This window comes from Ranitomeya variabilis, chromosome 1, assembly GCF_051348905.1.
Source record: "Ranitomeya variabilis isolate aRanVar5 chromosome 1, aRanVar5.hap1, whole genome shotgun sequence".
In the NCBI taxonomy this organism is placed as follows: domain Eukaryota; kingdom Metazoa; phylum Chordata; class Amphibia; order Anura; family Dendrobatidae; genus Ranitomeya; species Ranitomeya variabilis.
This window is the reverse complement of record NC_135232.1, coordinates 913,072,539-913,192,538: the sequence shown is the minus strand read 5'-3', so window position 1 is coordinate 913,192,538 and position 120,000 is coordinate 913,072,539. Positions and strand designations below refer to the sequence as shown.

General features: G+C 46.2%; 2 protein-coding genes across 3 annotated transcripts; both read right to left on the bottom strand.

Annotated features, from left to right (window-relative positions):
• Nucleotides 1-282: 282 nt before the first annotated feature.
• LOC143776555 (uncharacterized) lies at nt 283-2,846 on the bottom strand. 2 transcript variants are annotated; one of them, XR_013215878.1, is made up of 4 exons: nt 1,452-2,846; nt 1,154-1,355; nt 676-1,079; nt 283-597 (listed from the first exon to the last, which is right to left on the bottom strand). XR_013215878.1 is itself a non-coding variant. In XM_077266067.1 (3 exons), the coding sequence occupies exons 1-3, from the start codon at nt 2,339-2,341 to the stop codon at nt 837-839; spliced, it is 1,335 nt and encodes a 444-aa protein (XP_077122182.1). In that variant the 5' UTR covers nt 2,342-2,846; the 3' UTR covers nt 287-836. The 2 variants fall into 2 exon arrangements, 1 of the variants encoding a protein (XP_077122182.1); XM_077266067.1 differs by having other exon boundaries at nt 287-1,079.
• Nucleotides 2,847-12,403: 9,557 nt separating this feature from the next.
• Nucleotides 12,404-80,264, bottom strand: EXOSC9 (exosome component 9). The gene is made up of 12 exons (XM_077279035.1): nt 79,877-80,264; nt 77,185-77,279; nt 76,647-76,766; nt 73,344-73,446; nt 43,604-43,741; nt 42,269-42,351; nt 41,677-41,809; nt 36,466-36,554; nt 36,205-36,351; nt 35,892-36,067; nt 15,601-15,670; nt 12,404-12,576 (listed from the first exon to the last, which is right to left on the bottom strand). Exons 1-12 carry the CDS (start codon nt 79,940-79,942, stop codon nt 12,498-12,500), a joined length of 1,299 nt encoding a protein of 432 aa, XP_077135150.1. The 5' UTR covers nt 79,943-80,264; the 3' UTR covers nt 12,404-12,497.
• Nucleotides 80,265-120,000: the final 39,736 nt, after the last annotated feature.

Here is a 120,000-nt window from a genome sequence, read left to right as displayed (position 1 = left end):
TCCAGGCGGGGGCAGCCGCCGGAGGTGTACCGGGGACGCTTCCAGGAGCCTGGGGAAGATTTTCTGGAAGAGTCCTTGGGACTTAGAAAAATTTTGAGAAATTTCCGATTTTGTGAAAAATGTCACATTTCCCCTACTTCCACCCCAGGGGGGCGTCAATATGTTGTAAAGCACCCCAGGGCAGTGACCTAAATGAGGGTGAAGTTTGCGGTGCACAGGCGGAAAGTTGAATTTTTGGATGAAAATGCGTATTTTCATACTTTGAAATTTTCAGGCGTGTGTCAGACTTCCAGGCGGGGGAAGCCGCCGGAGGTGTACCGGGGACGCTTCCAGGAGCCTGCGGAAGTCGGTGGAGGGCTTAATAGTCGCCCCTGTGGAAGTCGGTGGAGGGCTTAATCCTTGCCCGAATTCACTACCAACTCGTGGGCATGACACATATCAGTCAGGGTCTTCTCTCGGTACACTCTCTCAGCCATGTCGTTCGTATGTGCCAAGTATCGGGCGAACAGGTGCTTTTCGGAATCGGAGTATCGTGACAGAGTCCATGTTTCACATACACGTCGTACGATCTGGCTGGTGATGTTTGGTAGTTTGTAACTGTGGAGGAGAGTATAATATTGTCAGTACCTGTTACTACACATGGCTGTAGGTCACTTGACGTGGATACTGTCTTACCGGTCGTGGTACTGTTTGAGGGCATTGGATGGATTAACAACGACCTTCCCGTTAGTTGTCACAAAAAAGTTTGAGATGGTCCGTCGGTCAGTGGTAAGGGCAGGTCTTACATATTTTGCGTACACTTCGAACCACTGAAAAAAAGAGAAAAAAAATACATGTTAATCTAAAGCCAGAGAGCACCCCTCCAACAGATTTAACATGGGGACAAGAGAAGGGTTTGTTCCCCATGTGGAGTGGGGTTGCCTGGGTTCCCTGGCTCGGTGAAAACTTACCGATTCCTCTTCCTCTGAAAGCACGAACGATGCTACTTGAGTCGAGTCACACTTGTGTGTCTTCACACCGACAATAGTCATGCGATTGCCGGAGTACAGGTGATGGGTCCTCCTATCCCACTCTGAAACCTAAGAAAGGAAAATGGGGAAATAATTGTACTGGTTCAGCCGATGCCGCTGACCCACCGAGTCTGACGGCTTACCGTCATGTTGCGAACAACGCCCGGTCTTTGGAGATTTCTGAGAATTAGAAGGGCCTGGAGGTACAGTAGGATTTCACTGCGTTCTAGGTCGGATCCCCCATCTTGCACAGCCGCTAGGCACGCCTGAAATCTAGGCTTTGCCTTCTCCAGTATTCTCTGGCAGTCCTTCGGTGTCTTTGAGGGCTCCATCAGTGTTTCGTACCTGGGTGGGAAGAAGAAAATCACGGTTATTGTGTGATGTAATTCACGGTTATTGTGTGATATTCATGCCGATATGTGGATCGTTTGAACCGGGTACCTTTTGCCGACCGACTCCCTGCAGACTCCCCTGTACAGTGACTTTTGTAGGTCCATTGTAAACTCCATGAAAACCTCGCAGGCTCGGTACAGTTGAGGTTCCTGGGTGCTCAGCGTTGTGCCTCTCATCTGATAGGTGGTGAACCTCCGAATATGCTTCAGTATCCTGAGGGATGACTGGCTCGATAGTCGAAGGCTTCTCAGCTTTTCAAAATATTCGTTTACTCGGCTAGGCATTGTAACGTACTCCAGCGTAAGAGCTTTTGGGTTGATAAAGAACAGGAACCTAGCCAAGTTCGATACCTCCTGTTGGCAGTTGGGGACCCCAAGTGTAACCGATAGATACGAGTGGAAACCCTTCAGGATGGGGTGATCCATCGAATGGCGCTTGTACAAGCCGGCGGTCTGTGTAGCGAGGCGTTTTTTGTTTTTCCACTGCCTGGCCTGAATCCTTCGATCACTGCCATCCACGATCTCCTCATCGGCTACGTGGACAGATAATCTCCCTGTGTGTTCAGGCTCCGGGCATGGGTCTCCCTCCAACCCGCCTGCCGGCTGTAAATTGGCAGGCGTGTCCGCCATAGGAGAATCTGGCTCCACCAGGGGCATGGAGCAGGGCTCCGAACGGCCTGTTTCTTCCTGAGCGGGCCCCTCACAGGTTAATGGCGTGTCGTGCGACTCAAAACTCGGCTTATTTACTACTAAGAAGCCGCGACCTTCCAAAAAGGAGACAGTCTCCCACAGGGATTTGAGAGGCTTGATGTCGCTGAATTGGATACTGGTTCCCTTTTCCGCAATACATTGAAGGGTATCCTTGGCGGTAGCTAAGGCATTTCGTACCTCAGAATCACTCTCGGTTCTCAGGCACACTCTTTTCAAATGCGTGGACATATATTTGGTTACTTTGTGGCACTTGGGGCAGGTAAGTGATGTCCGTTTGTGGCTATGGGGGAAACAGAAATATAAATGTCACTCAAAGTTGAATTTTGGATGAAAATCCACATTTTCATACTTTAAAAATTTCAGGCGAGTGTCAGACTTCCATGCGGGGGAAACCGCTGGAGGCGTACCGAGGACGCTTCCAGAAGCCTGGCCGCGTCGGCCGCTTACTGTTACAGGGCATCCCAGGTGGTGAGGCATCCCCAGGGATGTCACCCTCACGGCTGCTTATCACCGCTACGGTTGATGGAAAAAAAAACCTGTACCGGGCTCTAAATGCAAACTTTTAGTAGTCGCTAACTACACATAAATGTGGTCAAAGAATGGCTTCTACTTACCGCTCCATGTGGAAGTGTTTCCCGCACTCGAATTCAGCGTGAACGTCCGAAAATATATGCTTTTAGAGCGGGTAAATCTGCACGTCACTGGGAGCTGAGGTAAACTGATTTACGTCAGCGACGAGCCGCCTCACCTGTGCGCCGTGGCGGGCGCTTCCTGTTAACTGTTGCCGCGTCGGCCGCTTACTGTTACAGGGCATCCCAGGTGGTGAGGCACCCCCAGGGATGTCACCATCACGGCTGCTTATCACCGCTACGGTTGATGGAAAAATCCTGTCATAGTTATAGTGAAGTAGACAGATCATCCTCGCTGACTGTACAGATATGGCCTCCTATCTTTTTTGAAAGCAGGTAGAGATGGTACAGATTCAAGAAGTCCAAGTGATAATGCACTCAAGCTGCATGGAATTGATAGCATAGAGGAAAAGAAAACATGGAGAAATTTTTATTTCAAGACTATGTTTGATCAAAAGTTGCTAAACTGCATGGAAGTGAATGTAATACACATACCGTAATTCATCTGTAGTGACATAATAAGGTGGAGTGCAATGATGGAAATACGTAAGCTACTTACCGGTAGCGGTGTTTTTCAGGAGCCCATGACAGCACCACGAGAGAGGGGATCCGCCCTTCAGGGACAGGAAACCTACAGACATAAAAAGGCGGCACTTCTCTCCCGCATCAGTTGGTTTACAGAGCATGAGAGGGCCTCCCTGGTTAGTAGCACATAATAAACTTAAAATGTGGTACAATTCACCATGTGAGTAAACTTAGCACTTAAAGGAAAAGTGTTGACCCATACGAGAAAAAAGGGTAGGGAATATAAGGGTGCTGTCATGGGCTCCTGAAAAACACCGCTACCTGTAAGTAGCTTACGTATTTATTCAGTCGCCATGACAGCACCACGAGAGACTTTCAGAGAAGTAAAAGAGACTAGGGAGGGACAACTGCCTCAAGCACACTTCTCCCAAACGTGAGATCGGAGGAGCTACCCAGATCCAGTCTATAGTGTTTAAAGGGACTCTGTCACCTGAATTTGGAGGGAACAATTTTCAGTCATATGGGAGGGTTTTTCGGGTGTTTGATTCACCCTTTCCTTACCCGCTGGCTGCAATATTGGATTGAAGTTCATTCTCTGTCCTCCATAGTACACGCCTGCGTAAGGCAAGATTGCCTTGTGCAGGCATGTACTACGGAGGACAGAGAATGAACTTCAATCCAATATTGCAGCCAGCGGGTAAGGAAAGGGTGTATCAAACACCCGAAAACCCCGCCCATATGACTGAAAATTGTTCCCTCCAAATTCAGGTGATAGAGTCCCTTTAAGGAAAGTAGATGGAGAAGACCATGTGGCCACCTTACAAATGTCTTCAATCGACACCTCTGATCTCTCCGCCCAGGAAGTAGCCATGGCTCGAGTGGAGTGAGCTTTTATACCTTACGGGATCTGCATGACACCTGCTGTATAAGCTAAAGAGATCGCCTCCCTGATCCATCTAGCTAGTGTGTTTTTGGACACTCTAAGCCCCTAACTCCCTGAAAGGATACAAATAGGGAATTATCTTTCTTCCAAGTGCTAGTAGCTGAAATATACCTAAGAAGACACCTTCTTACATCTAGAGAATAGAATTTACGTTCCTTATCATTGGTGGGATTAGGACAGAACGAAGGTAGAACAACTTCCTGCAATCTATGAAATTTTGAAGCTACTTTTGGAAGGTAAAGAGAATCAGGTTTCATAATGATTCTATCTTCTCTAAACTGCATGTACGGAGGTTGTCTAGACAGCTTGTAGGTCGCTAACCCTCCTTGCAGATGTGAGCGCGACTAAAAGGGCAGTTTTTAAAGATAGGATTTTAATTGGGCCAGTATGAATAGGTTCAAATGGAGCTTGCGTTAGAGCTGAGAGCACAAAATTTAGGTCCCATGGAACTAATTTTTGCTTAATAACTGGCTTGGACCTAGTTGCTGCCTTGGAGAACCTAGCTATCCAGTGATTGCTGGCCAAATTACTATTGTATAGTGCCCCCAGAGCCGACACTTGAGCCCTGAGAGTGCTTGTGGCTAAACCCATTTCTAATCCTTTCTGTAAGAATTCCAACATTTTGTTAATACAGACTTTCTGGTCAATATGTGCCCCCGAGACTGCTAAGAATTTTTTCCAAATTCTAACAAATGTTTGTTGTAGAAACCTTCCTACTCTTTAGTAATGTATTTACAAGGTCTCGAGAAAACCCTTTCCCCCTTAGTAATGACCTCTCAAATTCCACGCAGCTAGATGTAAATTGGCCACTCGTGGATGGAGAATTGGGCCCTGGGAGAGATCTGGTATTTCTGGGAGAATCCAAGGCTGGGAAATGGACATCTTCCTCAGCCAAGGAAACCATGATCTTCTGGGCCAGAACGGGGCTACCATGATTACCCTGGCCCGGTCTTCTCGTATCTTCCTCAGAAATATCAGAATTCAGTTTAGAGGGGGAAAGGCATAAGCGAGACTGAAGTGCCACGAGATTAGGAGAGCGTCCACCGCATATGGGTTCCCTCTGGGGTTTAAGGAGCAGAATCGATGTAGCTTTCTGTTTTCTCCGTTGGGGAAAAGTTCTATGGGCACCCTCATAATTGTACGATCTGGTTGAAGATGGTCTGATTTAGGGTCCAATCTCCCTGTCCGAGTTTGTTCCGGCTTAGGTAGTCGGCCATGACATTGAGCTTTCCTTTTATGTGAAGAGCCGTAAGAGATAGTAGATGATTTTCGGCCATCTGAAAAATACGATCCGCGACCTCCATTAACGAACCAGACCGAGTACCTCCTTGATGGTTAATATAGGCTACGGTTAACCTGGTTGTCTGAAAAAAGCCTGACGTGTCGACCCTGTAGGGGTATAAGGAAACTACTTAAAGCGCGTTCTACCGCTAATAATTCTTTTAGGTTGGATGATGAATTCTGTTCGGATTAAGACCACAGTCCCTGGACCCAACTACTCTCCATGTGTGCCCCCCATCCCCTGTGGTTAGAATCTGTAGTTATTATTCGAGATACATTATTTATCCAGGGAACACCTCTACGTAAATTTGGTATGTGTGTCCACCAATGTAAAGATTGTATAGATTTAGTGGATAGTGAAAATTTACGGTCAAGATAGCCTCTCAGGTGACGGGTATTACGTAAAACGTCCCACTGTAGTGTTCTGGTGTGATATTGAGCCCAGAGAATCGCCGGGATACATGATGTGAGTGATCCTAATAGTGACATTGCCCCTCTTACAGAGACTGATGGATTATTAATCACTCTGGTTACCAGCTGTTGAATACTATCCACTTTTGAATCTGGAAGGTGACATTCCTGTCACCTAGAGTCTAAAGGTACCTTCACACTAAACGACTTTTCAACGATAACGATAGCGATCCGTGACGTTGCAGCGTCCTGGATAGCGATATCGTTGTTTGACATGCAGCAGCGATCTGGATCCTGCTGTGATATCACTGGTCGTTGCTGAAAGTTCAGAACTTTGTTTGGTCGTCAGATCGGCATGTATCATTGTGATTGACAGCAAAAGCAACGATGCCAGCAATGTTTTACAATGGTAACCAGGGTAAATATCGGGTTACTAAGCGCAGGGCCGCGCTTAGTAACCTGATATTTACCCTGGTTACCATTGTAAAAGTAAAAAAAAAAAACACTACATACTCACCCTCTGATGTCTGTCACGTCCCCCGGCGTCGCGCTGCTGCTCAGCTTCCTACACTGAATGTGTCGGTGCCGGCCATAAAGCAGAGCACAGCGGTGACGTCACCGCTCTGCTGTTAGGGCTGGCGCTTACACAGTGCAGGGAAGCTGAGGCCGGGGGACGCAGCAGACACAGGAATGTAAGTATGTAGTGTTTGTTTTTTTACATTTACACTGGTAACCAGGGTAAACATCGGGTTACTAAGCGCGGCCCTGCGCTTAGTAACCCGATGTTTACCCTGGTTACCCGGGGACTTCGGCATCGTTGGTCGCTGGAGAGCTGTCTGTGACAGCTCTCCAGCGACCACACGACGAAACAGCGACGCTGCAGCGATCGGCATCGTTGTCGATATCGCTGCAGCGTCGCTTAATGTGACGGTACCTTAAGACAAGACCCATAAACTCCTGTACCTTTGAGGGCTGTAAACGAGATTTTTTAAAGATTAATGATCCACCCCAATTTCTGCAATGCTGATGTCACCTTCCCCAATTGGTCCGTGCAATGTGACTCTGAATGTCCCAAAATCAATAAGTCATCTAGGTAGGGAATTATTAAAATGTCTTGTTCATGAAGGTGTGCCATAACCTCTACCATTATTTTAGTAAATACTCGGGGTGCGACCGCGACTCCAAAGGAAGTGCTCGGTATTGGAAGTGCTCTATTGTACCATTAATTGAAACTGCCACTCTTAAGAAATTGTTGGTGGTCTGCGTGTATTGGAACAGGATAATAGGCATCTTTCAAATCTAAGACAACCATGAAGCAATTGTTAAACATAAGTTTTATTGCAGTCTTTACAGACTCCATTTTGAAGGAAGAAACCAGCAGAAATTTATTTAGGCCCTTAAAATTAATGATGGTATGGAAGGAACCGTCAGGTTTTTTAACCAGAAAGAGGGGGGAATAAAGCCCCTTACCTATCTGTACTGTGGGCACTTTAAATCAGCACTCCTTTTTGTTGAAGTTCCTGGACTTCTGACTCCAGTGCCAATTGTCCTGCAGAAGAAGAATGGATGGGTGTTAGACAAAATTTGTCTTGAGGAATCCTTTGGAACTCGAACTTTAGACCAGTTGCAATTATACTGAGGACTCACGGGCTATTGGAAATTTTCAACCAGGCAGGGTAGAAGGCTGAAAGTCTGCCCCCACCTGGTCCGGCAGTCATTGTGGCTTTCTATAGTTCCGAGAGGTGTTAAACATATATCCTCTACCTCTTTTCATGTTACTGTCATATCTGGATCTTTCTCTATTTGATCTTCTGCGGTTAAACCATCCTCTATTGTAATCCCGTCTGTATGAGGGTCTTCCTAGGAAGGGGAATCGTTTTTTATTATTGCCCGCCTTTTCCAACAGTTCATCAAGTACTGGCCCAAACAAATGCGCCCCCTCACAGGGAATGCCACATAGCTTTGATCTGGCCTGTAAATCTGGCCAACATTTTATCCATAAAGCCCTACGGGCTGCATTAGAAAGGGCTGAAGATCTGGCTGCCAATTTCACAGAATCTGCCGAGGCATCTGAAAGAAAAGCTGCTGCCTCCGGAATTAAAGGTAGGGAGGATAGGATCTCATTCCTAGGAACTTTGTTTTTGAGTTGATCCTCTAGGCGGTCAAGCCACACCATTAGTGACCGTGCTGTACAAGTGGCTGCAATTGCGGGTCTCAGGGATCCTGCCGACGTTTCCCAAGCACCCTTAAGAAAAACATCAGCCTTTCTGTCTAGTGGATCTTTTAGATTCCCTAAATCCTCAAATGGAAGCAAGGTCCTTTTGCCCGCTTTGGCTACTGCCGCATCCAGTTTCGGGGCCTTATCCCATGAGGATGATGCCTCTTCCTCGAATGGATACCTTCTCTTAAATGCAGGTGGGAGCGAACCCTTCCTCTCGGGCTTTTTCCATTCCCTTGTAATTAACGTGTTTATCTTATCAATCACCGGGAAGGATCTTTGGGATTTTCGATCTAACCCTTTAAACATTATGTCCTGCATGGACCACTCTGACTGGGGCTCCTCAATCCCCATTGTGTCGTTTACCGCTTTAACAAGGCGATTATCTCTATCTAGTGGTAAACAGGAGTGACCAGACTCAGCGTCCATGGACGAAGAGGATGATGGGAAGGAATCTGAGCTTAGTTCACCCAAGTCTGAACCCAAATCCGAAACTGGGGATCCGATTTATTTCCCCTTTTTAAAATCGGTCTTCTGGGATATGGATTTAATAGAACCCCTGATTTCTTGTCTAACCATATCCCTTAAGGTGGAAATAAAGTCAGGGGCCTACTCCTCTATTAAGTGTTGTATGCAAGGTTTACATAACCTCTTATCATGACCATCTGGGAGCGGTTCCCCACACTCGGCACACTCGTGTTTGGCCTTGGTGGAATATTTTCTCCCCTAATAAGGAGAGAGGGAACATAAGGAGGAGCAGAACATCACTAAGTGAACTTTCATGTAGATCACTTACCCAGGGCGTAAAGTGAGTGGTACCGTAGTTAGTGGGGGGTCCTTCCTAGCCGGCGATGCTTTACGGCTTGAGGACTTGTTTGGTCTTGACTTCTGAGTACTCAACTCCACCGGCGCGACTACTGCCACTAGATAGTCGCTGGGAGATATCATGGGGCTGCTCTGTGGGCTGAGGCTGCTGCCGCTTCTCAGGCTGCGGTGCTTCTTGCTCCGGTGACTCCATCTTGAAAATGGGTCGGAAGCATCAAGCAGCTACCGTACTCTTCTTAAATATACCCCCAAGGTACCACCCCCGGATGGGGGTCAGCAGGTTTTCCATGTGACCTGCCCGGCACCATGATAAAATCTGGTCTCCCCCTCCCAACACCGTGCCCCCGGCTGACAATAGGGACCCCCAAGGTTCGGCCGCACATCCGTTCTCACCGCACATATCGTCCGGATGCTCAGGGAGGCGCCATCAGCCGGCGTGGCTCTACCGCGCATGCCCGGCCACGTCATCAGGCTGCGCCGCCAGCCGGGTCATCAGGGAACACCCCTTCCGGTCGCACCACCGAACATGCCGGCCGCCGCCTGGACTGACGCACACACCCAAGGACGCGACCAGCCCCCCGGAAGGCCCCGCCAGGCACGGCCTCAGAAGCTGGCACCACATACTCACCAGGTACCTGCGGCAATGGGTCACTAAGAAGCAAGCCCATCTGAAGGCTGCTTCTCTCTGCTGACACCGACACTAGCAGTTACCCTGCCATGTGGTGCTTCCGGCGTCCTGGACAGCCCGAAGTAGGGGACCCCCGCTACCTGAATCGGGCTGCCGGGACTGGGTTATCTTCTTTTCTTCGACCTTCTTCACAAGGCCTGCCTGAAGAGGTCCCCCTGTCAGGGACAGGAAACCAACTGATGCGGGAGAGACGTGCCACCCTTTTATGTCTGTACGTTTCCTGTCCCTGAGGGGCGGATCCCCCCTCTCGTGGTGCTGTGATGGCGACTGAATAAAGTTGAGTTTTTTGAGTGCTTCTTTTGCTGTTGCATACTATAGTGGATAGCAACTTATCAGCAATTCAGAAGGTGTAAAGTTTGTACCTTTATTTTAAGTCGATTATGAAATCGAAAAGGCCAATTGTAAATCATGAGGTTGTTAGGCTTGAAAATGCATCACCCCCGGATAATCATGGCTGAAGAAAAACTGTAGGCTATTGCTCTAGACAAATTTTCATAGGAAAAAAAAGCAGTGAATACAAAGGGTATATGTAATATTTAAAAAAAAAAAAAAAAAACAGCAGGAGAAGATAAAGTAGTCTATCCAAAGTTTGATTTTACAGCTCTTCTGGTCTTTTAAAACAGGCCAGATCACTTCGTACTACTTAACCTACTAAGAATATTTATAATCCTAAATATAAAAAAAAATTATTATTATTGGCGCATCAGGTCACTTTGTAAAACAAAAAAAACAGGGGCTTGCGAAAGTATTCACCCCCTCCCTTCTCTGCATTTTTCATGTTTTGCAACCTCACAACCTGCAATTTTTCAGCTTTTTTTTAGGGTTTGAATCAGTTCATGTAAAGAACATGCCCACAACTGTGAGCATTTGGTTTTCTTTTTATTGTGAAGCAAACAACAAATAGAACAAAATAACTGAAAACTTCAGTGTGCATAACTATTCAACTCGCTAAAGTCAGTACTGTGTGGAGCCTCCTTTTGCTGCAACTACAGCTGCAAGTCGCTCTGAATAGCTATGAGCTTTCCACATCTTGCCACTGGGATTTTTGCCCATTTCTCAAGGAAAACTGCTCCAACTCCTTCAAGTTAGATAGTTTCCGTTGGTGAACAGCAATCTTCAAATCTGACCACAGATTCTCAATTGGATTAAGGTCTGGGCTTTGACTACATCAATCCCAAACATTAAGGCTATGTGCACACGTCAGGATTTCTTGCAGAAAATTCCTGAGAAAAACCTGAAATTTTCTGCAAGAAATCTGCATGCGTTTTTGCTGCGTTTTTAGGTGTGTTTTTTTCCGGACATTTCCCAATGCATTTTATAGTGGGAAATCCGCAAAAAAACCGCAAAATTAATGAACATGCTGCGTTTTTTTACCGCGATGCGTTTTTTTCGCGGAAAAAAACCCATCATGTGCACAAAACATGCGGAATTCATTCTAAATGATGGGATGCATATTGTATGCTGTTTTTTTGCGGTTTTATAGCGTTTTTTTATCGCGAAAAAAACACGAAAAATCAGCAACGTGTGCACACAGCCTTACACATTTTCCCTTAAACCGCTCGAGTGTTGCTTTGGCAGTATCCTTTGAGTCATTGTCTTGTTAGAAGGTGAACCTCCATCCCAGTCTGAAATTACTGATAGACAAACAGGTTTTTCTCAAGAATATCTCTGTACTTTGCATCATCCATCTTCCTCTTGACTCAGACCATTTTCCCTGACTGTGCTACTGAGAAACAGCCCCACAGCAGGACTCTGCAACTACCATGTTTCACTGTGGGGATGGTGTTCTAAGGGTGATTATCTGTGTTGGTTTGGCGCCAGACATAGTGTTTACCTTGGTGGCCAAAAAGTTCAGTTTTGGCCTTATCTGACCACAGCACCTTCCTCCATACCTTTGTGGAGTCTCCCACATGTCTTTTGGCAAACTCAAAATGATCCTTACAATTCTTAAGTGTGGCAGTTTTTAACTAGTGTGACAGTTTTATATATCGGGTCCTTCTGTTCGTGGCTAAACAAAAAAAAAGTACACATTTGTTATATTTACTTTTTTTTTTTTTTTTTACAGAAATTTGTGTATTTATTGGCATTTTTTTTTTCATTTTTTGTTATTTTGTAATTAAAAAAAAATGTAGATTTTTCTTTTTTAAACTTTCTTACTTAGTCCTTCTATGGGACCAACTTTTTTTTTTTTTTTTTTAAGGCTAGGTTCACATTGCGTTAGGGCAATCCGTTAAGTGCATAGCGCTAGCGGATTGCTCTAAAGCAATGTTTCTCTAGGGCCCGCATTCGCCGTCCCCGCTAGCGCAGATCCCCGATCTGCGGTAGCGAGGAACGGACCTCGGGCGAGCAGCGTCCGAGGTCCGTCACAAAAGAACGGCACATCGCTAGCGCGTGCCGAAAGTGGCATGCGCTAGCGATGCGCTACAGGCAAAAATAACATTGCTGTCAATGGGTGCGCTAATGGACCCGTTGCACGGTGTTAATTGCGACATTTTCGCCGTGCAACGCAGTCCATTAGCGTTAACCCATTAACGCAATGTGAACCTAGCCTTACTCTGATAGATGGTATATTGAATTGCACGATCGCCATGACGTCATAGGTTGGGAACCCCTATCTAATGCCCATATGTCAAAGGTTGGGAACCCCTATCTGATGATGACGTCTGTGTGTGCGTCAAATGTCATAAAGGGGATAGAAGTATCCCATTGTAATCCTGGGTTTGATGAGAATGACTTAAAAAAAAATAAATAGGTCATTTTTATTTTCTTAAAAAAAAAAAAAAAAAATGTTCAAATTTACACATTTAAAGCTTATTTGAATAAAAGGTTATTTTCTTCTGTTCTATCCTCTTTAATAGTAAGCCCTAAAGGGAAGATTTCTTCTTTTTCTTCTTACTGTTAGATTTTTTGCCTTGATCTTTTTCTTTTACTGTAGGTGGCAATCTGGAAGACCAAAACAAAATAAACAAAACAGAAATGTATTTACGACTCAAGGGAATAATCACATGCACATTATAATTCTGTTGTATCAAAACTGCCGCATGTAAATGTACCCCAAAAATGCTTGCACTTTCTCTGTAACATAACATACCAATATATGTGCACACAATAAGTTCATAACCTTAAGCCTGCTTTCGTGCAACATCCATGCAGTGTGATTCCCACGGACATCAGCAATGGAGGAGATGGAGAAATGACTTTCTCCATCCCCTCTGAACCTGTGCACCGATTCTCTCATGCGCAAGGAGAGGATCTGAGCACAGTGCACAGACACTCGGCTCACGCTCGCAGCAGAGCTGAAGCAGTGTCATTAGCATTAGATGCCATACGCTGGTGTCACTCCAGCCTAAGACTGAGTGACTGATCTCATTCAGACATGTTCCATATTCTAGGAGAAAGTTTCCCCAAAAAGACTTAAAGATCCTCCAAGATGCTATCCCAATACAGTATGTAGTAGGTGTAATAATAATATTACACTGTTTTCCAAATTATTATGCACAAAGAGTTTAGGAGTGATAAGGTTAGAATTTTTGTTTGTCATTTAAACTCATTGATGGTGATGTGTGTCAGGGCTCTTTTTAAAAGAGCAGCTGCAAAAATGCATTGTCATAGCAGCAGACAAGTTTTTGAAGCTGCTGGTGCCTCCAACGTCCCCAGAACAACAAGATGCAGGGTCCTTCAGAGGTTTGCAGCTGTGCGTAAGCCATCCTGTCGACCACCTCTATCCCCTGCACACAAGCAAAAACGGCTCCAGTGGGCCAAACGATACATGAAGACTGACTTCCAAACTGTTTTGTTCACCGATGAGTGCCGTGCAACGCTTGATGGTCAAGATGGATGGAGTGGAGGATGGCTGGTTGATGGACACCCTATGAAAACACAGCTAAGGCGCCAACGAGGAGGTGGAGTAATGTTTTGGGCTGGAATCATGGGGAGAGAGATTGTCGGCCCCTTTATGATCCCTGAAGGGGTAAAGATGAACTCCATAATCTATGTGAAGTTTCTAAAACAACACTTCTTGACATGGTTCAAGAGGAAGAACCGTGCTTTCCGCAGCAAGATCATTTTCATGCATGATAATGCACCGTCTCATGCTGCAAAAAACACATCTGCATCTCTGGCTGCTATGGGCATAAAAGAGGACAAACTTATGGTGTGGCCACCATCTTCCCCTGACCTCAACCCCATTGAGAACCTCTGGAGCATCATCAAAAGGAGTGTCTATGATGGCGGGAGGCAGTTCACATCTAAGCAACAGTTCTGGGAGGGTATTCTGTCCACATGCAAAACAATTGAAGCAGAAACCATCCAAAAACTGACAAATTCAATGGACGAGAGAGTTCAGAAGCTTCTTTCGAACAAGGGGTCCTATGTGCAAATGTAACATCACCTTGAAAACTGTTTGATTTCATTTTGTAATAAGCTGATAATGCTTATAACTTCACAATTGACCATTTTTTTGTTCAAAATAATAAAAAAACAAGGATGAAAACTCTACTGTGCATAATAATTTGGAACATGCATTTTGAGTGTTTATTTTTTTTAAAAAGATACTGTTTTCATAGGCAGTTTGTTCCAAAACATTGCAATTATACTAGAATAGTAGATGACTGGAAAATAACAATGACTGCAATTCAGATAGGTAATTTAGAGAAAATATGAGGAAATATTATTTGCTTAATAATTTGGAACACAGTGTAGTAAATACCTCTAATTAGAAATGTATCGTTTTTCTGTTTCACTAGGTCTCTTTCCTTATGTGCAGGCACTGCAGGATCTACGGTATATGTGGCTACGACCACTGATATTAAGGTCCTGCGATGCCTGCACATGAGGAAAGACATTGCGAATCAGAAAAACTATACTATATTTCTAATTGGAGGTATTTGCTATTATTACTCCAACTACATTTTGGGATAGGATCTTGGAGAAGGCAATTTAAAAAAAAACAAACAACCAAGCTGGAAATGTGTGGAAAAAAATCATTACCCACCTAATCAATTCCTCACAGCAACAGCGTTGTTACTGCAATGGTCCGAGATGGTCATGATGTTAAGTACGTCATTCCCAGGACCACAGCAGCGACCTTAGGAGTGATGCGTGAATTTATAGAACATGACCAATAAGGGCAGAGATTGGCTGCAGTGGTTATGTAAATAATGAAAAGCACGTGACCTCTGTAGGACCTGGGAAATGAGCTATCAAAATAATGTGTGTATCCGTTTTGTTGGTCCTGTGAGCTCATCTAAGTAAATCAAGTTGGTGAAGTATGAACTCAGAGAGTGGCAGACACAACTTTTTACAGTGAGACTTGAAACATCATTGAGTGCAGCCAAAAGTGAAGGTGTTGGCAAAAGTCTAGAGCAATAGCATTTACCCTTCATGATCAGTTGAAAAGAACAAGCATAGAAAGAACTACTGTCCTTCACTCTAGGGTCACACATAGTGATGCCTCAGATGTCATTGTACTAGTAAGCTGTGTGCTCAGTTGAGGTGTCCGGCCACTAAATTCATACTTCACTAGCTCGATTTATTTAGACGAGTTCAAAACAGGCAGGGAAATGAAGTGACCTCACACAAAGAAGCAGCTGAACGAGTCACTGCATGTGGAATCAGTACATTCACTGGGCATTAGCTGTGTATGACCATCAGCTGCAGCATCTCTACATGGTTGGCTACAGCTAGTTACACAGTACACAGCAGGGGCACATTTATAAGATTCTCTCAGCACGGCAGCATGTTTTTAAAAAAAATAAATTGTGGAACTTCTTAATATTCCAAGATCTATGGATTCAAAATTTCCTCTATTTTCAAGGCACAACCTGTTGAAGCTCAAAATAAAAAAAAAACCAAAACATCCAACCCCTTTTCCCCCCAACACCTTTAGATTTTTATTTATGAACAGGACTCATTTTTTTTCCCTGGACTGCAAAAAATACAATTGTTGTGCATCACATAAAGAAGTACCTGGCTTTCACTTGAGACCCAGGTTGTAGTATTATTACGTCCTCTTCCTCACTGTCAGATAACATAATAGCTGGAATAAAAGTATCAACAAATGATAAATACATGTATATGGATAGTTTCATACATACAATATGTACACAATAAAGGTATACGACTACAAACAATGTTGGCATGCATAGTCAGAGAACGCTGGTTTCATCTCTCCATAGAACATTTTCTTACCATTCAGCTTGGTTTATGTAACTTTTTGAAGTTCAGTCGTTCTTTTTGTATGCCTTTAGAGGGGTTGTCCACTACTCTTCTCAATCACTACGTCCCCCCCTAACAAAATAATAGCAGCTGTACTCACCTCCAGTACTGGTGACATTCCAATGGTGACATCTCTGGCTCTCCCAACCTTGCCAAGTCACACAACGCCTTAAGCCAACAAGTGGCCGCGTCACTTTCCCATCCTTTGGAGAAATCAGATATCCAGAGAAAGTCAGATGCAGCTGCTCTCTCACTTTCCCTAGATGTCTGAGAAGAGCTGAATTGTTGAAGGGCTTGCGCAGTGGAGGAGAGTATAGCTGCTATTATTTTATAAGGGGGAACATACAAACTGAGAAGGGTTTATGGACAACCCATTTAAGCAGTAGGGTCCTCCTTAGGCTTCTTTCACACTTCCGTTTTTTACAATCTGCACAGTATCAGTCAAAATGTTGAAATGACGGATCCTGTGCAGTTTGTAAAAAACGGGAGCACTGGGCCCGTTTTTCTGAAGGACCCATCGAGGCTATGTGCACCTGTTGTGTAAGCGTCTTCGCAGCGGTTTTCCGCTGCGAAAACGCACACAACACAACCCAGGTAAAAAATAATTAAAAGAAAAGTTTTGCAATATTCTTACCTTCCGGGGTCACGCACAGCGTTCGTGATGCTCCCGGCAGCTAGCGTTCCCAGTAATGCCTTGCGTGCAATGAACTCTGATGACGTCGAGGTCTCGAGAGACCGGGAACGCTAGCTGCCGGGAACATCGGTAACGCTGTGCGGGATGCCGGAAGGTAAGAATATTGCAATTGCATAGGCAGCATCAATAGTAAAAAGAGAGAGAGCGAGCGAAAATTTCCCTGGCTGGAAATTCTTGCACGCAGCTCAGTTTTCAAAAGACGGAACCCGTTGCAGGATTCCTGCTTTTAACAGTCAGTGACAGATCCTGCGCCCATAGGCTTTCATTATAGCCAACGTCGGGCAGCGCAGGATCCGTCGCTGAGCGATTTTCCGACGTGCAGAAAAGACATTCCTCTGTACGTTTTCTCCGCCCAACGGACAGCAATTTTCCGACAGATCCAGTGCACGACGGATGAAACGGATGGCCATCCGTCAAAATACGTCGCTAATACAAGTCTATGGGAAAAAACAGGATCCAGCAGAAAAATTTGCTGGATCCTGTTTATTCAAAAATCGATGGATTTCGACGGGAGCTCAAAGACGGAAGTGTGAAAGAGGCCTTAGTCTTTGCTCACAGAGCTCTGTTTTGTTGAGCATGTGCGACGTAAAGGGTTGAAACATCACTGTAGATGTCTCCACCTCAATCTGAAGGTTTTTTTAATGTTGTGCATAGTTTCTTTGTCATATTTCAAACTGAATTGTGGGGTTCTTGCTTTATGACAATACATATACTGCATATTGCAATAACAAAAAAAATACACATTTGGTATCGCCGTATACAGAATGACCCACTCTATAAAACTGTCACACTAGTTAATCCCTTCAATGCACACTGTAAATAATTTAAAAAAAAACTATGCCTTTTTTTTCATATCGCCGAAAAAAGTGGAATAGGATGCGATTAAAAAGTCGTATGCAAATAAAAAATGGTATCCACGAAAACGTCATCTTGTCCAGCAAAACACAAGACCCCACTCAGCCCTGTCAGTGGGGTGGGGGAAAAAAAAAGCTCTCAGAAGATCGGAATGAAAAAAATTATTTTTTCTAGAAAAATGGGTTAAATTGTTTCAATGTGTAAAAGCAGCAAAAGAATATATAAGTATATATATCTAACACATATACACACACATTATATATATATATATATATATATATATATATATATATATATATATATATATATATATATATATATATATATATATATACACACACACACACACACACACACACACACACACTGGTATATACACACACATGCACTGCTCAAAAAAAATAAAGGGAACACTAAAATCCCACATCCTAGATATCACTGAATGAAATATTCCAGTTGTAAATCTTTATTCATTATATAGTGGAATGTGTTGAGAACAATTAAACCTAAAAATGATTAACGTAAATCACAACTAATATCCCACGGAGGTCTGGAGTTGGAATGATGCTCACAATCAAAGTGGAAAATGAAGTTACAGGCTGATCCAACTTCAGTGGAAATGCCTCAAGACAAGGAAATGATGCTCAGTAGTGTGTGTGGCCTCCACGTGCCTGTATGATCACCCAGGGCATGCTCCTGATGAGGTAGTGGATGGTCTCCTGAGAGATCTCCTCCCAGACCTGGACTAAAGCATCCACCAACTCCTGGACAGTCTGTGGTGCAACGTGATGTTGGTGAATGGTGCGAGACATGATGTCCCAGATGTGTTCAATCGGATTCAGGTCTGGGGAACGGGCAGACCAGTCCATAGCTTCAATGCCTTCAATCTTGCAGGAACTGCTGACACACTCCAGACACATGAGGTCTGGCATTGTCCTGCATAAGGAGGAACCCAGGGCCAACCGCACCAGCATATGGTCTCACAAGGGGTCTGAGGATCTCATCTCGGTACCTAAAGAAATGCCACCCCACACCATTACCAACCCACTGCCAATCCGGTCATGTTAAAGGATGTTGCAGGCAACAGGTCGCGCTCCACGGCGTCTCCAGACTCTGTCACATGTGCTCTTTGTGAACCTGCTTTCATCTGTGAAGAGCACAGGGCGCCAGTGGCGAATTTGCCAATCCTGGTGTTCTGTGGCAAATGTCAAGCTTCCTGCACGGTGTTGGGCTGTGAGCACAACCATCTGTGGACATTGGGTATTTAGACCATCCTCATGGAGTCCATTTCTAACCATTTGTGCAGACATGCACATTTGTGGCCTGCTGGAGGTCATTTTGCAGGGCTCTGGCAGTGCTCCTCCTGTTCTTCCTTGCACAAAGGCTGAGGTAGCGGTCCTGCTGGTGGGTTGTTGCCCTCCTACGGCCCCCTCCACGTCTCCTGGTGTACTGGCCCATCTCCTGGTAGCGCCTCCAGCCTCTGGACACTACGCTGACAGACATAGCAAACGTTCTTGCCACAGCTTGCATTGATGTGCCATCCTGGATGAGCTGCATTACCTGAGCCACTTGTGTGGGTTGTAGAGTCTGTCTCATGCTACCACAAGTGTGAAAGCACAACCAACATTCAAAAGTGACCAAAACATCAGCCAGAAAGCATTGGTACTGAGATGTGGTCTGTGGTCCCCACCTGCAGAACCACTCCTTTATTGTGTGTGTCTTGATAATTGCCAATAATTTCCATCTGTTGTCTATTCCATTTGCACAACAGCATGTGAAAGTGATTGTCAAACAGTGTTGCTTTCTAAGTGGACAGTTTGATTTCACAGAAGGTTGATTTACTTGGAGTTATATTCTGTTGTTTAAGGGTTTCCTTTATTTTTTTGAGCAGTGTATATAAAAGATGTGGTATCACCGCAATCAAACTCATCCGAAGTACAAAATCCAATAGAAAAAACCTTCGGTCCAAAATCATGGAAATGCTGATACATTTGAATTTATTCAACCGACCCCTGTAGAGCAGAGTAAATTCCAATGTTTCGGCCTATTCGGCTTTTATCATTCACAACATAGTAACTCAGGCGAGACTACATCACTTCCTCGTCCCTTTCTTCCTATATATATCAGGGGATCTCTTCCGGCTGAATTCCAGTCTCACTGAAGCGCCGACTGTTACCTAGCAGGTGTTGTATCCATTTTCTTTTGCACATTTTATATGGATTTTCACGGCTAAATATCTTGGTTAGTATTCCCCTCCTTCATTTTCCTTTCCACAGGTTCTTTTCCCTTATGCCATGGACAAGACACTAGAACTATCTGCATAGCCTTGATGTTCATTTGCTAATTAGGGAGGCCTTTGACATTTACTGCAGACAACGCAAGGCTACTTGTAATATTGCATGAATATGAATCCCACTCAAGCTAGCAGGAGTGGGAGCCCCCCATTACATATCAGGTATCATGTACAATGATGGAGAGTATTATCAGTTTGTCCTTTTTCTTAGAATTTACCTGAAGAATCTGCATCTTCCGAAATGTTTACTGAAAATTCTACTGAACGTTATATGGTCATATTGTAAATTTGATTATTATCATTTTTTTTGTTATGCAATTGTGAAAATAATTAATTTTATGAACCAGCTATGGTTATTTTTGATATATAATATAGACATATTATGGGATATCTTGTAGTCTTTTGATATAAGGTTTTCATTTTATTACCTGCCAATTTTTGTTATAGATTTATGTAGATTTCTATGATGAAGCCGGATAGGCCGACACACTAGAATTTACTCTGATTTACAAGGGTCAGTTGAATAAATTCAAATTTATCAGCATTTTCATGATTTTGTGCCAAAGGTTTTTTCTATTGGATTTTATACCTTCCTTCAGGGCACTAGACGATTACTTATCTAAGAAGTGTAAGTTTCCTTCTATATTTTATATCCGAAGAATAAAGCTGTGTTTTAAATTTTACCACACGGAACGTGAATTGCTGTTTTCTGTCTCCCAAAACTCAGAATGGAAAGCGATCAAAAAAGGTCATGTGCCCGAAATGGTACTAATAAAAACTTCAACTCATCAAAAAAAAACACGCTCTCACATGAATCTGTCGGCAGATATATAGGAAAATTACGACAATTAAATTTAAAAAAAATAAAAAGAAAACAGTTTTTAGTGTGTGACAGCAGACATACCTCAAAAACCGATATAAATCTGGTATTGCTGTAATCACACCAACCAGAAGAATAAAGAAGTCTATTCAATTATTCCACACAAGAAATAAAAAAATTTTTTTAAACTAATGTTTGTTTGTTCATTCTGACTCCCAAAGATCTCAGTAAGGCTCGGTTCACATTCATCCTGCATGTTACACTGAGCACTTACACCAGGGTGTCTGTGTAAATCTCTGAAATACACGAATGAGACAAAGCCCTACACGGAACATTCCCTACAATGAGGCTGTCTGGCCTATGATACAATGTCTGTCTTTTTTTGGTCTGCAGAAAAGCACAGTTGACCACTGTTTTGTGCCCCTCTGAAAAGGACACCACTGAACAGAGGTCAGATGATGTACAGAGTAACACTGCTGCCTCATTAAAGTGAATGGATCAATCAGGGGTTTCACCCGAATTACGTCATTTGGAGATTTAAATGAAAACCCTGATACAAGTGCTCAGAGCAGGGCACAGGATAAAGGTGTTCCAAAACGCCCAGTCTGTTCAGTCATATGTTAATGGACATCTAGGGGTTTCCACATTACTGGTAGCACAAAGGCTCTGGAAAAGCGACATGACTTCTAGCCACCCAAATGAAATCCAACGCTCCCAAATCCAAATGCCCCCTCCTTCTGAGCCCCACCGTGTGTCTAAATTGCAGTAAGGGAACACATATGAGCTGAACACTACAATGTACACTATTTCAGGAGATACAGTGTTTTCCATGGTTTACTTAAAGGGAATCTGTCACCACATTTTACCTATCTTTACTATTAATATTGGCATATACGCTATCGAGTGCTGAGGAGAGTGATACCTGTGTGTCTCATATCAGATGCCTCCTTGCTGAGGACTAATCTTTTATCACGTTATATATAAATTACGTTTTCCAGGCTCTGGGGAGGATGGTGCCTGGAAGATAACTCTGCCTCTAGAGCTTATTTTAGAGGTGGGGGGAGTTACCAGTGTGATGTGTAATGGTTACCAGTGTGATATGTAATGGTTACCAGTGTGATGTGTTGTGGCTGCTCTCTTCTCTCTTGATCTCACTGCAAAGATGTGTGCGATTATAACTGACACTTCTACAGGTTACTCTCAGCTTCAGCTTCCATCTCACAGGCAGACAGGGCTGTAATATTATTACAACACAGCAGAGATTAACCCTTTCACCCCGAAGCCTGTTTTCAACTTCCTGACCAGGCCATTTTTTTCAATTCTGACCACTGTCACTTTATGAGGTCATAGCTCTTAAAAGCTTCAACGGATCCTGGTGATTCTGAGGCTATTTTCTCGTGACATATTGCACTTTATGATAGTGGTAAAATTTCTTCAATATGACTTGCATTTATTTGTCAATATCATACAAAATAGTTAATAAATAACATTACCCACATGTCTGCTTTACATTAGCACAATTTTGGAAACAATTTTTTTGTTAGGAAGCTATAAGTGTTAAAAGTTGACCAGCGATTTCTCATTTTTACAACAAAATTTGCAAAACAATTATTTTAGGGACCACCTCACACTTGAAGTGACTTTGAGGGGCCTATATGACGGAAAATGCCCAAAAGTTACACCATTCTAAAAACTGCACCCCTCAAGGTACTCAAACCACATTCAAGAAGTTTATTAACCCTTCCGGTGCTTCACCGGAATTTTTGGAATGTTTAAAAAAAAAATTGAACATTTAACTTTTTCACAAAATTTTTACTTCAGATCCAATTTGTTTTATTTTACCAAGGGTAACAGGAGAAATTGGACCACAAAAGTCGTACAATTTGTCCTGAGTACACCGATACTCCGTATGTGGGGGTAAACCACTGTTTGGGCGCATGGCAGAGCTCAGAAGGGAAGGAGCGCCATTTGACTTTTCAATGCAAAATTTGCTGGAATTGAGATTGGGCACCATGTCGCGTTGGGAGAGCCTCTGATATGCCTAAACAGTGGAAACCCCCCACAAGTGACACCATTTTGGAAAGTAGACCCCCTAAGGAACTAATCTAGATGTGTGGTGAGCACTTTGAACCCCCAAGTGCTTCACAGAAGTTTATAATATAGAGCTGTAAAATTTAAAGAAAAAAAATATTTTTTTCACAAAAATAGGGATTTTTGTGTACTCACTGTAAAATCCTTTTCTCTGAGCCATTCATTGGGGGTCACAGACCGTGGGTGTATGCTGCTGCCACTAGGAGGCTGACACTAAGTGATACAAAGATAGTTAGCTCCTCCCCCGCACCCCACAGTATACACCCTCCTGCCAGCTCTCAGCTAACCAGTTTGGTGTAAAAGCAGTAGGAGATCAATAACAACATATGAGCTTACAGCATGTCATATTATATATGAGAGTATAGCATATCAGATTATAAAACAAGCATAAGCTAATACCAGGGTGGGAGCTGTGTCCCCCAATGAATGGCTCGGAGAAAAGGATTTTACGGTGAGTACACAAAAATCCCTATTTCTCCTTTGCCTCATTGGGGGGGGGGGGGGACACAGACCGTGGGACGTCCCAAAGCAGTCCCTGGGTGGGGACATCATCAGATCAGGCCCTGTGTAACAGCTACTTACAAGTGCGCCACCGTGGCCTGTAGAGTCCGCCTGCCCAGACTCACATCTGTGGAAGTGTGGGAATTATAGTGCTTCAAGAATGCATACGGACTGGACGAATCCGCAAGCTCGCAGGCGTGCCTGGTCGACGCCTGGTGCCTAGAACCCAGGGAGACAGGCCAACATCTAACACGGAAGGACTCCTGGATGGTGAAAGGAATCCACCAGGCTAACATGGCCGATGAACACGGCTAAACCCTTCCTGTAAGCGTCAGGAAGCCTTCCTCTTACCGTCAGGAAGCCCAAGATACAGTGTCCAACCTTCAGAAGGACGCCGTTCTCGAGACGTACCTACTCAGAGCCTTGCCTTGAAGGAAATAAGGGAAAAAAGTCTGAAAGGACCGAGCAGCTAGCACTGAAGACTCATCAGGATGAGGATATCGCAGAGAAAAAAGGGCGACCTTCCCTGATAGTAAGATCTGTCCAGATCAAAAAAGGAGTCTACTGTAAGACTCCAAGGACCATTAAGGTCCCAATGATCTAATGGTATGCGATAGGGAAGAACTACGTGTGAAAACTCCGTGCGGGAAAGTCCCTACTTGCAGTTTTGTTGCGGAAAGGCGGAAAGCTACCAGCTCCGCAAGCAAAAAACTGACGTGGTCAGTGCGGATTTCCGAGGATCACTGGGGCCCTTTCTGCTTCCGAAAAGCTTTCGGAAGCAGTGGAAGGGGAGTTATGGAAACTGGTACCACGGAAGAACCAGAGCATGCAGTGCGATGGCTCTTGGATCTCGAGGCCGAACCACGAACTCGAGTACTGGACACCATCCGAACTACAACTGGAGAGCTCCAGTGAAGGCAGGTCTGATGGAAGACTTCCGGGTGAAGTTCCCACTCACTTGAGGCGAAACCCTGACGGCTGAATAGGTTTGCTGCCCAGAGTTCTACTGCTGGGATATGTACTGCCAAGATCACCAAATGATAGATCTTGGCCCATCAGAGAATATGAGGTACCTGCTAGATGATTGACGTATGGCACAGCCGTGGCAATGTCCAATTGAATTCAGATGGGTTGACCCGCCTGAAGGAAGTGGACCTACTGTAGGACTACCGTTCGGATCTCCAGAGCAATGATTGGGAGAAGAGGACTGGCATTGGTTACTAGTAACCACTGAACCGGGAGAAAGGCCCTGGATGAAGAAAGAGCTCAGAGACTATCGTCTGAAAGTCTGTTTGACTTGCTGAAAACGAGCAGAGCAAAGGAAACGTCTTCCATTGTCGTCACCATTTTTCCTCAGAACCCTCCCAGCAAATCAAATGAAATGAGGAAATGAGTGATCAAGTGCGCAAGCTCCCTGTTGAAGGCCCATGACCTTGTCTGGAGGGAGAATTACCATCCTTCTGGAAGTGTACCGGATCATCCTCAAAAAGGATATTTGCTGGGCTGGAAATGAGAACTTATCTGAGTTTAGCTGGCAGCCCAGGTGAGAGGGTATCGGAAGTGATATAGACTACTTAGCGTAGTCCTGGAAGGGTGGCTAGACAGTCGGCCAAACAGGGCAGCACGACCACGCCTCTAGGGTGCAAGAGGAACATGACAGCCGCCATGAGACTTGCGAACACTGTTGGTGCGGTAGCAAGGCCGAAGACAAGGTCGTGACTTGAAAATGCTGCTCACAAATGGAAAAGCGAAAGAATTTTTGAAGAGGGTAAGCATCCCGAACGTCGATGGATGCCAGAAACTCCACCTTTTTCTGTTGAAGTAATGGCTGAGCGGAGGAACTCCATTCGAAGGAGGACCTTGTGAAAGGTTGTTAGAAGTTTGAGGTCCAGGATCGGTCTTACTTTTCGTTCCCCTTTTTGGAACCAAGATCCCTTAGATCAAGACTGTCCTGGACAACCCTTCCACTGCTGGTCGGGGCTGTAGGAATGTATGATCCTTTGTTAGTCTCCCGCTCAAAATATTTGATTGACCAGTTGTACTGTCTTCAGGAAGAGGTTACTGGTGTGAATCAAAGTAGTTAAGGTCTCCAGCCAGGAGATCATTGCTCTAGCAATCCATGCGGCGGCTAGGAAGGGTAGAGCGCTGGACCTGAAGCCGCAAAACAGAACAAACCAGATTTGCTATCAGACAGACCGTGGCATTTTCAATTGATAACACATCGGGCAGGGATACTGGTTGGTATTCCACAGGAGATTCTACCCGGTTAATCTGCCAAGTGGCAGAATGCACAGCTGCATCCAGCAGGTCATAGTCTCTTGCCATCGCCGCTCTCTTTTGACGGTGCAAAGATAAAAATTAGGAACCCTCGATCCACAATCCTTTTAACAGGGAAGTGGAGAGGGATCATCCGTCTTCTTGTATCTTCTTTTAAATAGTGGTGATGCAGAGGGGGTGCTCAGACGCCCGAAAAAGGTGCCTCTGTACATCCACAGAGTTCAGGTCTCCGGGTGGACAGGACAGGTTGTCTGGCGTTAGGCCTGGATGCAGAAGAGGATACATGGGGGCGACACTCCGTGTGCTCGTCTGTTGATGGTGTGGGGAGATCGGTGCCCTTTAGAGGCTTCTGTCCAGTGAATCGCATGTCCGGACTGGATGGCAAATGCTCTACGAGGGAGTTTAGTCTCCTTATGAGAGACACTGCGTAGTCTAGAGCAGGACCGGAGTCCTCGTCAATGTACAGAGATTGGTTGATGATATAAATAGGCGAGTTCATCCTTTACTGAAGCTCTGGCAAGTCCAGGTCCAAGGCATTATCCGATCCGTGTTCAGAGTCTTGTTCTCAGCAAGTCCTTGGGGAGAGAGATGCCTGTACTTTTCGAGAATACTCGTGGCCCCTGCTAGCCGACGGATCCCATGTAGGAGAGAGACCATGTATATCGGTACTGCGAGCACTCCGAGCCACAGAGGGATCACGGAGGGATTCAATCTCTTGGTCAGAGAAACCATGGGTTGCGGCAGTGACGAAGTCAACTGAGGGAACTACAGTAGGTACACTGGGATAAACGGCGGAGGGCTCCTCATTTATGACCGGTTTCGGATTGGTCATGTGCCTTTAAGACCAGGGAATACTGGTCACGTGCCTTTAAGACCAGGGAATACTGGTCACGTGCCTTTAAGACCAGAGAATACTGGACATGTGCCTTTAACACCAGGAATTTTAGTCATGTGCCTTTAAGACCAGAGAATACTGGTCATGCACCTTTAGATAAAATCTCGCAGAGAGCGAGAAGCGCCAATTCGGGGGCGGAGCCTCGAGACTTCCATGAATAGGCCCAAGCCGGGGCCTAAATTTCTGCAGCCGGCGGGAGCGATACCAGCGGTAGAAGTGAGGGGCTTTGCAGTGGCCGAGAGAATTGTGCGCTTCCGTGCCAGGCGAGAAGCGCCAGAAAAGCGGGTAGAGCTGCCTTAGGGCGCCATAGTGCGCTTCCGGGGTGCAGCCAACACATCGGCCGAAGCTGGGGGCTAAATTTTTGCAGCCGGCCGGAGCGTTACCTCAGGGAGGTGGGCCACAGGAAAGCCTGAGACTGCCTGTGAGCATGTGAATATCCCACTGCAGAGGCCCATCGCTGACAGGATCCACTCACCATCGGTGCGCGTCCCCCGCATGGAACCGCCACAGATGTCGGGTATTGCAGCGTGGACGGTGCAGGGATAGAGGGCTAAACCTCAATCCATCATCCCTTTGTTAGGGAGGTGGAAACAAACCGTCCGCCTCCTTGTGCCATCCGCTTTCACAGTGGTGGGACAGTGGGGGCTGCTCGGATGCCATAGAGAGGGGCCTCTGTACATCCACGGAGTTCAGTCCCCGGGTGGACAGGGCCAGTTGTCCGGCATTAGGTCTGGCTCCAGGAGAGGATACATGGAGGCGACACTCCATGTGCTCGCCTGCTGCTGGTGTGCGGAGATCGGGACCATGAAGGAAAATGTTGCCCCTGAAGTAAGCTGGGCGGGGCTCCGGGGTTGGCGGGGATTTCAACTGCGGCCTAGTCCGGCTGAAAAAGCCGGGGACTAAATTTATGGAGCCTTCCGATAGAGCGCGTCGACGGGCCGTGACGTAGTGCCGAATGATTGCCGCTGGGGTCCAGCCAGCGGCATCTCTCCCCAGTGACCAGGACCTCACCTTCCCACGCAGGCAGCGTGAGGAAGGAAACTACTCACCGCCACCGAGCAGAGATGCAGCCTCCATTGCGAGGGAATAAGCTCAATCGATCCTCCCTTTGCCAGGGGATGGAGAGCCTCTGTCCATCTTCATATGTGCCTGTCGCAGGGGACTTACGGCTACTGTGGGGACTACATGACGCTGTTAGGTGAGGGCTTGATTGCGGTGGAGCCCGGGAGATGCACATAGGAGGTATACTCTATGTGCTCGCCATCTTACGTGGGGAGATTGGAACCGTATAGGAACCGTCGCCCTAGCGTAGATTAGGCGTGCCCCAGTCGTCGCAGGAAAGGCACAGGGAGGTATACTCGCCGTGCTTGCCTGTTGATGGTTCGGGGGAGAGCGGACCCTAGAAAGGAATCCATCGCTCCCTTCCCTCCGTTAATTAAAAAATAATAAAAATAAAAAAATGTTGAGGTCTGAACAGACCCAAGTGCCTCCTACAGACACTAAGCAAGAACTGGTTAGCTGAGAGACGGCAGGAGGGAGTATACTGCAGGGGAGGAGCTAACTTTCTTTGTATCACGTAGTGTCAGCCTCCTAGTGGCAGCAGCATACACCCACGGTCTGTGTCCCCCAATGAGGCGAAGGAGAAATGATATTTCACCCCAAATCTGTTTATTTTCCCAATGATAGGAGAAATTGGACTGCAAAAGTTGTTGTCCAATTTGTCCTGAGTACGCCAATACCCCATATGTGGGGGGGGAACCACTGTTTGGGCGCACGGCAGAGCTTGAAAGGGAAGGAGCATTGTTTTACTTTTTCAACGCATAATTGGCAGTAATTGAGATCGGACGCCATGTCGCACTTGGAGAGCCCCTGATGCAACTAACAGTGGAAACTCCCCTAATTCTAACCCTAACCCCAACGCACCCCTAAGCCTAATCCCAACCATAACCCTAACCACACCCCTAACCCGAACACACCCCTAATCCCAACCCTAACTATATCCCTGACCACACCCCTAACCCTAATACCAGCCCTAATCTCAACCATAACCCTAACCACACCCCTAATCTAATCCCAACCCTAAACATAATCCAAACCCTAACTTTAGCCCCAACCCTAACCCTAGCCCCAACCCTAACCCTAACTTTAGCCCCAACCCTAACTTTAGCCCCAACCCTTACCCTAACTTTAGCCCCAACCCTAACCCTAACTTTAGCCCCAACCCTAACCCTAACTTTAGCCCCAACCCTAATGGGAAAATAGAAAAAAATACTTTTAATTTTATTATTTTTCCCTAACTAAGGGGGTGATAAAGGGGTTTTTTATTTACTATTTATAGAGGGTTTATATAGCGGGTTTTTGTTTGGCAGCTGTCACACGCTAAGAGATGCTTTTTATTGCAAAAAATAGTTTTTGCATCAAATTTTGAGAGCTATAATTTATCAATATTTTGGCCCCCAGAGTCATGTGAGGTCTTGTTTTTTGCAGGACGAGTTGACGTTTTTATTGATACCATTTTCGGGCACATGACATTTTTTGATCGCTTTTTATTCCGATTTTTGGGAGGCAGAATGAACAAAAACCAGCAATTCCTGAATTTCATTTAGGGGGGGCGTTTATACCGTTCCGCGTGTGGTAAAATTGATAAAGCAGCTTTATTCTTCAGGTCAGTAGGATTACAGCGATACCTCATTTATATCTTATTTTATGTTTTGGCGCTTTTACACAATAAAAAGGAGATTTTTGTGTACTCACCATAAAATCTCTTTCTCTTAGCCTCTAATTGGGGGACACAGGACCATGGGTGTTATGCTGCTGTCCACTAGGAGGCGACACTATGCATAATCTGAAAAAGATTAACTGTGGCTTCTCCTCTGCCGTATACACCCCTGGACGGCAGACATCGGAAGCGAACGTGGGAGCCAGGGATGCCCCTGCGGCCTCGAAAATTGAACGAGCCATGCGTTCTACCTGCCGGTCTGCTGCGTCCCTGAGGGTTGAGCTATCTGGCAGTGAAAGGAGGGTCTGTGCTGCTAGTCTAGAGACTGGGGGGTCCACTTCAGGTGGGTCTGTCCACTCCTTGGTATCCTTCTGCGGGAAGGGGTACCTCGCCTCTAGATATTTGCGATTAGCGAATTTTTTCTCAGGCTGTGAGAACTGCTTTTTAAGGATCAACTTAAACTCTGGGTGGTTAGAGAAAACCCTAGGCGGCTTCAGAAGTCCTTCAAAGGAAATCTTGTGTTCTGGGGCCTCTGGTGGCGGATCAGAAATGTCCAGCACCCGATGGATGGAAGAGATTAAGTCCTCAACTAGCGCAGTATTGCTAGGGGGGATTGGGATCAGGGACCCCTCCGTTCCCTTGTCTGAGTCGGAGTCACAGATGTCTTCCGAATCCTGTGTATCACTGAGGCGTCCCCTGCTGGATGAGCTGGGGAGGAGGCCTTCTCTGGTCGGGGATTGCAGAGATCTGCGCTGTCTGTCCCTGGAAGGGGACGGTCTAGCTGATCTGGAACTACGGTGTCTCTCCCTAGAAGGGGATGACCGAGTGCTATGGGATGATGTAGATGGACTGTGGGTCCGCTTGCGTCCTGACTTAGATGTGGATGTGCCAGGGTCGTCCTGTCCCTGAGCCAAGCTCTCCCTTTGCTGGGTAATGGTCTTAGCCGAGGCATGACTCTGCAGAGCCTGAAGCAATGTGGAGGTTAGGTTATCTATAGACTGCGTCATAGATTGCGACATCTGAGAGACCCATTCCGGCATGGCATTAAACACCGAAGCATTGGCAGGGGCCTCTTGGGGCTCTGACACAGTAGTCAGAGTGCAGTCCTGGCAGTGTGGGTAGATACTGCCACTGGGGAGAGCAGTCCTGCAGACTGTGCAGAATGCATAATAGCAGTCCTGCCTGGTTCTCTTGGACCTTGAGCCCGGCATAGTGCACATAGTGCAGAAGATGTTACTGCAGAGAACCCTATAGGGGAGCCTTATAGGTAATATGGATTCACAGCCTGAGTAAAACAACCCAGCTGTGATCTTACCCCACCAGTTTTGCCCCTAGGTCCAGCGCCGAAGATCCACAGTCCTGTGCCCCCCAGAGACTGGCTGGCCTGGTCCTGCTGACCGGGAGATGCAGGGTTAATCCTTGCTGCAGTAGAAATGGCCGCCGAGGAGAAGAGGCAGGGGGAGAAGGGGGCGGAGAGCTGAGAAAAAAGGCGGCAAAGCTGTGTAAAAACGCGCCCTTTCTGTCTCGATCCACCCCCTTTATGACACTGTAGAGTGTCATATTTGTCATCCGGGGGCGGGCCGGGGGGCGGAGAGGAGGCGGCGGCTACAGCTAGGCCGAAGCCGGGGCCTAAATTAGATGCCTGATGCCCAGAAGGGCTCCAGGTCGGCGCGAAAGTCTGGGAGGGGGTCGGATCTGAACCGGACCCCTCCGGATTTAAAGGCAGGATAGCGGTGGGGCTGTAATCCGAAGGGGGGCCCGGTGAGGGGTCCCCCTGAGGCAGTATAGAGCTGGTGCTGCCGCAGAGAGAGGGGCGCAGGGAGCCCTGTGTCTGTATTGTGCCATGCCTGCCTGCACTCCCCCCGGCCCCAACAGGAGGCCGCAGCTGGGCTGGGGTCCCTGGATGCAGGCGCAGTGTGCTGGCCCATTGCTGGGAGCTGTAGAATGCTGCCTGTACAGGCCCTACCTGAGGCGTCTCAACCTAATACCCCCAGAGGGGGATTAGGGAGTGGTGCTGCTGTCACCTTCAGGGGCCTTTATCCTTGCCTCGACCTCAACCCAGAAACCAAAAGGAATTGGGGAAGGAGGGGGGTCTCGACTTCGAACCAGCACCCGAGGGACTGGGGAAGGAGCAACATGGGGAATAGCCATCTCTACTTCAACCGGGCACCCAGTGATAGGGGGCCGAGGAAGGAGCCATGCCGGGAGTCTCACAGGAGACCCTCTTTTCTTCATCTGTAATCCGTCGGAAAAAAACAGAGTAAAAGAAAAAAATCTAGGTGTGCCTCCTATGCGACACTAAGCAAAAACCGGAGAACGCTGATGCCGTCCAGGGGTGTATACTGCAGAGGAGGAGCCACAGTTAATCTTTTTCAGATTATGCATAGTGTCGCCTCCTAGTGGACAGCAGCATAACACCCATGGTCCTGTGTCCCCCAATGAGGCGGCAGAGTAAACTATGTTATATAAAAATTAATTGTTTGTGTATCGCTTTATTCTGAGAGCTATAACTTATTTTTCTGCTGATGACGCTGTATGGCGGCTTTTTTTTTCGGGACAAGATGACGTTTTCAGTGGAACCTAGTTTATTTATATCCCTCTTTTTGATCACATTTTATTGCACTTTTTGTTCGGCAGTATGACAAAGCATTGTTTTTTGCCTCGTTTTTTTTTGTGTTCACTGAAGGGGTTAACTAGTGGGATAGTTTTATAGAGTGGGTTGTTACGGAAGCGGCGATACCAAATATGTATACTTTTATTTTTTATTTACATAAATAAATGGATTTATTGGACAATATTTATTTATTCTTTTCTTTTTGTTTTTTTCTTTTAACTTTATAACATTGTCCCAGGGTGGGACATCACTATATTACATCAGATCGCTGATCTGACACTTTGCATAGCACTGTGTCAGACCAGCGATCTGACAGGCAGTGCAGGAGGCTTTCCGGCGCCTGTTCTCAGCAGGCGCCGGGAAGCCACCTCACTTCAGGACCCGGAAGGAGCCACGCGGCCATTTTGAATCCGGGGACTCCTCCGAGAACACCAGAACAACAAGATCGCATCACGTTGTTCCGGTGGGAGAGCGCAGGAGCCCCGTCCCTGCGTGATGCCCCTCTATGTCGCTGTCACTACCTTGACTATCGTGCTGCCCTACTAGTACTGCGGTTTGCGGGAACTCGGTTCCCGCAGAGCAGTACTAGTACGGCGCATGTCGGGACGGGGTTAAATAGAAGCAAAAATGTGCTTGCAAGTAGGCAAAGTTCAATTCTCCTGTTCTGTGTTGGTTACTTGTCTCACACTGGTAACTCCCCATCATATAAAACAAGCTCCGGAGCCAGGAGTTATTTTCCAGGCGGCGACCTCTCCAGAGCCTGGAAGAGGTCATTTATATAAAGTGATAAAAGATGATTTATCAACAAGACATCAGATATGAGACATAAAGGTATCACTCTCCTCAGCAGTCTATTACCTGTATGCCCATATTAATAGTTTAGATAAGTCAAATGTGGTGACAGATTCCCTTTAATATTCAAGGGTTCAAACAATGTTGGCTGCAACTAAATAATGCAAAATGACCATGTATTGAACTATTTGGTACTAAAATATAGCAGGATTCATTTCTTGTCGTCCATGCTGCAAATTGAGTGGAAAAGTCCATGTTTTAGAATCCTATTACCAGTATTCTCTGGTTATTTTAATTTGAGTCAACCTGTCACCACCAGAAAATGTTATTCAATCTGTCGACATAATGTTACACAGCAGGGGGAGCAGAGCAAATATACATATGGTTGTGTGAGAAAAGATTCAATGTAACCTGTATTCATCATTTATACTTCTGCTTTATCTTTGATTTTTGGTCCAGTGGGCGGCTCTATCAGTGATTGACAGCTATTGCTATATGAACACTTACACTGGGTATGGAAAGTATTCAGACCCCTTTAAATTTTTAACTGTTTCATTGCAGCCATTTGGTAAATTCAAAAAGTTGATTTTTTTCCACATTAACCCCTTCACGACATGCGCCGTACTATTACTGCGCATGTCGTGTCTCCCCCTTTGATGTGGGCTCCGGCTGTGAGCCCACATCAAAGTCGCGACATATCAGCTGTTTTGTACAGCTGACTTGTGCGCGCAATAGCGGCGGGTGAAATCGCGATTCACCCACCGCTATTAACCTGTTAAATGCCGCTGTCAAACGCAGACAGCGGAATTTAACCGGCGCTTCTGGCCGGGCGGCCGGAAATGACCTCATCGCCGACCCCCATCACATGACCGGGGGTCGGCGATGCATCAGGATAGTAACCATAGAGGTTCTTGAGACCTCTATGGTTACTAATGCCGGCCTGCTGTGAGCGCCCCCCTGTGGTCGGCGCTCACAGCACACCTGCATTTCTGCTACATAGCAGCGAACATCAGATCGCTGCTATGTAGCAGAGCCGATCGAGTGGTGCCAGCTTCTAGCCTCCCATGGAGGCTATTGAAGCATGGCAAAAGTAAAAAAAAATGTTTTTAAAAATATGAAAAAAAAAAAAATGAAAGTTTAAATCACCCCCCTTTCACCCCATCCAAAATAAAACAATAAAACAAAAATCAAATCTACACATATTTGGTATCGCCGCGTTCAGAATCGCCCGATCTATCAATAAAAAAAAGCATTAACCTGATCGCTAAACAGCGTAGCGAGAAAAAAAATTGAAACGCCAGAATTACGTTTTTTCGGTCGCCGCGACATTGCATTAAAATGCAATAACGGGCGATCAAAAGAACGTATCTGCACAAATGTGGTATCATTAAAAACGTCAGCTCGGCACGCAAATAATAAGCCCTCACCTGACCCCAGATCACGAAAAATGGAGACGCTACGGTATCAGGAAATGGCGTTTTTTTTGTGTTTTTTTTAGCAAAGTTTGGAATTTTTTTTCACCACTTAGATAAAAAATAACCTAGACATGTTTGGTGTCTATGAACTCGTAATGACCTGGAGAATCATAATGGCAGGTCAGTTTTAGCATTTAGTGAACCTAGCAAAAAAGCCAAACAAAAAACAAGTGTGGGATTGCACTTTTTTTGCAATGTCACCACACTTAGAATTTTTTTCCCATTTTTTAGTACAAGACATGGCAAAACCAATGATGACCTTCAAAAGTACAACTCGTCCCGCAAAAAACAAGCCCTCACATGGCCATATTGATGGAAAAATAAAAAAGTTATGGCTCTGGGAAGGAGAGGAGCAAAAAACGAAAACACAACAACGAAAAAGGGCCGCGGCATGAAGTGGTTAATGTACATTCTGCCGCCCATCTTGACCAAAAAAAAAAACAGAAATGTAGACATTTTTGAGTATTTAATAAAAAAGAAAAACTGAAATATCACATGGTCATAAGTATTCAGACCCTTTGCTCAGACACTCATATTTAAGTCACATGCTGTCTATTTCCTTGTGATCCTCCTTGAGATGGTTCTACTCCTTCATTGGAGTCCAGCTGTGCTTAAATAAACTGATAGGACTTGATTTGGAAAGGCACACACCTGTCTATAGAAGATGTCACAGCTCACAGTGTATCAGACCAAATGAGAATCATGAGGTCAAAGGAACAGGCCAAGGAGCTCAGAGACAGAATTGTGGCAAGGCACAGATCTGGCCAAGGTTACAACAGAATTTCTAGAGTACTCAAGGCTCCCAAGAGCACAGTGGCCTCCACTTCACTTAAATGAAGAAGTTTGGGACCACCAGAAGTCTTCCTAGACCTGGCCGTCCAGCCAAACTGAGCAATCGTGGGAGAAGAGCCTTGGTCAGGGAGGTAAAGAAGTACCCCAAGATGACTGTGGCTGAGCTCCAGAGATGCAGTAGGGAGATGGGAGAAAGTTCCACAAAGTCAACTATCACTGCAGCCCTCCATCAGTCGGGCCTTTATGGCAGAGTAGCTCGATGGAAGCCTCTCCTTAGTGCAAGGCATATGAAAGCCTTCATAGTTTGCTAAAAAAAAAACCACCCAGAGCAGGGCACGGGAGTGCCGCTCCTACACTCCAGCACATCTGATCCAGCAGCATACCGGGAGCCAGGACATACAATATCCCACATCTCCCCAGTACATCCCACTATACTGGGCATAAATGTACTCTGGCTAAAGGACAATTCAGGTCCAGCACATCTAATCCTGCCTCACCAGTGTGGGTGAGTGGACTCGCTACCTCCCTTCTAGTACACTACACTGAATTGTATACGGAAGTATTGCAGCTCCTAGCCTTAACAGTGACAGGATTTATATTGAAAAATTGCCTACCTGCTTTCTTCTCTATGTACGCATTTGGAAACCAAGTAACCCCATGAATAAGACCCTTGTGGGTCGAAACGTTGGGTTTGGTCCAATCTGAATTCATTGTGCTTCTGTTTATTCCATGGCAACTTTTCTTTTTTTGTAATAAACTTGTTGAACACTTTTTTGCATCATATCGAGTCAGAGTGTGCGGTAATTTTTTGTTACATGACTCTCTGGGCCTCCGGGTCTGTCTTACCAGCACCTCGCATTGTTTTGATGAGAGTGCATACCATTATTCTCCCCATAAAACACAGGTTAGTCTGAATCTTTTTTCACAAAACAGTGTCTCAATCTGCTCTGCTCCTCCTGCTCTGTAACATGGCACTGACAGATTGGATAGCATTTTTCTGGTGACAGGTTCTCTATTATCAGAGCATGAAAGGGAACAAGTCATGTTTGGCAGTGTCAGAGCTGCAGGCAGAATGTTACACAGCAGAAAGACACTATACATTATTCTTCCTCAGCGTTTTTCCACGCTTCCTAAAGATAGGACTACATGTAAAACGTGCCAGGTTCCCTTTAATGGAAAGTGTATAATCCTTATAAATATGCATATCAGTAAAGAGAACCATACCTTCAGAGTTTTTCTTTGCAGGTTTGTCAATAACTTTATGGCTTTCTGGAAATACTGAGGAAGTCTCAAGATCATCATCTTCCTCATCTTCTGACTCCTCTATATCGCCCCATGCATTTCCAATGCCCTCTCCAATCTGGGCAGTACCAGCAGCCAACACCACTGGCTTTGTAACACTAATGAGTGCGAGTTAGGGAAATGTCATAGACTAAATGATTATTTTTGAAAAATGTGGTCATAATAATTTGAATATTTCTCACAACTCATGTTTTCACTCATTTAAAAAAAAGAAAACACACAAGAAAAAGGATACACATCGGAAGGTGGCTCGGATCTAGAAATAATTTCCTCAGCTTTGCCTTCGACATCTGAAGTATCCACCGGACTTTTTTCGATTTTTAAGGCAGTTATTTTTTGATCAGGCAATGACTCTGCAAAGCCAAATTTGCCTCCCTCCTTCCTAAAAAAAAAAAAAAAAAAAAAAAAAAAAAAAAGAAAAAGTGTGGGGGGAGAAACATAATATAACACAATACGGTTCACTTTCTTCATCAACTTCATATTTGTTTTCACTGACCTGACTTTTTTGTCATTTTCCAGGGCTTTCTGGATTAGCTCGGTTATCTCCGCCACCTTTACACCTGCTACTTTACTGCACCTCAATACCTGGAGACATAGTGGGGTACAGAACAATCACATTCAGCCATTTCTCATTACAAAAATTACAATCAATGTGCAGATTTACTCCTGTTGGGAAGAAAATAACTGATGTACGAGGACTGACAATATAATGGCTGATCCCCAAACCAAAAACGGATAGAGGAAAGGAAGCCTGCAAACTGCTAACATGTGAAGCACCTGATGTCTACAACCCGCAGAGTAATATAATAATGGCATCAGTATCTGGCAGCAGAAAAAGCCAACCATTTTCCAACTATTTCATATGTAGCTTAAGCAGATCAATGTTTAGGCTTTCTCACGCATACTTTCTTGTAGCGTTCTTTTTTTCTCAATTAACGTTCCTTGAATTTTTCTCATCACCTTTAAAAGAACTTTGTCAGCACAGAATGACTGTTCAAACTAAGTCCTGCAGCTAGGTGCTTCACAGCGGGGTCAATCATTTAAATAGCTTCATATCTGCTTGTTTTGCCCCTTATTTCCACCCCCAGCTCTGGCTTCATAGGGCCAAAGAAGGGTGGAGATAGATGGAAACCAAGCAAGTCAGAAGGTGTATATATAAATGTCTGGCCCCACCACAAAGTACTGAGTGCCTGTACTTGGATTCAACAGTCATTCTGTGCCGACAGAATACCTTAAAAAAATGATGTGAAAGCAATACTTAAAGGGATTGTCAGAACAGAATGACTGTTCAAACTAAGTACAAGGGTTCCTTCGGTGCTTCATGGTGGAGCCAGTCAGTTATGTGCACCTTCCCACCTGCTTGGTTTTCATCTATATCCACCCTTCCCTGGCCCTATGAAGCCAGAGATGTCAATCAAAGAAGAGAGTGAGTGGAGAACAAGCAGGTGGCAAGGTGTATTTAGTTGGCCATGCAGTTAAGCACTTTGTTTGAACTGTGTCCCTTTAAATGACTTTTTGCCCCTTTTTAAATAACCCCCACTGCTTTTTGAAATATCGTTCAGATATTAGCAAGGGGTGGGAAAACTGGCCAAGATGCACCAAATCCATTAAGTAATGTGTTCTAGCACTTGCATTTTTTTGCTAGAGATTTGTGTTTATTATTTGTTTATTTTTTCTATTGTGACTAGCAGACATCATTTAGCAGCAGCTTTATTTTCCTGGGTGGAGAAGCTGGAGGGAGGAAGGGAAAGAATCAGTAATTTTTATTTCTGGATTTATGTGTGGACAAAAAAAAAATGGTAAAACCTATTTGACATGTGTTTTAATCTATTTTTTTTTTTTTTAAATGGCCAAACGATCAAGAGGGGACGTAAACTTGGAAAAAAATCGTTGAGACTTGCTAAATTTGTCACACAATATGAGGTGTTGTGATAAATTTGACACACTTTCAGACAAAGTCTGCACTGCTTAACCCCTTCATCCCCAAGGGTGGTTTGCACGTTAATGACCAGGCCAATTTTTACAATTCTGACCACTGTCCCTTTATGAGGTTATAACTCTGGAACGCTTCAACGGATCCCGGTGATTCTGACACCGTTTTCTCGTGACATATTGTACTTCATGATAGTGGTAAAAATTCTTTGATATTACCTGCGTTTATTTGTGAAAAAAACGGAAATTTGGCGAAAATTTTGAAAATTTCGCAATTTTCCAACTTTGAATTTTTATGCAATTAAATCACAGTGATATGTCACACAAAATACTTAATAAGTAACATTTCCCACATGTCTACTTTACATCAGCACAATTTTGGAACCAACATTTTTTTTGTTAGGGAGTTATAAGGGTTAAAAATTGACCAGCAATTTCTAATTTTTACAACACCATTTTTTTTTTTAGGGACTACATCTCATTTGAAGTCATTTTGAGGGGTCTATATGATAGAAAATACCCAAGTGTGACACCATTCTAAAAACTGCACCCCTCAAGGTGCTCAAAACCACATTCAAGAAGTTTATTAACCCTTCAGGTGTTTCACAGGAATTTTTGGAATGTTTAAATAAAAATGAACATTTAACTTTTTTTCACACAAAATTTACTTCAGCTCCAATTTGTTTTATTTTACCAAGGGTAACAGGAGAAAATGGACCCCAAAAGATGTTGTACAATTTGTCCTGAGTACACCGATACCCCATATGTGGGGGTAAACCACTGTTTGGGCGCATAACAGAGCTCGGAAGCGAAGGAGCGCCATTTGACTTTTCAATGCAAAATTGACTGGAATTGAGATGGGACGCCATGTTGCGTTTGGAGAGCCCCTGATGTGCCTAAACATTGAAACCCCCCACAAGTGACACCATTTTGGAAAGTAGACCCCTAAGGAACTTATCTAGAGGTGTGGTGAGCACTTTGACCCACCAAGTGCTTCACAGAAGTTTATAATGCAGAGCCGTAAAAATAAAACAAACATTTTTTTCCCACAAAAATTATTTTTTAGCCCCCAGTTTTGTATTTTCCCAAGGGTAACAGGAGAAATTGGACCCCAAAAGTTGTTGTCCAATTTGTCCTGAGTATGCTGATACCCCATATGTGGGGGGGAACCACTGTTTGGGCGCATGGGAGGGCTCGGAAGGGATGGAGCGCCATTTGGAATGCAGACTTAGATGGAATGGTCTGCAGGCGTCACATTGCGTTTGCAGAGGCCCTAATGTACCTAAATAGTAGAAACCACCCACAAGTGACACCATTTTGGAAAGTAGACCCCCTAAGGAACTCATCTAGATGTGTTGTGAGAGCTTTGAACCCCCAAGTGTTTCACTACAGTTTATAACGCAGAGCCGTGAAAATAATTTTTTTTTTTTTCCCACAAAATTTTTTAGCCCCCAGTTTTGTATTTTCCCAAGGGTAACAGGAGAAATTGGACCCCAAAAGTTGTTCTCCAATGTGTTCCGAGTACGCTGATACCCCATATGTTCGGGTAAACCCCTGTTTGGGCGCACGGGAGAGCTCGGAAGGGAAGGAGCACTGTTTTACTTTTTCAACGCAGAATTGGCTGAAATTGAGATCGGACGCCATGTCGCGTTTGGAGAGCCCCTGATGTGCCTAAACAGTGGAAACCCCCCAATTATAACTGAAACCCTAATCCAAACACACCCCTAACCCTAAACCCAACGGTAACCCTAACCACACCTCTAACCCAGACACACCCTTAACCCTAATCCCAACCCTATTCCCAACCGTAAATGTAATCCAAACCCTAACCCTAACTTTAGCCCCAACCCTAACTTTAGCCCCAACCCTAACTGTAGCCTTAACCCTAGCCCCAACCCTAATGGGAAAATGGAAATAAATACATTTTTTAAATTTTTGAATTTTTCCCTAATTAAGCGGGTGATGAAGGGGGGTTTGATTTACTTTTATAGCGGCTTTTTTAGCGGATTTTTATGATTGGCAGCCGTCACACACTGAAAGACGCTTTTTATTGCAAAAAATATTTTTTGCGTTGCCACATTTTGAGAGCTATAATTTTTCCATATTTGAGTCCACAGAGTCATGTGAGGTCTTGTTTTTTGCGGGACGAGTTGACGTTTTTATTGGTAACATGTTCGGGCACGGGAGATTTTTTGATCGCTTTTTATTCCGATTTTTGTGAGGCAGAATGACCAAAAACCAACTATTCATGAATTTCTTTTGGGGGAGGCGTTTATACCGTTCCGCATTTGGTAAAATTGCTAAAAACAGTTTTATTCTTCGGGTCAGTACGATTACAGCGATACCTCATTTATATCATTTTTTTTATGTTTTGGCGCTTTTATACGATAAAAACTATTTTATAGAAAAAATAATTATTTTGGCATCGCTTTATTCTGGGGACTATAACTTTTTTATTTTTTCGCTGATGATGCTGTATGGCGGCTCGTTTTTTGCGGGACAAGATGACGTTTCCAGCGGTACCATGGTTGTTTATATCCGTCTTTTTGATCACGTGTTATTCCACTTTTTGTTTGGCGGTATGAGAATAAAGCGTTGTTTTTTGCCTCTTTTTTTTTTTTTTTTTTACGGTGTTCACTGAAGGGGTTAACTAGTGATATAGTTTTATAGGTGGGGTCGTTACGGACGCGGCAATACTAAATATGTGTACTTTTATTGTTTGATTTTTTTTATTTAGATAAAGAAATGTATTTATGGGAATAATATATATATTTTTTTCTTTATTTAGGAATTTTTTTTTTTTTTTTTTACACATGTGGGAATTTTTTTTTTTTTACTTTTTTACTTTGTCCCAGGGGGGGACATCACAGATCGATGATCTGACAGTTTGCACAGCACTCTGTCAGATCACCGATCTGACATACAGCCGTGCAGGCTTACCAGCGCCTGCACGGCACCCGGAAGTAATCCCTGCAGGACCCGGATGCAGCCACGCGGACATTTTGGATCCGGGGCCTGCAGGGATAGGAGGTAAGAGACCCTCGCAGCAACGCGATCACATCGCGTTGCTCTGGGGGTCTCAGGGAAGCCCGCAGGGAGCCCCCTCCCTGCGCGATGCTTCCCTGTACCTCCGGCACACCGCGATCATGTTTGATCGCGGTGTGCCAGGGGTTAATGTGCCGGGGGCGGTCCGTGACCGCTCCTGGCACATAGTGCCGGATGTCAGCTGCGATAGGCAGCTGACATCCGGCCGCGATCGGCCACGCTCCCCCCGTGAGCGCGGTCGATCGTGCTGGACGTACTATTCCGTCCCTGGGAATTAGGGCCCACCCCACATGGACCGAATTGTACGTCCAATGGCAGAAAGGGGTTAAACCTCTGCTGGGCTGTGTGAAGTCACCCTAAGGCTGCATTCACACATGTGGCTATTTTAACATCAGCATAAAACGGATCAGTTTTCTTCGATTTTCCCTCGTTTTTCACTTATCCATTTTACAAAACTGAAGCAGATAGTCTATCTGAATTTATGTATCCATTGACCCTCAACAATAGAACAGTGAAAACGGATGAAATACTGCAGTACACATTACGTCTTCATCTGTTTTTAACAAGTCCACTTATACTTTAATGGCAAAATCTAATAAGAGAAACAAATCAGACACATTAATTTTTAGAAAACGGATACGTGCATGGATCAGGGAAGCTCTACAGGTCTAACGGACCACACACTGACATGTACAGCCTTATAGTGGCATATGAAAGGGACTGCCGTCACCTGGTCTTTCAGCAACATGATCCCTCCACTTGACTGTATAGTACAAATCTCTCTGTGCTTATTCATGGCAATAACCAGAAGACCATCCATGACACGCTCTTCACGTTCACTTGGGTCCACAAGCAAGAATGTTCTAAAGGAAAGGTACATTACAATTCCAGCAATATTAAACATACACAGGGGTGTTTTTTTCTGTTTTTCTCTTTTAATTCCAGAAGTTAAACAGGAGCTGGAATTCTGTGCCTGAGCAAGATTCTGGGGTGCAATTGCACCTCACAGATAATGTACAGAGTATTTTTTTGAGGTGGATAATGATGACACGATATTATGGAATGGATACACATATAAATGACTTGGTTGGAATTTTCCATGGCACTAAAAGATTAACTGGAATTCTGTATGTAAAGGTTCCTTGAGGTATTCCATGAGTTTAGCAAAATTTGTGTTATTAAAAAAAAAAAAAAAAACACAGAAAAAGGACATACATGATTTTCTTTGTAAATTGAAAAAGAAGCACATGGCATTTTGACACTGTTGAGAAGAACCTAAGGCATCAGGAAAAATCTGCATGAAACAATAATATAATTCATACCCTTGCTGGAAGAAGGCGAAGCTGACACAAATAGGCATGTGGTGCATGCTAAGAGGAACAGGGTCTCTTTCTTCTGGAGAGTACTAATCAAAGGAAAGAATGCATAGGAATGATTAATACCAACAACAGATAAAAAGAAACTAACCATTTGCAAGTAAACTTTAAATGTTCTTCTAGTTACATAAAATGGGAATGGGTCAGAAGGATCAACCCTCCTAAGCCATTTATGGGACTGTAGGTCACAGGAAGTTGAATAAAAGGATACCTTGATATATGGGATCCGAGGTCTTAGTGCAGAGAAATCCTATGTACATGAGCTGTTCAGGGCTACGGACTGGACACTGATCTGCATGAGAATGTGTCCCCAGAGATCATTTAAAATAAAAGATGTCCTCTCCAGTTTGAGACATATAATTACTGACACTGATAGTTTGATCTCCTAATCTCACTGGAGAGCTGTGTGTAATTATATTTAACACAGTAGAGCAGAGCTTAGCTGTGTCTCATTACAAACATCTGCAGCTTTCCTCTCATAGTGCTCTCAGTTCAGCTGTGCTGCCCCCTCGCTGGCTGTCTGTGAAATGGAAGCTGAACAGGCACCTTACTGCAGAACAACTGACAGCACTGTCAGGGGAGAACTGCAGGTGTGTTTGTAATAAGGCAAAGCTCAGATCAGCTGTACTGTGCTAGTTATAATCACACAGCTCTGCAGCGAGATCTGGAGAGAACATGGTTGGTCATTACATTTCTGACACTGGTAACGTCCCCTTTAATTTCAAATGAGCTCTGCAAGTAGACTCTCGGAAAGATCTGTGTCCGATCCATGCATCTCAACAGCTCATTTACACATTAAGAAAAAACATGAATTTCTCTGAAATAAGACATCAGATCACAGATATCAAGGCATTATTTTATTCAACTTTCTAGGACCTGCACGTCCTTATAGACAGTTTATAGACTCAACTAACGGATCCCCGTTAACACAATCAATAGGGGAGAACCCTCCCTCAATCCATTGGCTCTTGTCAGATTATCCTCTCCGTGCTCAGTACTATGTGATCCAACAAGTGGCATGAGCACCTTTATTGTAGTCAGACTGCTCTGACCTCAAACTGATGAAAACTTCAGAAGTCGAGAACATAAAAAAAAAAAAAAAAGAAAAAAAAAGAAAACACTTCTGAAATAAATGACCACTAAAAACTTAGTTCTGCTTTTTGGAAGTAGTGGAGCCTGTAGTATGCATTTTCTATTTTTATGTCTTCAGGTTCTGTATTTTACATCAGCCAAACCACTTTGTAGTGTGCAGAAGATATAAATACTGGGCTTTTGACATACCACTGTGACTTCTTCTCCTTGTACTGATACATCGGGCCTCCTGAAATGACACAGGGCTGCAACTGCTGCGATACTCGCTGCATCCATTATGTTGCCTTCATGATTTAAGAGATGCAGATCAACCCGAATCTGCCACACCTATTGTAAGAAATCAATGCACAGAATCTTAAATTCACACATGCGGATAAGCTGCAGACATTTCTATGACTCTCCAATTCATCTGAATGTCACAGAATTTCATACTCTTGCTGCTAAAATAACCCCATTTAGAAGACTGGAACAAATGTTCAGTCGTAATAATTTGTGCAGCAAATTGGCCAAAAATGAATATTCCATGCTCCTTAAAGAAGTCCTCCCATTACCTTCTAGTTTTTCTTTAGCTAAATATGTATGCATGTGCATGTAGTGTACTGTCAATGTTTTATATACTCACGTACAGCAATCTACTCCATTATGCAGCGTCGCTCCGCTCCTCTTCTGAGGGACAGCTATTCAGACTATCACGGCACTCTGCTCAACCCGGAAGCGGCTTTTCCAATGTAAGCCTATGGAATGTCACAATGAGGCTAAATTGACTTACACTGCAAAAGAGACTTCACTCAAATGAGGAGCAGAATGGTGCTGGATACCGGAGAAGATGGCTGTAGGCGAGTATATCATCACATACACACTACACAGACTAAATATAAAAAAGTTAATCGGAATGCTTCTTTTAGTAGCAAAGGAATAAGGGTGCACTACGCTTTTAAAACAGCTTTGATGTCAAAGTTCTCCAAAATTGGAGATTTGTGCCAAGTTTCTGACAAATACAGGACTTTTTATGACACAGCATTGCTTGATCCACATGTTCCAGAAATGTTCTTAACAACTCAGATTAGCCTTTGATGAGGAACCATCACTTTAGTTTTTATTTCGAAAGTCAATAGTAAGCATGGAAATAAGAAACTTCGTAATATATCTGATTTAGAGAGATTAGCTTATTGCCACAATTGATCAGTCATCAAAATTCCCAATTCTGAGGCAAAATCTGTATTCAGTGAGGACACTGTGATAAGAGATGGCGGCTGCTACTGATAAGATTCTATGTAGATGTGAGGAGCTGGAGGCAGAGAATGATGCAATTCAGATAAAACCCCGAGGGATCCATTCTTTATGATGAGGCAGCAGTTAAGGCTGAGTCACACATAACGATATCGTTGCAACGTCACGCTTTTGGTGACATAGCAACGTTCCCGCTAACGATCTCGTTATGTGTGACAGCGACCAACGATCAGGCCCCTGCTGGGAGATCGTTGGGGAATGATCAGGACCATTTTTTGGTCGCTGATCACCCGCTGTCATCGCTGGATCGGCGTGTGTGACGCCGATCCAGCGATGTGTTCACTTGTAACCAGGGTAAATATCGGGTTACTAAGTGCAGGGCCGCTCTTAGTAACCCGATATTTACCCTGGTTACCATTGTAAAAGTTAAAAAAAAAAAAAACAGTATACTCACATTCTGATGTCTGTCACGTCCCCCGGAGTCCACAGGGTTAAAACTGCTTTCGGCAGGAGCGCTGCTAATGCACGCGCTGCTGCCAGGGCCGGCGTTAGCACCCGGCGCACCCGGGCGGTGCTGGGGCCCTGGCGAGACGGGGGGGCCCACTCACGCTGTCTGGGATACAGCGCAAACACTGGTGTAAGGGGCGCGCGGTCAGAGGTTTCATAAACCAGACCGCTGTGTGTGTGGAGGGAGCAGCAGGAGTCATTGTGACAGACAGCTGGGAGAGGCAGCCAGTACTGAGCAACAGGAGGGCGGGACTTTCCAGCATCCAATCCCGGCTGAGCGCATTACTACAGTAGTCTCCAGTCACAGTGCAGTCAGGAGTGAGTCACGGAGCAGAGCAGTCCCCCGGTGAGTGTTCTCTGAGCCTGTGTTTAAAGGTACCTTCACACGAAACGACTTTGTAACGATATCGCTAGCGATCCGTGACGTTGCAGCGTCCTGGATAGCGATATCGTTTAGTTTGACACGCAGCAGCGATCAGGATCCTGCTGTGATGTCGCTGGTCGCTGAATAAAGTTCAGAACTTTATTTGGTCGTCCGATCGCCGTGTATCGTTGTGTTTGACAGCAAAAGCAACGATACCAGCGATATTTTACACTGGTAACCAGGGTAAACATCGGGTTACTAAGCGCAGGGACGCGCTTAGTAACCCGATGTTTACCCTGGTTACCAGTGTAAAATGTAAAAAAAAACAAACAGTACATACTTACATTCGCATCACCCGCCGTCTGCTTCCCACACTGACTGAGCGCCGTAAAGTGAAAGTGAAAGCACAGCACAGCGGTGACGTCACCGCTGTGCCCTGCTACTGCCGGCGCTCAGTCAGTCAGTCAGTGCAGGAAGCGGACGCCGGGGGACGCGCAGATGAGTATGTACTGTTTGTTTTTTTTACATTTTATGCTGGTAACCAGGGTAAACATCGGGTTACTAAGCGCGGCCCTGCGCTTAGCAACCCGATGTTTACCCTGGTTACCCGGGGACCTCGGCATCATTGGTCGCTGGAGAGCTGTCTGTGTGACAGCTCTCCAGCGATCAAACAGCGACGCTGCAGCGATCGGCATCGTTGTCGCTATCGCTGCAGCGTCGTTTCGTGTGAAGGTACCTTAAGTGTATGAAGGGTGTCCCAGTCCCTGCATCCTCAGTGAGTCGGCTACTGTGCTCATTGAAAGCATCAAACATAACAGCAGCTGCTATGTCCTGAGTCTGACCCCTGTCTGTATCATCGAAAGAGCAGAGCTGAGTGCCCCTTCCCCCTTCATCTCCTGCAGAGAAGCATGAGTGCTGAGCCCAACCTGCCCCCTGACAGGACACAGCAGCCCCCTCTCAAGATTCCCTGGATTTACTTCTCCAAACTTCAGTCTTTAGAATGAATCTGTGGTGTCCTGCCAGGGGGCAGATGGGGCACAGAAGCCTTATCCTTCTCTGTTCTCTGGAGGGGGCTCATCAGGATTTATAGCTGCTGAACAGGTTCATCTAGAGATGTTATGTAACACTACATTTCCACACACACACACACACATATATATATATATTATATAATATATATATATATATATATATATATATATTATATATATATATATATATATATATATATATATATATATATATATATATATATATATATATATATATATATATATATATATATATATATATATATATATACACACACACACACACTCACCGGCCACTTTATTAGGTACACCTGTCCAACTTCTTGTTAACACTTAATTTCTTATCAGCCAATCACATGGCGGCAACTCAGTGCATTTAGGCATGTAGACATGGTCAAGACAATCTCCTGCAGTTCAAACCGAGCATCAGTATGGGGAAGAAAGGTGATTTGAGTGCCTTTGAACGTGGCATGGTTGTTGGTGCCAGAAGGGCTCGTCTGAGTATTTCAGAAACTGCTGATCTACTGGGATTTTCACGCACAACCATCTCTAGGGTTTACAGAGAATGGTCCGAAAAAGAAAAAAAATCCAGTGAGCGGCAGTTCTGTGGGCGGAAATGCCTTGTTGATGCCAGAGGTCAGAGAATGGGCAGACTGGTTCGAGCTGATAGAAAGGCAACAGTGACTCAAATCGCCACCCGTTACAACCAAGGTAGGCCTCAGAGCATCTCTGAACGCACAGTGCGTCGAACTTTGAGGCAGATGGGCTACAGCAGCAGAAGACCACACCGGGTACCACTCCTTTCAGCTAAGAACAGGAAACGGAGGCTACAATTTGTACAAGCTCATCGAAATTGGACAGTAGAAGATTGGAAAAACGTTGCTTGGTCTGATGAGTCTCGATTTCTGCTGCGACATTCGTATGGTAGGGTCAGAATTTGGCGTAAACAACATGAAAGCATGGATCCATCCTGCCTTGTATGGAGCATCTTTGGGATGTGCAGCCGACAAATCTGCGGCAACTGTGTGATGCCATCATGTCAATATGGACCAAAATCTCTGAGGAATGCTTCCAGCACCTTGTTGAATCTATGCCACGAAGAATTGAGGCAGTTCTGAGGGCAAAAGGGGGTCCAACCCGTTACTAGCATGGTGTACCTAATAAAGTGGCCGGTGAGTGTATATATGTATATATATATATATATATATATATATATATATATATATATATATATATATATATATAATATTGTCTAAGGGTCACTTCCATCTGTCTGTCACGGAAATCCCAAGTCGCTGATTGGTCGCAGCAAAACGGCCACGACCAATCAGCGACAGGCACAGTTCGGTGGCGAAATGGCCGCTCCTTACTCCCCTGCCATCAGTGCCCGCAATCCATACTCCCCTCCAGTCAGTGCTCACACAGGGTTAATGGCAGCGGTAATGGACCGCGTTATGCTGCGGTGTAATGCACTCTGTTAACGCTGCTATTAACCCTGTGTAACCAACTTTTTACTATTGATGCTGCCTATCAATAGCATCAATAATAAAAAGATCTAATGTTAATAAAAAAATAAAAAAATCATTATATACTCACCCTTCGTCGGCCCTCGGATCCAGCCCAGGCCTTTCCCGCTCCTCCCAACGCTCCGGTGACCGGTCCATGCATTGCGGTCTCGCGAGATGATCACGTCATCATCTCGCGAGACAGCAATGCACTCTTGGGACCGGAGCGTCGCAAAGAGCATCGGTAAACGCCTGGGCTGGATCCGGGGCCAACGGAGGGGGAGTATATAATTATTTTTTGTTTTAATTCTTTTTTTAACAGGGATATGGTGCCCACATTGGTATATACTATGTGGGCTGTGCAATATACTATGTGGCTGTGGTATATATTACGTGGCTGGGCAATATACATCACTGTGCTCTATACTACGTGGCCTTTGTTATGGGCATGGGCAGTGTTATATACTACGTCTCTGTGCTATATACTACGTGGCTGGGCAATGTACTACGTGGCTGGGCAATATACTACGTGGCTGGGCAATATACTACGTGGCTGGGCAATATACTACGTAGCTGGGCAATATACTACATGGTTGTGCAATATATTACGTGGCTGGGCTATATCCTACGTGTCTGTGCTATATACTACGTGTCTGCTATATACTACATGTCTGGGCTATTTACTACGTGGGCTGTGCTATATACTACATGGCTGGGCAATATACTACGTGGCTGCTATATACTACGTGGCTGTGTTATATACTATGTGGCTGTGCTATATACTACATGGGCTGTGTTATACGCTACTTGGCTGTGCTATATTTCTCTGCTGTAACTGTGCATCATGAATCGTGGTATGTGTTAAAGAGGGGGGCCCACTGAGACTCTTTCGCCCGGGGCCCTCAAAAACCTGGAACCGGCCCTGGCTGCTGCCGAGAGCTTCCCTGCACTGACTGTGTCAGCGCCGGCCGTAAAGCAGAGCACAGCGGTGACGTCACCACTGTTACTGCCGGCGCTGACACATTCAGTGCAGGGAAGCTCTCGGCAGCAGCGCGTGCAATAGCAGCGCTCTTGCCGAAAGCAGTTTTAACCCTGTGGACGCCGGCGGGGGACGTGACAGACATCAGAATGTGAGTATGTAGTGTTTTTTTTTTTTTTTTACTTTTACAATGGTAACCAGGGTAAATATCGGGTTACTAAGCGCGGCCCTGCACTTAGTAACCCCATGTTTACCCTGGTTACCCGGGTGCTGCAGGGGGACTTCGGCATCGTTGAAGACAGTTTCAACGATGCCGAAGTCGTTCCCCTGATCGTTGGTCGCTGGAGAGAGCTGTCTATGTGACAGCTCCCCAGCAACCACACAACGACTTACCAACGCTCACGGCCAGGTCATATCGCTGGTCGTGATCGTTGGTAAGTCGTTTAGTGTGACTCCAGCTTTACTCTGGACTCCGTCTCGCCTCTGTTCAGTGGTGTTCTTCTTTTCAGACAGGCATAAAAATGCGGTGGACGGCGCTTTTATACACGCCTAAAAAGACAGACACCGCTGGATCATAGGCTAGACAGTGTCCACAGTGCCCCCATCTGCCTCATTATAGGGAATCTTCCGACTGGATTTGGTCTGAATGATTTTTTGCAGAGATTTACAAGAAAATCCCGATGTAAGTGCTGAGAAAGCACAGGATAAATGTGAGCCGAGCCTTACTGCGATCTTTGAGAGGCAGAATGAACAAATAAACATCAGCCGCAGGTGAAGAATTGGTTTTATTTATTTTTTTACGCCGTTCCTTGTGCGGCATAAGTGATTAGACAACTATATTCTTCCAGACAGTACGATTACAGCGATATCAGAGATAAATATATAAATATATATCTATCTATGTAGAGAGAGATAGATATATAGATAGATATATATATATATATATATATATATATATATATATATATATATATATATATATATATATATATATATATATATTTTCCCCTTTATGTTTGGCTCCTGTCACACACTAAGACGCCTTTTTTGGAGAAAAGTTTTGGTACCGCAATATTTTGAGAGCTACAATTTTTCTAGATTTCTGCCGACAGTCATGTGAATAATAATAATAATCTTTATTTTTATATAGCGCTATCATATTCCGCAGCGCTTTACGGGTTGCGCACATTATTATCGCTGTCCCCGTTGGGGCTCACAATCTAAATTCCCTATCAGTAGGTCTTTGGAATGTGGGAGGAAACCGGAGAACCCGGAGGAAACCCACGCAAACACGGAAAGAACATACAAACTCTTTGCAGATGTTGTCCTTGGTGGGGTTTGAACCCAGGACTCCAGCGCTGCAAGGCTGCTGTGCTAACCACTGCGCCACCGTGCTGCCCGTGAAGGCTTGTTTCTTTGCAGGATGAGCCGACGTTTCTATTGGTACCATTTTCGGGTACATGACATTTTTTTATTTCGATTTTTGGGAGACAGAATTAACAAAAAACAGCAATTCAGGAATCTTATTTTTATTTTACTTTCTATGCCTTCCGCGTGTGGTAAAAGTGATAAGGCAGCTTTATTCCTTGGGTCAGTACAATTACAACAATACCACATTTAATGTCTTATTTTTAGGTTTTGCAGCTTTTACACAGTAAAAACTATTTTAATGACAAAAATTTTTCTCCTTTGCCTCATTGGGGGACACAGACCGTGGGTGTATGCTGATGCCACTAGGAGGCTGACACTAAGTGATACAAAGAAAGTGATCTCCTCCCCTGCAGTATACACCCTCCTGCTGGCTCTCAGCTAACCAGTTCTTGCTTAGTGTCTGTAGGAGGCACATGGGTCTGGTTCAGATCCCAACGTTTTTATTTAATTTTTCACTTTTCTGTAAAGTTTTATTTTTTAATTAACGGAGTGATGGGGGCGACGGATCCTTTCAAGGTTCTGATCTCCCCCGAATCATCAACAGCCAAGCACGCGGAGTATACCCTCTCCTGTGACGTGGGAAGCCATGCCTGAGCTCACTTCAGGGGCGAAGATTCCTTCACGGTCCCGATCTCCCCACACCAGCAGCAGGCGACCACATGGAGTGTCGCCTTCATGTATCCTCTCCTGGAGCCAGGCCTACAGCCGGACAACTGGCCCTGTCTACCCGGGGGCTGAACTCCGTGAATGTACAGAGGCCCCTCTCTATGGCATCCGAGCAGCCCCCACTGTCCGGTTCCTCTCCACCTCCCTAACAAAGGGATGGTGGATTGAGGTTTATCCCTCTATCCCTGCACCGTCCACGCTGCAATACCCGACCTGCAGTCATCCGCGGAGGATCCTGTCAGCGGTGGGCCTCTGCAGTGGGATATTCACATGCTCACAGGCAGTCTCAGGCTTCCCTGTGGCCCACCTCCCTGAGGTAACGCTCTGGCCGGCTGCAAAAATTTAGCCCCCGCCTTCGGCCGATGTGTAGGCCGCACCCCGGAAGCGCACTATAGCGCTCTAAGGAGGCTCTGCCCGCTTTTCTGGCGCTTCTCGCCTGGCACAGAAGCGATCAGTTTTCTCGGCCACTACAATGCCCCTCACATCTACCGCTGCTATCGCTCCCGTCGGATGTAGAAATTTAGGCCCCGGCTTGGGCCTGTTCATGGAAGCCTCGGGGCTCCGCCCACATCGTGCCTGTGGCCCCGCCCCCGAATTGGAACTTCTCGCTCTTTGCAAGATGTTATCACCTCTGCAACTCCCGGTGGCCATCTTGGTCCACACGGCCGGCTCACACTGGGGCGACGACTATGCATTAAAGGGGCACAACGACTCTGCAACATGGCATGACCAGTATTCCCTTTTCCTAAAAGCGCATGACCAGTAATCCCTGGTCTTAAAGGCACATGACCAATCCGAAGCCGGTCACCCTAAATGAGCTCAGGAGCCCTCCGCCGCTGATCCCAGCTTATCCCAGAGTACCTAGTTCCCTCAGTGGACTTAGTCACTGCCGCAACCCATGGTTTCTCTGACCAAGAGATTGAATCCCTCCGTGATCCCTCTGTGGCTCGGAGTGCTCGCAGTACCGATATACATGGTCCCTCTCCTACATGGGAGCCGTCGGCTAGCAGGGGCCGCGAGTATTCTAGAAACGTACAGGCATCTCTCTCCCCAAGGACTTGCTGAGAACAAGGCTCTGAATATGGATCGGATATCGCCTTGGACTTGCCAGAGCTTCAGTAAAGGATGAACTTGCCTATTTATATCATCAACCAATCTCTGTATATTGACGAGGACTCCGGTCCTGCTCTAGACTACGCAGTGTCCCTCATAAGGAGACTAAACTCCCTCGTAGAGCATTTCCCATTCAGTCCGGATAAGCGATTCACTGGACAGAAGCCTCTACGTGGGATGCCATGCCTGGTCTGATTTTTAAGGGCGACGGGTCCTTTAAAGGGCACCAAGCTCCCCACACCATCAACAGACGAGCACATGGAGTGTTGCCTCCATGTATCCCCTTCTACATCCAGGCCTAACGCCAGACAACCTGTCCTGTCCACCCGGAGACCTGAACTCTGTGGATGTACAGAGGCACCTTTTTTGGCGTCCGAGCCCCCTCTGCATCACCACTATTTAGCAGAGAATGCAAGAAGGCGGATGATCCCTGTTGTGAATTCTGTTGTGGGTTCTGCTCTTAGGCTCCCTCCGGTGGTTATAAGTGGTAGTGCTGCTGTTTGTCCTTCACAACAGTCATCAGCTGCTTCCACTTTGGACGGGGCTATTTAGTCTGGCTCCTTCCTTTAGTGAGTGCCAGTTGTCCATTGTTTTTCTAGGGATCCACATCTCTGCTTGGTTTCTCCTTCTGGATTGTCCAAATCATCAAAGATAAGTCCTGGCTCTGTTTTCGCAGTCCACATGCGGTGGACTTAATAGTTCTGTGAATTGCTATGTTTTTTCTTGTCCAGCTTGGTCTGTGTTAAGATTTACTCAGCCAAGTTGGAAGCTCTGGAGTCACAGAGTTACCCTCCATGCCTTTAGTTAGGTGTGGAGATTTTTGTATTCTCTGTGGTGGATTTTTTAGTATTTTTTATACTGACCGCACAGTACTCTTTCTTGTCTTTTCTTTCTAGGTAGCGTGGCCTCCTTTGCTAAATTCTGTTTTCAGTCTGCGTTTGTAATTTCCCTCTCCTCTCACAGTCAATATTTGTGGGGGGCTGCCTTTCCTTTGGGAATTTTCTCTGAGTCAACATAGTATTCCTGTTTCTTTATTTAGGTGTAATTAGTCCTCCGGCCGTGACGAGGTGTCTAGGGAGTGACAGGAACATCCCACGGCTACTTCTAGTTGCGGTGTTAAGTTCAGGGTCTGCGGTCAGTATAGAGGCCACCTACTCCAGAGCTCGTCCATGCTGCTCCTAGGCCACCAGTTCATAACAGTACAACTGGCCAATAATGAGTTAACCGCATCTCAAAAGAAGGGAAAGAAAGTGCTGAGCCATTTTTTTTTCTGTACTCTGTTGTGTTTTTTTTCCCTCTTCACTTCTGGGTGGCTCAGGAGCTAGGCGTTGACATGGATGTTCAGGGACTTGCTTCTCGGGTGGATCAACTTGCTGCTAGAGTACAGGGTATTTCTGATTATATCGTGCAGACTCTTGTTTTAGAGCCTAGAATTCCTACCCCCGATCTGTTTTTTGGGGACAGGTCCAAATTTTTGAGCTTTAAAAATAACTGTAAACTGTTTTTTGCTCTTAAGCCCCGTTCCTCTGGTGATCCCATCCAGCAGGTAAAAATTGTAATTTCTCTGTTGCGTGGTGACCCGCAGGATTGGGCATTTTCCCTGGAATCTGGGAATCCGGCCTTGCTTAATGTAGACACCTTTTTTCAGGCGCTTGAGTTATTGTATGATGAATCTAACTCTGTAGAGCATGCCGAGAAAACACTTTTGGCCCTGTGTCAGGGTCAAGAAGCGGCAGAGTCATATTGCCAGAAATTCAGAAAATGGTCTGTGCTTACTAAGTGGAATGAGGATGCTTTGGCGGCAATTTTCAGAAAGGGTCTTTCTGAATCTGTTAAAGATGTTATGGTGGGGTTCCCCACGCCTGCAGGTCTGAGTGATTCTACGTCTCTGGCCATTCAAATTGATCGGAGCTTGCGTGAGCGCAGAGTTGTGCACACTATGGCTTTGACTTCCGAGCGGAGTCCTGAGCCTATGCAGTGTGATAGGATTGTGTCTAGAGCAGAACGCCAAGGATTCAGACGTCAGAATAGGTTGTGCTTTTACTGCGGCGATTCTGCTCATATTATTTCTGATTGCCCTAAGCGTGCCAAGAGAATCGCTAATTCCGTTACTATCAGTACTGTACAACCTAAATTTCTGTTATCTGTGACCCTGATCTGCTCATTATCGTCATTCTCTGTCATGGCATTTGTGGATTCAGGCGCCGCTTTAAATTTAATGGACTTAGAATTTGCCAGACATTGTGGTTTTTCCTTACAGCCTTTGCGGAGTCCTATCCCTTTGAGGGGGATTGATGCTACACCATTGGCTAAAAATAAACCTCAGTTTTGGACACAGTTAACCATGTGCATGGTGCCAGCCCATCAGGAAGATTGTCGCTTCCTGGTGTTACATAATTTGCATGATGCTGTTGTGCTGGGGTTTCCATGGTTACAGGTACATAATCCGGTGTTGGATTGGAAATCTATGTCTGTGACTAGTTGGGGTTGTCAGGGGGCTCACGATGACGTTCCTCTGATGTCAATTTCCTCCTCCCCCTCTTCTGAAATTCCTGAGTTTCTGTCAGATTTCCAGGATGTTTTCGATGAGCCCAAGTCCAGTTCCCTTCCACCGCATAGGGACTGTGATTGTGCTATTGATTTGATTCCAGGCTGTAAGTTTCCTAAGGGCCGACTTTTCAACCTGTCTGTGCCTGAACATGCCGCCATGCGGAGCTATGTAAGGGAGTCTTTGGAGAAGGGGCATATTCGGCCATCTTCTTCTCCATTAGGAGCAGGTTTTTTTTTGTTGCCAAGAAGGATGGCTCCTTGAGACCCTGTATTGATTATCGCCTCTTGAATAAGATCACGGTCAAATTCCAATACCCTTTGCTTTCTGATTTGTTTGCCAGAATTAAGGGGGCTAGTTGGTTTACTAAGATTGACCTTCGAGGGGCATATAATCTGGTTCGTATTAAGCAGGGTGACGAATGGAAAACTGCGTTTAATACGCCCGAGGGCCATTTTGAGTATCTTGTGATGCCATTCAGACTCTCTAATGCCCCATCTGTGTTTCAGTCCTTCATGCATGATATTTTTCGGAATTATCTTGATAAATTCATGATTGTATATTTGGATGATATTTTGATTTTTTCAGATGATTGGGAGTCTCATGTGAAACAAGTTAGGATGGTATTTCAGGTCCTTCGTGACAATGCCTTGTTTGTGAAGGGGTCTAAGTGCCTCTTTGGAGTACAGAAGGTTTCTTTTTTGGGCTTCATTTTTTTCTCCATCATCTATAGAAATGGATCCGGCTAAGGTTCAGGCCATTCATGATTGGATCCAGCCCACATTCGTGAAGAGCCTTCAGAAATTTTTGGGCTTTGCTAATTTTTATCGCCGTTTCATTGCCAACTTCTCCAGTGTGGTTAAACCCCTGACCGATTTGACGAGGAAGGGCGCTGATGTAGCTAATTGGTCCTCTGAGGCCGTTTCTGCCTTTCAGGAGCTTAAGCGCCGATTTACTTCTGCCCCTGTGTTGCGTCAGCCGGATGTTTCTCTTCCTTTTCAGGTTGAGGTTGACGCTTCTGAGATTGGGGCAGGGGCCGTTTTGTCTCAGAGGAATTCTGATGGTTCCTTGATGAAACCGTGTGCCTTCTTTTCTCGAAAGTTTTCGCCTGCGGAACGCAATTATGATGTCGGCAATCGTGAGTTGTTGGCGATGAAGTGGGCATTTGAGGAGTGGCGACATTGGCTTGAGGGGGCCAAGCACCGTATTGTGGTCTTGACCGATCATAAGAATCTGATTTACCTCGAGTCTGCCAAACGGCTGAATCCTAGACAGGCCCGATGGTCCCTGTTTTTCTCCCGTTTTGATTTTGTTATCTCGTATCTTCCAGGTTCTAAGAATGTTAAGGCTGATGCCCTCTCTAGGAGTTTCTTGCCTGATTCCCCTGGGATTCTTGAGCCGGTTGGTTTTCTTAAGGAGGGGGTGATTCTTTCTGCCATCTCCCCTGATTTGCGACGGGCTCTTCAGGAGTTTCAGGCTGATAAACCTGATCGCTGTCCAGCGGGGAAACTGTTTGTTCCTGACAGATGGACTAGTAAAGTGATTTCTGAGGTTCACTGTTCTGTGTTGGCTGGCCATCCTGGGATTTTTGGTACCAGAGATTTAGTTAGTAGGTCCTTTTGGTGGCCTTCTTTGTCACGGGATGTGCGTTCTTTTGTGCAGTCCTGTGGGACTTGTGCGCGGGCCAAACCTTGCTGCTCCAGCGCCAGTGGGTTGCTTTTGCATTTGCCGGTCCCTGAGAGGCCTTGGACGCATATTTCTATGGATTTTATTTCGGATCTTCCTGTTTCCCAGAGGATGTCTGTTATCTGGGTGGTCTGTGACCGGTTTTCCAAGATGGTTCATTTGGTACCTTTGCCTAAGTTGCCTTCCTCTTCTGAGTTGGTTCCGTTGTTTTTTCAGCATGTGGTTCGTTTGCATGGCATTCTGGAGAATATTGTGTCCGATAGAGGTTCCCAGTTTGTTTCTAGGTTTTGGCGGTCCTTTTGTGCTAAGCTGGGCATTGCTTTGTCTTTTTCTTCCGCATTTCATCCTCAGACAAACGGCCAAACCGAGCGAACTAACCAGACTTTGGAAACTTATTTGAGATGCTTTGTGTCTGCCGATCAGGATGATTGGGTGGCTTTCTTGCCATTGGCCGAGTTTGCCCTTAATAATCGGGCTAGTTCTGCTACCTTGGTGTCACCATTCTTTTGTAATTCTGGGTTTCATCCTCGTTTTTCTTCAGGGCAGGTTGAGTCTTCTGATTGTCCTGGGGTGGACTCTGTGGTTGACAGGTTGCAGCAGATTTGGGCTCATGTTGTGGACAATTTGGTGTTGTCTCAGGAGGAGGCTCAGCGTTTTGCCAACCGTCGTCGGCGTGTGGGTTCCCGGCTTCGGGTTGGGGATTTGGTCTGGTTGTCTTCTCGTCATGTTCCTATGAAGGTTTCTTCCCCGAAGTTCAAGCCTCGGTTTATTGGTCCTTATAGGATTTCTGAGATTATCAATCCAGTGTCTTTTCGTTTGGCCCTTCCAGCCTCTTTTTCCATCCATAATGCTTTTCATAGATCTTTGTTGCGGAAATATGTGGTGCCCGTGGTTCCCTCTGTTGAGCCTCCTGCCCCGGTGTTGATTGATGGGGAGTTGGAGTATGTTGTGGAGAAGATCTTGGATTCTCGTTTTTCTAGACGGAGGCTTCAGTATCTTGTCAAGTGGAAGGGTTATGGCCAGGAGGATAATTCTTGGGTTGTTGCCTCCGATGTTCATGCTGACGATTTGGTTCGTGCCTTCCATTTGGCTCGTCCGGATCGGCCTGGGGGCTCTGGTGAGGGTTCGGTGACCCCTCCTTAAGGGGGGGGATACTGTTGTGAATTCTGTTGTGGGTTCTGCTCTTAGGCTCCCTCCGGTGGTTATAAGTGGTAGTGCTGCTGTTTGTCCTTCACAACAGTCATCAGCTGCTTCCACTTTGGACGGGGCTATTTAGTCTGGCTCCTTCCTTTAGTGAGTGCCAGTTGTCCATTGTTTTTCTAGGGATCCACATCTCTGCTTGGTTTCTCCTTCTGGATTGTCCAAATCATCAAAGATAAGTCCTGGCTCTGTTTTTGCAGTCCACATGCGGTGGACTTAATAGTTCTGTGAATTGCTATGTTTTTTCTTGTCCAGCTTGGTCTGTGTTAAGATTTACTCAGCCAAGTTGGAAGCTCTGGAGTCACAGAGTTACCCTCCATGCCTTTAGTTAGGTGTGGAGATTTTTGTATTCTCTGTGGTGGATTTTTTAGTATTTTTTATACTGACCGCACAGTACTCTTTCTTGTCTTTTCTTTCTAGGTAGCGTGGCCTCCTTTGCTAAATTCTGTTTTCAGTCTGCGTTTGTAATTTCCCTCTCCTCTCACAGTCAATATTTGTGGGGGGCTGCCTTTCCTTTGGGAATTTTCTCTGAGGCAAGATAGTATTCCTGTTTCTTTCTTTAGGTGTAATTAGTCCTCCGGCCGTGACGTGGTGTCTAGGGAGTGACAGGAACATCCCACGGCTACTTCTAGTTGATGTGTTAAGTTCAGGGTCTGCGGTCAGTATAGAGGCCACCTACTCCAGAGCTCGTCCATGCTGCTCCTAGGCCACCAGTTCATAACAGATCCCTCTCCACTTCCCTGTTAAGAGGATGGTGGATTGAGGGTTCCTAATTTTTAACTCTGCACCGTCAAAAGAGAGCGGCGATGGCAAGAGACTATGACCTGCTGGATGCAGCCGCGCATTCTGCCACTTGGCAGATTAACCGGGTAGAATCTCCTGTGGTATACCTACCAGTATCCCTGCCCGATGTATCATCAATTAAAAATACCACGGACTGTCAGATAGCAAATCTGGTTCATTCCGTCTTGCGGCTTCGGGTTCAGCGCTCTACCCTCCCTAGCCGCCGCATGGATTGCTAGAGCAATGTTCTCCTGGCTGGAGACCTTAACTACTTTGATTCACACCAGTAACCTTTTTCCGAAGACAGTACAACTGGCCAATCAAATCTTTTGAGCGGGAGACTAACAAAGGATCGTATGTTTCCTACAGCCCCAACCAGCAGTGGAAGGGTTGTCCAGGACAGTCTAGATCTAAGGGATCTTGATTCCAAAAAGGGGAACGAAAAGTAAGACCGATCCTGGACCTCAAACTTCTAACAACCTTTCACAAGGTCCTCCTTTGAATGGAGTTCCTCCGCTCAGCCATTACTTCAACAGAAAAAGGTGCAGTTCTGGCATCAATCGACATTCAGGATGCTTATCCTCACATTCCTATTTTTCCCCCTCTTCAAAAATTCCTTCGCTTTTCCATTCGTGAACAGCATTTTCAAGTCACGACCTTGTCCTTCGGCCTTGCTACCGCACCCAGAGTGTTCGCAAGAGTCATGGCGGCTGTCATGTTCCTCTTGCACCCTACAAGTGTGGTCGTCCTGCCCTGTTTGGTCGACTGTCTAGCCGCCCTTCCAGGACTACGCTGAGTCGTCTATATCACTTGCGATACCCTCTCACCGGGGCTGCCAGCTAAACTCAGATAAGTCCTCCTGATTTCCAGCCCAGCAGATATCCTTTTTGAGGATGATCCTGCACACTTCCGGAAGGATGGTCATTCTCCCTCGAGACAAGGTCATGGCCCTTCAACAGGGAGCTCGCGCACTTGATCACTCATCTTCTCATTTCATTCGATTTGCTAGGAGGGTTCTGAGGAAAAATGGTGAAGACAATGGAAGCAGTTTCCTTCGCTCTGCTCGTTTTCAGCAAGTCAAACAGACTTTCAGACAATAGTCTCTGAGCTCCTTCTTCATCCAGGGCCTTTCTCCCGGTTCAATGGTTATTAGTAACTACCAATGCCAGTCTTCTCCCGATCATTGCTTTGGGGATCCGAATGGTAGTCCTACAGCAGGTCCACTGCCTTTTGGCGGGTCACCTCATCCGAAATCAATTGGATAATGCCACGGCTGTGCCATACGTCAATCAACTAGCAGGTACCCACGGTCAGGCGCCATGGCCGAGGTGCCTCACATTCTCTGATGGGCCGAGATCTATCATTCGGTGATCTCGGCAGTACATATCCCAGGAGTAGAACTCTGGGCGGCAAACATTCAGCCGTCAGGGTTCCGCCTCAAGTAAGTGCGAACTTCACCTGGAAGTCTTCCATCAGATGTGCCTTCACTGGAGCTCTCCAGTTGTAGATCGGATGGCGTCCAGACTGGTCGCCAATGTACTCGAGTTCGTGGTTCGGCCTCGAGATCCAAGAGCCATCGCACTGCATGCTCTGGTTCTTCCGTGGTACCAGTTTCCATAACTCCCCTTCCACTACTTCTGAAAGCCTTTCGGAAGCAGAAAGGGCCCCAGTGATCCTTGGAGATCCGCACTGACCACGTCAGTTTTTTGTTTGCGGAGCTAGCATCTTTCCGCCTTACTGCAACAAAACTGCAAGTAGGGACTTTCTCGCAGGGAGTTTTCACACGTAGTTCTTCCCTATCGCATACCGTTAGATCATTGGGACCTTAATGGTCCTAGGAGTCTTACAGTAGACTCCTTTTTGATCCGGACAGACCTTACTATCAGGGAATGTCGCCCTTTTTTCTCTGCGATATCCTCGTCCTGATGAGTCTTCGGAGCTAGCCGCTCTGTTCTTTCAGACTTTTTTCCCTTATTACCTTCAAGGCAAGGTTGTCCTCAGGCCATTCCCGTCCCTTGTTACCAAGGTGGTATTGTATTACCACTGTTATGAGGGCATCGTTCTACCCTCATCTCTTTGGGCACCAGTCCACAAAATGGAATGAGTTCCCCATATTCTGGACGAAGTGAGTGCTCTGAGTAGGTATGTCTCGAGGACGGCGTCCTTCCGAAGGTTGGACGCTTTATTTGGGCTTCCTGACGGTAAGAGGAAGGCTTCCTGACGTTTACAGGAAGGATTTAGCCATTTCATCGGCCATGTTAGCCTGGTGGATTCGTTTCACCATCCAGGAGTCCTTCCGTGTTAGATGTCAGCCTATCTCCCTATCGAAGGTTCTAGGCACCAGGCGTCGGCAAAGCACGCCTGTAAGCTTGCGGATTCGTCCAGTCCGTATGCATTCTTGAAGCACTATAATTCCCACACTTCCACAGATGTGAGTCTGGGCAGGCGGACTCTGCAGGCCGAGGTGACGCACTTGTAAGTAGAGGTTACACAGGGCCTGATCTGACCACTTTGGGACGTCCCACGGTCTGTGTCCCCCAATGAGGCGAAGGAGAAATAGGGATTTTTGTGTACTCACCGTAAAATCTTTTTCTCCGAGCCATTCACAGCTCCCACCCTGTTATTAGCTTATGCTTGTTTTATAATCTGACATGCTATACGCTCATATGTTATTGATCTCCTACTGCTTTTGCACCAAACTGGTTAGCTGAGAGCCAGCAGGAGGGTGTATACTGCAGGGGAGGAGCTAACTTTCTTTGTATCACTTAGTGTCAGCCTATTAGTGGCAGCAGCATACACCCATGGTCTGTGTCCCCCAATGAATGGCTCGGAGAAAAGGATTTGACGTTGAGTACACAAAAATCCCTATTTTTGCATCACTTTATTCTGAGAGCTATAACTTTCTTTTCTCCACTGACGAAGCTGTATAGCAGCTTGTTTTTTGTGGAACAAGATGACGTTTTCAACAATACCATTTTTATTTACATTTAAGTTTTTGATAACCTGTTATTCCACTTTTTGTTTGGTGGTATGATGAAAAAGCACTGTGGCTTTTAACGCTTTATTTATTTTTTATGGTATCCACAGAAGCTGTGGACAGTTTATAGGTTGGGACGTTCTGGTCATGGCAATACCAAATGTGTGTACTTTGTTTATTTTTGTTTTTACATAATAAATATATGTATTTATTGGATTAGTTTTTTTTTTTTTGCTCTTACTTTTTATTTAACGTTTTTACCTATTTCCAAGATGGGAAATCAACTTTCCCTGCCCTGATCATTATACTGAGCAATATTTTAATGAACACAGGGATTGTTCCCAGGTTTAGGGAACAAGACAGTTGACGTGACTACGTTGTAATTTAAAACATCTGTTTATTAAATAATTAAAAAACATTAACAATTTTCTCCCTCCCCAGAAGAAGCAGGGCGAAATGCGTGCGTCGGGGCTAAGAGGCTTAACCCCTTCACCCCCAAGGGTGGTTTGCACGTTATGGACCGGGCCAATTTTTACAATTCTGACCACTGTCCATTTATGAGGTTATAACTCTGGAACGCTTCAACGGATCCCGGTGATTCTGACACTGTTTTCTCGTGACATATTGTACTTCATGATAGTGGTAAAATTTCTTTGATATTACCTGCGTTTGTGAAAAAAATGGAAATTTGGCGAAAATTTTGAAAATTTCGCAATTTCCCAACTTTGAATTTTTATGCAATTAAATCACAGTGATATGTCACACAAAATACTTAATAAGTAACATTTCCCACATGTCTACTTTACATCAGCACAATTTTGGAACCAACATTTTTTTTTGTTAGGGAGTTATAAGGGTTAAAATTTGACCAGCAATTTCTCATTTTCACAACACCATTTTTTTTTTAGGGACCACATCTCATTTGAAGTCATTTTGAGGGGTCTATATGATAGAAAATACCCAAGTGTGACACCATTCTAAAAACTGCACCTCTCAAGGTGCTCAAAACCACATTCAATAAGTTTATTAACCCTTTAGGTGTTTCACAGGAATTTTTGGAATGTTTAAATAAAAATGAACATTTAACTTTTTTTTTCACACAAAATTTACTTCAGCTCCAATTTGTTTTATTTTACCAAGGGTAACAGGAGAAAATGGACCCCAAAAGATGTTGTACAATTTGTCCTGAGTACGCCGATACCCCATATGTGGGGGTAAACCACTGTTTGGGCGCATGACAGAGCTCGGAAGCGAAGGAGCGCCATTTTACTTTTCAATGCAAAATTGACTGGAATTGAGATGGGACGCCATGTTGCGTTTGGAGAGCCCTTGATATGCCTAAACATTGAAACCCCCCACAAGTGACACCATTTTGGAAAGTAGACCCCCTAAGGAGCTTATCTAGAGGTGTGGTGAGCACTTTGACCCACCAAGTGCTTCACAGAAGTTTATAATGCAGAACCGTAAAAATAAAAAATCATATTTTTTCACAAAAATGATCTTTTCGCCCCCAATTTTTTATTTTCCCAAGGGTAAGAGAAGAAATTGGACCCCAAAAGTTGTTGTACAATTTGTCCTGAGTACGCTGATACCCCATATGTGGGGGTACACCACTGTTTGGGCGCATGGGAGAGCTAGGAAGGGAAGGAGCGCCGTTTGACTTTTCACTGCAAAATTGACAGGAATTGAGATGGGACGCCATGTTGTGTTTGGAGAGCCACTGATGTGCCTAAACATTGAAACCCCCCCACAAGTGACACCATTTTGGAAAGTAGACCCCCTAAGCAACTCATCTAGATGTGTTGTGAGAGTTTTGAACCCTCAAGTGTTTCACTACAGTTTATAACGCATAGCCGTGAAAATAAAAAATAAAAAATTTCCCCCCAAAATTATTTTTTAGCCCCCAGTTTTGTATTTTCCCAAGGGTAACAGGAGAAATTGGACCCCAAAAGTTGTTCTCCAATGTGTTCCGAGTACGCTGATACCCCATATGTTGGGGTAAACCCCTGTTTGGGTGCACGGGAGAGCTCGGAAGGGAAGGAGCACTGTTTTACTTTTTCAACGCAGAATTGGCTGAAATTGAGATCGGACGCCATGTCGCATTTGGAGAGCCCCTGATGTGCCTAAACAGTGGAAACCCCCCAATTATAACTGAAACCCTAATCCAAACACACCCCTAACCCTAATCCCAACGGTAACCCTAACCACACTTCTAACCCAGACACACCCCTAACCCTAATCCCAACCCTATTCCCAACCGTAGATGTAATCCAAACCCTAACCCTAACTTTAGCCCCAACCCTAACCCTAACTTTAGCCCCAACCCTAACTGTAGCCTTAACCCTAACCCTAGCCCTAACCCTAGCCCCAACCCTAACCTAGCCCTATCCCTAGCCCCAACCCTAGCCCTAACCCAAGCCCCAACCCTAACCCTAGCCCTAACCCTAGCCCCAACCATAACCCTAACCCTAGCCCTAACGGTAAAATGGAAATAAATACATTTTTTAATTTTTTTTATTTTTCCCTAACTAAGGGGGTGATGAAGGGGGGTTTGATTTACTTTTATAGCGGGTTTTTTAGCTGATTTTTATGATTGGCAGCCGTCACACACTGAAAGAAGCTTTTTATTGCAAAAAATATTTTTTGCGTTACCACATTTTGAGAGCTATAATTTTTCCATATTTGAGTCCACAGAGTCATGTGAGGTCTTGTTTTTTGCGGAACGAGTTGACGTTTTTATTGGTAACATGCTCGGGCACGGGAGATTTTTTGATCGCTTTTTATTCCGATTTTTGTGAGGCAGAATGACCAAAAACCAGCTATTCATGAATTTCTTTTGGGGGAGGCGTTTATACCGTTCCGCGTTTGGTAAAATTGATAAAGCAGTTTTATTCTTCGGGTCAGTACGATTACAGCGATACCTCATTTCTATCATTTTTTTAATGTTTTGGCGCTTTTATATGATAAAAACTTTTATAGAAAAAATAATTATTTTGGCATCGCTTTATTCTGAGGACTATAACTTTTTTATTTTTTCGCTGATGATGCTGTATGGCGGCTCGTTTTTTGCGGGACAAGATGACGTTTGCAGCGGTACCATGGTTATTTATATCCGTCTTTTTGATCGCGTGTTATTCTACTTTTTGTTTGGCGGTATGAGGATAAAGTGTTTTTTGCCTCTTTTTTTTTTTTTTTTTTTTACGGTGTTCACTGAAGGGGTTAACTAGTAATATAGTTTTATAGGTGGGGTCGTTACGGACGCGGCGATACTAAATATGTGTACTTTTATTGTTTGATTTTTTTTATTTAGATAAAGGAATGTATTTATGGGAATAATATATTTTTTTTCGTTATTTAGGAATTATTTTTTTTACACATGTGGGAATTTTTTTTTTTACTTTTTTACTTTTTCCCAGGGGGGGACATTACAGATCACCGATCTCACTTACAGCCGTGCAGGCTTACCAGTGCCTGCACGGCACCCGAAAGTAATCCCTGCAGGACCCGGATGCAGCCCCGCGGCCATTTTGGATCCGGGGCCTGCAGGGATAGGAGGTAGGAGACCCTCGCAGCAACACGATCACATCGCGTTGCTCCGGGGGTCTCAGGGAAGCACGCAGGGAGCCCCCTCCCTGCGCGATGCTTCCCTGTACCGCCGGCACACCGCGATCATGTTTGATCGCGGTGTGCCGGGGGGGTTAATGTGCCGGGGGCGGTCCGTGACCGCTCCTGGCACATAGTGCCGGATGTCAGCTGCGATAGGCAGCTGACACCCGGCCGCGATCGGCTGCGCTCCCCCCCCCGTGAGCGCGGCCGATCGTGCTGGACGTACTATTCCGTCCTTGGGAATTAGGGCCCACCCCACATGGACGGAATAGTACGTCCAATGGCAGAAAGGGGTTAAAGTCCCCAGACACTTTTCTTATACAGCAGCATTAAGGTATTGTTTACTACTTTTACACTCATTTCTTTATGCTTCTACACAGGAAGCTGATTGCAATATGTGGTCCCTTAGTTCAATGATTTGCCCACAGAATTGTGAATTGACATTTGGAAGGCACATTGGCAGCTCTTTTCACTAGGATATAAATGTTTATAGATGCAAGGCTTCAATGTGTTCAATGGATTTTTTCTGGTCACGTTCAATTATTATTGCACTGGCACCTTGTGAAGCATGTATTAATTGTTTAGATATATGATATCTATATGTGTGATAGACCTCACTGGTCATCATTAAGTTCATGCTCTGGCACCTTATGAAATATGTACCAATTGCATCATCTTGTGTTTATTTATAGAATACCGTGCCATATTTAGAAAAAAGGAGATTTTTGTGTACTCACCGTAAAATCCTTTTCTCCGAGCCAATCATTGGGGGACACAGGACCATGGGTGTTGTGCTGCTACCACTAGGAGGACACTAAGTAAACACAGAAAGAATAGCTCCTCCCCTGCAGTATACACCCTCCGGCTGGCTCTCAGTGAACCAGTTCGGTAACGAAGCAGTAGGAGCTTAATATTTAACAAGGATGAACTGTGTCAAAAACCAAGTTAACTTGACAAAAACCAAAGCCAATAGGCTAACAGGGTGGGTGCTGTGTCCCCCAATGATTGGCTCGGAGAAAAGGATTTTACGGTGAGTACACAAAAATCTCCTTTTCTCCTATGCCTCATTGGGGGACACAGGACCATGGGACGTCCTAAAGCAGTCCCTGGGTGGGAAACAATTAATTGCAATTGCTACTTGCACCCACAAATTACAGATGCGGCACAGCCGCCTGCAAAATTCGTCTGCCGAAGGTCGCATCTGCCGAGGCCTGAGAGTGAATATGGTAATGTTTTGTAAAGGTATGCAGGCTGGACCAAATCGCAGCCTTACAAACTTGTGCTGCCGAAGCTTGGTGCCGGATGGCCCAAGACGCACCCACTGACCGAGTGGAGTGAGCCTTAATCCCTGCTGGGACAGGAAGACCTCTGACTCGGTAGGACTCCTGAGTAGCCAAACGGATCCATTTGGCTATTGTCGCCTTGGAAGCGGGAAAGCCTTTCCTCGGTCCTTCCGGGAGCACGAATAGGGCATCTGACTTGCGGAAAGACGCTGTCCGTGAGATGTATCTCCTAAGAGGTCTCACTAAATCCAGTGTGTGAAGGGCCTTCTCGATGCAATGGACTGGTGCCAGACAGAGTGAGGGTAAGACAATCTCCTCATTGAGATGAAAAGAGGATACAACTTCGGTAGAAAAGACGGGGATGTCCTCAAAACCACCTTATCCTGATGAAAATTCGGGAACAGAACTTTTGAGGACAGAGCCGCCAGCTCGGAGACTCGTCTGATAGAGGTGACCGCAACTAGAAAAAGCAACTTTCCATGAAAGTAGAGACAGTAAAACCTCCTGTAGATGTTTGAAAGGAGCCTGTTGCAAAACTCCGAGGACCAGATTAAGATCCCATGGTTCCAACGGCATCCTATATGGGTGCGCCCGATGGGAGACTCCCTGAATCAACGTCTTGACCTGTAATCTGTTGACAATCCTGCGTTGGAAGACAACAGACAGGGCTGAGATCTGCCCCTTGAGAGAACTAAGGGCGAGACCCAAGTCCAAACCCGTTTGTAAGAACTCGAGAATGGAAGGGATGGAAAAATGTAGAGGAGAACGTCCTCGGTCGCTACACCATGAAAAGAAAGTCTTCCAAGTGCGATGATAGCCTACGTCTATGCGTATCTATCTAGCGTTGATCATGGTAGCTATGACTTCTGGAGATTAACCTGCCTGGGTTAGGACCCAGGACTCAACGGCCATGCCGTCAAACACAGGGCCTCTGAGTTCTGGTGGTAAAAGGGGCCTTGAGATAGCAGATCTGCGCGATCCGGTAATCGTCAGGGAACGTCGGCAACTAGTCGAACTAGTTCCGCGTACCACGCCCGGCGCGGCCATCTGGCGCAATCAGGATTACCGGTACCCTCTCCGCTCTGATTTTCTTGATGACTCTCGGTAGGAGAGGAAGCGGGGGAAATATGTACGGAAGCCGAAAATGATGCCACGGGAGTACAAGAGCGTCTGCCCCGATGGCTGCCGGATTGTGGGGCCGAGCCATGAAGTCGGGACCCTTGGAATTCAGCCGTGAGGAGATCAGATCCATGTCCGGGGTTCCCCAACGACAGCAGATCTGGTGGAAGATCTCCGGATGGAGAGACCACTCCCCGGAGTCGAGGCATTGCCGACTGAGGAAGTCTGCCTCCCAATTGTCCACTCCCAGGATGTGAACCGCAGAGATCATTGAGCGGTTTTCCTCGGCCCATCGGAGGATGTGGCCTACCTCTCTCATGGCCGCCCTGCTGCGGGTTCCCCCTTGGCGGTTGATGTATGCTACTGCAGTGGCATTGTCGGACTGAATCCTGATTGGGCGACCTGCTAGGAAGGGATGGAACTGGAGAAGTGCCAGCCTGATCACCCGGATTTCCAAGATGTTGATTGGAAGGCGCGATTCCTGGGGGGACAGCGGCCCTGAGCAGTGTGAGAAGGAACACCGCTCCCCAGCCTAGAAGACTGGCGTCTGTCGTCACAACCAGCCAGTGTACTGGAAGAAAAGACTTCCCTTGATTCAGGGAGGATTTCAATGTCCACCACCTGAGAGACTGTCTGACTCGCTGGGGAAGGAGGAACCGACGGTCTAGGGAGAACGGGTTCCTGTCCCAAACAGCCAGGAGGGCATGCTGTAGAGGACGGAGGTGTAGTTGGGCAAATGGAACCGCCTCCATAGCTGCTACCATCCTGCCGAGGACTCTCATACTGAAGCGCAGAGAGTGAGAGCGAGGCTGAGAGAGCTTCTGAGCTTCTCGCTGTAAGACTGAGATCTTTTCCGGGGGAAGAAGAACCAACCCCCGGGACGAGTCGAGTATCATTCCTAGAAAGGAAATTCGCTGAGCCGGTACTGGGGAAGATTTTTTGAAGTTTATCTTCCAACCCAGGCGAGAAAGGGTATCTATTGTGATGGCCACGGCTTCCTTGCAGGAGCGGAAAGAGGGGCCTTTGATTAGGATATCGTCTAAATACGGGAGCGCCACCACTCCTCGGGTGTGGAGTATGGCCACGGCAGCCGCCATGACCTTGGTGAATACCCTGGGAGTGGTGGCGAGGCCGAAGGACAGAGCAACGAATTGGAAGTGATCTTCCTGAACTGCGAAGCAAAGAAACCTTTGGTGAGAAGGTAAAATAGGAATGTGGAGGTATGCGTCCTGGATGTCTATAGACGCTAGGAACTCGCCTTTTTCCATGGAGGCGATGACAGAACGAAGCGATTCCACCCGGAACCGTCATACTCTGACGAACCTGTTCAGCAGTTTTAGGTCCAGTATGGGCCGTACTGTACCGTCCTTCATTGGAACAATGAAGAGGTTTGAATAAAAACCTTGAAACCTTTCGCTTTGAGGGACCGGAATAATAACTCCGTCTTTTCTCAGAGAGCTTATAGCTTTGAAGAACTCTGATGCTTTTGCCCTGGGAGGAGAAGACAGGAAAAAACGGTTTGGAGGACAAGATAAGAGATCTATCTTGTATCCGGAGGACACTAGATCGCGGACCCACTCGTCGTGAACGACCGAGAGCCACGCGGCACTGAAGGAAAGCAGGTGGCCGCCTACTTTGAGGGTGTCCCCCGGATACCGCAGGGAGTCATTGTGTGGAAGGTCTGCCCGTTCTGGCGCCTCTGGATCCCGGCTGCCTTGGAATGCCTCTCCATGAAGGGGAAGGCTTAAAAGAGGGCTGTGAACCTCTGTCTCCACGTTGTGCCCGGCCGGAACCGGGAGATGTGAAAGTGGAGGACCAGTTTGAGTTGTAACGAAAAAAAAAAAAATCGGGAACGAGCCTGTGGTTGCAGGTTCCGAAAGGGCCGAGAGGGTCTCTGTTGTGGAAGAGATTTACTCTTCCCTCCAGTGGCGTCAGAAATTAACTGGTCGAGCTTTTCGCCAAAAAGGCGACCGCTCTGATATGGGAGAGAAGTCAATGACTTTTTGGAAGTAGAATCCGCACGCCAGTCCCTGAGCCATAAGGACCTCTGGATGGTGATGGCATTTGCTGCTGCTTGAGAAGCGCAGTCAGCGGCATCCAGGGACGCGGTCACTACAAAATCTCCAGCTCTGGCTATCTGAGTAGCGAGGTCTGCTATCTCGGGGGGGAAGATTGGTATCCAGTACTGCTGAAGACAAGACCTCAGCCCAGTGGGTCATAGCCTTAGCCACCCACGTAGCGGCAAAAGATGGAAAGAGTGCGGTCGCTGAGGCTTCAAAGGCATTTTTGATAGAGGCGCCTTCCGAGGAGGGTAAAACAGATATGGGAGCCAGGCGTGATACCGGAGGATCTACTGGGGGAGATTGTGACCAATCTTTTCTTAGATTCTGGGCAAAGGGCTATTTGGACTCCATGGGCTTCTGCCCTGTGAATCGTTTATCTGGACAGATCCTGTGAGATTCAACAATGTGCTTAAACTCGGGGTGAGTGGCGAACACTATGTGAGCTCGTTTGGTCCTCTTAAAGGACACGACATGAACTGTTTTAGATAAGGGTTCCTCCTCAAGTCTCAAAGCCCTATTCACTGACTCAATTAGAGAGTCGAGAGTCTCCTGATCGTGATGAAATTCCTGATCTAGGGACGTATCAGAATCCTCCTCTGAAACAGGTTCTCTACTAGCCCCAATGGAAGGGGAGCGAGAAATGGAGCTCTCAGAACCCGAAAATCGTTGATGGTCTGGGGATATGGCATGAGTCCTTTTCCTGGAAGAGTGAGAACTGCTTGGCAAGGTACGACCCCTGGAGTGCGAGGGGTTCTGACCATCGGAAGCGTCGTCCGTATTAGTGCCCTGGTTAGAGGAAGGATCTCGGAACGGGTCTAACGCTTTTGCCAGGGATGCCACAGACCGGGTAAGGGAGGTAGCCCACTCAGGGGGACTAGGCTCACTGGGTTCAGTATCAGCAATAGGTGGTTCCTGAGCAGTCACCGGTTCACAAGCTGTGTTTAATGCAGTATTGTGACCGGGGTAATGATACCTTACAAGAGGTACATGCAGCGAAGAATACAGTGTGGGTTTTCCCAGACTTTTTGTGAGGCTTTGGTTGAGACATAGTAAAGCCTGGAGGAAAGCGCTTACTAGCAGGGGAAGGGTTAAGCTATGTTTCTGGAGCTTACCCATGGTCCTGAGTCTTGAGTCCCCAGGGTAGGTCCGCAGTGTGATGCCGTGGGAGTTATGCACAGGAATCGCTAATCCTGAAGGCTGTGATTGAAAAGGCTGGAGCAGCGCTGCAGCATCAGCCCTGTGGGTGTACCAAGATAGCCGCCGAGATCAGGAAGTGAGAGTGTATCTCAGTGAACGAGAAGCGCCAGAAAGAGCGGGCGGCGGTAACTGCCGGTGGGCGTGGCCAAAACTCCAGCCTGTATGAAAGGGAAAAGCCGGGGGCTAAATTTTAAACCTGCGGTTGCGGCCTGCAGCGCCGCGACCGTTATTAGCGCCATTCTTAAACCACACTCTCTGAAGGAATTGCCGCACTGCAGACCACCCACGGACCCGGGCTTTAAGGTGCGGACCTCCCATACCCCGGGGACCAGGACCCCCCAAGCGCCTCGGCCCCCGCAGTGTACTCACGGTAGATGCGGTGGGCCGGTGCTCAATCCACCGTCGCCATAATCAGGGAGGGGGTGGAGAGCTTCTGCTGCCATGCGTCATCCGCTATATCAGTGATGATGCAGCGGGGGGCTGCACGGACGCCAATCATAATATGTCCGGCTGTGCACCTGGCTCCAGAACAGGTAGATGGAGGGCTACTCCATGTGGTCGACTGCTATGGAGGGGGGGGGGGGGGGGGGGAAGATCGGAACGCGAAGGAACCGTCGCCCGCAAGATGAGCTCAGTGCTGGCATCCAACGTTGCAGGAAAGGATACAGGAGGGACACTCCACGTACTTGCCTGTTGATGGTTCGAGGGAGATCAGAGCCTAGAAAGGATCCGTCGCCCCTATTCGCTCCGTTAAAGGAAAAAATAGAACAAAAAAATCAAAAATTAAAATAAAAACGGTGGGGTCTGAGACCCAAGTGCCTCCTACAGACACTAAGCAAGAACTGGTTCACTGAGAACCAGCAGGAGGGTGTATACTGCAGGGGAGGAGCTGTTCTTTCTGTGTTTACTTAGTGTCCTCCTAGTGGCAGCAGCATAACACCCATGGTCCTGTGTCCCCCAATGAGGCGTAGGAGAAATGGGTATTTAAAGGATAATTGACTTATGTAATTTTGATACAATAATATTGATACTAATAGATTTGGTGGTCTTTTATATACCTATTATAACTATTCAATTACCTAATTTTACATTCCATAAGGTTTAGATCTTTCTGTTGTATTGAGATATTGTAAGTGTATACATGCTGCTATATATCTATTTAAGGACTTTAGTAAAAGCCTCTATTTCCCAGTACCACCTCTTTCCTGTAAAATTTGTAATACTTTTTAATAATTATTTAATAAACAGATGTTTTAAATTATTAAGTAGTCACTTCAACTGTCTTGTTCCCTAAACAAGGGATCAAACACTGTGTTCATTAGTGTACCAAGGAAGTGTAGCCCATTTTTTATGGGCATCATTGACATTTGGGCAATTTTGATATAAAATGAGCAATATTATTGCAATGCAGGCATTAGATCAGTGAATCGCACACAGGGAGATGGTGTGTCAGCTCCTGCTGTGAGCAGCAACTTACAGGCCACCGTTCCTGGTTGACCCCGCAGCCACCTTTCACCATGGAAACCATCGACAAATCGCAATTGCGTGTGTCTATATCGGAGCAGAGAGGAAGCTCCCTCCCTCTCTATGCTGATCGATGTCAGTGTCACTAATGACAGTGTCATTAGAGGGGTTAAATATCCGTGTTTGGCACTAGAACCGATTGTGGACGTTTCTGCAGGGTGTCAGATATAATCTACAGCCAATGTCCACCGATGATTGTGCCGGCTCTGCGAGTAAGCCCACACCATGCACATGTACGGTTTGCGGAAAAGTACCTCCCAAAGTGCTGTATATGTATGGCGGAGGTCGTGACAGGTTGAAATATTGAAACAAACTGGCAAAAATATATCCGCTATAGGCTTAGTAAAAGAATCATTATAAAATTAACCAAATTGAAAGCCAATTCAATTTGCATCATTCTATAAAAATTAGGTCATATATTTTTAACTTTATCATAGACTTCCATCAATAAAGCCAAGTCCAGACAAGTGTATGCAAAATTGTCAGTATTTCATCCAGGAAAAACAGACTTTTTTTTTTATCTGTACTGTCATCTGTGTGCCATCAGTATCTCGGGTTTTTTACGTTTTATATAACAATTTAAAACCTAATAGGCCAAACAGTTTCCCCTATTAAGAATTGCAATTGATCTTTGAAAAATGAACAAGCTATTGTGAATACACCATATGCGATCCTTATTTTATGTACCCCTTCATTTACAATGGACCACTAGGATCTGAACTACAAATCAAAGTAGCGCATGTTATGATTCCTTTATAGGCAGGCCATTGGTCAGCATGAAACATCGTTCAACTACCACATTGACTTACATCGGACTGTGTGCTGTTGATATGCTATCAATTTTTGCATACAGACAGCCCACAAACCAACTATAAGTTCATACAAACAAGCCCTTATGGTGGGGCCCAGGCATCACCTTGGTCTGTCTAGTGAGGCCACAGAAGAAAAAAAAAGGTTGAGAAGCCCTAACTTTACATTGGCTGCACTGTCAAAGTACGAGCTTGCCAGGAAACTAGCACATAGAAAAGAGATTTCCATTAACCCCCCCCCCCCCCAAAAAAAAAAAATCCAGATGAATACCAAGATTAACAAGCCGCTACTTTATAAAGCCTCTCACCTTCTCTCCAGCTTGAACACACAGAGATTCAGTGTCAATACATTTGGAATTCCTCAAGCACCTCTCCAGGAGTCTGTTCAGTTTGACCAGCAGCTCAGAAGACCTACAATTCAGTAGACAGTCAGATTAAATAGATATATGAAGGTTACATGGTTAATACAGGTGAAAAAAATTACACATCCATCATGTTCAACTGAGGGATAGGCGTTATGGGCCCAATTAAATCAAGACCGGCGTTGTTCATGCTGTTCTTGAAGCTCCTCTCTGTGTATCAGGAGCATAGGACGAGTGCCATACAACTGTGTGCCTTGCCACAAATCCCCACTTCAATAGAATTTGTGACATAAGCGACACCGCCGTTCGTCATAAAATTGTAAAGTGGCGGTCACAATGCCTCATCCCAGCTCTGCCTACTTTGTCAAAGCTAGCCAAAAATGGCGTGAAAACGCCTAAAGTCGTATAATTTTAGCGAGCCTCTAGTTGTGCAAAAATGATGCGACTTTCCAAAGGTTTTTACGCCAAAATTCTGTTGTAAAAGCTTTGATGAATCAACCTCTATGTACCACTATGTGTGAGCCAGTCTGCCCTAGCAGAGATAATCAGATAATCTTTCCCTTCTGATCCTAATTGTTTATCTATGGACCAAATGTTCTGAAAACAACTTTACACATTTATTATTTTCTTCTAAAAAAACATCTAAGGCTTTTTGAAACCATCAATGGTTCCTGCTGTGACCAACTCCTAAGGTAGACTATTACTAGTAATTATCTTAAAAGGCCACTGTCACCCCCTCCAGCCGTTATAAACTAAAAGAGCCACCTTGTGCAGCAGTAATGCTGCAGTCTAACAAGGTGGCTCTTTTAGTTTTTGCTTCTGTTATTCCCTCAATAAAGCGTTTTATAATTTTCCCTAAATACCTGTCTTTGTACCTGGAGGCAGGTCTGAAGCCTCCTCTGTGAAGCGCCCAACTGCCGTCACTCATCTCTTCTGGGGCGATGGTCGCCGCCCCCTGCGCGCTGTTCTTATTAAATCCGGCGCCTGCGCTGTGCGTGCCTGCCTGGGGCAGGCGCAGTGTTCGTTGGCCGTCATAGCTCAGATGCCGGGTGCCTGACTGCGCCTGTGCGGGCAGTGCGGCCACCCTGTTACTGAATCCCCGCCCCGCATTGTGTTATGCATTATGCACAGTGCGGGCTGGGATTCCTGGGCAGATTCCTGCACAGGCGCCGGATTTAAGAAGAACAGCGCGCAGGGGGCGGCGACCATCGCCCCAGAAGAGATGAGTGACGGCAGTTGGGCGCTTCACAGAGGAGGCTTCAGACCTTCCTCCAGGTACAAAGACAGGTATTTAGGGAAAATTATAAAACGCTTTATTGAGGGAATAACAGAAGCAAAAACTAAAAGAGCCACCTTGTTAGACTGCTGCATTACTGCTGCACAAGATGGCTCTTTTAGTTTATAACGGCTGGAGGGGGTGACAGTGGCCCTTTAAGGCCTGTCTCCCCAGATATTAAACCGTTATTTCTCCAGAAGAATTGAGTGTGTCACTGTTATACGAAGGCAAAACAGCTTTTGACCAAACTATCTGTGTGGGCCATTTATGTACTTGTACAAGTTAATCATGTCCTCCCTTAACATCTCTTCTCAAGGCTAAATAAATGTAATTCTTATAAACTTTTCTCATAAAGATCCTACATGCCCCTTATCAGTTCTGTGGCTGTTCTTTGTACCTTTTCCACCTCCATGACATCCTTTCTATGAACTGGTGATCAGAACTGAAGTGCATTTCCAGATGAGATCACAGTATTGCTTTGGAAAGTGGTAGCATGTCCCTGTCCCGCGAGTTCATAACTCTTAGAACATGACAATATACTGCAGACCTTAGAAGACACCGATTAACTTTACGTGCTGTTATTTAGTCCGTCATCAACAAGTACACCCAGTGACTCTCAGTTTTACTTCCCCGAGAACATGAGTTCTTCACAATTAAACATCATCAGCCACTTGGATGCCCGAACACGTAGTCCGCCTGTATCTTATGAACATATTCCATACACTGCATTTACCATTTGTATTACTAATCAATTCTGACATTAATTACTCCCAGTCATTGTCCTAATGTGCCGCCTTCAAACTGGAAATACTGTCCTTTTTAAAATGTAATGGCCGATTCATTAAAACTGGAGTTATGCATGCCAGTCCTAACAAATGGGTTCACTGGAGTACGATGCATCGAATTAAAAAAGAAGTACAAACCTCTCAATAAATTAGGCGCTTATCTTAACTGTTGTGCGCCACAGACAAAATGTACTAAAGTGGAGTCAATATTTGCAATTTAAACTGTGGCCATAGTCACACCTCGTTAATGCTATGTGCATATGGGCGGAGATGGGTGTCGTCTTATACACTGGGTGTTGTCTTATAGGGCGGGTGCGGAGCAATCTGCGGTCGCCGCATATGGTGGGGGGAGCGGTCCCGATGACTAGGCGAGGGGGAGCCTTACCGGGAAGGTGTTAGTGAAGCAAACTGCAGGCGTCCGGGATGCCCGGGGTATGGAAAAAAGAGAGAGTGTGGCGCTGTGCCAGAAAAACACGTCTCTTTCACCCGTCTGGCCCGCCCATGTATCCTATTATCTCCTTCTCTGCCTTTCAGATCTCGCACATGCGCGCACCTGCGTCGCTTCACTGCAGTCCTCGGGAGCGAGATCTGAGAGGCAGAGAAGATGACATCAGCGGTGTCTAGCACCATCTGCTTCCCTCTCCCCATCAACCACACATAGGCCTTACTGAACTGATCATGTATACGCTGGGGAGGGAATGACTATCCAATATAAGACAACTACTTCATACCCCTGCTCCCCAAACTGCCATTCCAAAGCTTTTTCCTTCTTCAGATAACTTGTACAAAAAGCCCAACAGGATGCCTTATGCCTACATCAGAGGGCCATTCCAGGACCCTAGTGCCGACAGAGCAATCAAAACCGCACGCAGACCACTACAGGTGTCAGGTTATAGCACTTTTCTGGAAACTGCACCCAGCAGTTACACGGTCTACAAAGTACTAGCAGAAACAAAGTGTGAGCAGGACAGCGGTGTGTGTCTGCATGTTTGCTGAATATTACATCATGTACTGTCATTTTTCAAGCAATATTCCTTTTGTGCACTGACAGAGGCCACTATCAGCAAAAGCTACATGAAATGCCACTAAAATGCTAGGTCCAGGCAAGCGACTTTTAAAGACCAGACAACTGTGGAAATATTCACTGCAATTTTGAATGCACCACTATAACATTTTACAATATTTTACCTTCCTGACTCAAATGCAGGTGACGCCATGGACGAAAGCTCAAGATTGAAAAAAAGAATCCCTTCAGTAGGTCTGTTCATCTTAGGGGCAACAAGTTCACAAGACACTTGTCCAAGAACTCTGAAAGAAAAGGATATATACTATAATACAGAATACGATGTATACTATGCCCAGTTCGGACACATGCTGCCCATGTCAATATCAATAAATCCCAGAGACGCTGATAATTAATGTAAGAGACTATCCAAGGACATCCAGAGATGCTCAATTCTGCATCAAGTGGTGCCAATGACATATCGACCCCCCAAGAGACGTGGGAACAATTGGCAAGTGCATCAGAATCGGATATGTGCACACTACCTGCCTGTCAGGGCATGTTTCGGTAGGCGTGTGGGGTTGTCAAATCATTGGAACCGCTCACTTCTGAGAGACGTCATTGAATAACCCCAATAGTTAGACTAAGAATACTACACTGATACAGACAAGATTTTTTATTTTAATCCAAATTATATATATATGAGGTTTTCAGTGAATTTACCTGGTTTTCCCAAGCTCAACAATACAGCAGCCATACTCTGTTCCAAAGGTGATCTTAATATTTCTGTAATCATAGGTTTGTCGGCCATCAATACGCTGTAGAAATAAAAAAAGAAAAATCAGTATTGGCGATATAAGACAAATTATGATCCATAAAGTTACTTTACTATTTTTAATTTGGTTTATTTCAACATTTTCATAAGAAATTGCTTACAAAGAGGCAGAAACGGGAGCAAAAACCAGCACGAGCTACGCTGGTTTACAAAAGTGAACCACTGGCATTTTTCATGTTAGGTACCACACAAGTCTCAGATTTCCACATCTTGCCACTGGGATTTTTGCCCATTTCTCAAGGCAAAACTGCTCCTTCAAGTTAGATGATTTCTTCTGGAGAACAGCAATTCAATTCTGAACACAGATTCCCACTTGGATTTAAGGGAACCTGGCGTTTTTAACTAAAAGAGCCACCTTGTGCAGCACTAATGCGCCGTTTGCCCGAAAAAGGAAAGCACAGCGCAGGTGCCGGGTACGTTACTGAAGGCAGGAGGCGGTGCACGGAGGGGCTGAGTAATGGCTGGGAGGCGTTTGTTTCCGGGGGGGAAGAGATGTGCCACTGGACAGACTAAAGGTATGTGCGCAAATTATAAAAAGTTAGATTGCAGCATTGGAAGGGACAACAAAAATAAGAGCCACCTTCACAGAATGCAGCATTAGTGCTGCACAAGGAGCATCCACACACCAAAGCAGTATGCTTTTATCAGGTGAATGAATTTGCAGCAGCAAATTTCCCTCAGCCCCAAAACCAACTGTAATCGTGCCGTCATCACTCCATTCATACAAGGCACTTTAGAGCTCCGCTCTCATGATTAGCGGGGGTCTTGTGTGGGTGACGGGTCCCCTAGCAATCAGCAAGTTACCCCCTAAAAGTAAAACATACCGCTATGTGGAAGAAATGCTGGCATAGCAGCGATAAGTCGGTCAGCCTTGAATATTAGGGTACGTTCCCACGGTCAGTAAATGCTGCGGGTTGGGTACTCCGTACTTGTGCAGTGTCCAGATGTTACAGCATAGTGGATGGGATTTCAAGAAACCCTATGTCCACTATGTTTCCACAGACACTTGCGGCTCACCTGCGGAGACGGACATGTGGTGCATCTTTACAGATAGCAGAATGTTATTTTCACCCATACAATGTATTGGACGTGGCGAATGAGCACGGTTTAGTGAACACATGCGGATTCACCTGCATTCAATAGGCGGCAGCGCTATAGACGCAGCGGACATGTCCAGAGCGCTGCCAATTCCTAATCATCTGCACATAACCCTTACTTAGAGTAACATACCGACTATTACACAGCACCATCCCGCTGTTCTGTGCCGCGGCACAAGGGCTGGAGCGAACCTGTGCTGTAAGGCTACTTTCACACTAGTCCGTCGGTACGGGCCATCGGCAGGACGTACGTTCTGCTAATTAATCACAACGTGGGCAGCGGATGCAGTCTTACAACGCATCCGCTGCCCAGTGTGATGAGCGGGGAGGAGGGGGCGGAGTTTCGGCCGTGCATGCGCGGTCGGAAAAAGCAGAAACGACGGACAAAAAAACTTTACATGTAAGACTACTTTCACACTAGCGTTTTTCGGCGGATGTCGCAAAGCGTCGTTTAGGAGAAAAAAACGCATCCTGCAAAGTTGTCTGCAGGATGTGTTTTTTCCCCATAGACTTACATTACCGACGTATCACCACGTCGCAACTGTCGTGCGACGGTTGCGTCGTGTTTTGGCGCACCGCCGCCACAAAAAAACGTTATATGTAACTTTTTTTGTGCGTCTAGTCCGCCATTTTCGACCGCGCATGTGCGGCCGAAACTCCGCCCACTCCTCCCCGGACCTTACAATGGGGCAGCGGAAGCGTCGTAAGACCACGTACAATAATAATGGAGAGAGCTAGAGCAGCACAGCTCCGCTGAAAGTAAAAAATACAACAGCGTGGAGTATGTCAGGAGGTGCCAGAACGTGCGGCAAAGACCGGAGGTGCTAGCGTAAGAAAATGAGATCCATCGCAGAAACAGGTGCAGAAAAAACGCCAAAGCACTCACCAATCTTGCAGTTCAGTGATTCTTTATTGCTTCATACAAAACAGTCTTCACGGCACGGGGGAAGGAGGAACAAAGTGCAGGAGTGCGTCTCGTCCGTTGCACTCCTGCACTTTGTTCCTCCTTCCCCCGTGCCGTGAAGACTGTTTTGTATGAAGCAATAAAGAATCACTGAACTGCAAGATTGGTGAGTGCTTTGGCGTTATTTCTGCACCTGTTTCTGTCGTAAGACCACGTTGTGCTTTTCTTTCACAGCATGCGTCAGTACGTCGGCCCGACGCACTGCGACGGGCCCGTACTGACGCTAGTGTGAAAGCAGCCTAACGCACCAAGCTCAGATATAAAGGGTAGTAAGGGGCGGAGTTCCAAGAGGCCACGCCCCTGACTAAACCACGCCCACTTTCACAAAGTTGCTCAGTGACCGAAAATAAGGAAAAGTCACATTTTCTAGAGCCTGGAGGGGAATGATTCCCGCCTTTCTAACAAGGGAAAGTTTTCTTTGAAAAAAAAAAATATATATATATATATATACACACACAGGCACATACATCGTGAATCAGACCTCACCAGGCTCCCAGCGCCTTATCTCCGTACACGCACCTTCCTGTCAGTGATCGCCCGCAGCAGGAAGTTCCTCTCACAGTTGGACAGCGGGGTCTCCCTCATTGTCGCCTTCTGTCACTAACGACACACATACACGATAAATGCAGGCACAAACTGCAACTCCAGCGTCCAAAACACACGTGAGGGGCAACTACGTCATCAGGCCGCGCAGTCTCTGTCTCTTCGCCGCATCTAAAGACGTCAGACGTTAGCCGTCAAAGTGAGGGGAATCATCAGCTAGTAACGCGCATGCGCTTAATCAGCCTGCCCGCTGGATGATGTGACAGAGTCAGAGCGGACTGCGCAGCCATTTTGTTGTGGTTCTGGCGGAGTAGAGCTGTTCTGTGTAACGTGGGGTAGTGTTCTCTGACATGGCCTAATGTATAGTGCGGGCTCTATGATTGCTGTGCGTTGTCTGCAGCCTCTTCATGGAGAAAGATGTCTTGCTCACTCCGTCACTGGTGGCTCCAGTGTCCCCTCCTCACTCAGTATTGCTCATCTCCCTCCAACAACTACATACAACAAATTTTGGGCCACGCCTCTGACCACACCCATTCATAATTATTCACACCCATATCCACGTCCCAACCACACCCATTTAGCACTGCTGATCACACTGTTTCATATACAATAATTATCAACAAAAAAATATGGCCACACAGTGCTCCATACTGTATAATGGCCACACATGATGCTCTATACTGTATAATGGCCACACATGATGCTCCATACTGTATGATGACCACACATGATGCTCCATACTGTATAATGACTGCACATGATGCTCCATACTGTATAATGGCCACACATGATGCTCCATACTGTATACTGGCTGCACATGATGCTCCATACTGTATAATGACCGCACATGATGCTCCATACCGTATAATGGCCACACATGATGCTCCATACTGTATAATGACTGCACATGATGCTCCATACTGTATAATGGCCGCACATGATGCTCAATACTGTAAATTGGCCACACATGATGCTCCATACTGTATAATGAACACACACGACGCTCCATACTGTATAATGAACACACATGATGCTCCATACTGTATAATGACCACACATGATGCTCCATACTGTATAATGAACACACACGACGCTCCATACTGTATAATGAACACACATGATGCTCCATACTGTATAATGACCAAACATGATGCTCCATACTGTATAATGACCGCACATGATGCTCCATACTGTATAATGGCCACACAGTGCTCCATACTGTATAATGAACACACATGATGCTTCATACTGTATAATGACTGCACATGATGCTCCATACTGTATAATGACTGCACATGATGCTCCATATTGTATAATGACCCCACATGATGCTCTATACTGTATAATGACCGCACATGATGCTCCATACTGTATAATGACCGCACATGATGCTCCATACTGTATAATGGCTGCACATGATGCTCCATACTGTATAATGACCGCACATGATGCTCCATACTGTATAATGACTGCACATGATGCTCCATACTGTATAATGACCACACATGATGCTCAATACTGTATAATGACCGCACATGATGTTCCATACTGTATAATGGCCACACAGTTCTCCATACTGTAAAATGATCCCACATGATGCTTAATACTGTATACTGACCCCCCTCCTGTATGTATGGCTCATATTCCCCCTGTATGCATGGCCCATATTTCCCCCTCCTGTATGCATGGCTCATATTCCCCCCCCCCCCTGTATGCATGGCTCATATTCCCCTTCCCCCTCCTGTATGCATGGCTCATATTTCCCCCTCCTGTATACATGGCTCATATTTCCCCCTCCTGTATGCATGGCTCATATTCCCCCCCGTATGTATGCATGGCTCACATTTCCCCCTCCTGTATGCATGGCTCATCTCTCCACCCCCCTCCTGCCCCCCCCCCCGCTCCCCCCTGCACCCATCTTGAATGGCGATGGCGCGGCTTACCGTCCTCCTTCATCCCCCCTCCCCTGTCCCCCGTCCCTCATACTTACCTGTTCCTCACCGCGTGGTCATCCCTCTCGCTCTGTGTCCCGACTTCCGGCTCAGCACCTTCTTCCTGGGTGAGCGGTCATGTGATACTGCTCAGTAGGTCATGAATATGCGCATATTCATGACCCTAAATGAGCGGTACAACGTGACAGCTCATTCAGGAGCGCTGCAGAAGCCGAGACCATCGCTGGAGCAGGGTGAGTATTGTCTTCAAGGAGGGTGGGTGGGAGGTGGGTGGGAAGCGGGCGGGGGGGCGAGGGCTTCTGGGAGGTGACCTGTTGTGTATCCGCTTTTTGGGCTCCCCTGGTGGTTGCTGGTGGTACTGGTGACTTGTTTGCACTTTGCTTCTTCTGTTCACCTGCTTCCATCAGTGTTTGGGAGTTTCCTATTTAGCCTTGCTCTCCAGTCATTTCCTTGCCGGTCATCATTGTAACCAGAGCCTTCGGTTGCATGTTCCTGCTACTAGTCTGCTGATCAGCTAAGTGGACTTTGTCCTTTTGTTTTGTACCTTTTGTCCAGTTTGCAGTTTTTGTAATTCTCTGTAGCTGGAAGCTCTTGCGGGCTGAAATTGCCGCTCCTGTGTCATGAGTTGACACAGGAGTCTTAAAGTAATTTCAGGATGGTTTTTGAAAGGGTTTTCAGTTGACCGTGAAGTCCTCTTTTGTATCCTTCTGCTATCTAGTAAGTGGACCTCTCTTTGCTAAATCTACTTTCATACTGTGTATGTCTTTTCCTCTTAATTCACCGTTATTACATGTGGGGGGCTGCTATCATCTTTTGGGGTATTTCCCTAGAGGTAAGCCAGGTCTGTTTCTTCCTCTACCAGGCGTAGTTAGTCCTCCGGCTGGCGCGTGGCATATAGGAAGCCGTAGGTATGCTCCCTGGCTACTGTTAGTTGTGTGGTAGATTTAGCTCACGGTCAACTCGAGTTTCCATCACCCGAGAGCTCGTTCGTTACTTATTTGTTTTTTACGTTCCCTTGCCATTGGGAACCATGACAGTATGACCAGCCTACAAAGTGTTAATTGTTTGGGCTGAAGCAGGAGAAAAAGAAGTGTTGAAGGGAAATTTTTTTTTTTTTTTCCTTTTCCTCAGAGTTTTGCTGCCTAGCCCTTAATTGCTGTCTAGCTGCTTCTTACCTCCTCTTAACCGTTGAATGGCTCTGACCTTAGCTGTTTAATATGGATGTCCAGAGTTTGGCTGCAGGTTTAAATAATCTTGCTACGAAGGTTCAAAATTTACAAGATTTTGTTATACATGCTCCTATTTCTGAACCTAAAATCCCTACACCAGAGGTGTTTTCCGGAGATAGATCTCGGTTTTTGAATTTCAAATATAATTGTAAATTATTCCTTTCTCTCAGACCTCACTCCTCAGGAGATCCTGTCCAGCAGGTTAAGATTGTAATCTCTTTGCTGCGAGGTGACCCTCAAAATTGGGCATTTTCATTGGCACCAGGGGATCCTGCGTTGCTCAATGTGGATGCGTTTTTCCTGGCTTTAGGGTTGCTTTATGAGGAACCTAATTTGGAGATTCAAGCTGAAAAAGCTTTGATAGCCCTATCTCAAGGGCAAGATGAAGCGGAGATATACTGCCAAAAATTTCGTAGGTGGTCTGTGCTTACTCAGTGGAATGAGTGCGCCTTAGCGGCAAATTTCAGAGAGGGCCTTTCTGATGCCATTAAAGATGTTATGGTCGGGTTCCCTGCGCCTACAGGTCTGAATGAGTCCATGACAATGGCAATTCAGATTGATCGGCGTTTGCGGGAGCGCAAACCCGTGCACCATTTGGCGGTATCTTCTGAAGAGACGCCAGAGAAAATGCAATGTGACAGAGTTATGTCCAGAAGCGAGCGGCAGAATTATAGGCGTAGAAATGGCTTATGCTTCTATTGTGGTGATTCTGCTCATGTTATATCGGCATGCTCTAAGCGTACTAGGAAGGTTGACAAGTCCATTTCAATTGGCACTTTACAGTCCAAATTTATTTTGTCTGTAACCTTGATTTGTTCATTATCAGTTATTACCGTGGATGCCTATGTGGACTCGGGCGCCGCTCTGAGTCTTATGGACTGGTCCTTTGCCAGGCGCTGTGGGTTTGATTTAGAGCCTCTGGAAGTCCCTATACCTCTGAAGGGTATTGATTCTACACCTTTGGCTTGTAATAAACCACAGTTCTGGACGCAAGTGACTATGCGTATGACTCCAGACCATCAGGAGGTGATTCGCTTCTTTGTGTTGTACAATTTATATGATGTTTTGGTGCTTGGATTACCATGGTTACAGTCTCATAACCCAGTCCTTGACTGGAAGGCTATGTCTGTGTTAAGCTGGGGATGTCGGGGGGCTCATGGGGACACTCCTATGGTGTCCATTTCGTCATCTATTCCATCTGAGATTCCGGCATTTTTGTCTGATTATCGTGATATTTTTGAAGAGCCTAAGATTGGTTCACTCCCTCCTCACAGGGATTGTGATTGCGCCATAGATCTGATTCCTGGCAGTAAATTTCCAAAGGGTCGTTTGTTTAACCTATCTGTACCTGAACATGCTGCTATGCGCGAGTATATTAAGGAGTCCCTGGAAAAGGGACATATTCGTCCTTCTTCATCACCTTTAGGAGCCGGTTTTTTCTTTGTCTCTAAAAAGGATGGCTCTCTGAGGCCTTGTATTGATTATCGTCTCCTGAATAAAATTACAGTCAAATATCAGTATCCGTTGCCTTTGCTGACTGATTTGTTTGCTCGCATAAGGGGGGCTAAGTGGTTCTCTAAGATTGATCTTCGTGGGGCGTATAATTTGGTGCGAATTAAGCAGGGGGATGAGTGGAAGACCGCATTTAATACGCCTGAGGGCCATTTTGAGTATTTGGTAATGCCTTTCGGCCTTTCTAATGCACCTTCTGTCTTTCAGTCCTTGATGCATGATATTTTCCGTGAATATTTGGATAAATTTATGATTGTGTACTTGGATGATATTTTGATTTTTTCTGATGACTGGGAGTCTCATGTTCAGCAGGTCAGGAGGGTTTTTCAGGTTTTGCAGGAGAATTCTTTGTGTGTAAAGGGTTCAAAGTGTGTTTTTGGGGTTCAAAAAATTTCATTTTTGGGGTATATTTTTTCCCCTTCTTCTATTGAGATGGACCCTGTCAAGGTTCGGGCTATTTACGACTGGACGCAGCCTACTTCTCTGAAGAGTCTCCAGAAATTCTTAGGCTTTGCTAATTTTTATCGTCGATTTATAGCTGGTTTTTCTGGCGTTGCTAAACCGCTGACGGATTTGACTAAAAAGGGTGCTGATGTTGCCAATTGGTCCCCTGCTGCCGTGGAGGCCTTTCGGGAGCTTAAGCGCCGCTTTTTGTCTGCCCCTGTGTTACGCCAGCCTGATGTTTCTCTTCCCTTTCAGGTTGAGGTCGATGCTTCCGAGATCGGAGCGGGGGCGGTTTTGTCGCAGAAAAGTTCCGACTGCTCAGTGATGAGACCTTGTGCGTTCTTTTCGCGAAAATTTTCGGCCGCCGAGCTAAACTATGATGTTGGTAATCGGGAGCTTTTGGCCATGAAGTGGGCATTTGAGGAGTGGCGTCATTGGCTTGAGGGTGCCAGACATCAGGTGGTAGTTTTGACTGATCACAAGAATTTAATTTATTTGGAGTCTGCCAGGCGCCTGAATCCTAGACAGGCACGTTGGTCGTTGTTCTTTTCCCGGTTTAATTTTGTGGTTTCGTACTTACCGGGTTCTAGGAATGTGAAAGCAGATGCTCTTTCTAGGAGTTTTGAGCCTGACTCTCCTGGGCATTCTGAACCTGCTGGTGTCCTTAAGGATGGAGTGGTTTTGTCTGCTGTCTCTCCAGATTTGCGACGTGCTTTGCAAGAATTTCAGGCGGATAGACCTGATCGTTGTCCGTCTGGTAGACTGTTTGTTCCTGACGAGTGGACCACTAGAGTCATCTCGGAAGTTCATTCTTCTACTCTGGCAGGTCATCCGGGAATTTTTGGCACCAGAGATTTGGTGGCTAGATCCTTCTGGTGGCCTTCCCTGTCTCGAGATGTGCGTGTTTTTGTGCAGTCTTGCGATGTGTGTGCTCGGGCCAAGCCTTGTTGTTCTAGGGCTAGTGGGTTGTTGTTGCCCTTGCCTATTCCGAAGAGGCCTTGGACGCACATCTCTATGGACTTTATCTCGGATCTCCCTGTTTCTCAGAAGATGTCTGTCATCTGGGTGGTGTGTGACCGTTTTTCTAAAATGGTTCATTTGGTGCCATTGCCTAAGTTGCCTTCCTCATCTGAGTTGGTCCCTCTGTTTTTTCAAAATGTGGTTCGCTTGCATGGTATTCCGGAAAACATCGTTTCTGACAGGGGTACCCAGTTCGTGTCTAGATTTTGGCGGGCAGTCTGTGCCAGGTTGGGCATTGATTTGTCCTTTTCGTCTGCATTCCATCCTCAGACCAATGGCCAGACGGAGCGAACTAATCAAACTTTGGAGACTTATTTGAGGTGTTTTGTGTCTGCGGATCAGGATGATTGGGTTGCCTTTCTGCCGTTGGCGGAGTTTGCTCTTAATAATCGGGCTAGTTCTGCCACTTTGGTTTCTCCTTTCTTTTGCAATTCAGGGTTTCATCCGCGTTTTTCATCTGGTCAGGTTGAGTCTTCGGATTGTCCTGGAGTGGATGCGGTGGTGGATCGGTTGCATCGGATTTGGGGACAAGTGGTGGATAATTTGGAATTGTCCCAGGAGAGGACTCAGCAGTTTGCTAACCGTCGTCGTCGTGTTGGTCCCCACCTTCGCGTTGGGGACTTGGTGTGGTTGTCTTCCCGTTTTGTCCCTATGAGGGTTTCTTCTCCCAAATTTAAGCCTCGGTTTATCGGTCCTTATAGGATTTTGGAGATTCTTAACCCTGTTTCCTTTCGTTTGGACCTCCCGGCATCTTTCGCGATCCATAATGTGTTCCATCGGTCGTTGTTGCGGAGATATGAGGTACCGGTGGTTCCTTCTACTGAACCTCCTGCTCCTGTGCTGGTGGAGGGTGAATTGGAGTACGTCGTGGAGAAGATCTTGGACTCCCGTATTTCCAGACGGAGACTTCAATATCTGGTTAAATGGAAAGGCTATGGTCAGGAAGATAATTCTTGGGTAACTGCCTCTGTGTTGTGATTTTGCTTTTTGCTCCCTCTAGTGGTCATTAGTGATTTGACTCTGGAGCTTCTGTCTTTTCCTATATCCTCACCTGGGCCGTTAGTTCAGGGGCGTTGCTATATAAGCTCCCTGGACCTTCAGTTCAATGCCTGGCATCGTTGAAATCAGAGCTAATCTGTTGTGCTCTTGTCCTATGATCCTGGTTCCTGTGTTGTGAAATTGGATTCTGGGCTCCCCCGGTGGCCACTGGTGGAATTGAACTTGTGTGCATCATCCTCTCTGTTCACCTGTTCCCATCAGGATGTGGGAGTCTCTATATAACCTTGCTCCTCTGTCAGTTTCATGCCGGTCAACAATGTAATCAGAAGCCTTTCTTTGCATGTTCCTGCTACTAGACAACTCCCAGCTAAGTTGGACTTTCGTCCTTGTTTGTTTTTGCATTTTGTTCCAGTTCACAGCTGCTGTTTCGTTACTGTGTCTGGAAAGCTCTTGTGATCTGAAATTGCCACTCTGGTGTTATGAGTTAATACTAGAGTCTTAAAGTAATTTCTGGATGGTGTTTTGATAGGGTTTTCAGCTGACCATGAAAGTGCCCTTTCTGTCTTCCTGCTATCTAGTAAGCGGACCTCGATTTTGCTAAACCTATTTTCATACTACGTCTGTCATTTCATCTAAAATCACCGCCAATATATGTGGGGGCCTCTGTCTGCCTTTTGGGGAAATTTCTCTAGAGGTGAGCCAGGACTGTATTTTCCTCTGCTAGGATTAGTTAGTCCTCCGGCTGGCGCTGGGCGTCTAGGGATAAAACGTAGGCTACGCTACCCGGCTACTGTTAATTGTGCAGCAGGTTTAGTTCATGGTCAGTTTAGATTCCATCTTCCAAGAGCTAGTTCTTATATGTGCTGGGCTATGTTCTCTCGCCATTGAGAATCATGACAGTTTGACCGGCCAAAAAGGGTTAAATTATTGGCTGAGAAAGGAGAGAAAAAAGAAGTCTGCTGAAAATTTTTTTTTTTTTTTTTTTTTTCTCTAGTTCTGAGTGTGCTCATAATTGAATCACTTGCTAGTCTGCCTATACTGCAGCCTTCCTCTCTTTCTCTCCTTCTAATCCTTGAATGGCTCTGTGTTCACCTGTTTGAAATGGATCTTCAGAGTGTAGCTACAGGTTTGAATAATCTCGCCACGAAGGTACAAAATTTGCAAGATTTTGTTGTTCATGCACCTATGTCTGAACCTAGAATTCCTTTGCCTGAATTTTTTTCAGGGAATAGATCTTGCTTTCAAAATTTTAAAAATAATTGCAAATTGTTTTTGTCCCTGAAGTCTCGCTCTGCCGGAGATCCTGCACAGCAGGTCAGGATTGTAATTTCCTTGCTCCGGGGCGACCCTCAAGATTGGGCTTTTGCATTGACACCAGGGGATCCTGCGTTGCTCAATGTGGATGCGTTTTTTCTGGCCTTGGGGTTGCTTTATGAGGAACCTCATTTAGAGCTTCAGGCGGAAAAAGCTTTGATGTCCCTATCTCAGGGGCAAGATGAAGCTGAAATATACTGCCAAAAATTCCGTAAATGGTCTGTGCTTACTCAGTGGAATGAGTGTGCCCTGGCGGCGATTTTCAGAGAAGGTCTCTCTGATGCCATTAAGGATGTTATGGTGGGGTTCCCTGTGCCTGTGGGTCTGAATGAGTCCATGACAATGGCTATTCAGATCGATAGGCGTCTGCGGGAGCGCAAACCTGTGCACCATTTGGCGGTGTCTACTGAGAAGACGCCAGAAAATATGCAATGTGATAGAATTCTGTCCAGAAGCGAGCGGCAGAATTTTAGACGAAAAAATGGGTTGTGCTTCTATTGTGGTGATTCAACTCATGTTATATCAGCATGCTCTAAGCGTACTAAGAAGCTTGACAAGTCTGTTTCAATTAGCACTTTACAGTCTAAGTTTATTCTATCTGTGACCCTGATTTGTTCTTTATCATCTATTACCGCGGACGCCTATGTCGACTCTGGCGCCGCTTTGAGTCTTATGGATTGGTCCTTTGCCAAACGCTGTGGGTATGATTTGGAGCCTTTGGAAGCTCCTATACCTCTGAAGGGGATTGACTCCACCCCATTGGCTAGTAATAAACCACAATACTGGACACAAGTAACTATGCGTATTAATCCGGATCACCAGGAGATTATTCGCTTTCTGGTGCTGTATAATCTACATGATGTTTTGGTGCTAGGATTGCCATGGCTGCAATCTCATAACCCAGTCCTCGACTGGAAAGCTATGTCTGTGTTAAGCTGGGGATGTAAAGGGACTCATGGGGACGTACCTTTGGTTTCCATTTCATCATCTATTCCCTCTGAGATTCCTGAATTCTTGTCTGACTATCGTGACGTTTTTGAAGAACCCAAGCTTGGTTCACTACCTCCGCACCGGGAGTGCGATTGTGCCATAGATTTGATCCCGGGTAGTAAATACCCTAAGGGTCGTTTATTTAATCTGTCTGTGCCTGAACACGCTGCTATGCGAGAATATATAAAGGAGTCCTTGGAAAAGGGACATATTCGTCCTTCGTCATCTCCCTTAGGAGCCGGTTTTTTCTTTGTGTCTAAGAAAGATGGCTCTTTGAGGCCGTGTATTGATTATCGGCTTTTGAATAAAATCATGGTTAAATATCAATATCCGTTACCACTGCTGACTGATTTGTTTGCTCGTATAAAGGGGGCCAAGTGGTTCTCTAAGATTGATCTCCGTGGGGCGTATAATTTGGTGCGAATCAAGCAGGGGGATGAGTGGAAAACCGCATTTAATACGCCCGAGGGCCACTTTGAGTATTTGGTGATGCCTTTTGGTCTTTCAAATGCCCCTTCAGTCTTCCAGTCCTTTATGCATGACATTTTCCGCGATTATTTGGATAAATTTATGATTGTGTATCTGGATGATATTCTGATTTTTTCGGATGACTGGGACTCTCATGTCCAGCAGGTCAGGAGGGTTTTTCAGGTTTTGCGGTCTAATTCCTTGTGTGTGAAGGGTTCTAAGTGCGTTTTTGGGGTTCAAAAGATTTCCTTCTTGGGATACATTTTTCCCCCTCTTCCATCGAGATGGATCCTGTCAAGGTTCAGGCTATTTGTGATTGGACGCAACCCTCTTCTCTTAAGAGTCTTCAGAAATTTTTGGGCTTTGCTAACTTTTATCGTCGATTTATTGCTGGTTTTTCTGATGTTGTTAAACCATTGAGTGATTTGACTAAGAAGGGTGCTGATGTTGCTGATTGGTCCCCTGATGCTGTGGAGGCCTTTCGGGAGCTTAAGCGCCGCTTTTCTTCCGCCCCTGTGTTGCGTCAGCCTGATGTTGCTCTTCCTTTTCAGGTTGAGGTCGACGCTTCTGAAATCGGAGCTGGGGCGGTGTTGTCGCAGAGAAGTTCCGACTGCCCCATGATGAGACCTTGTGCTTTTTTTTCCCGTAAATTTTCGCCCGCCGAGCGGAATTATGATATTGGGAATCGGGAGCTTTTGGCCATGAAGTGGGCTTTTGAGGAGTGGCGTCACTGGCTTGAGGGGGCCAGACATCAGGTGGTGGTATTGACTGACCACAAAAATTTAATTTACCTTGAGTCTGCCAGGCGCCTGAATCCTAGACAGGCGCGCTGGTCGTTGTTTTTCTCTCGGTTTAATTTTGTGGTGTCATACCTACCGGGTTCTAAGAATGTTAAGGCGGATGCCCTTTCTAGGAGTTTTGAGCCTGACTCCCCTGGTAATTCTGAGCCCACAGGTATCCTTAAGGATGGAGTGATATTGTCTGCCGTTTCTCCAGACCTGCGGCGGGCCTTGCAGGAGTTTCAGGCGGATAGACCGGATCGTTGCCCACCTGGTAGACTGTTTGTTCCTGATGATTGGACCAGTAGAGTCATCTCTGAGGTTCATTCTTCTGCGTTGGCAGGTCATCCTGGAATCTTTGGTACCAGGGATTTGGTGGCAAGGTCCTTCTGGTGGCCTTCCCTGTCACGAGATGTGCGAGGCTTTGTGCAGTCTTGTGACGTTTGTGCTCGGGCCAAGCCTTGTTGTTCTCGGGCTAGTGGATTGTTGTTGCCCTTGCCTATTCCGAAGAGGCCTTGGACGCACATCTCGATGGATTTTATTTCGGATCTGCCTGTTTCTCAGAAGATGTCTGTCATCTGGGTGGTGTGTGACCGTTTCTCTAAGATGGTCCATTTGGTTCCCTTGCCTAAGTTGCCTTCTTCTTCCGAGTTGGTTCCTCTGTTTTTTCAAAATGTTGTTCGTTTGCATGGTATTCCGGAGAATATCGTTTCTGACAGAGGGACCCAATTCGTGTCTAGATTTTGGCGGGCATTCTGTGCTAGGATGGGCATAGATTTGTCTTTTTCGTCTGCTTTCCATCCTCAGACTAATGGCCAGACCGAGCGGACTAATCAGACCTTGGAGACATATTTGAGGTGTTTTGTGTCTGCGGATCAGGATGATTGGGTTGCTTTTTTGCCATTGGCGGAGTTCGCCCTCAATAATCGGGCCAGCTCTGCCACCTTGGTGTCCCCGTTTTTCTGTAATTCGGGGTTTCATCCTCGATTTTCCTCCGGTCAGGTGGAATCTTCGGATTGTCCTGGAGTGGATGCTGTGGTGGAGAGGTTGCATCAGATTTGGGGGCAGGTAGTGGACAATTTGAAGTTGTCCCAGGAGAAGACTCAGCTTTTTGCCAACCGCCGTCGTCGTGTTGGTCCTCGGCTTTGTGTTGGGGACTTGGTGTGGTTGTCTTCTCGTTTTGTCCCTATGAGGGTTTCTTCTCCTAAGTTTAAGCCTCGGTTCATCGGCCCGTACAAGATATTGGAGATTCTTAACCCTGTGTCCTTCTGTTTGGACCTCCCTGCATCTTTTTCTATTCATAATGTTTTTCATCGGTCATTATTGCGCAGGTATGAGGTACTGGTTGTGCCTTCCGTTGAGCCTCCTGCTCCGGTGTTGGTTGAGGGTGAGTTGGAGTACGTTGTGGAAAAGATCTTAGACTCCCGTGTTTCCAGACGGAAACTCCAGTATCTGGTCAAATGGAAGGGATACGGTCAGGAGGATAATTCTTGGGTGACTGCCTCTGATGTTCATGCCTCCGATCTTGTCCGTGCCTTTCATAGGGCTCATCCTGATCGCCCTGGTGGTTCTGGTGAGGGTTCGGTGCCCCCTCCTTGAGGGGGGGGTACTGTTGTGAAATTGGATTCTGGGCTCCCCCGGTGGCCACTGGTGGAATTGAACTTGTGTGCATCATCCTCTCTGTTCACCTGTTCCCATCAGGATGTGGGAGTCTCTATATAACCTTGCTCCTCTGTCAGTTTCATGCCGGTCAACAATGTAATCAGAGGCCTTTCTTTGCATGTTCCTGCTACTAGACAACTCCCAGCTAAGTTGGACTTTCGTCCTTGTTTGTTTTTGCATTTTGTTCCAGTTCACAGCTGCTGTTTCGTTACTGTGTCTGGAAAGCTCTTGTGATCTGAAATTGCCACTCTGGTGTTATGAGTTAATACTAGAGTCTTAAAGTAATTTCTGGATGGTGTTTTGATAGGGTTTTCAGCTGACCATGAAAGTGCCCTTTCTGTCTTCCTGCTATCTAGTAAGCGGACCTCGATTTTGCTAAACCTATTTTCATACTACGTCTGTCATTTCATCTAAAATCACCGCCAATATATGTGGGGGCCTCTGTCTGCCTTTTGGGGAAATTTCTCTAGAGGTGAGCCAGGACTGTATTTTCCTCTGCTAGGATTAGTTAGTCCTCCGGCTGGCGCTGGGCGTCTAGGGATAAAACGTAGGCTACGCTACCCGGCTACTGTTAATTGTGCGGCAGGTTTAGTTCATGGTCAGTTTAGATTCCATCTTCCAAGAGCTAGTTCTTATATGTGCTGGGCTATGTTCTCTCGCCATTGAGAATCATGACATTCCTGTATTTCAAGCTAAGTCTGCTTCCTTGCTTTTTGCTTTTGTTTTGTTTGGTATTTTTGTCCAGCTTGTTCCAATCTGTATCCTGACCTTTGCTGGAAGCTCTAGGGGGCTGGTGTTCTCCCCCCGGACCGTTAGACGGTTCGGGGGTTCTTGAATCTCCAGCGTGGATTTTTATAGGGTTTTTGTTGACCAGATAAGTTATCTTGCTATATTCTGCTATTAGTAAGCTGGCCTCTCTTTGCTGAACCTGGTTCATTTCTGTGTTTGTCATTTCCTCTTACCTCACCGTTATTATTTGTGGGGGGCTTGTATCTTGCTTTGGGGTCCCTTTCTCTGGAGGCAAGAGAGGTCTTTGTTTTCTTCTCCTAGGGGTAGTTAGATTCTCCGGCTGGCGCGAGTCATCTAGCGATCACCGTAGGCATGATCCCCGGCTACTTCTAGTGTTGGCGTTAGGAGTAGCTATTTGGTCAACCCAGTTACCACAGCCCTATGAGCTGGATTTTTGAATCTCGCAGACTTACACGTTCCTCTGAGACCCTGTCCACTGGGGTCATAACACTCTGATGTTCATGCCTCGGATTTGGTTCGTGCCTTTCATAGGGCTCATCCAGATCGCCCTGGCGGTTCTTGTGAGGGTTCGGTGCCCCCTCCTTAAGGGGAGGGTACTGTTGTGTATCCGCTTTTTGGGCTCCCCTGGTGGTTGCTGGTGGTACTGGTGACTTGTTTGCACTTTGCTTCTTCTGTTCACCTGCTTCCATCAGTGTTTGGGAGTTTCCTATTTAGTCTTGCTCTCCAGTCATTTCCTTGCCGGTCATCATTGTAACCAGAGCCTTCGGTTGCATGTTCCTGCTACTAGTCTGCTGATCAGCTAAGTGGACTTTGTCCTTTTGTTTTGTACCTTTTGTCCAGTTTGCAGTTTTTGTAATTCTCTGTAGCTGGAAGCTCTTGCGGGCTGAAATTGCCACTCCTGTGTCATGAGTTGACACAGGAGTCTTAAAGTAATTTCAGGATGGTTTTTGAAAGGGTTTTCAGTTGACCGTGAAGTCCTCTTTTGTATCCTTCTGCTATCTAGTAAGTGGACCTCTCTTTGCTAAATCTACTTTCATACTGTGTATGTCTTTTCCTCTTAATTCACCGTTATTACATGTGGGGGGCTGCTATCATCTTTTGGGGTATTTCCCTAGAGGTAAGCCAGGTCTGTTTCTTCCTCTACCAGGCGTAGTTAGTCCTCCGGCTGGCGCGTGGCATATAGGAAGCCATAGGTATGCTCCCTGGCTACTGTTAGTTGTGTGGTAGATTTAGCTCACGGTCAACTCGAGTTTCCATCACCCGAGAGCTCGTTCGTTACTTATTTGTTTTTTACGTTCCCTTGCCATTGGGAACCATGACAGTGACCCAACTTTTATAAAAAAAAAGAATAAAAAAAACAGCAACAAACCTTGCGTAGTGCGGGACAACTAATGTCCCGCCCGGGATCACGGGGCTGACCCAGTTACCACAGCCCTATGAGCTGGATTTTTGAATCTCGCAGACTTACACGTTCCTCTGAGACCCTGTCCACTGGGGTCATAACAGTATGCCAGGCCAGTATTAAATGTTTAATGCATTGCAGAAGTGGGATTATAAGAAAGAAAATTTTGAGTTTTTTTTTTCCCTCTCTCATTTTTTTTTTTTTTCTTTTCCCCTTTACCTCAGAGTGGCTTAAGCTTGCTGCAGACATGAATGTCCAGACCTTGATTACAAGTGTGGACCAGCTTGCCGCTCGTGTGCAGAGTATACAAGATTATGTTATCAGAAATCCTAGGTCTGAACCCAAGATTCCGATTCCTGAACTGTTTTCAGGAGACCGATTTAAGTTTAGGAATTTCAGGAATAATTGTAAATTGTTTTTGTCCCTGAAACCTTGTTCGTCTGGAGACTCTGCTCAACAAGTAAAAATTGTTATTTCATTCTTACGGGGTGACCCTCAAGATTGGGCTTTTTCGTTGGCGCCAGGAGATCCGGCATTGGCTGATATTGATGCGTTTTTTCTGGCGCTCGGTTTACTTTATGAGGAACCCAATCTTGAGATTCAGGCAGAGAAAGCCTTGCTGGCTATGTCTCAGGGCCAGGACGAGGCTGAGGTGTATTGCCAAAAATTTCGGAAATGGTCCGTGCTGACACATTGGAACGAGTGTGCACTGGCCGCTAATTTTAGAAATGGCCTTTCTGAGGCCATTAAGAATGTTATGGTGGGTTTTCCCATTCCCACAGGTCTGAATGATACCATGTCCCTGGCTATTCAAATTGACCGGCGGTTGCGGGAGCGCAAAACCGCAAATTCCCTCATGTTGTTGTCTGAACAGACACCTGATGTGATGCAATGTGATAGAAAAACCGCAAATTCCCTCATGGTGTTGTCTGAACGGACACCTGATTTGATGCAATGTGATACAATCTTGACTAGAAATGAGAGGAAAATTCATAGACGCCGGAATGGCTTGTGCTACTACTGTGGTGATTCTACACATGTTATCTCAGCATGCTCTAAACGTATATCTAAGGTTGTTAGTCCTGTCACCGTTGGTAATTTGCATCCTAAGTTTATTCTGTCTGTAACTTTGATTTGCTCACTGTCATCTTATCCTGTCATGGCGTTTGTAGATTCAGGTGCTGCCCTGAGTCTTAAGGTACCGTCACACTAGGCGATATCGCCAGCGATCTGTGACGTTGCAGCGACCTGGATAGCGATATCGCTGTATTTGACACGCAGCAGCGATCTGGATCCCGCTGTGAAATTGCTGGTCGCTGCTAGAAGGTCTGCACTTTATTTGGTCGCTAGATCGCCGTGTATCGCCGTGTTTGACAGCAAAAGCAAGGATACCAGCGATATTTTACACTGGTAACCAGGGTAAACATCGGGTTACTAAGCGCAGGGCCGCGCTTAGTAACCCGATGTTTACCCTGGTTACCAGCGTAAAAGTTAAAAAAACAAACAGCACATACTCACCAGCGCGTCCCCCAGCCTCTGCTTCCTGACACTTACTGAGCGCCGGCCCTAAACTGAAAGTGAAAGCACAGCGGTGACGTCACCGCTGTGCTGTTAGGGCCGGAGCTCAGTCAGTGTCAGGAAGCAGAGGCCGGGGGGACGCGCTGGTGAGTATGTAGTGTTTGTTTTTTTAACTTTTATGCTGGTAACCAGGGTAAACATCGGGTTACTAAGCGCGGCCCTGCGCTTAGCAACCCGATGCTTACCCTGGTTACCCGGGGACCTCGGCATCGTTGGTCGCTGGAGAGCGGTCTGTGTGACAGCTCTCCAGCGACCAAACAGCGACGCTGCAGCGATCGGCATCGCTGTCGCTATCGCTGCAGCGTCGCTTAATGTGACGGTACCTTTATGGATCTCTCATTTGCTAAGCGCTGTGGTTTTATTCTTGAACCATTAGAAAATCCTATCCCTCTTAGGGGTATTGATGCTACGCCATTGGCAGAAAATAAACCGCAGTATTGGACACAGGTTACCATGTGCATGACTCCTGAACACCGCGAGGTGATACGTTTTCTCGTTCTACATAAAATGCATGATTTGGTTGTTTTGGGGCTGCCATGGTTACAGACCCATAATCCAGTCCTTGACTGGAAGGCTATGTCAGTGTCTAGTTGGGGCTGTCGTGGTATTCATGAGGATTCCCTGCCTGTGTCTATTGCTTCTTCTACGCCTTCGGAAGTTCCGGAGTATTTGTCTGATTATCAGGATGTCTTTAGCGAGTCCAGGTCCAGTGCATTGCCTCCTCATAGGGAATGTGACTGTGCAATAGATTTGATTCCAGGCAGTAAATTTCCTAAGGGAAGACTTTTTAATCTGTCGATACCTGAACATACCGCTATGCGTTCATATATCAAGGAGTCTCTGGAGAAAGGACACATCCGTCCGTCTTCTTCCCCTCTTGGTGCGGGATTCTTTTTTGTGGCTAAAAAGGACGGATCTTTGAGGCCTTGTATTGACTATCGGCTTTTAAATAAGATCACTGTCAAATTTCAGTATCCTTTGCCGCTGTTGTCTGACTTGTTTGCCCGGATTAAAGGTGCCAAGTGGTTTACCAAGATAGACCTTCGTGGTGCGTACAACCTTGTGCGCATTAAGCAAGGAGATGAATGGAAAACCGCATTCAATACGCCCGAAGGTCATTTTGAGTACTTGGTGATGCCTTTTGGGCTCTCTAATGCCCCTTCAGTTTTTCAGTCCTTTATGCATGACATTTTCCGGAACTATCTGGATAAATTTTTGATCGTTTATCTGGATGATATTCTGTTTTTTTCTGATAATTGGGACTCGCATGTGGAGCAGGTCAGGATGGTCTTTAAAATTTTGCGTGAAAATTCTTTGTTTGTCAAGGGCTCAAAGTGTCTTTTTGGTGTACAGAAGGTTCCCTTTTTGGGGTTCATTTTTTCCCCTTCTGCTGTGGAGATGGACCCAGTCAAGGTCCGAGCTATTCTTGATTGGACTCAGCCCTCGTCAGTTAAGAGTCTTCAGAAGTTCTTGGGTTTCGCTAACTTCTACCGTCGTTTTATCGCTAACTTTTCTAGCATTGTGAAACCTTTGACGGATATGACCAAGAAGGGCTCAGATGTGGTTAATTGGGCTCCTGCTGCCGTGGAGGCTTTCCAGGAGTTGAAACGTCGGTTTACTTCGGCGACTGTTTTGTGCCAGCCTGATGTCTCGCTTCCTTTTCAGGTTGAGGTGGATGCTTCAGAGATTGGAGCAGGGGCCGTTTTGTCGCAGAGAGGCCCTGGTTGCTCTGTTATGAGACCTTGCGCCTTTTTCTCTAGGAAGTTTTCGCCTGCGGAGCGAAATTATGATGTGGGCAATCGGGAGTTGTTGGCCATGAAATGGGCATTTGAGGAGTGGCGTCATTGGCTCGAGGGTGCTAAGCATCGTGTGGTGGTCTTGACTGATCACAAAAATCTGATGTATCTCGAGTCTGCTAAACGCCTGAATCCTAGACAGGCCCGCTGGTCATTGTTTTTCTCCCGTTTTGACTTTGTTGTCTCGTATTTACCAGGTTCAAAAAATGTGAAGGCCGATGCTCTTTCCAGGAGCTTTGTGCCTGATGCTCCTGGAGTCGCTGAACCTGTTGGTATTCTTAAGGATGGTATTATCTTGTCAGCTATTTCTCCTGATCTGCGACGTGTGTTGCAGAGATTTCAGGCTGATAGGCCTGATTCTTGTCCACCTGACAGACTGTTTGTGCCTGATAAGTGGACCAGCAGAGTCATTTCCGAGGTTCATTCCTCGGTGTTGGCAGGTCACCCAGGAATTTTTGGCACCAGAGATCTGGTGGCCAGATCCTTTTGGTGGCCTTCCTTGTCTAGGGATGTGCGGTCATTTGTACAGTCCTGTGGGACTTGTGCTCGAGCTAAGCCTTGCTGTTCTCGTGCCAGCGGGTTGCTCTTGTGTCATGATTCTCAATGGCGAGAGAACATAGCCCAGCATATATGAGAACTAGCTCTTGGAAGATGGAAACTATACTGACCATGAACTAAACCTGCCGCACAACTAGAAGTGGCCGGGTAGCATGCCTACGTTTTTTAACCCTAGATGCCCAGCGCCAGCCGGAGAACTACCTAATCCTAGCAGAGGAAAAGACAGTCCTGGCTCACCTCTAGAGAAATTTTCCCAAAAGGCAGACAGAGGCCCCCACATATATTGGCGGTGATTTTAGATGAAATGACAAACGTAGTAAGAAAATAGGTTTAGCAAAATCGAGGTCCGCTTTCTAGATAGCAGGAAGACAGAAAGGACACTTTCATGGTCAGCAGAAAACCCTATCAAAACACCATCCAGAAATTCCTTTAAGACTCTAGCATTAACTCATAACACCAGAGTGGCAATTTCCGATCACAAGAGCTTTCCAGACACAGTAACGAAACAGCAGCTGTGAACAGGAACAAAATGCAAAAACACACAAGGACAAAAGTCCAACTTAGCTGGGAGTTGTCTAGTAGCAGGAACAAGCACAGAAGGCTTCTGATTACATTGTTGACCGGCAAGAAACTGACAGAGGAGCAAGGTTATATAGCGACTCCCACATCCTGATAGGAGCAGGTGAACAGAGGGGATGATGCACACAAGTTCAATTCCACAAGTGGCCACCGGGGGAGCCCAGAATCCAATTTCACAACAGTACCCCCCCCTCAAGGAGGGGGCACCGAACCCTCACCAGAACCACCAGGGCGATCAGGATGAGCCCTATGAAAGGCACGGACAAGATGGGAGGCATGAACATCAGAGGCAGTGACCCAAGAATTATCCTCCTGACCGTATCCCTTCCATTTGACCAGATACTGGAGTCTCCGTCTGGAAACACGAGAGTCTAAGATCTTTTCCACAACGTACTCCAACTCACCCTCAACCAACACCGGAGCAGGAGGCTCAACGGAAGGCACAACCGGTACCCCATACCTGCGCAACAATGACCGATGAAAAACATTATGAATCGAAAAGGATGCAGGGAGGTCCAAACGGAAGGACACAGGGTTAAGAATCTCCAATATCTTGTACGGGCCGATGAACCGAGGCTTAAACTTAGGAGAAGAAACCCTCATAGGGACAAAACGAGAAGACAACCACACCAAGTCCCCAACACAAAGCCGAGGACCAACACGACGACGGCGGTTGGCAAAAAGCTGAGTCTTCTCCTGGGACAACTTCAAATTGTCCACCACCTGCCCCCAAATCTGATGCAACCTCTCCACCACAGCATCCACTCCAGGACAATCCGAAGATTCCACTTGACCGGAGGAAAATCGAGGATGAAACCCCAAATTACAGAAAAACGGGGACACCAAGGTGGCAGAGCTGGCCCGATTATTGAGGGCGAACTCCGCCAAAGGCAAAAAAGCAACCCAATCATCCTGATCCGCAGACACAAAACACCTCAAATATGTCTCCAAGGTCTGATTAGTCCGCTCGGTTTGGCCATTAGTCTGAGGATGGAAAGCAGACGAAAAAGACAAATCTATGCCCATCCTAGCACAGAATGCCCGCCAAAATCTAGACACGAATTGGGTCCCTCTGTCAGAAACGATATTCTCAGGAATACCATGCAAACGAACAACATTTTGAAAAATCAGAGGAACCAACTCGGAAGAAGAAGGCAACTTAGGCAAGGGAACCAGATGGACCATCTTAGAGAAACGGTCACATACCACCCAGATGACAGACATCTTCTGAGAAACAGGCAGATCCGAAATAAAATCCATCGAGATGTGCGTCCAAGGCCTCTTCGGGATAGGCAAGGGCAACAACAATCCACTAGCCCGAGAACAACAAGGCTTGGCCCGAGCACAAACGTCACAAGACTGCACAAAGCCTCGCACATCTCGTGACAGGGAAGGCCACCAGAAGGATCTTGCCACCAAATCCCTGGTACTAAAGATTCCAGGATGACCTGCCAACGCAGAAGAATGGACCTCAGAGATGACTCTACTGGTCCAATCATCAGGAACAAACTCCTGCAAGGCCCGCCGCAGGTCTGGAGAAACGGCAGACAATATCACTCCATCTTTAAGGATACCTGTGGGCTCAGAATTACCAGGGGAGTCAGGCTCAAAACTCCTAGAAAGGGCATCCGCCTTAACATTCTTAGAACCCGGTAGGTACGACACCACAAAATTAAACCGAGAGAAAAACAACGACCAGCGCGCCTGTCTAGGATTCAGGCGCCTGGCAGACTCAAGGTAAATTAAATTTTTGTGGTCAGTCAATACCACCACCTGATGTCTGGCCCCCTCAAGCCAGTGACGCCACTCCTCAAAAGCCCACTTCATGGCCAAAAGCTCCCGATTCCCAATATCATAATTCCGCTCGGCGGGCGAAAATTTACGGGAAAAAAAAGCACAAGGTCTCATCACGGAGCAGTCGGAACTTCTCTGCGACAACACCGCCCCAGCTCCGATTTCAGAAGCGTCGACCTCAACCTGAAAAGGAAGAGCAACATCAGGCTGACGCAACACTGGGGCGGAAGAAAAGCGGCGCTTGAGCTCCCGAAAGGCCTCCACAGCATCAGGGGACCAATCAGCAACATCAGCACCCTTCTTAGTCAAATCAGTCAATGGTTTTACAACATCAGAAAAACCAGCAATAAATCGACGATAAAAGTTAGCAAAGCCCAAAAATTTCTGAAGACTCTTAAGAGAAGAGGGTTGCGTCCAATCACCAATAGCCTGAACCTTGACAGGATCCATCTCGATGGAAGAGGGGGAAAAAATGTATCCCAAGAAAGAAATCTTTTGAACCCCAAAAACACACTTAGAACCCTTCACACACAAGGAATTAGACCGCAAAACCTGAAAAACCCTCCTGACCTGCTGGACATGAGAGTCCCAGTCATCCGAAAAAATCAGAATATCATCCAGATACACAATCATAAATTTATCCAAATAATCGCGGAAAATGTCATGCATAAAGGACTGGAAGACTGAAGGGGCATTTGAAAGACCAAAAGGCATCACCAAATACTCAAAATGGCCCTCGGGCGTATTAAATGCGGTTTTCCACTCATCCCCCTGCTTGATTCGCACCAAATTATACGCCCCACGGAGATCAATCTTAGAGAACCACTTGGCCCCCTTTATACGAGCAAACAAATCAGTAAGCAGTGGTAACGGATATTGATATTTAACCGTGATTTTATTCAAAAGTCGATAATCAATACACGGCCTCAAAGAGCCGTCTTTCTTAGACACAAAGAAAAAACCGGCTCCTAAGGGAGATGACGAAGGACGAATATGTCCCTTTTCCAAGGACTCCTTTATATATTCTCGCATAGCAGCGTGTTCAGGCACAGACAGATTAAATAAACGACCCTTAGGGTATTTACTACCCGGAATCAAGTCTATGGCACAATCGCACTCCCGGTGCGGAGGTAGTGAACCAACCTTGGGTTCTTCAAAAACGTCACGAAAGTCAGACAAGAATTCAGGAATCTCAGAGGGAATAGATGATGAAATGGAAACCAAAGGTACGTCCCCATGAGTTCCTTTACATCCCCAGCTTAACACAGACATAGCTCTCCAGTCGAGGACTGGGTTATGAGATTGCAGCCATGGCAATCCCAGCACCAAAACATCATGTAGATTATACAGCACCAGAAAGCGAATAACCTCCTGGTGATCCGGATTAACACGCATAGTCACTTGTGTCCAGTATTGTGGTTTATTACTAGCCAATGGGGTGGAGTCAATCCTTTTCAGAGGTATCGGAGCCTCCAGTGGCTCCAAATCATACCCACAGCGTTTGGCAAAGGACCAATCCATAAGACTCAAAGCAGCGCCAGAGTCGACATAGGCGTCCGCGGTAATAGATGACAAAGAACAAATCAGGGTCACAGATAGAATAAACTTAGACTGTAAAGTGCTAATTGAAACAGACTTGTCAGGCTTCTTAGTACGCTTAAAGCATGCTGATATAACATGAGTTGAATCACCACAATAGAAGCACAACCCATTTTTTCGTCTAAAATTCTGCCGCTCGCTTCTGGACAGAATTCTATCACATTGCATATTTTCTGGCGTTTTCTCAGTAGACACCGCCAAATGGTGCACAGGTTTGCGCTCCCGCAGACGCCTATCGATCTGAATAGCCATCGTCATGGACTCATTCAGACTCGCAGGCACAGGGAACCCCACCATAACATCCTTAATGGCATCAGAGAGACCTTCTCTGAAAATCGCCGCCAGGGCGCACTCATTCCACTGAGTAAGCACAGACCATTTGCGGAATTTTTGGCAGTATATTTCAGCTTCATCTTGCCCCTGAGACAAGGACATCAAGGCCTTTTCCGCCTGAAGCTCTAAATGAGGTTCCTCATAAAGCAACCCCAAGGCCAGAAAAAACGCATCCACATTGAGCAACGCAGGATCCCCTGGTGCCAATGCAAAAGCCCAGTCTTGAGGGTCGCCCCGGAGCAAGGAAATTACAATCCTGACCTGCTGTGCAGGGTCTCCGGCAGAGCGAGACTTCAGGGACAAAAACAATTTGCAATTATTTTTAAAATTTTGAAAGTGAGATCTATTCCCCGAGAAGAATTCAGGCAAAGGAATTCTAGGCTCAGACATAGGCAGTGGCGGACACTGACAGCTTTGGGCCCCTGTGCAAGAAATGTGTCTGGGCCCCCCTCCCTGCCCAGCATCATACTTCCCAAATTTTGAAGATGGGAAAGAGGGGTAAAGCTTGCGGCGCGCGATGCGCGCCGCAGAAAATTTTAGGCCACGCCTCTGGCCACACCCATTCATAACTAGTCACACCCATATGCACGTCCCAACCACACCCATTTAGCACTGCTGATCACACTTTCATAAAAATAATTATAAACAAAAAAATATGGCCACACAGTGCTCCATACTGTATAATGGCCCCATATGATGGTCAATACTGTATAATGGCCACACATGATGCTCCATACTGTATAATGACCGCAGATAATGTTCCATACTGTATAATGACCCCACATGATGCTCTATACTGTATAATGACCCCACATGGTGCTCCATACTGTATATTGGCCCCACATGATGCTTCATTCTGTATAATGACCACACATGGTGCTCCATACTGTATAATGGCCCCACATGATGCTCCATACTGTATAATGACCGCACATGATGCTCCATACTGTATAATGACCGCAGATAATGCTCCATACTGTATAATGACCGCAGATAATGCTCCATACTGTATAATGACCGCAGATAATGCTCCATACTGTATAATGACCGCACATGACGCTCCACACTGTATAATGACCGCACATGATGCTCTATACTGTATAATGGCCACACATGATGCTCCATACTGTATAATGACCGCAGATAATGCTCCATACTGTATAATGACCGCACATGACGCTCCATACTGTATATTGACCACACATGATGCTCCATACTGTATAATGACCGCACATGATGCTCCATACTGTATAATGACAGCACATGATAATCCATACTGTATAATGACCGCACATGATGCTCCATACTGTATAATGACCACAGATAATGCTCCATACTGTATAATGACCGCATATAATGCTCCATACTGTATAATGAGCGCACATGATGCTCCATACTGTATAATGACCGCACATGATGCTCCATACTGTATAATGACCGCACATGATGCTCCATACTGTATATACTGTGCACTGTACTATGTGCACATATATAGTGTTATGTGCACTGAGCACTGTCTAGGCTGCAGGAACTCACATTATAATATACTATATTATAATGTGAGTTCCTGCAGCCTGGTCAGTGCTCAGTGCACATAACACTATATATGTGCACATAGTACAAATATATATCTGATATATAATGTGGGATGTCCTGGAGCCGGGCTCAGGGTCACACAGTGCAGGGTGAGGATCACTGTGACCTAAGGCCCCGTCTCACATAGCGAGATCGCTGCTGAGTCACAAGTTTTGTGACGCAACAGCGACCTCCATAGCGATCTCGCTATGTGTGACACGTACCAGCGATCAGGCCCCTGCTGCGAGATCGCTGGTCGTGTCGGAATGGCCTGGACCTTTTTTTTGGTCGTTGAGGCCCCGCTGACATCGCTGAATCGGTGTGTGTGACACCGATCCAGCGATGTCTTCACTGGTAACCAGGGTAAACATCGGGTTACTAAGCGCAGGGCCGCGCTTAGTAATCCGATGTTTACCCTGGTTACCAGCGTAAAAGTAAAAAAAAACAAACAGTACATACTCGCCTTCTGATGTCCGTCAGGTCCCTTGCCGTCTGCTTCCTGCTCTCACTGACTGCCGGCCGTACAGTGAGAAGTGAGAGCACAGCAGTGACGTCACCGCTGCGCTCTGCTCTCACTGTACGGCGGCTCAGTCAGAGCAGGAAGCAGACGGCAAGGGACCTGACGGACACCGAAAGGCGAGTATGTACTGTTTGTTTTTTTTGGTAACCAGGGTAAACATCGGGTTACTAAGCGCGGCCCTGCGCTTAGTAACCCGATGTTTACCCTGGTTACCCGGGTGCTGCAGGGGGACTTCGGCATCGTTGAAGACAGTTTCAACGATGCCGAAGTCGTTCCCCTGATCGTTGGTCGCTGGAGAGAGCGGTCTGTGTGACAGCTCCCCAGCGACCACACAGCGACTTACCAACGATCACGGCCAGGTCGTATCGCTGGTCGTGATCGTTGGTAAATCGCTTAGTGAGACGGGGCCTTTATTGCTGCAGCTTCAGCTTAAGGCCCCGTCTCACTAAGCGATTTACCAACGATCACGACCAGCGATACGACCTGGCCGTGATCGTTGGTAAGTCGCTGTGTGGTCGCTGGGGAGCTGTCACACAGACAGCTCTCTCCAGCGACCAACGATCAGGGGAACGACTTCGGCATCGTTGAAACTGTCTTCAACTATGCCGAAGTCCCCCTGCAGCACCCGGGTAACCAGGGTAAACATCGGGTTACTAAGCGCAGGGCCGCGCTTAGTAACCCGATGTTTACCCTGGTTACCAAAAAAAACAAACAGTACATACTCGCCTTTCGGTGTCCAGGTCCCTTGCCGTCTGCTTCCTGCTCTGACTGAGATCCGGCTGTACAGTGAGAGCAGAGCGCAGCGGTGACGTCACTGCTGTGCTCTCACTTCTCACTGTACGGCCGGGAGTCAGTGAGAGCAGGAAGCGGACGGCAAGGGACCTGACGGACATCAGAAGGCGAGTATGTACGGGTTTTTTTTTTTTACATTTACGCTGGTAACCAGGGTAAACATCGGGTTACTAAGCGCGGCCCTGCGCTTAGTAACCCGATGTTTACCCTGGTTACCAGTGAAGACATCGCTGGATCGGTGTCACACACACCGATTCAGCGATGTCAGCGGGACCTCAACGACCAAAAAAAGGTCCAGGCCATTCCGACACGACCAGCGATCTCACAGCAGGGGCCTGATCGCTGGTACGTGTCACACATAGCGAGATCGCTACTGAGGTCGCTGTTGCGTCACAAAACTTGTGACTCAGCAGCGATCTCGCTAGCGATCTCGCTATGTGAGATGGGGCCTTTACATGCAGATCGGGTGACGCTGGAGCTGAGACCTTATCTGTATGTAAACTTAAGGTGGTGCAATAAATCTCACAGTACAGAGAGATCCTCTACAGAAAGCAGATAAGAAAGCAGGAGTGAGATGAAGCCCGTCACATACCTCCTGCCGGGACCCCATGGCTTTCTACTAACTTCATCTCTCCTCTCCGGCGCGCAGGTGACGTCAGATCAGCAGACACACAGGCTCCTGCTGTGCCTGCAATAGGAGGATGCCGGCCGGCACTTGTACACCCGTGCACCGATCTACTGCAGCAGCAGAAAGCCGGGCCCCTGTATGCCCCTGCCTGCAAGGGCCCCCCTCCACCTCCGGGCCCCGGTGCGGCTGCACCGGTTGAACCGGCGGTAGGTCCGCCCCTGGACATAGGTGCATGAACAACAAAATCTTGCAAATTTTGTACCTTTGTGGCGAGATTATTCAAACCTGTAGCTACACTCTGAAGATCCATTTCAAACAGGTGAACACAGAGCCATTCAAGGATTAGAAGGAGAGAAAGAGAGGAAGGCTGCAGTATAGGCAGACTAGCAAGTGATTCAATTAAGAGCACACTCAGAACTAGAGGAGAAAAAAAAAAAAAAAAAAAATTGTAGCAGACTTCTTTTTTCTCTCCTTTCTCAGCCAGTAATTTAACCCTTTTTCCGGCCGGTCAAACTGTCATGATTCTCAATGGCGAGAGAACATAGCCCAGCATATATGAGAACTAGCTCTTGGAAGATGGAAACTATACTGACCATGAACTAAACCTGCCGCACAACTAGAAGTGGCCGGGTAGCATGCCTACGTTTTTTAACCCTAGATGCCCAGCGCCAGCCGGAGAACTACCTAATCCTAGCAGAGGAAAAGACAGTCCTGGCTCACCTCTAGAGAAATTTTCCCAAAAGGCAGACAGAGGCCCCCACATATATTGGCGGTGATTTTAGATGAAATGACAAACGTAGTAAGAAAATAGGTTTAGCAAAATCGAGGTCCGCTTTCTAGATAGCAGGAAGACAGAAAGGACACTTTCATGGTCAGCAGAAAACCCTATCAAAACACCATCCAGAAATTCCTTTAAGACTCTAGCATTAACTCATAACACCAGAGTGGCAATTTCCGATCACAAGAGCTTTCCAGACACAGTAACGAAACAGCAGCTGTGAACAGGAACAAAATGCAAAAACACACAAGGACAAAAGTCCAACTTAGCTGGGAGTTGTCTAGTAGCAGGAACAAGCACAGAAGGCTTCTGATTACATTGTTGACCGGCAAGAAACTGACAGAGGAGCAAGGTTATATAGCGACTCCCACATCCTGATAGGAGCAGGTGAACAGAGGGGATGATGCACACAAGTTCAATTCCACAAGTGGCCACCGGGGGAGCCCAGAATCCAATTTCACAACACTCTTGCCCTTGCCTGTCCCTAAGAGACCTTGGACACATATCTCCATGGATTTCATTTCTGATCTTCCGGTGTCTCAAGGCATGTCTGTTATCTGGGTGATATGTGATCGCTTCTCCAAGATGGTCCATTTGGTTCCTTTGCCTAAGCTGTCTTCCTCTTCCGATCTGGTTCCTGTGTTTTTCCAGAACGTGGTTCGTTTGCACGGCATCCCTGAGAATATTGTGTCAGACAGAGGATCCCAGTTCGTTTCCAGATTCTGGCGATCCTTTTGTAGTAGGATGGGCATTGACTTGTCGTTTTCGTCTGCTTTCCATCCTCAGACTAATGGACAGACGGAGCGAACTAATCAGACTTTGGAGGCTTATTTGAGGTGTTTTGTCTCTGCTGATCAGGACGATTGGGTGACCTTCTTGCCGTTGGCTGAGCTTGCCCTTAATAATCGGGCTAGTTCCGCCACCTTGGTTTCGCCGTTTTTCTGCAACTCTGGTTTCCACCCTCGTTTTTCTTCGGGTCATGTGGAACCTTCTGACTGCCCTGGGGTGGATTCTGTGGTGGATAGGTTGCAGCGGATCTGGAATCTTGTGGTGGACAACTTGAAGTTGTCACAGGAGAGGGCTCAGCGCTTTGCCAACCGCCGCCGCGGTGTGGGTCCCCGACTACGTGTTGGGGATTTGGTGTGGCTTTCTTCCCGCTTTGTTCCTATGAAGGTTTCCTCTCCCAAATTTAAACCTCGTTTTATTGGTCCTTACAAGATATTGGAAATCCTTAATCCTGTATCCTTTCGCCTGGATCTTCCTGTGTCGTTTGCTATCCACAACGTATTTCATAGGTCCTTGTTGCGGCGATACGTTGTGCCTGTGGTTCCTTCTGCTGAGCCTCCTGCTCCGGTGTTGGTTGAGGGCGAGTTGGAGTACGTGGTGGAGAAGATCTTGGATTCTCGTCTCTCCAGGCGGAGGCTTCAGTACCTGGTCAAGTGGAAGGGCTATGGTCAGGAAGATAATTCCTGGGTGGTCGCCTCTGATGTTCATGCGGCCGATTTAGTTCGTGCCTTTCACGCCGCTCGTCCTGATCGCCCTGGTGGTCGTGGTGAGGGTTCGGTGACCCCTCACTAAGGGGGGGGTACTGTTGTGATTTTGCTTTTTGCTCCCTCTAGTGGTCATTAGTGATTTGACTCTGGAGCTTCTGTCTTTTCCTATATCCTCACCTGGGCCGTTAGTTCAGGGGCGTTGCTATATAAGCTCCCTGGACCTTCAGTTCAATGCCTGGCATCGTTGAAATCAGAGCTAATCTGTTGTGCTCTTGTCCTATGATCCTGGTTCCTGTATTTCAAGCTAAGTCTGCTTCCTTGCTTTTTGCTTTTGTTTTGTTTGGTATTTTTGTCCAGCTTGTTCCAATCTGTATCCTGACCTTTGCTGGAAGCTCTAGGGGGCTGGTGTTCTCCCCCCGGACCGTTAGACGGTTCGGGGGTTCTTGAATCTCCAGCGTGGATTTTTATAGGGTTTTTGTTGACCAGATAAGTTATCTTGCTATATTCTGCTATTAGTAAGCTGGCCTCTCTTTGCTGAACCTGGTTCATTTCTGTGTTTGTCATTTCCTCTTACCTCACCGTTATTATTTGTGGGGGGCTTGTATCTTGCTTTGGGGTCCCTTTCTCTGGAGGCAAGAGAGGTCTTTGTTTTCTTCTCCTAGGGGTAGTTAGATTCTCCGGCTGGCGCGAGTCATCTAGCGATCACCGTAGGCATGATCCCCGGCTACTTCTAGTGTTGGCGTTAGGAGTAGCTATTTGGTCAACCCAGTTACCACAGCCCTATGAGCTGGATTTTTGAATCTCGCAGACTTACACGTTCCTCTGAGACCCTGTCCACTGGGGTCATAACACTCTGATGTTCATGCCTCGGATTTGGTTCGTGCCTTTCATAGGGCTCATCCAGATCGCCCTGGCGGTTCTTGTGAGGGTTCGGTGCCCCCTCCTTAAGGGGAGGGTACTGTTGTGTATCCGCTTTTTGGGCTCCCCTGGTGGTTGCTGGTGGTACTGGTGACTTGTTTGCACTTTGCTTCTTCTGTTCACCTGCTTCCATCAGTGTTTGGGAGTTTCCTATTTAGCCTTGCTCTCCAGTCATTTCCTTGCCGGTCATCATTGTAACCAGAGCCTTCGGTTGCATGTTCCTGCTACTAGTCTGCTGATCAGCTAAGTGGACTTTGTCCTTTTGTTTTGTACCTTTTGTCCAGTTTGCAGTTTTTGTAATTCTCTGTAGCTGGAAGCTCTTGCGGGCTGAAATTGCCACTCCTGTGTCATGAGTTGACACAGGAGTCTTAAAGTAATTTCAGGATGGTTTTTGAAAGGGTTTTCAGTTGACCGTGAAGTCCTCTTTTGTATCCTTCTGCTATCTAGTAAGTGGACCTCTCTTTGCTAAATCTACTTTCATACTGTGTATGTCTTTTCCTCTTAATTCACCGTTATTACATGTGGGGGGCTGCTATCATCTTTTGGGGTATTTCCCTAGAGGTAAGCCAGGTCTGTTTCTTCCTCTACCAGGCGTAGTTAGTCCTCCGGCTGGCGCGTGGCATATAGGAAGCCGTAGGTATGCTCCCTGGCTACTGTTAGTTGTGTGGTAGATTTAGCTCAAGGTCAACTCGAGTTTCCATCACCCGAGAGCTCGTTCGTTACTTATTTGTTTTTTACGTTCCCTTGCCATTGGGAACCATGACAGTGACCCAACTTTTATAAAAAAAAAAGAATAAAAAAAACAGCAACAAACCTTGCGTAGTGCGGGACAACTAATGTCCCGCCCGGGATCACGGGGCTGACTGTCAAAATCAGGACAGTCCCGCGGGATCCGGGACGGGTGGGAGGTATGCAACTATGTGTCCTATTTGTCTGTTGCTGTGAGGGCTTTTATTTTACATTTCTGGAGGCAAACTGATTAATTCCAGATCTGTTATTATGTATATTGGTCCCCAGAGAACTTAAATCTTCTATTGGAAATACCCTATAATGTGTCAGAGCTGTGACCCGACCTAAACGAGCGCTGCGCACATACTGCGCACATCCAGCCCTTGTTACACGGGATCAGAGAGATTCCAGACACCGCCCTGGTACCTGCCTTGGTTCGCTGGACACTGATGTCGCCCCTGCTGTGTTTTTTGTTGGCAGTATAGAAATATTTTTTTTTTTACAACCACCGTGTTCTGCAGCACTTTACAACTCAATAGGACACCTAACTCATACAAACTGGGTTATAGTTCGGGGTGCAAAAGTAGCAGCCGCTCGTTAGTCCTGGTGCCTGAAGGGAACGTGAAGGTCTCCGTCACATAAAAAGACATCAGAATGATAAAGGACCGTTCTCCAACATTAAATTTATTCACAGACCTGTCACATAATTATTCAAAGCCAAGGACATAATAGACTTGATATCTCTGAGCGCTAGTCTATTTCCTAAGTATTTGTTCTCTGGAGCACGGACAACACCTTTTATCACAGTTTCTCTCATGGCTTTGTAAGGAAGGAAGCCATACTTCATGAGGGACACTGTGTGCCTATGTTGAGTGAATGTAGCTCTATTATTATTATTATTTATTGTTATAGCGCCATTTATTCCATGGTGCTTTACATGTGAGGAGGGGTATACATAATAAAAACAAGTACAATAATCTTAAACAATACAAGTCATAACTGGTACAGGAGGAGAGAGGACCCTGCCCTCGAAGGCTCACAATCTACAAGGGATGGGTGAGAATACAGTAGGTGAGGATAGAGCTGGTCATGCAGCGGTTTGGTTGATCGGTGGTTACTGCAGGTTGTAGGCTTGTCGGAAGAGGTGGGTCTATACTATAGATACCTTTTATACACAGGCATAATGGTTGCAGAGAGTGTGACCAGGCCTGTGCTGGAGGGAGGGTCACACCATCTGATGAATCAACACATATGAAACACGCGTTGGGGAGTTTGGGTCAACATGATGCCTCAATTAAAGGAATGGGTACTTACCTTTTATAAGTTTAGCATTGCAAAAGGAGTGTTCTTTGTATTTTTTTCCTATATGATGATGCATGTCTTCACCTCTTTGCAATACGCAGTTAACTATTAATGTCTTGCTGTTAACTACGACCAGTGGAAGTTCAGGTTCTGGTACCAGAACAGCACCTGAACACCATTGAAAATAATGAAGTGTACGAGCGCCGACCATTTCTATCTGGGTTCGCCCATCTCTACAGTTAACATAGCTGGATAATATGTGGAAATATCCTCCGCTATATTACTTTATTCAGTTGCCATGACAGCACCAACGAGAGAGGGGATCCGCTCTTCGGGGACAGGAAACCTGCAGACATAAAAGGGCGGTACCTCTCTCCCGCATTAGTTGGGTTCCTGTCCCTGACAGGGGATCCCTTCAGACATACCTTATGAAGAAAGGTGAAGACTGAAGATTGACCCAAGCCCGGTTCAGGAGGCGGAGGTTCCCTTCCTCGGTCTGTCCGGTGTGCTGGAGGTGCCACACCACAGAGGGCTGTGGGGGTAGGCAGCAGCAGGAGAAAGCAGCCTTCAGGGGGAGCGCTTGCTTTAGGTGATCCATCGCCGTGTGTACGAGCCTATGGGGGAGGGGCCTCCCAGGGGCGTGTGGAGTATGTACCGGATTGGCCCTGCTGACCCCGTCCAGGGGAGGTACCTTGTGGGGAAAGCCGGCTACATAAGGAATCTGTTTGGGCTGCCATGTGCTTCTCAGCCAACTTGTAATATGGAGTCTCATGAGCAAAAAGCGCTGCAGCACTCTCCAGAGCAGCAGTGTCAAGAGAAGCCCCAAGCGGCGGTCTAGTGGCAGCAGTCGCCCTGGAGGAGATAGAACCAGTCAAAAGTCTAAGCCTAGCAACTCCTCAAGCCGTAGGGATGAATCACCGGCTGAGAAGGATCCCCCACAGACTACGGTACCATTCTTTACCATGGGTAAGTGATCTTCGAGAAAGTTCACTTGGTGATATGCTGTCTCCCCTTATGTTCCCTCTCTCCTTATCTATCAGGGGAAAAAACGGTCCGTTAAAGCTAAACATAGGGAATGTGCTGAATGTGAGGTTCCCCTTCCAGATGGCCACGCTAAGAAGCTATGCAGACCATGTATTCAGAGTTTGATAGTGGAGGAGACACCAGACTTTGCCACCAGCCTAAGACAAATGGTCAGACAGGAGGTCAGGGTTTCGGTGAAATCCCTGTCTCAGGATAGAGGCGTTAAAGAAACAGAGCCCAGGGGAGCTAAGATCAGACTTTCTCCATTCATCCTCATCATCTTCAGAAGGCGAATCCGGCCATTCTTGTTTTTCTTTTGACCAGCTAGATCGTCTGGTTAAAGCAGTAAATAATACTATGGGGATTGAGGAAACCCAATCAGAGAGATCAGTACAGGATAACATTTTTAAAGGACTAGACCGGAAAGCTCGTAGGTGTTTTCCTGTGGTTGACAAGATAAGCTCCCTTATTACACGGGAATGGAAGAAACCTGAAAGAAAAGGTTCATCCTTTAAAAGAAAGTATCCATTTGAGGAGGCGGCATCTTCTGCATGGGATAAGGCCCCAAAACTCGATGCGGCTGTGGCTAAGGCTTCCAAAAAAACCTCCCTACCATTTGAAGATTTGGGGACTTTAAAGGACCCGCTAGATAGAACGGCTGATGTGTTTCTTAAAGGAGCCTGGGAAACCAGCAGGAGCTCTCAGACCTTCAATCGCAGCCACTTGTACAGCACGATCTCTAATGATATGGCTAGACTGCTTAGAGGACCAACTTAAAGACAAGGTTCCTAGAGATTAACTCTTATCCTCTTTTCCCATAATCCAGGGAGCAGCGGCTTACCTTTCTGATGCTTTGGCAGATTCTGTAAAACTAGCAGCCAGGTCAGCGGCACTTTCCAATGCTGCCCGTAGAGCCATATGGCTGAAAACTTGGCCAGGGGATATGCTGGACAGCTCAAAGCTGTGCAGCATTCCATGTGAAGGGGGACATCTATTCGGCTCAGTTCTGAATGTACTACTGGAAAAAGCGGGCGATAGTAAAAAATGGTTCCCTTAGGAAGACCTCCATACAGATGGGATACCAATAGAAGGTGGTTCGATTGTAAAAGGTCTACTAGAGAAAGAACCAGATATGATGCCAATAGGAGGAAAGGTAGAGGTTTTATGTTCAACTCCTTCCGGGACAATAGAAAACTACAATGACTGCCGGACCAGGTGGGAGGCAGGCTCATGGCCTTCTACACGGCCTGGTTAAACATTTCTAATAACCCATGGGTCCTAAGCATTATTAAGACAGGGCTAAAATTTGATTTTCAGAGGATACCTCAGACTAAGTTTCTTTTAACGCCCATCTGTTCTTCACCTACAGAACAATGGGCACTGGAATCTGAGGTCCAGGAACTTCAACAAAAGGGTGTATTGATTAAAGTTCCTGAAGCACAAAAAGGTAAAGGGTCTTACTCCCTTCTCTTCTTGATTAAAAAGCCAGATGGTTCCGTTCGTACTATTATTAACCTGAAAGGTCTAAATAAATTCTTACTGGTCCACTCGTTCAAGATGGAGTCTGTTAAAACAGCCATACAGCTACTGTTTAACAATTGTTTCATGGTAGTCTTAGATCTCAAAGACGTCTATTATCATGTCCCTATACGCACAGATCATCAACAGTGTTTAAGAGTAGCAGTTTCACTGAGCGGCACTGTAGAACACTTCCAGTTCAGAGCACTCCCCTTTGGAGTTGCGGTTGCTCCCCGCATTTTCACTAAAATAATGGTGGAGGTCATGGCACATCTACATGAACAAGATGTTCTAGTGGTTCCATACCTGGAGGACTTAGTGATTGTAGGACTCTCAGAATCACACTGCTCGACCCTGCTTTTTAATTTTAAAAAGTCACTATTACAACCCACAAGAGTACAGGAATTCTTGGGTCTCGTCATAGATTCCAGATTGCAAGAATGCTGCCTACCAGAGACAAAGGTGGACAATATTCGGCGGCAGATGCTCAGGGTGGTTAATAATCCGACAGTCACACTAAGGAGGGCAATGTCACTGTTAGGCTCACTCACGTCATGCATCCCAGCGGTCCTTTGGTCCCAGTACCACACTAGAACCCTACAGTGGGATGTGCTGTGCAATGCTAGTCGTCTAGAGGGCCACCTTGAGAGTAGATTTTCCTTGTCCGCCTCTTCTACACAATCTTTACGTTGGTGATTGCACATACCAAACCTGCGGACAGGGGTTCCCTGGATAAACCATATATTCCGAGTGATAACTACGGATGCTAGCCCCAGGGGTTGGGGAGCACACATGGGTGATATGTGGGTCCAGGGGATTTGGACACAATCCGAACAAACCTTATCGTCCAACCTTAAAGAGTTATTAGCGGTAGAATGAGCTCTAAGTCATTTCCTTATGTCCCTACAGGGCCAACACGTCAGGCTATTTTCAGACAACCAGGTAACTGTAGCCTACATTAACCATCAAGGGGGAACTTGGTCCAAATCATTAATGGAAGTGGCGGATCGTATCTTTCAGATAGCCGAGGTTCATCTACTGTCACTCACATCTCGTCACATAAAAGGAAAACACAACATCTTGGCCCATTACTTAAGTCGCAACAGACTCAAACAAGGAGATTGGCTGTCTTCAGTCAGATCAGGTATTTATGGGCCTACCCAGACATAGACCTCTTCGCCAACAAAGAAAACAGAAAGATACATCGATTCTGCTCCTTAGATCCCAGAGAAAACCCGTATGCAGTGGACGCCCTCCTAATTCCATGGCATTTCAATCTAGCCTATGCCTTTCCCCCATTGAACTTAATCCCAATAGTTCTGAGGAAGATACGGGAAGACAAAGCTCTGGTAATCTTAATAGCACCATTCTGGCCCAAGAGACCATGGTTCCCCTGGCTGAGAAAGATGTCCGTTTCTCAACCCTGGATTCTTCCAGAGCTTCCAGGCCTCCTTTCCCAAGGTCCGATCCTCCATCTTCGAGTATCCAATTTACATCTGGTGGCGTGGAATTTGAAAGGGCGTTACTGAGAGGGGGTTTTCTCAGGAGCTTGTTAATACCTTGCTAAAAAGCAGGAAGACTTCTACAACAAATATTTATGTTAGAATCTGGAAAAGATTTTTGACAGTCTCAGGATTGAGGGTTAGTCAAAAAGCCTGTATTAGTAAGATTTTGGAATTCCTGTAAAGGGGTTTAGGGATGGGACTAGCTACAAGCACTCTTAGGGTACCGTTACACTAAACGATTTACCAACGATCATGACCAGCGATACGACCTGGCCGTGATCGTTGGTAAATAGTGTTGAGCATTCCGATACCGCAAGTATCGGTTATCGGCCGATATTTGCTGTATCGGAATTCCGATACCGAGATCCAATACTTTTGTGATATCGGGAATCGGTATCGGGATCGATATTAATGTGTAAAATAAAGAATAAAAATAAAAAATATTGATATACTCACCTCTCCGACGCAGCCTGGACCTTACCGATGTAACCGGCAGCTTCCGTTCCTAAGAATGAGCGCTTGAAAGACCTTAGATGACGTCGCGGCTTGTGATTGGTCGCGTGAGCGGTCACGTGACCGCCACGCGACTAATCACAAGCCGCGACGTCATCTAAGGTCTTTCAAGCGACCTTAGATGACGTCGCGGCTTGTGATTGGTCGCGTGGCGGTCACGTGACCGCTCACGCGACCAATCACAGGCCGCGACGTCATCTAGGGTCTTTCAAGCGCTCATTCTTAGGAACGGAAGCTGCCGGTTACATCTGTAAGGTCCAGGCTGCGTCGGAGAGGTGAGTATATCAATATTTTTATTTTTATTCTTTATTTTACACATTAATATGGATGCCAGGGCCTGAAGGAGAGTTTCCTCTACTTTTCGGGTATCGGCCGATACTATCCGATACCGATACTTTCAAGTATCGGACGGTATCGCTCAACACTATTGGTAAGTCGTTGTGTGGTCGATGGGGAGCTGTCACACAGACAGCTCTCCAGCGAACAACGATGCCGAAGTCCCCGGGTAACCAGGGTAAACATCGGGTTACTAAGCGCAGGGCCGCGCTTAGTAACCCGATGTTTACCCTGGTTACCATCGTAAATGTAAAAAAAACAAACAGTACATACTCACATTCCGGTGTCACGTCCCCTGGCGTCTGCTTCCCGCACTGACTGTGAGTGCCGGCCGTAAGGCACAGCACAGCGGTGACGTCACTGCTGTGCTCTGCTTTCACTTTACGGCCGGCGCTCACAGTCAGTGCGGGAAGCAGACGGCAAGCGACGTGACACCGGAATGTGAGTATGTACTGTTTTTTTTTTTTTACATTTACGATGGTAACCAGGGTAAACATCGTGTTACTAAGCGCGGCCCTGCGCTTAGTAACCCGATGTTTACCCTGGTTACAAGCGAACACATCGCTGGTTCGGTGTCACACACACCGATCCAGCGATGACAGCGGGAGATCCAGCGACGAAATAAAGTTCCAAACGATCTGCTACGACGTACGATTCTCAGCGGGGTCCCTGATCGCTGCTGTGTGTCAGACACAGCGATATCGTATGGATATCGCTGGAACGTCACGGATCGTGCCATCGTAGCGATCAAAGTGCCACTGTGAGACGGTACCCTTAGGGTTTGTGCACACGTCCGGATTTCTTGCAGAAATTTCCTGAAGAAAACCGGAAATTTTCTGCAAGAAATCCGCATTTTTTTTTTGGCGGTTTTTTTTCCGTTTTTTTCGCGGTTTTTTTAGCATTCTGCAAGCGTAATTAGCTTGCAGAATGCTAAAGTTTTCCAAGCGATCTGTAGCATCGCTTGGAAAACTGATTGACAGGTTGGTCACACTTGTCAAACATACTGTTTGACAAGTGTGACCATCTTTTTACTATAGATGCAGCTTATGCAGCATCTATAGTAAAAGAGAGAATGTTTAAAAATAATAAAAAAAATAAAAAAATGCTTATACTCACCCAGACGATCTCAGCGACGTCCGTTCCTCTTCCTATAGCTGGTGTGTGCGCGCAGGACCTTCCATGACGTCGCGGCCACGTGAGCGGTCACATGACCGCTCACGACCAATCACAAGACAGTGACGTCATCGCAGGTCCTTCACCGCACACCAGCTACAGAAACCGAAGTGGCAGCATGCAGCTGAGAGGCGGGAAGACATCGAAGGTGATTATAGGACTATTTTTTATTTTAATTCTTATTTTTTGACCAATTATATGGTGCCCAGTCCGTGGAGGAGAGTCTCCTCTCCTCCACCTGGGTACCAACCGCACATAATCTACTTACTTCCCGCATGGTGTGCATAGCCCCGTGCGGGAAGTAAGCAAATCAATGGACTCCTAGGTGTGCGGAATCCCCTGCAATTCCGCATTTTAATGAACATGTTGCTTTTTTTTCCGCGATGCGATTTTTTCGCGGAAAAAAAGGCTACATTTGCACAAAAAATGCGGAATACACTGAAAATAATGGGAGGCATATGTTAGCTTTTTTTTTGCGTTTTTATCACGTTTTTATAGCGAAAAAACGCGAAAAAAACGCGAAAAATACTGAACGTGTGCACATGGCTTTAGAGTTCAAGTGTCAGCTCTAGGAACACTATACAATTGTAATTTAGCTAGCAATTACTGGGTTGCTAGATTCATCAAGGCAGTGGCTAGGTTATGAACCATTGTCTAACAAAAACTAGCTCCGTGGGATCTAAACCTGGTACTTACAGCTTTAACTGAAGCCCCCTTTGAACCTATTGAATCTGCTCTGATAAAAGTCCTGTCCTTTAAAACAGCCCTTTTAGTTGCCCTCATATCAGCAAGGAGGGTTAGTGATCTGCAGGCCCTCTCTAGACAGCCTCCATACATTCAGTTTAGAGAAGATAGAGTAGTGTTAAAAACATCCTCTTTACCTTCCAAAGGTGGCGTCAAAGTTCCACAGTCTACAGGAGATAGTTCTCCCCTCTTTTTGTCCTAATCCCTCTAATCAAAAGGAAATCAAACTTCATTCGTTAGGTGTAAAAAGACGCCGGCTCAGATATATTTCAGTTACAGACTCGTGGAAGAAAGATAATTCCTTATTTGTATCCTTTCAGGGAGATAGGAAAGGACTTAAGGTACCTTCACACTAAGCGACGCTGCAGCGATACAGACAACGATGCCGATCGCTGCAGCGTCGCTGTTTAGTCGCTGTGTGGTCGCTGGAGAGCTGTCACACAGACGACTCTCCAGCGACCAACGATGCCGAAGTCCCCTGGTAACCAGGGTAAACATCGGGTTACTAAGCGCATGGCCGCGCTTAGTAACCTGATGTTTACCCTGGTTACCAGCGTAAATGTAAAAAAAAAAAAACACATACTCACATTCCGGTGCCCGGCGTCCGCTTCCCTGCACTCCTCCTGCATCCTGTGTCAGCGCCGAACATCTCCAGCATCTCCCACAGAGCAGAGCGGTGACGTCACCGCTCTGCTTTATGGCCGGCACTTACACAGGATGCAGGAGCGCAGGGAAGCAGACGCCGGGCACCGGAACGTGAGTATGTTTTGTTTTTTTTTACATTTACGCTGGTAACCAGGGTAAACATCGGGTTACTAAGCGCGGCCCTGCGCTTAGTAACCCGATGTTTACCCTGGTTACCAGTGAAGACATCGCTAGATCGGTGTCACACACACCGATCCCAGCGATGTCTACGGGAGATCCAGTGACGAAATAAAGTTCTGGACTTTCTTCTCCGACCAACGATGGCACAGCAGGATCCTGATCGCTGCTGCCTGTCAAACACAACGATATCGCTAGCCAGGACGCTGCAACATCACGGATCGCTAGCGATATCGTTTAGTGTGAAGGTACCTTTAGAGTGTCCAAAAACACCTTAGGCAGATGGATTAGAGAAGGGATTTCTTTAGCTTATTCTGCAGGTGGCATGGAAATTCCAGAAGGTATAAGAGCTTACTCCACTCGAGCCATGGCAACATCCTGGGCGGAGAGGTCGGAGGTATTAATTGAGGACATTTGTAAGGTGGCCACATGGTCATCTCCGTCTACTTTCTTTAAGCATTATAGACTAGATCTGGGTGCTTCCTCTGATCTCACATTTAGAAGAAGGGTGCTGGAGGCAGTAGTCCCTCCCTAAGACTCTTTTCTCTGTAATTCTCTCGTTGGTGCTGTCATGGCGACTGAATGAAAACTCAAGCTACTTACCGGTAGCGGTGTTTTTCAGGAGCCCATGGCAGCACGCTTATATTCCCTCCCTTGCTTTTTTGTATGGCCTAACACCTTTTTGTTTCTTTGGAGCCTTAAGTTACTCACATGGGTGAAGTCTAAAAGTTATGTGCTACTAACCAAGGAGGTCCTCTCATGCTCTGTAATCCAACTGATGTGGGAGAGAGGTACCGCCCTTCAGGCGCGGACTGGGCCGGGTTGCAAAGGGGCATGTGCCCCCCGGGCCGGTCACCAAGCAGCTGATTCGGGCTGCTGGTGGCCGGCGCTGTGTTCTCTGTGTCCTGGCAGCTGCCTCACAGTGGAGCAGACACGCCCCCTGCCCCCTGTGTGCGGCCGGCGGCTGCTGAGG

Bases quoted from the DNA above. Each gene is read 5' to 3' on its own strand.
- LOC143776555 (XM_077266067.1), bottom strand. From the start codon at position 2,341: ATGTCCACGCATTTGAAAAGAGTGTGCCTGAGAACCGAGAGTGATTCT. The intron at 1,356-1,451 runs GTACCCGGTTCA...CTTCCCACCCAG, and splicing joins AGGGAGTCGGTCGGCAAAAG to GTACGAAACACTGATGGAGC. The intron at 1,080-1,153 runs GTAAGCCGTCAG...TTCCTTTCTTAG, and splicing joins GCGTTGTTCGCAACATGACG to GTTTCAGAGTGGGATAGGAG.
- EXOSC9 (XM_077279035.1), bottom strand. From the start codon at position 79,942: ATGAGGGAGACCCCGCTGTCCAACTGTGAGAGGAACTTCCTGCTGCGG. The intron at 41,810-42,268 runs GTATGAATTATA...CCTTTCCTTTAG, and splicing joins TTCGCCTTCTTCCAGCAAGG to AACATTCTTGCTTGTGGACC. The intron at 12,577-15,600 runs GTACTTCTTTAT...TTGGTCTTCCAG, and splicing joins GGGTCTCAAGTGAAAGCCAG to ATTGCCACCTACAGTAAAAG.